At 38.0% G+C, this 144,179-nt stretch overlaps 1 long non-coding RNA gene across 3 annotated transcripts; it reads right to left on the bottom strand.

Annotated features, from left to right (window-relative positions):
* Positions 1-69,872: 69,872 nt before the first annotated feature.
* LOC141417550 (uncharacterized) lies at positions 69,873-115,341 on the bottom strand. Of its 3 annotated transcripts, XR_012442195.1 has the most exons (5): positions 115,213-115,338; positions 90,520-90,644; positions 83,750-83,895; positions 82,503-82,570; positions 69,873-73,204 (listed from the first exon to the last, which is right to left on the bottom strand). It is a non-coding gene; the product is annotated as an uncharacterized lncRNA (long non-coding RNA). The 3 variants fall into 3 exon arrangements; XR_012442196.1 differs by lacking the exon at positions 90,520-90,644 and having other exon boundaries at positions 115,213-115,341; XR_012442194.1 differs by lacking the exons at positions 83,750-83,895; positions 90,520-90,644 and having other exon boundaries at positions 115,213-115,341.
* Between the last annotated feature and the right edge of the window lie 28,838 nt (positions 115,342-144,179).

Raw genomic sequence — 144,179 nt, 5'->3', positions numbered from 1 at the left:
TAAGAAGAGATAATAGGGTAAATGACATTGTTTAAGTTTTTTAAGTTAACAATTACAACCCAGACAACTAAATAAATGCTATAATATCTTTTTCTAAGTTCTAACCCAAACATATTACATTCACAACAAAAATTGTGAAAAACTCAGACTTGGTATATACCAATTAATTGTCTATTTTTGTTCTTCAGAAATATTGTCTAAGCAGAAACCATTTTTGGAAGACATTCTAGAATATCCTTTGGGGAAGAGTAGATTATGGAAACTTGCTTCTTAGCCTCAATTCAAATTTTGGGGATGTTAAAACATAAACTTAGGCATAGTAAAGTTATAGTAAATTTACCTAAGCAGACAGTGATTTATGAGTTAAGCAGCAGCTCAGAGCACCACAAGAGGGCTTGAGAGGAAAACTTTTGTAAGATGTGGTAGCATGGCAAACAAAATTATTGGTTAGGGTAGAAAACCCCTGGTTAAAGGTTAATTAGTGGTTTCTTACCAGTAAATCTCTTCTTACAGGTTATTTGGTTTCTGATTGGTTAAGCTTACCTTCATTTTTCTGTTTGCATGGAGTCGATAATTCTGTTTGCTTATATAGGAGCCCAAGGTGCTTGAGAATTTTCACCCTGATGGTTTCCCAATCAGTTATTTCAATATGGGAGGGGATGCCCAAATAGGAAGGAGACCTCAGTCCCTAATTCAATATTGTTATGCTCACTCAGCTATCATTTTTCTTCCTTAGCCTTTCTAACCTGGGGAAATAATTACCCACATTCCCTGTCCTAATCTCTTTCTCCACCTGTGCAGTTTCTCCTGACCCCACAGATCTTAACTCAGGCTCAGTTGGAATGACCTAGATGAGGAGGGTTGAGTATAAGATTATATTTATCATTATTATTCTGTTATCCATGGAGAACATAAAATTTAAGCATACAAATTGTGAGCTACTCTCATAAATGAAACAGGGCTATGCAAAGGAGAGCAATGCATTAGTTCAGAGTTTTGAATGGAGTCCAGAATGAGTTTCCCAACTTCGTGACAGTTCTTCCCTTGTGAGAGGAGCTGGGAGGAAGATGGATGATCCATTCACTAATAATGAAAAGAAATTAGAAAAAAAAAGTTCCCACATAGACTATGCTGTTTTCCAAAGGGACTTACTTGGCTGTATAATTCTTTATGTCATATAAGGATGGAGTGATTCTGATGTGGGGCTTAAAAAGAAACATCTGTTTGAGTGAGAAAAGTGTTCAAATGAGCTTAATCATAAAAAAATGAGGCAGCAGAAATGCCCCCAGGGGACAAGATTAAGCTGTTCTTCAGGATGTGTTCTGAACTGTGCCCTTGGGGAGGTCATTTAGTTTAGCAATGCCTCAGGTTAGCAAATAAAGAAGCTTACCTCTCAGAGTTCTTATAAAGCTAAACAATTTAGCATCTATAAAGTCCTGTGAGATGAAAGGCACCTTAGAAATGTAAATTATTATTTTATTATGAGACACCATCAATAGAATAGAAAGCAAAATGCTCTCTTTGATGGATACCAGTTCAAATGACTGACGGCATTGTGCTCCTGTCTCAGAAACCTAGGATGTTTAACTGCAGATAATTGGCTACCCTCCCACCTTGTTTCATCTGCTCCACTTAAGAATCATCTTTGGTAGTTTCTCTTCAGGGGTTACCCTGTTCATTTCGTTCTCACATTCCTCAGCAAATTGAATGCCACAAATCTCCAGTGAGAAGCAATGTATCTTCATTACAGTAATTGTGTTTTATGTGGAGGCTTTTTCATAAAAAGACATAGGTATCAAAGTTTCAATTTAAGTTCAAAAGATGGTAAATTGCTAGTGGCAATAATATTAGTTAAAGCCCAGTTGTTTCATGGAGGAAAAGGAAAAAATTAACCTATGAGAACTTTTCCACTAGGCCTTCTCTTTAGTAAAAAATGTGATTTTGCTGTTTAACCAGCCCCCATAAACAAAATAAGAAGCAGAAAATGTAGTTCCTTCTGATAGGAGGCAGGAAGCCACCCTCCTTCTCCTTTCTGAGCCCCAGAGAACACCTGATTTCTCTTTCAGCTTCTTCCACAGAGTAATTATTTGGACCCATGATGTTTACAGCAGCCGTCCATCTGGTAAAAGGTCTATAGCCTCTGGCCAGTCAGTCAGTCACCAAAATATAGGATAAACCTGAATGTTTCACTGCCTTATGAGTGGGGCAAATGGGAAGAGATCAGAGATCAGCAACCTCTGAGACTTGTAATTCTCACAACTATTGTAAAATACAAATTTTGTGACTCATATCTGGAAGACAGAGTGCCAAAGATTCTGTAGAATATTTCTGGTAAGAAGCAGTCTAGGAAAGAAACACTTAATTTTTAAAAAAATTGGATTCTGGATTATTTTTATTTATTTGGATAATAAGTGCTATAGTTTAGATCTGAAATGTTCCCTAAAGATCCATCTTTTGGTCATCAGTCTCTGGCAATATTGGAAGGTGGATTGGAAGGAGATGGGGCCTGGGAGAAGAAGTCAGGCCATTGAAGGTGTGACCTTGAAGAGAGTATTGACACACACCCCTTTCTCTCTTTCTTTGCTTCTTGGCCACCATGAGGCGAGCAACTATGATATTCTGTCTTACCACAGGCCTCAGAACAGTGGAGCCAATGGGCCCTGCACTGAAGCTTCTGAATCCTTAAGCCAAAATAAAACACTTCCTCCTTTTAAGTTGATTTTCTCAGGTATTTTTTCACAGTGATGGAAAGGTGACTAACAATAAGCAAAATATTTAGATTTAGGGCTATTTGGCTAGGACCAGAGGATAACCAGAGATGTATAGGAATCCAGACTGGGGAAGGGAGAAGAAGAGGTGGTAACTTTAGTAGGCAAACTGAATAATACAAATGGTATAGTATTAAATAAATACATGCTATTTTAAGTATCTTCTTATTTCTAATTTTGGGAGTCAGAGTAGGCTTAGTTTCTGCTGGGTATTGAGGGGGGGAGAGGGAGGGGGCGGAGTGGGTGGTAAGGGAGGGGGTGGGAGCAAGGGGGAGAAATGAACCAAGCCTTGTATGCACATATGAATAATAAAAGAAAAATGAAAAAAAAAAAAAGAAATGCATACTTGGCTTTGAGTCTGTGCTCCATCAATCACCAGGAGCTGAAAGTAGGCAAGCTGTAGAAGCTCTCTTGAGTCGTGGTTTCCTCATTGCATGATCTATATATGTCAAATAAAATTAAGTAGAGAGTGCTTTGTATTGGGGTACTTCAAACCCCAGTACCACTAACCATTATTATAGAAAGCCATTGTTTTGAACTAAGCTTCTGCACTGGATCCCAATGGACAAGACTAAAAATCAAAGTGGAGTCACTTATGCTAAAGTTTCATCAACTAAAACTAAGTTGTTATCTTCCAAAAAAATCGGGAGACAGATGATAGTCAAATTTCTCAAACAGAATAGGTTTAATTGGCATGATAGTGAAGCTCTCTTTGCTTTATTCCTTATCAAAAAAGTTAACCCAAACTAACCTGATCTTAACTGATCACTTATCCTTCTATTGTTTTGTCTCTCTGAGTCTGCCTTAACTGACAGTAACTGACAGGACTAGTCTGCTTTTATTCTTTGTTTTTGTTTTCTTCAGTCCTCATTTGCCTATAATGCCAACCTCCTCTGCTCAGCCCCTAGGGTACTTAACCTTATTTTATGAGATGAAATGTTGGCAGATTTTTCAATCAAAAATAAAGTCAATTAAGATACTTACATATGTTGTACTTTTGTTTTTTCACAATGGTTACATACATAAAATGCACAACATGGTATCTGACACTGAGTAATATTTAATAAATGCTACTTTCCTGACCCATTTCTACCAGTGCTTCAAGAAAGAAAAACTCAAACACTTTGTTGAATAGTGTGTGAATTATTTTAATGAGGGAGATTTTGAAATTAAATGCCTTATATTTACCTAAGGTAAGATTAATATGAAATATCAGTGAATTTGTTTAGAGCATTTCTTAAGGTGGAAGTTTACAATCTTCAGGAAGAATAGTTACTAAAATAATTGTCAAACACAGTATTTCATTAGCAAAGTTAGTTATGACGAGGTATGGTGATGCCCACCTGCAATCCCAGGTATATAGGAGGCATAGGTAGTGTTGGGTCTGGAGACCTAGGGCAGATGAGTGAGTATCCCACCCCCCTGGAGAGCACTATGATTCCTGCATCCCAAGGAGATGGAGGCCTGCATTCCTGCATCTTGAGAAGGAGTTGTAAACCTGAATTCCTGCTTCCTGAGAAGAAGTTGTTAACTGCTTTTCAGCATCCTAAAGAAAAGATACAGGGTCTGATACATCTGCCACAGGGTTGATGAGCAAAACGCTCTCATGATTGCTTCCCCTCCCTCAATAAATGTGCAAACCAAACCAGTTCACTTGAGAAAGACTGCGAATCCATGGCCAATGAGAAAAACCACCTAACATAGTGTTAGAATGTCCATAAAAACCCCAGCCTTCACCTGAGCAACGAGCTACCAGTTTCAGGCTCCACTGCACTTCTCTAGATGTAGCCTTTCCTTCCTCTCTAATAAATCCTACTTCCTATACCGGCTTTGGCTCATCATTCAGCTTTCTCACCACCAGTTTTCTGGCCTGTGAAGGCAAGGACCCTTGACACCAGCCCACCACACTTCAAACCAGCACATAACAGTAGGAGAATTATGGTCCTAGGCATCCCAGGAAAAAATTGTGAGGCCCTACTTGAAAAACAACTAAAACAAAAAAGTGTGGGGCATTGCTCAAGTGGTAGAGTGCCTGCCTAGCAAGCACAAAGCCCTACTTCAAACCATAGACCACAGAACTTCAAAAATTAATAATAATAATAATAATAATAATAATAATAATAATAGAGAACCAAGGAGAATAATTCTGTTCTTTGCTTATTGCTTGGATATTATAAAATCTTTTTTATCTCATGTACTTAAAGCATTTGATAACTATAAAATTTTTACATTTTAAAAGTACTTTGGTGCATATGATTTTACAACACCATTAAGATTTAGATTGGGGAGTCAAATAGAGATTAATTGATTTTCAAAAACTGATCAAGAAGTTGAAGAAATTGGAGACAGAACAGAACCTAAGTGTGATTGGCAAATACTCCACAGCTAGTGTTTTCATTCTACTCTGGATTGCTCATTTGGAAAACTAGCATGATGGGGAGGACACATTTTATTCTTGGCAATTTTCTAACTTCCATTGTAACTACTACTCTAAACAGAATTTAGAATAGAATTGCAGCTTTGAGGCAATAAATATGTGTGTGCACATACATATACGTGTTATCTCCTTCTTTCTAAAATTTTTGGAACTGCTCTCTTGTTAGTCTGCCTTTTGTTACAGGGTTTCAGCCACAAACCTAGTGATGGGAGAGAAAAGGATGTGACATTTTTCTCCCTTACACTATGAAATGGGATCTATTTTTGAGCATTGTGCTAAATATTTTACATGAACCTTGCCATTTATTTTCATATTCATTGGCACCCTGTGAAGTAAACATTATTATTGCTTTTCTTTTTAACACGTAAACGTATGGAGGCTTAGAAGGATCAGCGACATGTCCAGATCAGAAGTTCTGGGCCTGGAATTCTGACTGAAATCCTCCAGACTCCTCCTCCATCCTGAGCTGCACTCTCCTTTTCATCAGGCAGAATGTGGGTTCTCACATTCTAAGACCAGTACACTGTCAGCTGCATGGAAATGCTTATCAAATCTGCTGTGGTCACTTATCAACCAGAAGTTACCCCTGGGTGATCACACTGGCTTAGCAGCACCAACTGCATCAAAGATGGTGTGCAATAACCAATGCTCATTCTGGGAACATGCTGGGAGTATGGCTTTGGGTCATCTTACATATCATACAAGCACTGTGTTAGAACTGGTTATTTGGGAAACTGTCACATGAATTGTGTCCTTAGGATTATTATTGCACGCAATATATACCAAAAGCGATCTAAGAATACAATAGAGATACCAGCACAGTCATGTTTATTGCAGCACTATTCACAATAGCCAAGTTATGAAATCAGCCTAAGGGCCCATCAATGGATGAATGGAGAAAGATAATGTGGTCTATATACATAACAGAATTTTATTCAGCTATAAAGAAGAATAAAATTATGTCAATTGTAGGAAAATGGATGGAACTTAAGATTCTCATGTTCAGAAAGACAAATATCATATTTTCTCTCATATGTAGAATCAAAATTTTAAAAAAACCTGGGTTTACTGGCTCAAGCCTGCAATCCAAATACTTGAGAGGTAGAGATGAGGCCAACCCTGGCAAAAGTTTGTGGGAGCCCATCTCAAAAAATGGCTGGGCCAGATGGCTTGTGCCTGTCATTTCAAGCTATGCTGGGAAGCACAAATAGGAGGATGAGTCCAGGTTTAGCTGAGCAAAGTGAGACCTTATTTTAAGCATAACCACTGTAAAAAGAGCTGGCAGAATGGATCAAGTGGTAGAGCACCTGCCTAGCAAGCATGAGGCTCTGAGTTCAATCCCCAGTACCACCAAAACCAAAAGACATAAAAGTAGAAGGGGGACAATATTAAGAGGAGAAGGGAACAGTGGGCGAGGGTAGGGGGAGAATATGATCAAGGTACATTATGTACGTGTATGAAAATGTCATAAGGAAATACCATCATTTTGTATAATTAATATGTGCTAATTAAAAAAGAAAGAGATTTTATTGTACCTGCGAATCGCAGGGGTTGAAATGAAGGGTAATCCTGTACCCAAACGTGGAGCAGTTCCTCTGGGACAGTAGTGGACAGTATTCCTTCAGATAACCTGCATGGGTCAAGATAGGCCAGCACCTGTGCATGGAGTACTTGTGAGAGTCACAGAGCTTCCAGAGAAAGAAAGGCATCCCATGTGGCTCGAGAAAGGAAGGCATGTTGATGGTGAGTAGCCTCATGAAGCCTTTTCCTCATGCAGGAACAGAGGATGAATTGCAGCATCTGTCTTGAGCACACTGGCCAACGTGAGGGCAGCTGCTGCCTTTGCTCAGGCTGGTCTGTCACCAGTGACATTTCACACTCCTTCCTCACTGGGGTGGAAAATGAAGCCGTCAGCCCTCAGAATGTAGTTCACCACTGGAGGTGTCATAAACTGTCTCTAAATAAATAATCCTTCCTCCCGTACCCAATGATAGGTTGAGCATTGCTCTTTTAAATAAAGAGTAGTTACAGTGTTTCTAGAGAAATCTCTATAAATAAAAGGTATGTGGAGATAATGCATCTTCATTGCCTTTAAGATGCATTGTGACCATTTCATATTTCATAGAGAGGAACGATCAAACACTGATACGTTAAGGGTTTAAGAAGGTGCTTATCATCGTGGTCCTTGGTTTTCCATTGACTGTGATTTTGTAGAATCATGTGCACATACACCAGCACCAGTGATCTAGGCTTCTACAAGGAGCACCTTTAAATGAGTGGAATTCCATGGTTCTGATTATAAGGGTAAGGAGAGTAGTCAGGAGAATGACAAAACGTGCCAAGTGTGATCCATCGAGCAGGTCTTTGAGAGAATGAACAAATAGAAAAAACTATTGACCATTGATTCATCTCTACAAGAGCATAAGGTGATGAGCTCACTGTTGGTCCTGGTTCTGCCACTTCCAAACTATTCTTGGCAAGTTTAGCTACCCACCAAGTCTACAATTTTTCATCTGTGTTCAGAAATCGTAAAAAGTAAATGAAATTATACACAGAAACACACACAAACACAAACATACTACATATATGCATGCACACATAGTACAACTGCTATAGAGTGGAATAAATAGAAACTCTGGCTATTTTTATCAATGAGTGGTATCTCTCATCAGATGAGAAGTAAATTTCTGTTGTTTATAAGCCACCCAGCCTATGGTATTTTCTTATAGCACTCTCAAATGATTAAGACATTCCCCTTCTAATCATAACAGTGAATAAAAAGCAGTAGTGTGTCCTGGGAGGAACAGGAGAGATTACTATCACCCTGAATGAGTTAGAGCGGACAGAGATGGTGATCCCCAACATATCCTCAATGTATTCACTGATCTATCTCCTCTAAAGACCACATGAATTATTCCAGATGCTAGTGGACCACTATGGAATTAGCCAAATGAAAGTTCCAAGCAGAATTACCTGAAGTGACATCCTTACTGGATAAGCTTCTGGCATTTGTATGCAAGACAAAAATTCAGTTGTACTTTCATCCCACATAAGGGACGCTCAGAAAGAATTAATGGAAGTGTCTTGCACACTGGCATTACTTCTCACAGCGAACTTTATCATAAGCTCTATGGCTGGAGGCAAAGGTATGTTTGGATTTTCAGCCATGCTGAAGGTATGCTGGGTGGCCAGGGACCACAGGAAAAAGCCTTACACCCAATCAAGGATGATGTGCATTCAGGATGGTGCTGCCTTGTCTGGCTGAATACTTTGGTCAGCATGATCACGTGAGGGCTCACAGTATGTCTGGGTCACTGACATCAACTATGACCACTTGGTGGAGATCAAGGTTGGTGAGGGTTCCAGACATCTCTTCTCACTTAGTCCCAAATCACACAGAAGCTTCTGGATCAGAGAACAGAGTGGATGAATGTTACTTATTATTGTATGCTCTTGGACTAAGGACTATAGTAATAACTGACTTGGCCTTCTCATTCTCCTATTATCTTTTATGTGGAGCAGGACGAGATTATAAGACACCACCACCTGGAAGGATCAGAGACAAATGCAGGTGTTTGAGGATCTGAGCAGGACAGCACCTACTGATGGATGTACTGCTGCACCCCAGCTGGTCCAACGTCCCCTACATTTTTGTGTGTGCTTGTGACTTTCAACTCTTAGCCAAAGCAGCCCTCCACTGACTTCCCAATTTTGGGGACAGTCCTGAGTGTGTTTACTCACCCATCTGCCAGAAGGTCTCAACCCATAAACCATAACTGGTTTCCTTACTTCCTGCCTCCTTTTCCCCCTGCCTCATCATAAGCTGCAGGAGCTAGGATCTTGAGCTCCTGGGTGAGCATAGCTTCCAGGGACCTGGGACAGTGGATCCCTCCAGCACCATTTCACTTTCTGAATCAGAGATTCACATGTAGACAGGTAAGGCAGCTCATGCTATAATCCCAGCAACTCAGGAGGTGGAAATCTGAAACATTACTGCTGGAGAACAATCTGGGAAAAATGTTAGCAAGATCTTATCTCAACAAACAAGCTGGCCCACATGGTGGCACATGTTTGTAATCCTAGCTATGCTGTAGGCAGAACCAGACAAAAAGTGTGAGACACTATTTGAAAAATAACCAAAGCAAAAAGGTCTGGGCATATGGTTCAAGTGCTAGAGAACTTGCCTAGTGAGTGAAAGGCCCTGAGTTCAAACCTCAGTACCACAGTAAAAAGAAAAAGTTCTCATTCAAAACCCGTAAGTTTCTGAGCCTTCAGCAACATGTCACCCAGGCAGGGCACTCTTTGCTGTTCCCTGGCTCTCTCTCTCCTTTATCTTCTATAGCACGTCACCAGTGAATCTTGTGTACATCTAATTCTATTTTGGTCTCTAACTTCTGGGGAACCCAAAAGTACACAGTATGTGTCTTTACTTTCTGAAAACTTCATTACAAGATTTAAAAATAAGTGCTCAGTGATATGGGCACCTATAACATTCAGGACCTATAGAGGGTCTGAGGGCAGACCTAAGACAATCAACTGGCAAATGCTTCCTATTCCTATCTGCCCAGTGGATGTGGCTGTTCCAGGAGTGCCTCACTGTGATGCCCTCAGGAGAGGAACTTCTGTTGCATGCATCTTTGGGATCCAGTGTTAGTCACACTGGTTCACACCTGAAATAACTCTCTGCAGGCTTATCCACAGCAATGGCTGCACATACTATGTATTACTTCAGTTTGTGTTAATGCCCGAGGTTGGATACTTTATTAAGAAAAGAGGATTTCTAAGCTCATAATCCTAGATGTTCAAAGTGCAAAGCAGTTGCATCCTCTCTGGTGAGGACACATTGGTGGACAGCTTCATGGCAGGAATACTAGTGAGAGGAATCACATAGAAAGAGAAGAGGGACCAAGCTTAATCTTTTCAGAACAACTCTCTTGCAAGAAACAACTCAACCATAAAATCAACCTCAATCCCTTCCAAGGGTGATGTCCTCTGTGATCTACTGACCTCTCAGTAGGCCTCACCTTTTAAAGGTCTTACCACCTCCCATTATCAGCATACTGAGTATCAAGTTTCTAACACATGAACCATTGGAGGAAAGACTCAAACCATATTCAAATCACAGCATAGTAGGTGTTGCAGCCAGGCTATTACTACCAACATGGCTTCCACTAACAAACAGTCCTATTCTTCATCACCCACCCCGTAGGGCCTCAGAGCTGCCACCACCATCTGTGGCTCTTACTTTTTATCTATTAACTTCCCTCTTTCCATCTACAAGTGTCTCAAGTCCACTGTGGTCTGAACCCTGCCTGAGTCCCCTGCTCTGTCTTTCCTTTATCCACCATGTCTCCAGTGAATTAACAGTGTAAGTATATCTACTTCCATTTTGGTCTTTAGTTTCTGGAGAACTCAAACAGGCCAAATATGTGTCTTAGCTCTCTGAATACTTCATCACAAGATTTTTAAAAAGTGCTCAGTGATATGGATACCTATAAGATGCAGGGCCCACAGAGGGTCTGAGGGTGGACTGGCATATGCTCCTGGATGCTCTATTCAAGACCCCATAAAGGAGAAACAGAAAAGTTATCTCTGCTCTTGAAAAATTTAGTCCACTCAGGGAGGAAAGATTGACAAGAGAGTTATTACACTGCATGGACAACAGAATCTGTTAAAGGTTAGTGAATGAGAGCCTAGAACTATGTGTAGCACTTATGCATGGAGGAGGAGCACAAGAAGGCTGGCACCAAGTAGGGGGCTTGATGTTGTGTTCTGTATGTGTCCCCTAAAATTCAGAGGCTGAAGCCTAAGCCCCAGTTTTCCAGAATGTGAAGTGTCTGGAGATCAGGTTTTTGGGAGATTAAGGTAAAATGAAGCCACTAGAACGGGTCCTACTTCATTTTCCTGGTGTCCTTATTAAAAGAGATGGTTAGACATACACACACAGAGGGAAGGGTAACCTGGGAACACATAGGGAGAAGAGTGTCATCTATTAGTCAAGAAGAGAGGCTGACCCAGTGGACACCTTGATCTCAGACTGTCAGTTTCCAGAACTCTGAGAAAATGGCCTGTTATTTAAGCCATTAAATAAGACTGGAGTACTTTGTTAGGGCAGTCTTAGCAGATCAGGACACGTGGGTTGGGCATCAACACTGGGTGACCTTCAAGTGAACAGTGGGTAACAAGTCCTGAAGAGACAGGGTTGAATTCAGAGTCTAGCCCTCACAGGAAAATAGTCTGAGAGGCCAGGTATCTTTTTCTTTCTTTTCTTCACAGCATGGAGGTCCACTAGAGTGGTTATTAGAATCTGCTTCTTGGAAAGATGTCTTTGTGACCATATGAAGCTCCTTTATTTCTCTTATCAATTCTTGATGGTGTTTCAGTAAAAGGAAACACAACGAAGCAATCAAACTAGTCAAGGTCAAATTGTCAGTTCTGTTTGATTCCTCCACTTCATATGAACACACTCTGCTTCCTACAGAGAAGGGAGAATGCTTTTTCTAATACCTGAGCTCTTACAGCAAAAGCAGACCATCATTCTCTATCTTTTGTGTTCTCAGAAAAGAAAGTTAAATCACACATTATCTGTGAGAATGAGTCTTCAGAGTCACCTTATGAGATAAGCATTTGCACTTATTTGTGTGTTAGAAAAGAAAAATAATTTAAGTATCACGTGAACAAAAGTGGTAGATGTAAATACAGATTTAAATACATCTTACTGGGAGCCATGTCTAAGCCATGTTTAATAAGGGTGGGGAGGGGAGAAGAGAAAGTAGGAAGGCAGTAGCCCTCTGGCTAAAGCTTTTCTTGTTTATTGTGTCCATACAACATGCAACATGCAGGGATCATTAGGAAAGGATGGCTCTGCAGTGTGTGTGTGTGTGTGTGTTTGTGTGGGTGGGTGTGGGTGTGTTGTCAAGCATGACCTGCCTTCTCATCTCCTCTTCTCCCTCTCCTGGCCCACCCGTCCTGCATCCATGTGATCTGGAAGGTGATAAAGTCCAGCTTGGTTATGATGATCACCCTCTGCTATGCTCTGCCATAAGCTACGGTCACCTAATCCACAGACTTCCAATCTTGGGTCTCATTCTATATCTCCAAAATGAGGAAGTGGTATTAGGTCTATGCTTTTTAAACATCATTCCATAAAGTATCAGGATTTCTCTGTGGTTTCTGGGGAGCGTAGGGGGTATTGAGAGAACAGGGGACATTGTTGCTTCAACAAGCCATTGTTTTAGTCAGCTCAGGCTGCCAAAACAAAGCACCACACATAGGGTAGCTTAATCAGTAGAAATGTATCATTTTACAGTTTTGGAGGCTGGATGTGCAAGATCAAGGCTTCACCAGGGTAGTGTCTCCTGGGACCCGTTTCCTTGGCTTGTAGATAGTTATCTTACAATGTTATCACATTATTTTTCCTCTGTATACATGTGTGTGTCCTCTTCTTAAAAAGACACTGTTCCCGTTAGATTAGGACCACCTGGTCAAGGATTCAGCAAAAGAATTTTGAGAGATGCAATTCAGTTCAAAATACCTGTTCTTCTGTCCTTAAAATTTTCTCTGTATTTTATCCTTCTTAACACGTTGAGGTTTGGAGTGAATCATGTTCAAGAATAAAGGGTTGACTTGAAAGCCACCTAGATGATAACACTTGCTTTTACATCAGCTCTTGAGAATGGAGGGCCACCTGTAATGGAGGGTCACCTGTAATGGAGAACAGAAAGCAGAACTTTTCATTTCCAGGAGTAATGGCTATGGTTGCATCCCTCTCATGGAAATCTGCTCCTCAGAGGTGTGTGACATCGTCAGTGACATACTGTGGGCATTAGCAGCATGCCAGCTTCCACAACCTTTCCTGGCACGTACTCCAGGCTGTGGAGCAAATGGCTCTATCGACTTCTTCCCATTTCACCAGAGAAGAAAGCTGTCTCCACTTTATGTAGCACTTTTGTGTCTTGTAGCTCATGCAAAACTATTTCCTACATTTTGAAATATCACTTGGGAAAAGCATGGGTTTAAGAAGAACTGACCATACAGTTCAGTTTTCTCAAATTTGCTGAATGGTTAGGGACCACAAGGACTATTCTTCTGACATGTTCTGAGCCACAGTAGGAACAAGACCTAGTTATGGGATTAAGAGGGAGTCTTCCTAAAAGCAGGAATAGAGAGGATGTGTGTTACCACCCTTCTAAAAGCTGAATCTCCTGCTGTGACTTTCTACCCCAACCCACACCAAAAAGAGGTGGGTGTCATAATTAACATTGACAGGGTCCCTAAATCATCCCATTTCAGAAATGTCAGTTGGTCTTGCTAGGGTTAAATCAGCCAGTTGTTTATGCAGAGTACATAGCAGATTTTTCATTTCTATTTGCTGATTTTATTGAGTGACCATAAGACAAAGAGAGTGACAAATAAATTCTTCCGTAGGGCAGATGTTCTCAGGAACATCTGATTCTCTGTAGCATTTGGAAATATCTACCCAGAAAAAAATAGAATTGACTGTGAGGTTTATCTGAAGAAACAAGGGAAGCAATCCCAAGCTTTAGTCCTTACTACTCTGGGACTCTTGCAAAACTAAATTGGTCACCACTGTCTAGAGCCGCTTTCTGCTCTTTGCACTGAGCTCTGCTATAACTCCTTCCTGGCTCCTTCTCTCCATTTGCTAAGTGACTCATGAGCTGCAACTGATAAGGGATACAGTAGGCAAAGAGTCAGAATGCAAGGTAGAGGAGATAGCTTCCTGCCAATGAGAAACAGACAAGAACATCCCATGACTCCCCCAGACAGCCTCTTTGGACCGTTAAAATATCACAGTTGTCTAGCCTAGGGTCTTCTGGCAGGTGAAAGGTAATGCTGTAGGAATCATAATGTGCAGAGGCACAGAGTTCATCTCAAAGGCCAGCCTAGGAGCCTCAAAGGCAAAGCGTCTCTACCCTTCTTGGTTTGCACATTTCTCTCCATTATGGGGAGGAATCTGATTCCACTACAGCGTGACACTCTCATGCCTATCGAGATATTTCTTTCTAATCTACTCTGGACCATGACAGCCATTTTTGAGTCTCAAATATCACAATCTTTATGTTTGAATTAGAGTAGGTCCTTTCCTGAGGAATAGACTCCTTTAAGTGACAGAGATACTTTAGATATAAAATCTAATAGGTGGAAGGAATAGATATTTTTAATAGGATTATTTTCTTTTCCAGTTTTTCTCACATTTTCTTCTTGGTATGTTGTAGAGTGGCTAATCAGATTTTTCTCAGAAAGTTTAAAAGCACTTTTTTAGTATGAAGAATAACTTCTGGGGACAAAGTAGAAAAGCAGGGACAAGAAATAGGTTCCTGCCATTGAGGAACACTAAATATGGTAGTCCTCAGAGATACTAGTATCCATGCAGCAGGAGGGAAGGATATGGTTTGGAAAGAGATATTGAAAGTAGAGACAAAATGGTTTTGTGTTATGGAGGGCAGGAAAAAAATAGGAATTAAAGATGATTCCTATAATTATTTAGGTATTTGAGCTATGGGCCATGAGAGAGAAATTTTGTCATATAAAGTTATTTTTTCCAAGATCATCATTCAATTAGATTCCTTGCACCTGCTCTACTATTTTTACTTGAGAATGGAAGGAGGAAGTGGCAACCTCAAGATAAAACTGAAGCTGCAATTGAATTGCTCTCCTATTCCCTTCCCACGTAAAGATCTATTTTATATGCAGTAAGCTTTTAAAAAAAACTTCATATCTGTAGATTCTAAGTAGTTGCATAAAGACTTGCTTGCAAAGGAATCTCATCTGAAATCTTGGTTGTTATTAGAGCTTTAGGTTACAATCTTGGTTGTTATTAGAGCTTTAGGTTACAATCAACTCTACAAACCAACTGCTTTATAACTATGCCAGTTGTTGAAAGGAAAAATTCAAAGCACTGTCGGGCTTTACAGATAGTTCAGGCATGATGACAACAGGTATTCATTACATTTAAGTTTTCCTCTTTTGCTCCACAGAATTTACTCAAGCAGTCTCCTGCTGCAAGAACCCTATTTCAGCCAGTAAAATTATGGCCTGCTGTGTCAGTCATGGTGGTAATCCCAGCATTCAGGAGATTGAGGCAGTAGGATCACCAGTTCAAGGCCAGTCTGAGACACCTAGTGAGACTGTGTTTAAAAAAAGAAGAAAAGAAGGAAGGGTGGGAGGAAGGATGGAAGGAAGGTAAGAAGGAAAAAAGCAAGAAAGAAAGAAGGGAAGAAAGAAAGAAAGAAAGAAAGAAAAAGAAAGAAAGATTATGGTCTGTCAAAATCCATAGCAAATAAATGAGGCTAATTATTTTCACACAGATTTAGTAAAAACATTGCAATTTGCTTTTTTTATTTTGCCTTACTTTAAAAAGTATTTTGCACTAAACGATGTTCTTCAAAATTATATTGTTAAAAAAAATCCTGAAAAAATCATTATTCTTCCTTGCTTTTGTCTATGTTTTGGCATTTTTTTCAAGAATGCAGCTGAATAACTTCCTGGCCTGATTCACGTGGTGACTGCTCTCGCCTCAGTGGGTCTTAAGTAAGGTCTGGGATCTGCATTGCTAATAAGCTCACAGGTGGCGTGCACACTGTTTTATCAGGGGCAGCCCTTTGGGTATCGAAGTCTAGGAGTAGCCTGGTAGCTGGGATGCCTTTAAGAGCTGCCCTATTGAAGGCAGGTGGTTGCTTTGTATACTACTCCCCGCCCCATTCTCTACACACCAAATTATGCTTTGCCTGTTAATTAAATTGAAATTAATCCAGTGTAGAGTTGATCAGGAGGCATTGTGAAGAGGGAAAAGAACATTTGGAGTCAGAAGACCTGGGTTTGAGCCCTGTCTCTGCCACTTGCAGAGAGAGCACCACAATATATTTAACCTCATATTCATTTTTTTAAAACCCACAATATATATCACTTTAATTATACAATTTTTCAAAACATCAAGTAGCATATTAAAGATTTTGCTGAGAAGTTTTGGCTGATTTTCATGATCCTAAATTGTTATCAAATCCATAACTCTTACTATGTTTTATGTAGTTTTGTTTTTGTAACAAAGAATGCTATTATACACAGGTATGTGCTGTGTATCTATATGTGTAAATAGATTGACGATAAGTGATAGTTAATAGTTATAGATAGTCAATAGATAAACAGATATAGATATAGTATGGAAAGCTAGATAGAGGATAGGTAGATAAATAATAGATGATATAAAATGAACTCTCTTATTCCCTCATACATCTATGTGTCTGAGTGGAGACTAGAGTCATGAAATATACTAAGTCAATGCTTTTTCTTTTGTTGTTCACTTGTTTGTTTTTTGTTGAAGCTTACAGGGAGCTATTGGCCTGACATTGTTAGTGCTACTGGGGTGAGCAAGGCCTCACATACTGCTTAAGTCTGTCAATTGCCCTGTCTTTTTTCATCAGCTCTGGTCAATTTTGCCCTGGAAGAGGAAAAGATGTCTTAGAGATTGTTAAGTCTTAGACAATTAACAGAATTGTCTCTTGTGTTTTCCAGAAAGAGAAGCTGACATAGTGACTGTGGGGGGAAGAGTTGGGTACAAGAGGAATGGGGAGGCAGAAGTGGGCTTCAGGAGACTGTAACTGTGATGGAGTTTTAAGGGCTCCCATGGGACTCAAGAGTGGGAGGGCAGTAGGTTTGTTCTTGTTGAAGTAGTGGGTTGGGGCTTGTACTATTTGCATACAGTGATATCGGGTAGGGTTTGTGCTATTTGCATACAGTGGAGTTAGGAAGAGCATCCTGCAGAGCAGCCCTGTGAACCAAGGTAAGGTGAGGTGCTCTCGGTGGACGTCAGCAGCCAGCTCTCCGAGGTGATGGGCAAAGGAGGCCCTATTCTTCCGAAGATGCCACATGCATAGTGCATGGGTAGAACAACATTGAGGTCTAGGTGGGCATGTGCATCCTGGAAGGGAACCATAGCATGAGGGTACATCCCTGGTTCTCTACCCAAAGCCACATGCCATTGTGCAAGGACAGTACTGTCTCCTGAGTGCAGAGCTCTCAAAATGTGTGCGTGTGTGTGTGTGTGTGTGTGTGTGTGTGTGTGTGTGTGATCCCCAACTGCCATGTCCATGTCCAGCCCTGGCATCAGCTCATCGTTTATGGGTGTGAGGATATGATGGGTCCCTACAGGAGGAGTGTGGCTGTTTATGTGAGACATGTACATAGCCTATGACAGTGTCCTGGAGGGGGGACAGAAGGCATCTCATGGAGAATTCACTTGTATCTCAACCAGCTCGTCAACAACTGTGTAAATGTGGAGGACTACAGGGCATGCATGCCCTCTGGGACAGACGTAACAGTGACTGAGCCAGTGTGAGTATTGGAATTACTGACCCCCAGGCCCAGAGCTTAGCTCTTGCTCTTAACTGTTATTCACCTTCATACCAGCTCCTTAGTCTTTGAGCCTTTATTATCTCATTGTGAACAATAAGTCAGTACAGTGACAGTTCTTGCATGGCTGATTATGGGAAGATTGAAAGAAGTTCTAGCCCCTGGAGTCTCCTGATTAGATTTCCTTTCTTTTCCATTTCAAATCTCAGAGAGAAATGGATCATATGAAAGTTTCCTCCAGTCTGGGAAATGCTGGCAAAGCAAACCAAATGTGTCCTGCTTGGAGCCCAGGAGACAGCTGCACTGTCTATTGGACAAAGGATGACATAGCTGTGTTGGGCTCCAGGAGAGATCTTTCCCTGGAACCAACACCTTTACTGCTCATGATTAGGGCAGTATAAGTTACTTCTCAGTATGAGTGAGACACCTTGACATAGAGCGTGGCAGAAACCCTTCGTTATCCCACTGACTCCCACCCTAGAAGACTCCAGCAACTGGGCCCCATGCTTCCCTGGAAGGGTTGGAAACCCAATAGCAGTATTCTCCCATGGGTCACGATGTCAGTGGGTGAGGTTCTGGGGTCCAGGCTTGGGACCGACCATCACTGGTCACTGTAAAGAGTTGACCAGTACCATGGAGCTTTTGGAAGTTCACAAGCAGTGGATTAGTTTCAAAAGTCAGCTCTTCCCTCTCCCTCTTCAACTTTAGTATGCTTCCTGGGCTACGACTTGATTCTTAGTCTGAGACCAAATGAGTCAGGACTTATTTTTTTTGTCCTTATTTGAAATTGGAAGTAAATTAATTATTTTGGTATTGAAAGGGCCATTCTTATCTGCTTGCTGAATTAGTCTAATACTTGAAAACTCACTTGAGGATGATTAGGATAAGTGTTTTTTAAGATATAGGAAAGAAAAGGGGAAGACTAAAAAAGAAAAATGGATAACACCAAAATGTATATGTAAATAAAACTCTGAATCTCAAGAATTCTAGAATTTGCAGGTTTTCCCCTTAGGGGGTTAAACAGTTGTGATTTGCATGCTTTTCCCAGAAGCTGTTGAGAAGATTGTGAGTGGATGCTCCATTCTGGGAGGGACAAAATTCCTATGATGCCTACTTGCTGCTGATAGCCTCATGTTCCTGAAGAAGCGGGGCTCATAAAGCCACCTTAGCAAATGCAATGTTAATACTGTCATATGGGACAATGTTAACCACAGGACAACTGTCATATAGTTTTCAATGGTGTTCTTTATATGTACTTTAGATCCTTTTGAGTCTCATTTGAATTATAACCCTTAGGTAGCTGGACTTTCCTAAGAAATAACTATGTTCACCACCAATAGCTCAGCCCTTACTTTATGTCGCTGTTTTTTGTTTGTTTTTAATATTTTCTAATGTCACAGTTATATTTTACAGTTCATTATAGCTGAATTACTTAGGGTTTCTATAAACTGTTGCTGATCTCAGAACTTAATGTTAAATCATACTTTGAGGAACTTAGCAGTTTGATGAATTCAGGATGCAGGTTCTGCCCACTTTGTATGGATGGTCTCAGAATCTATTGGTTTGTTCAGTCTATGTTTCTGTAAGGAGATCTTGTGATCGATGGAGGGAACAAGTGACTACACACATGTATATGGGAGATAACTACTGGGTCTCCCATCAGTAGGGAATACAATATGAATACACTTCCAAAAAGATGAACCATGAAGTACATAACAAGGATGTTGGGGGTGAGGAAGATCCTAAGTTCTGCAGAGATTCAGAGTGGAGATGGAGTTGAGACAAGACCACCTTCATGAGGGACTTGGGAGGGAGCAAGGGCATGAGTAAATGGGCTTGAATTCCAGACAGAGGGGATGAACTGTAGTGGGGGTGGGGATAAGGATCTATTGAAGGTGTTTCAGTGGAGCTACAAGGAAGTGAGTATGAATGAAGAAATTAATCTGACAGGGATGCACAGGAGGATGGGGAGAGAAAATTAGGACAATTGGTTCCTCAGGCACGAAGAGGTAAAAAGGTAAGACAGTGGGATGGAAAGGAACTATTACAAAGAGAAAGCGAAAGCACATAAGATAGGAACACATGAAAGAAAACTGAGGCCTCAGTAGCTTTACAGGCAGACTCTGTCTGTCACAGATGAGGACCATGAACTCACAGAAGGAAAGTACTTTGGGGATCTTCTGGAAGAGAGTCAGGCAGCAGGCTGAGAGGAGAGAAAAAGGGGCCTTAGCTGCAGTGACAGTGAATAGCACCTGATAGCACCTGAGCTTAGAAACTGCTGGTCACCCAGGGACATCAGCTCAGTGTAAGATTCCACACAGGAACACAGTGGGAAACTCAACTCATGTTCTGCTTTGCTTCTGAGTAACCTTAAATCACTGAGTCTGGAACTTCCAACCTGTTTGCTTTTTAGTTCCTGACTGCCGTGTTACTCTTGTTGATGTTATTGTTGTTTTAAGTCTTCCAATAAATTCTCCATCCCAAGCAGACACACCTGGGAAATCAGTGCCACTCTAGAAACCAGCTTCTAATTATGGGTCTCAATTAGACGAGCTTTCTTGAGCGGTCATTCATTGGCCTAGGTCTTAATGTTCTTGCGAAAAAAATGAAAGAGTTGGGACTGCTTAACTTTCAAGCATTATGTATGTTTAATAAATGCCCCTCAGCTCCCTGCAAAGCAATTCTCTTTGATTTTAAGCAAAATATAGGGAGATAAAGCATGAGTAGCAGTCCAATGAATCACCTTCAAGAGCTGCCCCTGATTTAATAGCAAGCAGGAGCTGGGGCTTCAGACTTCTTCCAGGGGGGCTAGCATCCCCTTTTGGTGAGAACAGGATCATGACCATTATCTCAAATACAGTGGCATTAGCAGGCTGCTTCCCAAAGTTTCTGCAGGACTTCCATTGCCCTTTTGTGACATTCCCTCCTTCCTGCCACACTTCTATCAGCTGCTCTTGACTAATATTCGTGATCCATTTTTTTCTCTCTTTTATAATGGCCACCCTCAAGATCAAATGGTTGTCTTTCCCTGGAGTGAAGATGTGAGTCCTGGGGAATGGTGGTCCTCCATATTTGTAACCTGCTTCTTGCATCAGGAAGGGTGGCATGACTGCATCCACTTGATTAATTCCAATCCCCACATCACCACTGAGTCACTGCTTCAATTTTTTTATAATAATGGATGAAAAAGCCACGACATTCCCTGTTGTCATTTACAAAGCATCCTAGCACCCTGTTTCAGGCAGAACTGCTCCTGGAGGTAGAGAGTAAAATGCTGTTGGATTCTAAGTGTCTTTGAGGCTCTCCCATCCTTTGAGTCACCAGCCCTACTTACTCCCCAGAGGACAGCAAGCTGTGTAAAAACTCCATCTGTCTATCATCATCCACTATCAGATGGAAGCCATCCAGCCCCCTGGTAAGAAATGGGAGAGTGCTAAAGTCCACATGGGTAAAAAATTATTGACCATGAACTAAGGAAATGTTTTTTTTCCTTACCTTCTCCCCTGTGATTGGAATTACTAATTAGATCAACATGAAATTTAAATGATTCCAAGAGTGAAACACTTGGGGAAGAATCTCTTGAAGTCTGTTTTTCATCACTGAGCTGAGACTAAATTATGCTGTCAAAATGCCATATTATTTCAAATTAGCCAAATTAATTAATCTAACTCAGTCCTTGGCTATATTAATCATCTGTTTTAGAATTTTATTAGAGAAAGAACGTGACTTTTGCAGTTTAGTGTGCATAGATGAACTTCACTGGCAGGTGGCTTTTCTTCTGTTCAAAACTGGTACTTTAAAATCTAGACAGTAATAAGATTCCCTCAAATACACTCACGTTACATTTCTCAGTTTATTATTTTATTTCGTTTGCACTTGAAATATCTTCTTTTCTGCTACTAAGATTGCAAGGAGTAAATGATTTTTTTCTTGAGCAGTCAGAGGTATTTAAAAAAAGATTGCTTCCTCTACAGCCCTTCTCTTATGATGGTTCCCTTTTAAATGTCAGCAATTCAAAATGCATATGCTTAAGAAGAGATTACTGTTGAAATCCTTGGTGCACCACTGTTGTCTCAATTTTCCAGCAATATCCAAGGCCAAGTTACTGGTGAGGAAAGAATGCAACTATGTCAACTGCCTACCAATCCCTCACTCACTGTCTCAAATGGGTCCAAGATCATTGACTCTTCTTACATATCTAGTGATTTCGCATCAAGCATTTACATCCGTATTTATTCCTCACAATTTATCAAAAAGAGTTAGTTATGAAAAATATTAATGATGCTAGAAAGATCAGGCATCATGCTAAGCCATTTACCAATGAGAAGTAAGTTCTATTATTACTACCATCTATTTCACCAAGTGTTTTTTTCTCATCTGTTTTGGTTTTTGAGATGGCGGGGGGGTCTTCCTGTGTTACTCAGGCTGGTTTATAACTCATGGATTCAAGTGATTCTTCTGTGTCAGCCTCCTAAGTGTTTGGGACTACAGGTGCATGCAAATGTGTCTGGCTATCACCACCTTAAAGATTAGAAAGCCAAGGTATGTTAGCAAGCTTTCCATTTCTGTGAGAAAAATACCTGAGATTATAAACCTATAAAGATGAAAGATCTATTTTGGTCCTGGTTTCAGCAGTTTCTGAGTACGGTTGCTAATGGGAGAATGTGGTGGAGGAGGTTTGTACATATCATGATGGCTGGAAAGGAGTGAAAGGGAGATAGAGAGAAAGAGGTAAGGGTCATTGTTCCAATATATTCTTCACACTGCCCTTACTTACTTCTATTAAGCCCCAATTTCTCAAGTTTCCACCATATGCTGGCCACCAAGCCCCCAACACCTGTGACTTTGGGGAACAGTTAAGATCCAAACCATAACACAAAGCTAGATGTCAAAGTTCATGGGAATTTCATCAAGATTAAACAGCAAGATGATGACAAAAACACATAAATGCTCAACATCATTGCTCTCCCAAATCCTGACTTTCTTAGTGAGCAGGGAAAATGGTGCCATCACAGTTGTCACAGTTGGATGTGGAAACAGAACTCATCCAGCACTGAACATTTGGTGTCTGCTATGGGTTGAACATGCCCCCCCACCCTTCAAAAGTTTCTGTGTTCATAACTTCATCACTAAATTCCAGGTTGTTGATGATATGTAGAGGTAAGATATTTAAAGAAAATGAATGAGGTTAGATGAAGTCATTAGGATGGAGCCCATGATGGGATTAGTGGCTTCATGAGAGGAAGAAGAAAGACCTGAGTCTGCATACCTCCTCTGTTTGCTATGTGAAGCCTTCTGTCATGTTGTGATGCAACGGGAGGGCCCTTGCAAGAGGCAACCCCTTAATCTTGAATTTTTCAACATCTGGGAATATGGGAAATAAATCTATTTATAAATTACTCAGTCTATGGTATCTTATTATAGCAGCAGAAAAAGGACTAAGGCAGTATCTAATGGGAAAGACTATGAGGAGAGGTCAGAAGAACCTGGAGCTGTGGATATGATCCGCATGGATCTTTCCTGTGGTGACTGGGAGTGTCTTAGCTAGAAGCTAAGAGTTAAAAATATCTTGGACATCAGCTGGGAGCTAGGGTTTCTTTTCTCAGCTTGGCCATTATTTAGACTAAACTCAGGATCCCAGTTCACTTGGAATGATGAGTGTAGACTCAGAAATCTGGAAAACCCATGCTTCCAGTTCCATGGTTCTTCTGAAGAATGTAGGAAAGATACATGATCTTTGTTGTTACTTTTTCTCAGCTACACATCCATATAGCACCTGCAGTGAAAACCATGGTTATTATTATTTCTGTTGGTGATGTTAATGAGAATACAGTACATTGAATTCCTTTGACATATTTCCTGGAAGGGGTCCAAGTTGTTATTAGTGTTGTTCATTTTTGCTTTTCCAGCTCCTGGCTGAGACCCAGAGAAGGACTGGAAAAATACTGTGAGAAAGGTTGCACTTGTGGTATTTCTGGCTTGACTGGATACAGGAAGTGCAACAATCATAGAGGGAAATAAGTTTACATATTTTTCTGGCTGTGTGTCTTTATGTCTTAGAGTTGGGAGGTTGGATGTTTACTGAACGGTTTGAACCTCAGCCTCAAATGACTGACCCACATAAGTTTTCAAAAAATTGGCTTTGCTACCACCCAAGAAGTTTTTGTAATATTTCAAGAGCCAAAAAAGGTAGCCTGTACTTCAGTCTTCCTGAGCCCATAAAGAAGGCGTTTCTAAGAGGCAATGAGCTAGAACAGGGACTTTGCAAAGTCTTGTTGAGAAAAAAAACTTCATTTTTCTCACTGGTGGTCAATATTTATCTGGGCAGTGGCCAAATTATGAAATCTGCAAATATTATGAAGTATTTTGGGATTTGTTTAACTTATTGCAGAAAGAGAAGGTGCCTTTTAAGGATTCATTGCCAGGTGGGATTTAGAACTCCACAAATGGAATTATCCTAACAAAATGCTGCCTCTCTCTCCCCTTTATTTTCCTTTAGTCAGGGACCATATTTTCATCTTGGGTGCTTTTCCATGATAATGCTTGCTAAGTTCACAACTGGTACATGCATTTGCTATAACAGGTAACTTCATTCAAATGAGATTTCCAAAAAGGGTTTGTGCCTTCCAACTCCAATTGAGCTTTTCCTATCTAACCTTGACCCCTCCTTTCTCCTGGGTAGAAGCTTTTCATTTGTTGAAGACTGTGTGACGCTCTTGCAAGGACAATTTGCCATGTGGGAGGAAGCCTCTTACACATTTTTTTTGGTGGGATTGAGGTTTGAACTCAGAGCTTCACACTTTCAAAGCAGGCACTGTACTGCTCTACTCATTTTGAGTTTGTTGCACTCACTCCATGTCTTACTATCTTGAGATCTATACTCTGAATTCAGTCTCTGTATAACCCAGGTGTAGATTTTGTAGGAGGTGAAAACTGCTTCCTTCAAACCTTCTAGATTATGTGGCTGTTCTAAGGATGTAATAGACATAAAACACATTTACAGGAGAAATTATTTTAATTTTATATGTATGCACAGGAGGAACACAAAGTATGAGACTTTAAGAAACAGCTAGTTGATCCAGACATATATCACCTGGAGCTGATGAAAGAAATTGGGGTTTGGGGGGCTCTGGGTGATGGTGGAGGCAAATCATGGTAACCAGAGAGATGAAGATATATGGTTAATAAAGTCTGTCTTTTATGTATATAAGAGTACACAGGTGATAAAAGTTGTCTCAGAGTAGATCTCTTCCTGTTACAGATAATCTTACTACTGGAAATTTCCTTTATAAATGGAAATTTCTTTTACAAAAGGAGAAATTTATACTTTATTTTAGGCAGTTGAGGGAGGTAAAGAGCTTTTCCTGCACTGGCTCATTCTCAATTTTTTTTAGCTCAAAATAATCAATATGCCAAAGTGACATATTTGGGGCTGGCACACTGAGATTCTTTTCAGTTTACCCAGACAACCCTGTGAGAAGATCTGCGTGAAGAAGCAAAAAATCTAGAGACTATATCTTTAAGAGTAGTTCCTAACTAACAATGATGGCCAAGGTAAACAAACCCTAATTTTAGACAGGATTGGATTGAATAATAAAGTAGCCTTTTCCAGCCAGTCTGTAGATATAGGCCAGCCTCAGTGGATATAAATGACAGTGAGAATTTTCTTTAAGGACCACAATATTGACTGAACAAGGAGCACACAAAATAAATTTCATTTGCCAGAAAGTTCTTCATTTCATACTTGCTTTAGCAAGTAAACATTACAATGGATTATCACATGTAATTTGTTCACAAGCCCTCATAAAATATGAACAGGCCATGAAGATGATTCCTTCATTAAGGTCTACAAAAATATATTGGGAGTTGAAGCATGTTTAGAACTGTTCTCTAATAGCCAGGTGTTACTATTGACTTGGTGCTACTGTTGACTGGGATGTCTGATTTCATTAGGAGTAATGGGACCTGAGGGGCAGAATCAAGAGCACACAGAAATGCCAGGGTGGGGTGGGCAAGGTCCTGACGAAGGCAAAACAAAATCTAAGAGAGTGGTTTTACCTTACAGATTGTTTGTGGTAGCTAACTAATTAAAGATCACACTATGAAACAAAATGCTTCCATTTGATTATCTGATCCATAGTTCCCAGGGCCAGGATGAAAGGCATCTCTTCTTACCCAAGTCTCAGACCTGAATCAGGTCACAACCTTTGAGCCACACATATAAAACATTAAGTCTAAAAGAAGAAGAATCTGAAATAGATCACTCTTATTTCCTGAAAACATTTCTCCACTTCCCCTAAGCAGGCCTGCAAGCATTCTCTAGGATAAGTCTGCCCTTTGAGAGAGGAATACAAAGAACTTTGAGGCATTACAGACTTCAGTACTGAGTCCATACTAATTCATGGGTACCCAGAACTCCAGAGGACAGATCCATGGGTGATCAAGCAACAAGTGGAATTTGAAATTGTGACCATTTTGCCAAGGATTCACTGTAGTGAATTTGGAGAAGACGTTCTTAGCCATTTTCACATGGCTTTCTGACCTATACAAGAAATGCTCTTATGGCAAAAAGGTGAATCAAATGCTTTCATCTAGAGAATTGTTGTTTTGGTTTTTTTTTAAGGGAAATTGGCCAGATATGTTGTTGTGACACACAAGACAACAGTAGCCCATGGGACTTAGATGTTGATGTGGAAGGGAGGAGAAAAGCACTTTAGTGGAATGATCCCCCCCTGCCCCCCCCACTTCTTGAACAGTATTCATAGAGCTTGTCTTACATTCCTGTCTCTCTTGGTTTCTTACTTATTTGTTCTGTTTTTCTTTGGTGTTTGTTAGGAGGAGGATGACAAAACTAAAAAGCTGTAGGAACAACAGTTTTTTTAAGGCTCAGTTGCTTGGAACAGAAAAAAAAAACTGCTCAAAGAACGTGATGAACGAAGTAAGGGACTCAGAATTAGACAAAATCATAAATGGAAAAAATGGGAGGAAACAGGAGGTAATTGCATTTTTAAATTTTCTCCTTAATTTAGAAAAGCAGAAAGAAGAAATAAGCCAGTATTCGCTACAGTTTCAAAATATGGCCATATAGCACATAAAACATTCTACAGGTCTAGACCTGAGGTGATGCTCACACCTTGAAGTTTCCACCTTACAAGAGATCCCCAGTATTGATCTACATCTATATTTCAGAAAATATCAAGAGGCCTAAGTTTTGTTTCTGAAGTGTTGTGATACATAGAGTTTCCAGAAATGCATATGTGTTGGTATTTCAAATTATTTTAAGTTTTATTGTGCATTAAATGGTTTGAACAAATGCTAGCAATTAGATAATTGAAAATATTCATGGTGTCCTTGTCTCTCTGCCAAAAAATTTAATGTCCACATTCCAATCAAAGTAACCTTTCTCAACCATGAAACTGCTTTAAAATATTCATTAGTGTGAACTAACCTCCCACCAGCTTTCCATACTTCAAGCCCTCTTGCTTCTGCCTGGCCTGCCCCACGCTCTCTTTTGCCCACCCTATCTTCCTGCCAGAGCCCAGGAACTGTGGAAACCAGTGGACCTGGCTTTCCAGTCCTCCTTTTACCTCAAAACTGTGCATATTAGTTCGGTTACTTAACATGCTCTTCCTTCTTTGTAGAAGATAAACATAACCCTACTCTCTAATATGATCAATAAGAGGTAAAGTAAAAAAAAAAATGCTTTTTACCTGCCTGACTGAGAGCTCATGTGCCTTCTCGTTTTCCTGGTCTGTATACATGTGAACACCTTGTCTTTACTCCAAGGCCTAGTAAAGATAAGTTGGTAAAAGTAGGCTTTTTTTTTTTGCTAAGGGGAGGGTGATGTACATCAACCCTAAGGCCTTGTGCATGCTCTTTGAGACAGGGTCTCACTATATAACTCAGGCTCGACTTGGCCTCACTATGTAGCCCAAATTGACCTCAAACACATGATCCTCTTGCCTCTACTTACCAAGTGCTTGGATTATTAGCATGAACCACCATGATGGGCTATCAAGGAAGACCTTCCTTAATACCTCTCTCCTATTTAGATGGATCCTTTGAACTACTAAAACATTGAATTATTATCTGTTATGGTATTCAACATTCATAAATCATCTACTTAATTATGTCACTGTTTCTGTAAAGTCCTCATGAACTTAAAGAACTAAAAATTTAAATTTTCACTTCTTTGGTATGTGACAAGGGAAGTTGTTCAATATATTGTATAAAGAAGATACTCATAGAATGTTACAAAGCGAATAGTCGAGCACATTGCAAACAGTAAATGTTCATTCAGACATAATCAAATGCACTTTAAAAGTCTGGATTGCATGAGATGATGTTAAAGTGATACATATCAAATAGTATATAAATTAATTGAATATACATTTCACCAAAGAAGATATATGAATAGTTAGTAAGCACATGTAAAAATACTTCACCCCATTAGCCATTAAGGAAATGAAAATTAATATCACATTGAGATACCACATTAAAAACCCACCAGAATAATGATGAAAACATCAGACAAAAACAAATATCAGTGAGTACTCAAAGAAACTTGAACCCTTCATACATCACTGATGAGAATACAAATTGTATTGCTACTTTGGAAAACTGGCAGTACAATTTATACGCTCATCAGTATGTAAATTACTCATAAAAAGTTAAACACAAGATTATCATAAACCCCACCAATTATAACCCAGGGAATCTACCCAAGAGACATAAAAGGATAAGTTCATACAAAGACTTGCATGCAAATGTTCATAGCAGCTTTCTTCAAAGCCAAAAAGTGGGGAAAATCCAAAAATCCATCAACTGATGATGGAATATATAAAATGTGTCAGCTCCACAGTGTAACTTTATTCATTAAGGAAAAAATAAAAGAACTAGTGATACATGCTACAACATGGTTGAACCTTGAAAATCTGATGTTAAGCAAAGGTACTTAGTCACAAAAGACCACATAGCATTTGAGTGTCTTCATAGAAAATGTCCAAGAAAAGTCAAATCAATAGAGATAAGGGAAAGATTCCTGGGTGCCTGTGGTTAGGGGTGCGAATGAAGAATGGCCAGGGGATTCTTTGTCATTCCAAAATTGGATTGTGGTAATGCTTTCACTACTTTGCAAATTTACTTCAAAATCATTGAATTGTACAATTAAAATGGATGACTTTTATGGTATGTAAATTAGATCTCCACAAAGCTGTTAAAAAATAATTGACCTTCCAGATCATAACAATTTTATTTATTGGAAGAATAAACTAAAATGTAGCTTCTTTTAAATAATATTCCAACAGAAACATGCCAAAAGGCTAAAATGCAGAATCTATCTAATTCCAACTTCTTTGTTATATTTTGACAGAATAACTTTGGAATCATGTAACAAAATAAAAAAGAAAAACTTCTTTATACAAGCTATTAAAATGGCAATACATTTTTAGAGAAAAATCAGACAATTATTTTTTAAACAACAGTTTCGTAGAGATCTTAAATTTTCAGCAGTTAGGTTAGAAAGGATTGTTTTCGCTAAGACTTTTTTGGATCTGGCCCATTAGTTTGTTCATATAGCTTGTCAGTACATACTGATTTTTCACCCTAGGTCTATTAGCTAATATTTATTGCTAATAGCGTAATTAAAATTGAACTCAGGCTACTATTAAATAGAAGTCATTCTTAAAGTTCTCTTCAAAGAAAAATACAGGCTTGCTTGTAGGAAAATTGCCAAGAAAGTCCTTCTCAAGGTGGTTATTTACAAATCAATAAGAAATTTCAGAATTGTTGATCTAATCAAGCATCTGATTCATTTAAGCTGGATAATGGCATAAATCTGGAAAAAGATGAGTTATCAGGAGGTGGTAAGCCTGTACTTCCTAATCAAAATGCAGCACCTTAAGTATTCGTGCCGCTGCCCAGCCCCCATCTCCTTGAAAAACATAACAGCCAATGAAAGGTTCCACTTTCTGAGTTTATGATGTAAGGTCTTCTGTCCTTCGGAACTGTATGCATACACCTCTGAAATGACCTCCAGGACATCCTCAACAGGCCCATATAAGAAGGTTTTGTTGATCTTCTTTATCTCTTTTAATTTTTCTTTTTAATGGACTCATCATGCTGGATATATTTAGAGGACACAGTGTGCACGTATATTCAATATGTGATGAGCAAAGCAGGGTAATTAGCATATCCAGACTTTATCATTTGTTTGTGCTTAGACCCTCCGCCCTCCTGCCTTCTAGCTCATAAAATATAAACCAGACCGTTAGAAAAGGCAGTCATTTTACCGGGCTGCAGAGCAGGAGAACTTACTACTTTTTAACTGTGCTTTGGTATCTGTTTTCCAACCTTCCTCTCTCTCCTCTTCTCCCTACCCTTCCTAGCTTCTCTTCTTCTTTGGAGTCAATTTTTTTTAGCTTCCCATTTGAGTGAGAATATGTGGTATTTGTCTTTCTCTGAGAAGTTTTAATTATTCTTCCTCCCACTTCCATTTGGGTACAATTCTGTCTAGACTTTCTTGTCACTTTCATGCCATCTTACATGTATGTAAATTTGATAACAAATCGCTCTGTAATAAATCTCTCTTCCCCATTATAAAGGGGTCTTTTACAGACCAGGTTGTTTTATTTCTCCAACACTATCAATGTTAGTAAAAGAATGATATGATTTCAACAAAGAAGGCCTTTAATGTTTTTCTAATCAGACATTGAGCCTGTTTTTAAGTGTGTGCAATCAATTCCCTTAAAACAGCCCTTTGCATGGTTACAGGTCTGATTCCCCACACCTACTGCAGATCATATGCTTTTATTTCGCTGTTTCGTCACTGCTAAGCGCAGGGCACTCTTGGAGGATGACACAGGCTGCATTTGTTTATACCACAAGGCTTACAGTGTGGGTGTGTTGAGAGGGGGAGGTAGAATTTTCCAAACTGGTTGCTTCCCTTCTCCTTCCTGGTAATGCGATTTTATGTGAGGCAAAGTCTTCTGTTTTGACTTGTTTTATTTTTTACAGCAGCCATCCACTGAAAATGAGTCCTAGAATTAAAAATAACCTTCAAAATCAAAACAAGTACCATCAGAAAAAGGTAGTGGCATAGACATGTTACTATATGCAAAATGTATAATTGAGAGAGGACTGTTAAGTACAAACAAGACAGAGAGAGATCTAGGGACCTTAGTGGGAGAGCACTTTCTAGTAATTTAAGAAACAGTATAATTTTCCAATCAGATTAACCATCCATCTCCTTTTTGCTTGTCAAAATTAAACATGAAAAAATTTTAAGACATGTTAGTGAACATATTTGTCTTTTATGGTTGCCTTAACAAATTACCACAAATTTAGTAGTTTAAAACACTATGATTCTATTTTCTTATAGTTCTGAAGGTCAGAAATCTGACACAGCCCTCACTGAGCTATTAAGATGCCAGCAGGAAAGGGAAGAGTCCATTTCCTTTGTTTTAAAGAATCTAGGAGTACCTACATTTCTTGGCTCTTGGCTCCTCCCATTTTCAAATCCCACAACAGTATACTGGTCCTCACACCACATAAATCTGACATCCTCTTCTATTTCCTTCATCCACTTTTAAGGACCCTTGTGATTACATCTGGGCCCATCAGGTAATGGATAATCCAAAATAATCGGCTTTGATTTGGACCTTGAATGCTGCTGTAAGGCTCATGTGTTAAGGGTTTGCTCACTAGCTGGCAGGACTATTGGGAGGTGGTAGAACCTTTATGAGATTGGGCCTGGTGGAAGGAAATTAGGCCATTGGTGGTGTACCCTTGCAGGGGATATTGCGATTCCAACCTCTTCCTGTCTTTTTCCTTGCTTTCTGGCCACCGTGAGGTGAGTAGCTTTGGTCTACTGTGTGATCCCCACCATGATATTTTGTCTCACCACAGGCCCAGAGAAACAGGGCCAAGTGACCATAGACTGAAACTGTGAGTCAAATAAACCTTTCTTCCTTTTAAATTGGTTTTCTTGGGTATTTTGTCACAGCAACAAAAAGGTCACTGAAACTTCTCCCATCTCAAAGTCTTAACTTAGTCACACAGGCAAAGTCTCAATGCAATGCAACATATTCACACAGTCTAGGAATTAGGCTATAGTTATCTGTGGGTGCCATCCTTCTGCTGACCACGGTGAGGAAGTAAGGAAATCTTCATTCCCATTCCACAGTTAGGGATGTAAAATACTAAAATCTCTAGAAGGATTATAGAAAAATAACAAAAGCTGAAAGTATATGGCAGACATTTAATCCAGCAATTTTTCTTTAGGTAGGTCACATTTTCTTCTCCTGTGCTAATATATACCAAATATGAATTGGGTGATTTGGGGAAGTTCCTTCTTGTGTGTGTGTGTGTGTATATATATATATATGTGTGTGTGTGTGTGTGTGTGTGTGTGTGTATATATATATATATATGTGTGTGTGTGTGTATATATATATATATATGTGTGTGTGTGTGTGTGTATATATATATATGTGTGTGTGTATATATATATATATATATATATATGTGTGTGTGTGTGTGTGTGTGTATATATATATATATATGTGTGTGTGTGTGTGTATATATATATATATATGTGTGTGTGTGTGTGTGTATATATATATGTGTGTGTGTGTGTGTATATATATATATGTGTGTGTGTGTGTATATATATATATGTGTGTGTGTGTGTGTGTGTGTGTATATATATATGTGTGTGTGTGTGTGTGTATATATATATATGTGTGTGTGTGTGTGTATATATATATATGTGTGTGTGTGTATATATATATATATGTGTGTGTGTGTATATATATATATGTGTGTGTGTGTGTATATATATATATGTGTGTGTGTGTATATATATATATATGTGTGTGTGTGTATATACATATATATATATATATACACCCACTAAAGACAAAAATTAAATACATTTTAACTTTTAAATACATTTTAAATAATATGACATTGCATTGGGGAACCACTTATCTCTAATGCTAAGAATAAGACTTTAGTTGTTAGAGAATGTTCAATATTTGAAAAGTGTGCTTCTTGACTAGTTCCTCAGTATCAGTAAATATAACGTCCAGTACGCTGATGTGCTGTGTGCTGATTTCACATGCTATCTCTCTCTCTCTGTCGTTTATCTTTGCACACAGTCGCATTGCTGCGCTTATCCTTAGACTGAAACAACTTCCAGATAATACTTAAATAGTGGATGAGCATCAATCCAACACTTAAGACTCACTTTGAGCCTTACTTATTATTATGAGTTTTGTGAGCTATTTTCCTTTACCTTAAAACTTGAATTAAAGAAACATTGGGTAAATTGGCCATAGAATAAGTAAATGTGGATACTGAGCTACTGAGCTTGACTTGGATGCTATGGAATCCTCCTTTATTGTGACAAATCACAAGGATGCTGGATAATCCATATTGAGCAAAATGTAATTGAAAAACTCAGCACCACATCATAAAATGATGGAATTGTACTGCTTTTGAGCTTAAATCCCTTAGAGATGATCTAGTCTAACCACCTAATTTTATGGATGAAGAATCTAGTAAAATACAGTTTGAGATGTCAGAAAATATATGTAACTGAGCAGAGCTTCCAGGAAATCTCTCAGCTTAGCCCCGAGAGGGGGAGTTAAAAACCGAGTAAATATTCATTTATAAGGCTCATGATTTGTGTGGTGCCTGGAACTTTTCTCCAGTTAGTTTCTCTCAGGTAAGACAACCTGAGGTGAACTGTGAGATGCTGCCTGGGGGCAGGAGTTGTGTGTAACAGGGGCCTGAACAGAATGTGTCCTCCTTGAATGACAGTTTTATGATACCATAAAGAAACAAGAAGAAAAGGGGGACAAAAATGAAACCATTTGACAAAACAAATATGAAGTCAGAATTTTAAGGATATGCTCCAGTTTCCTTTTTTAGCACTTCTTAAAAAAAAACTTTATATTTTTGCACAATTTTAGGTTAGACCAAAATTAAGCAGAAAGTACAGAGTTCCCATGCACCCTACTCCCTCCCTCACTCAACTTCTGTCATTATCGACATCCACATCAGAGTGGTTCATCTGCTATAATTGATAAACCCTGACTAATACATTATTATCACCCTAAGTGTATGGTTTACACTAAGGTTCCTTGTTTGTGTTGGACATTCTGTGGCATGGAAAATGTACTCTGGTATGTGTCCATCATTACAGTAGCATATAAAATACAAATTCCCTGGGCTCCAATATCCATCACTCCTTTCCTCAGCCCTCTGGCAACCACTGATCTTTTTACTGTTATCATCATTTTTGCCTTTTCTAGAATGTCATATAATAGGAATTTCATAGCATATAGCCTTTTCAGACTGTCATCTTTTACTTACTATTATACATTTAAGATTGTCCCATGTCAGTTCATGGCTTGACAGTTCATTTGCTTAGCACCAAATTATATTACAGTGTCTGGACACACCAGTTTATTGATTCATTCACCTACTGAAGGACACCTCAGTTGCTTCCATGTTTTTATTTAATGGTGGTACTGGAGTTTGAACTCAGGGCCATGCTTAGCTAGGCAGGCACTGTATCTCTGGAGTCATTCCATCATCCCCTTGTTGCTTCCAAGCTTTGGCAGTTATTATAATGCTGTTATAAACATCCCTATTCGGGCTTTTGTATAGATATAAGTTTTCAGCTTCTTTGGCCAAGAGCAAGTAACACAATTGCTGGATCTTATGATAAGAGTATGCTTAGTTTTATAAAACTTCAAACTGTTTTCAGTAGCTATAGCATTCCGTTATATTCCCAGCAGCAACGAATGAGAATTCCTCTTGCTGCAAGGCCTCACCAGCATTTGGTGGTGTCAGTGTTTTGGATCTTGGTCATGCAAATAGAGGGGTAGAAATCCTTTCTGGTACCTTCTAGCAGTATTTGAGAGTTTGGAATTTTATAATCAAATACTGATGCCTTGTTATTCTGGATTCTTTTTCCCAAGACATAGAAACAAGAAATTTGTGATTAATCTCTAAAATGTAAGTGTTATAAATCATCATGTATCATTATTTCCAACTCCTAATTAGCAAGTAACTGTAATAAGACAGGCAGAGCCATAAAACTGACCCAAGTGTAGCCTAAGAAAGGGTAGCAGTGAAGGAGCAAACCAGTAACAATCACAGTGAGTCTGTGATTTCTTAATGTAAGAAAGTCCCAGCAGAAATGCTGGCTGTCACCTCCGTGGGAAAGGGTCATAGTTCTTGTTGAAGGCAAGTCCTGGCCCCATGTTACCCTTACCTGAGCCTAGTTACTATTTAAACCGTCTTTTATTTTATTTTAATTTATTTATTTTTTGACAGTACTGAGGTTTGAACTCAGGGCCTCACACTTGCTATGCAAGTGCTCTACCACTTGAGCCACTCTACCATCCCTGCCTAGTTGCTATTTAGCCAACAACTCCTCCTTCTTGTTCATATTTTTTGTCCACTAAACAACCTACTGACCCTAGCACACCTTTCCATGTACCATGCTAGTAGGAACTGAAGTTTGGTCCCACAGATAACATTTATGGCAGTAAGGCAATACTTAGCTCAAGTTGATGTGAGTTTAGTTGATGTGAGTTTGCCCCTAAAAATAGATTCCTTCTGACAAATTGAGTACCGGATCCTGCATGGTAGAAGAATAGCCTTGAGGGTTGGACTGACCAAGTTAACAGTGCTTCATGAAGACTTGGGTATTGGCTTCTCTAGTCATCACACATTTACATATTCTTAGTTTTACTTCTATTGTTTCTATGTAGAAAGGAGGGAAGAGAGGTGGACAGACCTTTTAATGAGAAGAAAAGATGTAGGTGGGCCTAAACACAATGTTGAGACTTTGGAGAGGAAAGTTTGCAAGACAGACCATAAACAATACTTTACATTTATTTAAAGGGTTGTGATTTTTCAAAGCCCTCTCATACATATTTTTGCACTTGCTCTGCATCACTGTCCTGTAAAGCTGACCAGGAAGGTACCATTACTCCCATTCTCTAGTTCAGAAAAGTGAGGCTTAATAAGATTAGAATGGGAGCCAAATCTAGACCCCACATGCCTTCATTTCTAACCTAGTGTCTTCCCTTCAATGAAGATTTTTTTTTCTTTTAAGATATGCTGAAATTAGGCATAAAACATTGACTTTAGAGGAGTGTGTAATGACCCGTTGAATTGGCCTGAATGACCTGAATTGGAAAAGAAAAGACAAAGATCACAGAAGTCTTCAATTCTTTGGGACTTTTACCAGGAGAAGCTTTCCATAGATGTCCTATATCAGTATGGACATGACAGCACCCAGGTTCCCACAGAGAGAACTTCACTAACTCCAGAGGATTGTCTTTCTGTGGGTGGATGAGGAAACCAAAATGCAAGGAACTCCCAGCTCCCATTACATCCTGAGGCATGGTGCAATTTCAAAGTTTGCTCATTATTTGCAGATGACTATTTCAGCTCTGAAAATCCTGCTGCAGGTGGGTTTCCACTGGATTTTCTTACCCTCATCAAAAAGAGAGGAAGTGGACCAAAGGATGGGTCAGAGATTAAGGATTTCCAGGAAGTGAAGTGAAAGCTCATTGATCTCTGAATATCTCATTACCCACAGTTCCCAGGTAAGTGGAAGTGGTCATCCCTTTTAAGTAGTCAAATTCAGGAGCTTGTTTTTTTTTTTTTTTCCTCTAACAATAAATTTTATGGGATTTTTCTTGTTCCCACAACATGTCAATTTTACACTCGAATTTGTAGCATTTTAATACCTGACTTCAGCAAAGCTCATGATGACCATTTCCATACATGTCACAAGAAGGAAGAGCTCAACTTTATCAGAGGTAATCTCATTAATTGGTGGCTGTCAACAGGAGCCCAGCTGGTGAAGTGCTAATGCATTATGAGCCTAAGCTTTGAACATTTCCTAAGCATTGTAAATAGCCTCAGCATAACTGATTGTTGTTCATAATGGCATTATTAAAATTGAAAAAAAAATTGACTTTAATGAAGGAGGCTAATAGAGTGCATTTGATGGAAAGTGTTTACTTGTAGGTTTGTGTTTTACACTACATAATTGCCAATTTCAGGCAAGCACGACAGTGGAACCCATAATGGGTTTAGCATTCTGTGACTCAAATGTTAACATCTGGATTAAAATATCTTTAGGGTGTGCTACTGAGAAAAGTTGGGGTCTCGGGGTCAAATGCTGTTTCAGTTTAAAAGAAGAATCACGTTCATAACCCTGTGCTCCCAGAGTGGGGAAACAGAGTTACCCAAAATTTAACAAAGGATCACTGACCAATGTCTGAAGTTTCTTTATGTTCAGGCCCTTCAATTAATTCATTTTCCTGAGATACTGACTGTAGTTTTCCTTTGCATTCCATAGCACATGTCTCCTCATAAAGCTTAAACTAAACTCGTGAATGCATGTAGAAAAGCAACAGGAGAAACTATATAGGATAATTGGTTCCCTTATCTATAGAAATTTCTAGCCAGTGGAGCTCTAGATGTGGGTAGTTTGTGATTCTAAGGGAGAAAAATTGCTTTCTTTTACCATTCTGTGTTCTGTGGCTGGTCTAAGAATTAAGTAGGTATGAGACAAATTAATAGGAGAAATGACTTTAATTATGTGTATATGTACAGCAATCCCACAAAAATACTAGATTCAAAGATGCAGGCAGATAATGGAGATTTTATTGACCATCCTGAGCTACTGAATGGAACAGAGGTTGGGACTTCTGGGGGTGTTAGAGGCAAGTCATGGGAAAGAGAGGGGTGCAAGTATGTGGGAATCAAGGTTACAGCTAGGAGTCCTCGGGTGAACAAAGGTGTCTTGGAGTAGGTCTTTTCCTGTCATGATCTTCTTTCTTTACTGCTGAAAATTTCCTTTCCCTTACAAAAGGGAAAATTCATACTTAACATTAGGCTAGTGAGGGGAAGATAAAGAGCTACTGCACTGCTAACTGGTTCTTAATTTCCCAATAATCAATATGATAAAGTAGTATATTTTGGGAGCTATGTTCAAAACTCCTTCAGGATATATCAACCTGCTAGAACAACTGACCTAGAAACATGAACATCAACACTAATGAGGTCACAGTGCTTAGGGCATTTAAAACATGAATTTATAATATTGAAGAAGGAAGAAGAGCTAAGTGCAGTGGCTCACATAGGTAATCCCAGTTACGTGGGAGGCAAAGGTACGAGGATCATGGCTTGAGGTCAACCAGGGCAAAAAAGTTAGCAAGACCCTGTCATAAAGAATAATCCAGGCTGGGCGCCAGTGGTTCACACCTGTAATCCTAGATACTCACAAGACAGGGATCAGGAGGATCATGGTTCAAAGGCAGCCAAAAAAAAATAGTTTGTATGACCTTATCTCGAAAAATCCTATCTCAAAAAAGGGCTGGCAGAATGACTATCACAAAAAAAAAGCAAGTCAGGTGGCACAAGCTTGTAATCACAATTATGGGACAGACATTAGTAGGAGGACTGCAGTCTATGTCCAGCCCAGGCAAAACACATGAGACCCTATCTGAAATATACCTGAAAGCAAACGGGATTGGAAGCATGGATCATGTGATAGGGTACTTGCTTAGCAAGTGCAAGGCCCTGACTTCTATATTCCTGTACTGCCATATAATAATAATAATAGTATTATTAATAATAATGCCAAATAATAATAACAATAGTAATAACAAGAAAAAATAATACAAAATCTTTTTATGATACTCAGGATGTTTAGAATTCTGGGTACTTTCTATCATTATCAATTAATATGCATAAGGCAGCCACTGAAGCATTTTCTGAGTCGAGATACAAGGAGATACAAAATTACACAATATCTACCAATTATCTCAGAGCTACATCTTAGTTGATTATGTAAAATTCCAGCCAGGTTCCAGTGGCTCATGTCTGTAATCCTAGCTACTTGGGAGGCTGAGATTGGATGGATTTTGGTTTGAGGCTGGTCTGAGAAAATAGTTGGAGAAATATCATCTCCAAAATAACCAGAGCAAAATGGACTGGAGGTGTGACTCAAACAGTAGAGTGTCTGCTTTGTGAGTGTGAAGCCCTGAGTTCAAACTCTAGTCACACCAAAAAAACAAGTAAAATTCCAGTTCTTCTTCAAACCTTAGATAGGAGCTGTGAAGTACAGCTTGTTCGACTGGATCGATACTGTCTTCTATCTTGGGGATGCTTTATATCTGCTTGGGATTGAAGGATGTTAAAATTTTCAATAAAAGGACAATGAAAAATCTTGTCCTTTACCTGCTTCTGCTTTTAGTTGTTGCTGGAGTTTACTGCTAAAAAGTTATTCATTTGGAAAAGACCCATATTTATCTGACAATATCCATTCTAAGACATTAATAACGATTATATTATTTATTATTATTACTAATGTAAAGAGAAATAATATTTAAGATAGTTGAGAGGGCTAAGAATACTATGTTATCTCATTTAAACTTTCAAACAATATTGAAATGAAGATACTTCTATAATTTTTATTTACAATTGAGAAACTGAGACTCAGAGAAAAGCTCCTGGTTATAAAGAAAGTGGTAAACTAAACTCAACTGGGCATTTCCCCTCCCCTTTTCAGCTTCTCTCTCTCTCTCTCTCTCTCTCTCTCTCATCACTTTGCTGAGTGGGCTGATATGCTAAAACTTCACATATTTAATTTACACACCTGTTGAATTTGGAGTTGTGACTATCTATGAAATCATCACCACATTCAGGGCCACGAACATATTCATCACATCTCCAAGTTTCTTCCCATCCTTTTAGAAATTTTGGAGTTTTGTTACTATTGTGAGAATAGTTAACATAAATTCTACTCACTTAGCAATTTTACGTATATACTACAGGATTAGTTGTAAGCATTTTGCTTTACTGTAGACCTCCAGAACAGATTCATTTAGCATGACCGAAACTTTGTACCTCTTCACCAGCATTTCCTCACTCTCCCACTTCAGCACCCAGCAACCACCTTCTACTTTCTGCCTCTATGTATTTGACTGTTTGGATTCCATCTGTAAGTGGCACCATAAAAATTTGTATTTCTCTGCTCATGCTTGACTTACTTCACTTAGCATAACGTCTTCCATATTTACCCATCTTGCTGAAAATGACAGGATTTCTTTCTTTTTAAGGCTGAATAAAATTTCATACTGTAAATATATCATATTTTCTTTATCCATCCATTCATTAGCAGACATTTAAGTTGTCGTCATACCTCAGCTACAGTGAATAATGTTGGAACAAACATGGCTGTGATACTGGCTTAATTACTTTGAGTATATTCTCCAAAGTGGGATTGCTAGATTAGATGAGATTTCTGTTTTTAATTTTTGGAGAACTTCCATACATTTTTCATAATGGCTGTACCAACTTACAGTCTCACAATGTACAACAGTTCCTTTTTCCCAGGTCCTTGCAGACACCATTTTTATTATTGATGTTAACTCACACCCTCCTAGCAGGCATGAGGATATCTTTCATTAAAGTTTTGATTTCCGATGATTAGTGTTGTTGAGAACATTTGTATACACCTGTTCACCTTTCGGATGTCTTCTTTGGAGGAATATCTATGCAGGACCTTTGCTTAGTTTTAAATTAGTTTATGTCTTTTTATTTTTAAAATTTTGGCATTTATTTATTTATTTATTTATTTATGCAGTACTGGGGCTTGATTTCGGGGCCTTCACTTTGAGCCACACTGCCAGCCCTTTTTGTGATGGTTTTTTTCGAGATAAGGTCTTGCGAACTATTTGCCCAGGCTAGCTTTGAACCGAAATCCTCCTGATCTCTGCCTAATGAGTAGCTAGGATTACAGGCATGAGCCACTGGTGCCTGGCAAATTTTGGCTTTTAGTTCTATGAGTTCTTTGTATATTTTGGATAGTCAAATCTTTATCAGATGCACAGTTTGCAAATATTCTTCCCATTATGTATGTTGCTATCCATTTTGTTGATCATTTCCTTTGTTGTACTCATTTTTTATTGGATCTATTTGTACTTCTGCCTGTGCTTTTGATATAGTATCCAAAGCAATTATCACTAAGATAAATCAGTGTAAAGGTGCCTTCCTCAGTGTCTTATTTTAGCATCTTTGTGATTCCATGGCTTATGTCCAGTTTGAGACTTTATTCCATTTTCAGTGAATTTGAATATGGTGTAAGAAAACAGTCCATTTTCATTCTTTCCCATAGGTATCCAATTTTTCAGTAACACTTATTAAAGCCGTATTCTTCCCTCATTGTCTATTCTTGGTAATCTATAAAAAACATTGCATAGTTTTATCTCTGGGGTCCTTATTGTATTCCATTGGTGTATGTATATTTTAATGCTAGTACCATACTATTTTGATTACCATAACTGTAATATATTTTGAAGTCAAATAGTGTGATGAGTTTAGATTTTTTTCTTCAAGATAGCATTGGCTATTAGGGCTTTGTGTGAGAGAGAGAGTGTGTGTGTGTGTGTGTGTGTGTGCATGTGTAGTTTCATGTAACATTTTAGAATTTTTAAATTTCTGTGGAAAATATCATTGGAATTTTCACAGGGATTACATTGAATCTATGGGTTATTTTGGGTAATATGGACATTTTAACCATATTACTTTTTCCGATCCATGAGTATAAGGATATCTTTCCATTCATTTGTGCCTTCATGAATACTTTAGAGCTTTCGGAGTACAGATATTTTCATCACCTAGTTACTAAGCCAAGTATTTTATTTTTTATGATACTATTTCAATAGAATTATTTTTTAAATTTCATTCTGAGATAGTTCATTTTAGCAGAGAAAAATGAAACATTTGTATGTTGATTTTGTGCCCTGTAACTTCACTGAACTCATTTATTCATTCTAACAGATTTTTTGGTTGTTTTTGGAGTTTTCTGAAGAGACAATTTCTTTATGATTTGCATGACTTTATTTTTCTTGCCTAATTTCTTAGGCAAGAACTTTCAATACAAGGTTGATAGAAGTGGAGAAAGTGGATATCCTACCCTTCTTCTAAGAAGAAAAGTTTTAAATTGGTTTTCATCACTGAGTATGATGTTAGCAGTGGGATTGTTGAGGTGTATTTCTTCTATATCTAATTTGCTGAGACTTCATGTTGAAAGGATGTTAGATGTTTTTTCTACATCTATTGAGATGATTATATGATTTTCATCTTTCATTCTGCTAATGTGGTATATTAAATTTATTGATTTGCATATGTTAAACTATCTTTGAATTTCAAAGATAAATTCTGTTTGATCCAACTGGGCTTTTCAAACACTCTCATACAACTATTAATTTAACCTTCTTTCTTTTTATTATTCCCTCTCTCAATTGTTTTTGTGCTTTCTACCATTTTCTTTCTTTCCTTCCTTCCTTCCATTCAACTTACATTTACTAAGCTCTTCAATCTTAATCCCAAATTTACTGCAAATTAATTTTTGCCTTAATATGCTGCTTAATATTTGCACCTCAAGCTACAAAGAATGTAGGACTAAAATATTGGAGGAGAGAGGGAAAATACACGTAGAAATTACTTTGAAATTAACTTTCAGACTCATTATTTAAAGTTGTCCTGTACTGAGGAAACTGTATACTCCATCACCAGTCATGTAAATAAGTTGTGAATAAAGTGTACAAAATAAAGACTTTTCGAACCTTGCCAAGTGTTATGTCCAGCTTCTTTCTTCCTTTTTCTATTTTTCCCTCTACATTCCCTTGCTTGTACCATCTCTTTCCATATTTAAGTCTGATAAAATTCAATGAGTTGTCTTCTTATAATTACTTTATTAGAATATAATTATAAAAATAGAATCAAAATAGCACTATTTCTTCAATTTGTTATTTTCCACAGGTGGGGAAAAAAAGACTGACCATTGATGTTCTTATGTTCTTCTTGCTTTGTCACTAACCACTATGTGACCCTGCACAAATCATTAAGATTCAGTTAGCTCAAGGATGATTGTGTCTCATTTATTCAATTGCAAAGGTGAGAGTAGTGTGGCTAATTATAGTTTAGAAGATGCTTGAAGTTCCTCAGAGGAAAGACACCAAAGAGGAGCATAAAGTCATCTCTGTAATCACTTCTGCAAAACAAACAAACCCTTTTCCACAGAAGGTCACAAACTTATGAACTGAGTCACACTGTGAAGAATGGGATTAACTTTACAGAGCTGAAGGGGAAGTCGTGCTTATTGCATGGTCACATACCCTGACTACCCAAGATCTGAAGGAACAAAGGGCCATGGGCAGGTTGCAGCAGGATCTCAGATATGCTCCTCCATGCCCAGCTCCACCACCTTTGTAGAGAGGCTCAACCTAGAGGCTGCCTATTGTCAGTTGGGCAAAGGGCAACACACATAGACTACTTTCTGAGTTGGTCCATCCTCCCTCTTCCTCTTAATTCTATATTCTGCTTCTGCCTGTTTCCAAGTGACCATTTGAAGTCAGAGGGCTCTCCTAGGGTCTCAGCTCACATGTAAACACTTTACAGGAGCTTGTCTGTGGAAAGCACTGTATATGAAGAGCCTGACTTGCAGTGGATTCTTTTCCTTGCTGTTTGTAAGGAATTGTAAATAGCAGAGAGAGCCTATCAGCAAGAAAAATCTGTGATTTGCTGGGGAGGGATTCAATTACACCAGACACCCACCCACCTACGTAGGTTGTACTGATAAAGCCACAGGCTCCATGTCCTACTGGAATGTGGAACATTTCAGAAATACACACATTCCACGCCATTCTCTCCCTGCCTCCATGCCCTCATATAAATACAGAATCCCAAGGGAATGAAAAACAGCCTTTTCATTTATCAGCAAGGATGCCTCACATACTTGATTTAAAAATTATGTTGGAAGATGTCAAGGCCCAGAGTGAGAGGCTTCTGGTTCAAGAATAAGCCCAATGCAAGGGGAGATCAAAGAGATGGGGCTTTCCAAATTGCAGTCGAATTTAACATTCCAAGAGTCAGGAGGGCAGATTAAAATAGGATTTTGCTTGCAATAACATTTGGGCTCTGCTCTGCATTGTTGAGTGTTTAATCCAGCCAGGAAGTCTGGTCATACAAAACAATTGTAGGCCTTTAGCTCCCAAACTCATCTCACAAGCAGCCTGATACTCCCCTTGAGGGAGTAGACCTTTCATGTGACTGCTGTTTTGTTCCAGTCAGGGATAGTAGCCTATTTCAAATTAATACTTTCTTTTCTATGGCAACAGTTACAGGACAAGAAAACCATCCTGAAAATGAATTGGCAAGCAATTCAAACAGGATGTTCTCAATTCTGGAGCAAAGTTAGTTAGGTCATTAAACTATTTGAGATATACACTTATGTTACTTAATTGACAAACACTCCTAGTATTACTACACTCATTATTTTATTATCAGTATTATTATCACTCATTTTACCACCTGCTACTATGAAGTCCACAGAAGAGGCTTCAGATAACTGCTGCTGGCCATAACCACACTCAAAAAGAAAACCCTGATTTTACCCTAGCCTTAAAGCATGACTGAATGATGTCTACTGTTTCCATTCTTAAGGACCTTCCAAATGGCTCCAGAGTCTCTTCATCTTTTAACTGAATTTCTTTCTTCAATGTAATTCAATTTAATTTAAGAAAATGAGAGTCTATAGCACTGTGTGCAAACCGACAAAATAAAATGCTACTTCAGAGAATCTTTTCTCTAGGATGGAGTGTGTGTATTTTCTACCGAGCTGTAATCTTTTCTTATGACCTTGGTGGGAGCATAGTACTTTTTACTTCTGGCCATAGGTTTGAAAATTTGCTAGCACATAGGGGAATGTTTCTTAGTGTTTTCTGGCCCCTACCTTAGAGTGCTAGAGGAATATACGTTTTTAACATCCATTTCCATGTGAGAAAACTGCTTCTATAGTTTGCCCAAGGACACATCTTTTAACCAAATTGACCTGGAAATACTACATGCTAAAACTCTAAGATATGAATTTCTCATTTGCCATTCTAAATTCATAATTTTGGCACCAAAACTAATTTGGCACCAAAACCTCATGTGAATTTATATGATATTACTAATAACCATTATATATTCTTTCATTCTGAATATATATATAATTGTATATAAAAATATTAATGTATTTTGAAACATGTTACTACTCCAGCTCTGCTGCAGTGTTATAAAAATATGGTGAATATACCATATATTTTTAAAATTAGAAATAGAAACATGAATCCTGAAACATATAATTTGTATCAAGGGTTTTACTTAGTGGACTCTGGACCCATTTTGCTATGCCACTTAAAGAGACATGTTTCCAATGCAAAATGATAAAAAATATGGTCTCTAGCAGTCACCACTTGCTATTGGGGTGAGGGGACATGGTAAAAACAGGTCTTCTGTCTTCTAAGTCTATTTCTAGTACATGTAGTTAATATCTGTTACCATATAATATAGTATGAATTATGTCAAATATAAGTGTCACAACATTAAAATTGAATAGTACTTTTAAGTTAATAGAGCTCAGCTTCCTTCTCAGTGTAAAAAATTCCCTTCTGTAGTCCTTAGTTACCTGCCCACTTGGGTAATCTGATCGCGTCCACAATGGTTGTCTACTGTATTGCTAATCAGCTGTGGTTAATAGAACCTTCTTCCTTCTATGTGGCTAAGGTTTTCTTCTCCATCACTTTGCCACTGGCTCCCATTCTGTCTTATGGCCAAGTCATATAAGGATGGCGAAGTTTAGATTCCTTCCAAATACTATTCAAAGCAGCATTTCTCCAGATGGTTATTTTCAATGTTAATTATTTATTTAAATGTTGCATAGTGATTTGAGCTCTTTGACTCAAAGTTTTAAACCATAAACTCTATGCCATTGGGTAAATGCTTTTAACTCTTTGTAGACTTTTGATTTTGTGCATGATGTTTTAAAATATTCTGCATGCTTATAAGAAAAACAGTAACTACTAAAAAAAATTCTAGAATTCTTCTGTCTCCTAGCAGAGGAAAATTCAGTTTCTCACATAGACACTGCATTAATTAGTTTGAGAGTAGAATTTATGATGCAAGAAAGTCAGAGAGCCTGTTGTTCAGGGATAAAGCAGGGTGCTCTTGCAACTCTAGGGGTGTTTGTTTCCAAAATTGTCTTGGAGCAAAATAAACCATTTACACTTGAACTAGACTTTTCTTTTTTAAATTACAAAAATGGATTTAAGGAAATTGAGAGAGCTACCATAACAAAACAAAACAAAAATCTGTGAAGCCTGAATAGTCATTTCCTGGCAGCAATGGATTGTGTAAGATGCTCCTGGTGGTTGAAGCAGTATCTCATGCTGTGCAACATTTCTTTCTGTCACACAGGGGTCTTTGGGAATGTAAAGAGGGGCATATGTGGTTCAAGGGGGACGTGTGGTGGAATCTGTCCTTTGGCTAGAGAAGCATGGTCGAATGGGATTGACAGAATTCAACACCAGGATTCCCCAGTCATTGCATACTCTGAGGGGAGAAAGCATTAATGGGAGTAGACCCATGGCTCTGTTCTCCTCGTCCATCTAGAGCTATGTGTGCATGCATTTATATTACCTTTGATTGTGATCCTAACCACCTCAACTTAGCACTCAAGTCAGACTCTAGATGTAGGAAGTATACATATTTACATGGGTAATATTTCCTGAACCAGTCAAAACACCAGAGCCTCTCCTCATTTTACTGTAACTTTTCTGTCAGGACATTTGAACCAGTAACCTTTCTCCATTGTGTGTCACTGAAATATGTTGAGCATTTTGATTGAGTACCAAAGCTGCTATATAGTAAAATTTAAAAGTCTTGGAGTACAAATCATTTATCAGTAGCTAATTTCCAGTTAATTTTCCTAAAGTAAGAGTTTATGACCTAAATCCACCTGCATTTAATTTCACAAGATGCTTATGTTTTCTAAATTGCGCTCTTATTTTCATTCTAGATGAGAAATGTAGATTTTTAGCTTTGGATAAAAGAAATTACATCTTATCCAGTACTTTTTAAGTAAGTGTCCACAAGGCACACACACACACACACACACACACACACACACACACACACAAAGAGAGAGAGAGAGAAAGAGAGAGAGAGAGAGAGAGAGAGAGAGAAGAGTCTTAGACACCTTTATTTTTGAACTATCATTCTAGCTGTGTATCTTGTCTGTTTTCTCTTCATCACTGACCATGTTACACATTATCGGACCATACTACAGCTGGTCCTCCACATTCCCTTTTTAGTATCTCTGAACTGCATTTGTACATTGAGATAGTCACAGGTTCCCCTACTTGAATATGACCCTTATGTGGAAGATGCTGCCTGAGACCACTGGAGGACAGAAGCTGTTTTTGCTCCTCCACTCCACCCTAAAGTCTTTCATTTCCAGCTAGATTGGATTCTGAGGAAACAGTCATCTCTTGACTTGACTTCTAGGTAGATCTGTCTATAGTTTGGATATGGTCTGAGTGTGTCTCCCAAGGATTCATGGGTTGAAATTTAATTCCCATTGTGAGGCATTAAGTGAAAACTATCTAACTATGATATTTAAAAGTGGAGCTTTTGTGAGCTAACCAAGATTGAATAAGCCATGGTGGCTTTATAAGAAGAGGTACAGAGACTAGAAGTGATACATAGGCATGTTCTCCACCTCTTACCAGGCAATAACTTGTACTGCCTCAGGACTCTGCTAGTGAGAAGGTCAGCACCAGATGCAGTCCTCCCTTCATCTTGGACCTCCAGAACTATGAGCCAATATAAAACCTTTGTTACTGAGTCTCAGGTATTTCATTATAGTAATGCAAAACCAACTAATACACCATCTCAATCTGATTTATGACAAAGCTGCATTTGTCCAGCTACCTGGTTTTTTTTTTTTTATTTCTCCCTCTAAAGAAATTCTCAAAGAATTCCTTGACTGAGTCTCCCCTTGTACCCTACAGACTAGACCATGCTTAAAGGGGAGTTTCTTTGCTCATTGAATGACCTAATGTCTTCTTCACTTAGCACTTGGTAATCTATAATGAGCAATACAGAGAAGTCTTTCTATTCCAGAGAAATACAATAAGTGTGAGTGAAGATTCCTGACAATAGAAAATGAGAAACGTATTCCTGTCTTCTTGTTGCTTCTATTATCCTATTAGATCTCACATTCTTGTTCATGTAGCACTGCTTTTGCTTGTCCCCTACCTCTTTTTGGCTGGGAAGGAAGAAATACTTCACAGCAAATCTCATCTTTGGCATTTATTACTTGTTCTGGATCTCAATTTCCATTTGTGATATGGGTAATTGCAGTAGTTGTTTCCCAAGTTTGTTGAGAAACCACTATTTTATGGTGATAGACTATATGATCAAATGGAAATATTGCCTTAGATGTAATAAAAATTATGCAATAGACTTAAAAAAATTCTAATATCTTCCTTCTATTCCTAGTTTCTCATTCCATTTGTCATTGATAGAAATCCATCATAAGGAATCTTTATTATTACTGAAGACCATAAATAAGTGTTTATCAAATGAGAGATGTATGGATAGGTATCACAGAGAAGAGCTTCATATTTACAATTACTCAAGTCTTGGAGCTGTTTTCTTAACTGATAATGAGTTCACAGTTGTCTTATCTAGTGATTACATAAGCCAAAAAGCACCATATTAAAATCAAATATACCAATATACATTAGCTGAATGTGATTTTAATATGCTGGCATATTCTGACTTTGAAAAGTACCCAGCATGATTAAACCTCTTCCCTCTTATTGAAAAAAGATAATTTGCTTCAGATTAAAGTGAAAACAATGAAACTGCTTATGGAAAAATGACCTTTCTTATCTTTATATGTATCAAGTAGATTCTTAAGGAAGCAGGCCCAGCAGGGATTCCATTTAACTAACTCACTGAATACACAGACATAAAGAAACCATTATTTATTTTTATTATTCTAAGCCAACTTTATTCAACCACTAGAAGCCCATGAGCTTTCATGAAGTCACCTTGTTGAGATAACATTTGTTGCACCCAGCCTGGTGACATTAGCTTTTTCATTTTTTTTCAACTCAAAGGTTATATTTCCACTTCTAATATTTATAGCAGGATTTTGTTGTGATTTAATCTCATTAACATTGGATGCAATTGGGATTAAGGCCCTGTTTAAAATCTTGCTCCCACACCTCAGATGTGGTTGAACATTTATGCTGTATTGTAACATATTTTGATTTGCTATTTTCTTCTTTCTGGAGCGAAGTAGCCTGTAAGCACTTTAAGTTTTAGTAATTCTTGTATTTTTATCTGTTCTTAAGCATTTCCATTCTTAAAATGCACCATAGTTAGTACAGTATAATTAACTTCTGAAGAATAATTTTGGAATGATATGTGTAGCCAATATACATTAAAGTATAACAGAGAAATACAAAGATGAAAATAATAAAAATTCCTCTAAATGAGTAATATGTGATTGGTTTTGTCTGTAATACAAATATTTAGTCAGAAACCTGTTTTCAACATCATTTTTTCTATGCTCTTAGACAAAGTAGGTGAATCTAGGCTCTTAACCAAGTGTGTAGAAAAGACATTCACTGGTATATTTTATTCTCCAAATTGGATCATGGCAAATCTGCTGTAGGTGAAGATTAAAAAAAAGGACTTCTTCTTTCTGTGTCATTTTTTTTCTAGTTCTTTAATAATTTCTTTTTGTTAAGATCTGTGAGGGATCTGAGATTTCATTCTACTTGTAAGCTAAAATGTTAGTTTCATGGTTGCTGACAGAGGACATTGAAATCCTGGGTTAAATGTAAAGGATGACTTGTTTCTCAAAGCATTTGCAGTTACCCAAATATGTCATTTCCCTTGTGCTGGTTCCTTAAAACCCTGTTTCCATGAAGCAACACACAGAGGACCAAATGATAACTGCACTCACATTAGTTGTATCACAATGATGGAACCTAATGAATAGGGATCCCAAATTTTTTATATTGTGCACTAAGCATGCCATATTTGTCCTCCAGAAAATATTTTTAGGGGTGTAAGAAATCTTGCCCTTGCCTCTGGGGGACACATGATTACCACCCTCCAACACTGTCCACTCTACAAATGTCCTTGAAAATATTGTCCAAAAGGAAGGCAACCCATGACTCTTTGTACAGGGAGCACAGAAACCCAAGAGATCCATGAATCTTTCTTTCTTCTTCTTTAAATCCACAGTGCCGTACCAGGGGTTGTAGCTAAAAATTATTTTTATCATAATGAAAATGGTTTTCCTGTTGTAATCTCTCCTCTTCAGGTATGCCTTCATTTAAAAAATGGCATTGCTAGTTGTAGAGGTAGAAAGTTCCTGTTGCTGTTATGGAAACCTCAGGCTTTATTAGTAAGTTGGAAATAGACTCGGGAGACAGAGATTCTGGCTTTACCATGTCCCTTTCCCCCATTAGCAAGTGGTGACTGATAGAGATCAGTTTCTATCATGGTGCTTTAGAAACATTCACAAGTTTTAGGTAAAGAATATGAGCAGAAGAGATGTGAGCTACTTCTTAACTAGCTCCACCAAAACTCCCCATGGAGACAGTTGCAGGTGACTCACATCTATAACCTTACCTACTTGGGAGGCTGAGATTGAGACGATTTCATTTTGAGGCTAGCATGGGCAAGAAGTTTTCAAGACCCCATCTCAACCATGAGCTGGGTGCAGTGGAGCATACCTGTCATCCCCACTCTGCAAGAGGTTGATAGACATTCCAGGCCAGCCTGGCAAAAAGCATGACCACCATCTTAACAGAAAAAGCTGGGCATGGTGCCTGTCATCTCAGTAACAGCAAGAAGCATAAAAAAGAAGATTACAGTACTGGCCAGCCTGGGCAAAAGTAAAAAACTACCAAGAGCCTACCTCCAAAAACAACCAGGACATGAAGAGCTGGAAGTATGGCTCAAGTGGTAGAGTTTCTGCATAGCAAGGCTGAAGCCCTGAGTTCAAACCTTAGTACTGCCAAAACACTTAAAATGAATCACCCTCCCATACTCTTTTTGGATGATCTAGATTGAATTTGGAAGATAAATGGGAAAGATGACAATCTTTGTGCAGTTGTTGGTTGTTCACTAACTCACTTATTTAGTCCTGTTTTATTACTGTATTGTATTTAAGCTATTATATACATCTGGGGACTACTCTTTATAACAACCAACTAATCCTACTTATATAAATAAGTTGTATTTATTAGGAGTGAGTTTAGAAGAGTGGGGAATAATCTCTCAGCGGCCCAAAGAGTCTTCTTTTTGACCACCATCTTCTGTAGAGTTCGAACTCTGTTGAATTTAAAGTCATCTTTTCTCTTATAGCAGAATATAAAATTGATGAAAATTAAAAATATAAGAGGTGTGGATAAGAGACATTCAGTTATTTAAGTACCTTTTACAAACTTGAGGACATATCATTTATGTCATCCTCTGAGTGATAATTATCTAAATATTCTATTGTCAAAGAAAAATGTATTCTGATATTTGTTACCTATTATAGAATGATTTCATTCATGAATAAACTACTTAAAGGAGGCTTTGCAGTAGAGGAGATGGATTGTAGTCAACTTGAAATACAACAAGAAGAAATGGAGATTCATGACCATGGATCAGGAATAGGGGACTGTGGATAGAAAAGTACTAAGAGGGAACTTCAGGAGGAAGAGGATTCGGATAAACAGACTTGAGCAGGAACATTAGAAGGCAGAGCATGGCTAGATATTACCTAGAGGATGGTGGAGGATTAGGAATTTGATTAGATCTGATGGGTGATTAGATATCAAAGGTGGGGAACTCTTACCTGAGGGATGTTATAGGGTGAGGAATTTTATCAGACAGCAAGATGAGGCACTCTTGCTTAACTGACTTAGCAGGATTCTTGCTGTTGAGGGCAAGGTCTGAAGATGAGGCCTCGTTGATAGAAGGCTTACAAAAAGATGACTAGAGTCAAGTCAGGGAGAGTTTTTACAGTGTTCATTGTAGAGATTTTGAAGTTGAATGAACACCTTCATAGATTGGTAGCAGCTGGGTTCATATGGCAGCTTGCATTTAATGACCATCAAAGTGTTTGCCTTCTGTAGGCAAATGTCTATGTATAAGAAGAATACCATTGTTGTGGGAATGCCAGTTCTAACTGGATGCTCATTAAGGAAGAGATAAATGAATAATTGATTAAAATGCTTTGGAGTGCTGTAGATTGATGCAAAGAGAGGTCATCACACTTTATCTATAAAGCATCAAATAGTAATCATTTAATCTTTGTAGGCCAAATGATATCTTCAGCAGATTCTTTTCTGTGAAGAGTAGTACCAAAGCAACCACAGAGAAATGGGAGGACTGTCTTCCAAGAAAATTTTACCAATCCCTAGTTTAAAAATATATAATGGTATGTGTAGAAAATATTTTGCACCTCAATGGAAAACTGACTGTCTAGAGTACTTCCTTCAGAACTGTTGAATTCTAACCCTGTGTAGCATCTTTGAGTTTTTTAGAATTTCTTACAAATTATGGGCAACTAACAGCTCTACATATTCTTTCCTTTCTGGTAGTGATTTACTTGATGTCTTTTGTCCCCATTTGCAACTGATCTTCATATTCCTTTACTTCATTTGTCTTGTTTTCTCCCCATTTGCAACTAATCTTCATATTCCTTTACTATTTCTACATGATACACTGCTTTGACTTTCTGTTCAATGACTTACAACATCTGCTTGGTTCCCTCACATCATATGAATTTTAAAAATATCAAATATGTGTTCATTTTATATCTCTATGAGAGTGCTAATTTTCTCTGCTTCTAAAAACTATGTTTTTGTTGTGTGTGCATGTGTTTAATGATCAAAAGTTATCAGTAGCTTGGAAATGAAACCTTCATTGAAGGTTAAATCTGTCTGGTATTTTACACCTGTGTGTTTCCAGTTTTTCTTCTGTAATTTCACAAATAGACATAGTTGCATTCCATTTATGTAGCAATTTTGAAAGTAGTCTCTTCACCATTACCTATTTCTTTCAATACCTCTGTAGGCTTTGATAGGTAAACAATATCAAATTTTCATCAAGAAGGAAAGTGTGACACATAGAAACTGAAGTGCTTGGAGAAAAAAAAGTCACAAGTGACTTTCTGTGTCCTGTTGGCGAGAAAAAAATCTTACTGAAATTAACCTCACAGCTATGCATTCTCAGTGTTTGTCTGGATGCTGACTCAGCCAGATGAGAAATTCTTCCCACCTTCCCTGTGCCAGCCTTATAATTAGCTTCACTACACCCAAAGAACCGGTACCTGGTAAGCTCTGAGTTTACATCAACTGGTCCATATAGATGGTTAGTAAAGAACACATTCAAAAGTTACTAAGATTTACTTTTCAAATTCTAGGTTTTTGTCATTTGCAAGGTAATGATACTAGTGTGATAATCTTATAATTATTGAGTTGACATGCATTTTTAAATATTTTCTTCTTGTTTTAAACTGTTCCCTAGCTACACAGGTGCTAGGCAATCTGATGGACACAAAGAAGCTGCAACTCAGACCTTGATCCAAGGGTATCAAAGAGCTCCTGCCCCATGAGTACAGTGTGAAATGATCCCTCATCTCCTAAAAGTTAGGGCAAAAAGTCTTTTCAGTGTTGCTTGTAAAAATTTAACACAAAGTTCAGGAGTTAAAAACTCGACTGGAGAAACCCAAGTGTATATAAACAGGGGTGCCTACAAAACCAATTAAAGCTTACACTTAGAATCCTTACTGGAGACAAGAATGACAGAATACCAATGCGAGGGATTCAGAGTCACTCTAGCCTGTGGTCACAGAGCACTCCACTCTTCTGTTTCCCAGCACAGAGGCAGCCAGAGAACTGAGTATTCATGGTACCTAGGTAGCTTCAACAGTGTGCGATACATGTGAGAATATTTGAAAATAATTACAAGGTTTTTTGTAAAGAAAGTATGTAGAATTTCTGTCTTAACTTTAAGTTTGAGGAGGAAGGTTTTAGAGTATATAATCTTGTTCACAAGACTATATTTCTGCTAAAATTACTAATTAGTTGATTGGATATTTGAAAGAAAAAGAAGTTTGTAGATTTCAAGTTGATATATTACAAAGTTTCTGCAGACTTCTCTTTATTTTTCTATTTAGAGACAACTAACATATATAGATATATGTGTGTGTATATTATTTTTAGAATTTTTGAGGAACCATTAGATTTTGTTCTTAAAAACAGAGGTATTGATTTATTTGCAGCTTTTCCCTCTAAGACTATTAATGTTTTATGTGTATGTACATGTATTTTTACACACTTATATATTTTAATATTCATCTATGACTGGTGATCATATATAATAAAAATTATATTTAGGTTCTTTTGGACTTAAGTCATTTTAAATATAAGATACTTAATATAACTTTAATTATTCACTTTTTATTTCTAACTTTTTATTGTTACTTTCAATTATTTTTTCCCTCTTTCATTAGCATATGCTAATCGTACAAAGGGATTTCATTGTGATATTTGTGACATGCATATAATGTACTATGATCAGATTTGCTCCATTTATATTACTCTTTCTTCACCCCCTCTCTCTTTCAAATTATTGACTATTAAATGTCTGAGATTATTTTACTATTTCTGAAATTGTTTTTGGCAGCACTGAGGTTTTGAACTCAGGGCCTCCTGCTTGCTAGGCAAGTACTGTATCACTTGTACCACATTCCTAGCCCCTATTGTGCTATTTTTAAGGGTAAAATGAAATTCTCCATATGCAGATTGGACTTTTTTCACTTTTGTGCTAAATTGATAAATACTTAAAGGTAAATTAAATGAGTCTGGTTTCAAATCTAATATGTTTAGCTCAGAAGGAGTTGTATTGAACAAGCATTTGTTTGTTTTTATAAGAAACACATTGGATGTTACTCATTAATCCTTAAAGAAATAGACTAGCAGGAAGAGAAAGCTGCAGATTCCCAGGAACAGGGAAACTTTGACCCTAAAAGGTAAAGTTTCATAGGAGACTTGGAAAACAGGAAATTTCAGATGTTTTTTGGCAAAACACATAGTGCCGCTCCTTGTCCTCCCTCTCTTAGTGTGCTGCTGAGTTTCCCATCTGTGCATTCTTTACAATTCAGGAATTCTCTAAAGGCAAAAACTGGAATTTCAGAGAGAGGTATGGTAGCAACAACAACAACAAAGTAGCCTTAATGAGAACCAGCAGACAGTATTGTCATTGAAGCTCCTCAACAAAGTTATAAATTCAATTTTCCAAACCCTGTACTATCAATGCATGTTGATTAAAACACAAAATAAAATAATATAACATAACATAAAATAAAAAGAAAGAAGGGAAAATTTTCCAGACCTTTCAGGCAGGACAGAACCTTTTCAGAGAGCTGGGGGATGCCTTTCCTAGTTATGGACAAAGGGAACTACTATGCAGAAAGGAAGAGGGGTGTGTGTGTGTGTGTGATCTTATTAGATGGCTTGACGTGAGGGTGTGATAAGCTCCTTCACTCAGGCTGGGCAGGGCTGTGTGTGCTGAAAATATATGTTTCTTTGTTATGTTAGTTTCCTAAGAGATGAGAAAAAGCCTGGATTTATCTTTCTTTTTCAGTCCAAAGGAAAACACCCAACAGCAACATCAACAACAATAACAACAAGAACAAAGAGTAGGCGAGCTAGAAATTCCATTCGCATGAAGTGTGTTGGGAAAGGCCCAGCAAGGAATCTTGGTTGGGGAAAAACAGATTTGGTGCTTATTGTTTTGCTGCATGAGTAAGCCACCAATGAAATGTGGGTGTGTGCAGTTAGAAAGAAAATAGACTTCAACAAAGTGTATGAATCATGGTTGTTAATTGTCAAAGAAAATATATATCCAGGGATTACTGAGCTCCTAAAATTAAAATAAAATGAAAACAAACAAACATCTTCCATTTCCTAATTCATTTATAACTAAAGCTAGTGAAGAAATGTTGAAATAATGCAATCAACTGAGAAGGGGTGTTTTTCTTAAAATCTTTAAAAATAATTTTGTGTACTGAATTTTAGGGTAAATCAAAATGTGTCCAGTCCTCCCTCTATCTTTCATTAAGCGGCCAAAAGAAATATGGATGAACTGAAGTTTGTGAAAGTTACAATTTAATTGATGGTCCAGGGCTTGTCTTCCCCCAGGGTAGTTTGCCATGAATCAGAGTTTTTGTGGTTTAGACTATTCAACTATTCGACTAGGCAAGCCCTCTGTGGTTTGTCTTTTGTTTAATTTGTTACAAGATCACACAAGAACTTTTTCAGCAGAGTTTCAGAAAGCATTTTGGGAAATACACAAAAAATAATCGGGGGTGGGAAGGAAGGCTAAATCATCTAACTAAAAACAGTTCTGTCACATCTGACTGACACTAAATGCCTCGCTCTTCTTTTAGGGAAAAATGTTCTCAGCTTCAGTTAGATATAAGTATGGGGATACAGAGGCTGATTTGGGGTACCTAAGAAAGAAGAGAATTATTAGCATTAAGTACCTGAAAAGTTTTTAATTCTGAAGAGAAAGGGCATAGAATATAACCTGCTAGTTGCTGTTCTTGCTCAGTATGGTTATCCAGTGTCAAACTAATGTAGTGATGCTATTATGGAAAAGAGTGGATTATGAATTTATGACTTAAAATGACAACTCAAAGGAAAAGAACAGCATTCCATCACCCCTGTGACATCCATATCACATTCAGTCAAGGTAGAGGCTAAACTGGTCTTTTTTTTCCTCTTTTTTTTTTTGTTTTCTTTTTAAACTTAGCTATGGTACTTTTCTTTGTAAACCCAAACACACAAATCAGGTGAGGTTTCCTTTGGCCTGTCACTTAATCCTTAGTTGTTAGAGAAGGTGCTAATTTGTTTTCCCATTTGTAAATCCAAAGAGACTTGAGCTTTTTGACATATAATAACAGGATTGGATTTCAGACTTCATATAGTTAAAACCAATCTTCAGCATGGGCCCAAGTAGGAAGAATGAAAGGCACACAGTGAGTGATGAGTTGTAGTGTTTTGACACAGTCTCTTTTCATAGGAGAGTCACATTTCAAGTATAAGAAGGTGTTTCCCTTTTTAAAAATGCCTGTGAGATGCATGACTCATACTCAGTTGCAAACAGCCAGAAGAGCTCAAAGGAGTCCAGGGCAGAAGAAACCGCAGATTGTCTAGTATTTCAGACTCTTGCTGAGCCAGCTATTCCCATTAGGGTCCAGAAAGTGAGTGGGTGGTGTCCGGTGGTTCCTGTCATGAACAGAATGGTCCCAACAGGGTGAGACATCCCTGCTTTTTGACCCCATCCCATCTCTTAATTCTCTGGAAGTGTAGGATTTTATACAGCCTGTCCAGATCTCCCTTCTTTGAGGAATTTGGCTCAGACTGCAATGAGGGCAGAGAAAGGGGAGGAGCCCCAACAACTCAACTTTTGAAAGAAAAAGATAAACAGGTTTTCTATGATGGTGAGCCTACAGTAAGAAATTACTTTGCCATTGGCTTTCAAAGACAAAAGACAAAAGTGACCTTTCTTTAGCAGAGCTGGAAGTGCCACCTTGAAAAACAGACATAGGCTCAAATTGCAAGCCCTGTGCTGTGAGGGTCCTTGTTTTTCTCTTTGCCAATGTATCAACACAGACATGAAGGCAATCCCTCCATCTGGGGATTACCTTTAGTTTCAAAATCATGAGCAATGAAAGTAGCTTAGGGTCCACAGAAACACATTACAGGTATTTGATCATGTCACATGCATGGGAAGCTGTTTGGTAAGGGCCAGTTTTAACACTGCTCTATCCCCATGACATTGGACTGTGATACAATTTCCTAGTAGTTTGGAAAGCAACACTGGACTGTGGCCCAACCGTCTCAGAGAGTTTGTTCACATGACTTCATACCTACCGGGGGGAGAGAGGGCTGAGAGAAGGCTCCTGTACTCCAGAAGCCAACCTGGGACTTTAGCATCTAAACAACAACAGATAGACTGTAGACCATAAGATTAGATTTCTTTTTCTGGTTCAAGCTATGCATTTAGTTCTTAAAGGGAGTTTTTGTTTGTTTATTTTTAAGTAGGAAGCAAAGTAAATATTTTTGGAATGTGAGCACATGAGTGTGAAGTTAAAAACTAGAGAATCATCGACAATCTTGTCTCTTAGAACAAGTTCAAAGCAACCTGTCACTGGCCTGGGATGTATCACTCTGACAGAGCAGGGTCCTTTCTGTAAAAGATCTTTCCCTGGAAGAGTCCTGATTTCTTCCAAATGCTTCATCTTCTGAGTTGCTTGTATCCACACTACATTGGACTTTCCCTGATGAGATTTCCCCTTATTCAGATGGATTCTTGACAGTCTCTCTTCTCCAATCAAAACTTTTTTCCCTCACCTTTTTAGTCATTTAAGAAATTCCAAAAATGTTTTGCTTGCAGGCTTTCTGCAGTCTTTCAAAAACAGTAGGGAGGTTTGAAGAAGCCAGGAAGCCTGCCCTAGCTGCCTGTTTGTATTCAGACAATTTTTCTGTGTGTATCAAAATTGCATCCTCTCTCAAAAGTCACACTAGGATTCTTTGTTAAAATGGTTTACTGCATTGTATTTCCATCATTACTACTACTGAAAAAAAGTAATTTCTTTGTATCCACTATTTCCTGGAGAATATTTCCCATTTCCCTTTTATCCCTTCCATTCTTTCCTTCCTTCCCTTCCTTCCTCTTTCCTTCCTCCTCTCCCTCTCTCTCTCTCTCTCTGTCTCTCTCTGTCTTTCTCTCTCTCTCTCTTTTGAGATGGAGTCTTCCTATCAATCTCAAATTGGTCTCTAAACTTGTATTCTTCCTCCTTCTGTGTCCTGATTGCTAGGATTACAGCTGTGTACCACCACCTGGCAGGAGAGTATTCTTCTGTATGACCCCATGGTTTATCTTTGATGTAGAAGGAAGTAACTCAACATCTTTATTTGATGTTTATTTCTTCTCTACAACCTAAAAGTGTTAAATTTCAATCTAAGGGCAGCAGGGAACCTCCAGAAAATGCATTACTGTGACTATGACGCTTTGGTTTTCAAGGCTTTCAATAAATTCAACTCAAATACATTTACTAACCCCAACCAGAACTGTAAAATTCTCAAAGCAAATTTTTGCTGGAGAAGAGATGGTCCGAGTAAGGAAACAGCATGTACAGTTTGCTTCTGCTCCTTAGAACAGGAATGCCAAGAAGGGAAGAGGCTAGAAAGTGAGAGAACAGGAGTGTGTGTTGCGATAGTGTTGGCGGCAAACAGAGACTTTCAGTTTGTGGTGAATTTACAGTGTTACTAGGGATGGAAAAAAACAATGGGAGTTTTATGAGATGTGTTTACACACCCAGAAAACACATTTAGCTTCAAGAAGCAGTGGCAAGTGTCTGACATTCAAGTAGTTCCCTCCCCAATGGGTCATCAAGTTCTGAAACCCCCTGTATTTCAAGGTACCACAAGCCATAAATCCATATTTAATTAGCTTTGAATGAAATGCAAACGATGATAGGCTCTTTGTGCTAAAAATGAAACCGAAGTGGGTCTAGTTGATTTATGTCTAATTCAGAGTTATAATTTAATTAAAACGACATGCTGAATTTTAAAAATCTCTCTGGCAAAGTCCTTCCCACGTGAAATTCAAATGCGAGTCTTATAACTTAGGAATCTCCATGTTCTGTTTCTTTGTCACATTGCTTAATGTGTTTGTGCAATCCTCCTCAACAGCTTACTCTCTGAACTGGCTTGCTTCTCATTTAACCTCTGAATTTCTTAGTGACTCAAAGTTATGACGCTCGAGTTTGAATACAAACATATCTTTATTTCTTAATGGATAACTTATTTGACAATTCTTGAATATTAGCTGTCTTCTTCCTCCCGGGAGGAGGTTTGCACTGAGCTTAAATATAGCACTCTGTGGCAACATTATAAATGAAACATGAAAAAAAAACTTAAAGAAAATGATGGATTTTAAAAATTGTGTTAGAAGGTGAAATTGAGATAGAAAAAGGAAAGTGAAATTGAGAAAATGCACATATATCATCAAAACCTGGATTGTTCTGCAAGTTTTACTAGGAAAATTAATTTCTATAAACTAAAGCTTCTGTCTTCTTTAATTCTAATACAGAAAAACAGTTATACAGAAACAATTTCAAAAGCAGTGTGATGATTTATTTTTAAATAATTTGAAAAAGTAGGTGTATTCTTATATATGCTCAACTTTCATGAGTCAAGGTGCCCCAACACTGTATTCTTATTGAAGTGTAAGTGACACATAATAAAATGACGTAATCACCCTCCGTGTAGACATCACTCTAAGCAACATATAAAACACTTCTATCACGCCAGAAAGCTCCCGGTGCCCCTTCGCAGTCAGTTGTCCTAAGAAATCACTTTTGGAATACTTCATGTTGATTTTCTTTTGTTCAATATAACATCTTTGGGGAGCCCACACTGTTGCATGGGTAGAAAGTGGGCTCCTTGTTTCTGGGTAGAGAAAGGAGGGCTTGGGGTGAAGCCTTTAGTAGTGACTGGCACTGGTCTGGACTTTCCTGGTATTCTAATCCATCTGGCCAATTTGTCAGCTACTAAGGCTTATAAGAAATTGTCTGGGTGCTCAGAACTAGCATCTGTGGCTATCCCCTTCCCTCCCCCCATTCACTGCCCCTCCAGGCATGAAAGTAACCTATGCCTTTTTCTTCTTTGGACCAGAGCATGTTCACTTTTGGATTCTAGTTCATTTAAGTTCTTCTGTGTCCTCAGTTCTCTAACTGACTTTAAAAAATGATGATTTTTAGTTAGGTTTGGTGGCTCATACCTGTGATCCTAGCTACCTGTGAGGTGAAGATCAGAAGGATTGTGGTTGAAGGCCAGCTGGGGCAAAATGTTCATGAGAAACCATCTCAACCAATAAAAATTTGGGCATAGTGGCACCCATCTATCATCCCAGCTATGCAGGAAGCATAAATAGGAGGGTCATGGTCCAGTCCAGCCCTGGCATAAAAGCTAGACCAAAAATGAAAAATATCTAAAGCAAAAAGGAATGGGACACGTGCCTCAAGTAGTACATTGCCTGCCTAATCAGCACAAGGCCTGAGTTCAAACCCAGTGTAGAAAAAGAAATTAAAGCTCTATAGGTTTTGTACATTATGTGTACTATTTTTTACCATTAGACTGATGCCACTGATGCTACAGTAGGGATCTTGATTGGTCCCCAAAGGCCCACGTGTTAAATAAAGGTTTGGCCTTAGAGTGGTGCTTTTTGGAGGTGGTAGGAACTTGAAAAAGTGGGGCCTAATGGGAAGTCCTCAAGTCACTGGAGGTATGCCCTTGAAGGAGTTATAGGAGCCCAGTCCATTCTTTCCTTTTTTTTTTTCATCCTGGTCATGTGATGAGTAGTTTTGCTTGACTATAAGTTCCTCTTTGGTGGGCATCCTTGTCACAGACATAAAAACAACCAGGCCAGTTAGCTATGGACTGCAACCTTTAAAACCATCGGCCAAAATAAACCTTCTTTCTGTATGAGTTGATTATATCAGGTATTTGTTGTAGTTGTGGAAAGCTTACGAATACAAATGAATATGTCTCTCTCACAACTGGCTTACATCTTAATGAGAAGGGAAGTCCCCCAATGTTTTTGATATATGCATTGAGTACATTTCCCCTTAAGGAAGTCAGAGAATTTTTTTTATTTCAGTCCCAAACAGCAGATGCACATGTAGTGCAAGGCTGTAAAGATTGGGGTTCTCCAGAGACTGGCTCACCCATCAGTTCAGCAAATACTTTTTGTATTTTTCACAAAGAGCTCCTCTTGCTCCCAGTATATTGGCTCTTCCATCTTGTGGTGAATTGCCTTCTGCAGGTAAATATTGTGTGCCAAAGAATAAAAAGACTCTTGTTTTGTAGAATTTGTGGGATACTGAGGTATTTCTCATTCAGACATTCTATCCTATGGTCTGAGAATCTGCTCCCAAGAATGAATCACCCCATTAGAATGTTCTTCCTAATTCTCTGTGGTCTGAAATCTTTCACTTGTGTCTCATTGTACATGGTAGAGACTGGGCATATTTTCTTTATTAATAAAATGTAAATGCATGAGGAAGAACCCAGTAATCCAGCTAAATCATATTTAATGAAATTTAAAAGTGATCAAAATGAATGCAATGAACAAAGTATCAACTTTTTAACTAAAGAAAGGATCATTACCCTATCCTGTTTGTTTCCAAGTTCTCTAGCTCAGATAAATGTCAGTGTCTAAAAGCACGTTATCATGTTATTCTTGTCTTCTTTTTCTATTTGATCTGCAAATTTCAATCCTAACCTCCTTAATTTGCCCTTATTATTTCCACTATTTTGTTTGGGTGTGTAGTGTGTGTGGAAAGGTTTTGTGTTCATTTTATTTATTTTTCACTTTTTGTTACTAGCTGCATGGCCTTAAATCATTCTATCTTCCCTTTCTTCATCTGCAAAATGATTACTAAAGTACCAACAGCATAACGGTATTGAGATGGTTCATTGAATTTACATATTTTAAGAACTTAGAGGAGGGAGGTGTGGCTCAAATGGTAGAGTGCTTGATTTGCAAGCACAAAGCCCTGAGTTCAAACCCCAGTCCCACCATAAAAAAAAAAAAAAGAAAAAAAAAAGAACTTAGAACAACGGCTTGCACAAAAGTTAATGTTGACTTTTATTATTCCTGTTTTGTTGTTTTTGTTGTTATTGTTGTTTTTACTATTACTGAATAGAAAATTCCTTTCTCTTTCACTCAGTATTTGAGACAAAGGCCATCACTAGCCTTCTTTTGCTACCTGATTGGAAACATTTAGCTTTCTAATTCTGAGTGGCTACAATATAGGTTACACATTACCTGATTTGATTTACATCTTCTCAAATGCTGGGGGTGAGAAGGTGGGATAAGAAAGTTAATGTCAAGGTGAGATACTGTCTGCTCTCCAGCCTTGGAGCAATAGTCCCTTTAGAGAATCAACCAAACTGTAATACTGAAGGATTCTGGAAAGCATCCCCAAGGGTGGGCTTTGACTTTAACAAAATGCTACTACTCCTTTTGCTAAGCATTAAATTTTCTACTCAGGTTTTTTTTTTTAAAATGCCAAAACCTTTAATATTTTAATCTTGGCACAAAATAATTTATGTAGACTAAAGATAGTGGAATAGTTGAGGAAAAGATATTGAGATGGTAATGATCCAACTCTGATGAAGCATCCACTAAATTCAACACTGTACTGGGATCTGGAAATACAAAGAACACAGCAATGTGGTTCTTCCCCTTAGTGTAGGGGACAAGATAACATGGCAGAAACTATAGCAGATGTGGTCTGAATTGGTCAGTTAACTTCTCGGTGCTTCAGTTTCTGTACTCCAATAGGTTAGCAAAGAGAAGAGAGCAAAGCAGTCATTATTCCATAGACTCACATGTAGTCATTCATCAGGGAGTGTAATAGACTCTTAGTAGCAAACATAGTAGTAAAAAGGCCTAAGAGTAGTGAGTGGTGAGGCAGAGAGTGGAAAGGATGGTTGAGGGAGCAGGTTTTGAAGATGAGTAAGAATGGGCTGGGCACATAGGAAATGCAGGGGCAGGGGGAGAGGATTCAAACAGAAGAAACAGAAATAGCAGACACAGAGATAGATGGGATGGGGCATTGTAGAGCTACAGACAAAATCTGAGTTTGCACTAGCAATTAATAACAGTGCTGAACATCTGATGACGGCATACCTCAGGCGTAAGCATCACGAGAACTGGGGTGAGCAACTCAACACACTAGGGTTTCCAAAGCATCGCATGGGCACCTAAATAGCCTTCTGTTCTTTTTTCTCTTTTATTTCTTATGTTTTCAGGAGCACATTTCTCTATTTTCTCTCATCTTCTGACTTTTTTCTTTCACCTCTCTCTTCTTATAGGATCTACGGTATAATTTAGAATCAAACCCTTGCTCTTCTCAGCCACGGTACATGGTCTTTCAAAGGTTGGGACTGCGTGCTTCTCACAGGAGTATCCAATGCGTTGAGGACAATGTCACATACGGCGTAAACGCTGAAACCTCTCACTTGTGTAACAAACGTTTATTACTCACTGATGAGTCAGTTGCTGTTCTAGTTGATTGAGATACTTAATTAAGCAAAGAAGTCAAACTCCCTGTCTTCTGGTATCTTATTTTTTGTCAGGTAGAATGATGAAGAGAGGTAACAATAAATGGAAGATATGAGTGAAGTTACAGAAAATTCCATGAGAAAAATCCTACTTATATTTAACAGCACCTATTCTATAAAATAATACTTCCAAGGCTTAATAAAGGAAGCAGACATTAATAAGATATGTTGTGACTACACCTAAAGAGTTGAGCCAACATATATCATTGATGTGGATTTGCTTGTTTGAAACACATTTCTTCTTTTTTTTTCTTTTTGGCAGTACTCAGGCCATGTGCTTATCAACAGATGCTCTACCACTTAATTTTGATTTATTTTTTCAGATTTAATTATTTTTTTATTTCGTTATTTTTTGATAGGGTCCCACATTTTTGCCCTAGGCCAGGCTTAGACTGTAATCCTCCTATGTACACCTCCTATACAGGTGGGATGATAGGCACATGCCACCCCACCCAGCTTTTTGTTGAGATGGGGGTCTTGCTGGCCTTGAGCTATGATTGGTCCATTTTCTACCTCTTGAATAGCTAGGATTATAGGCATTAGCCACTATGCCTGGCCTGAAACACATATCTTAAAATAAAATTTTTCCAGAACTCTCAATAGGTATTTTGCTAATGGGTTCCATATATAAAGAATTTGAGAATTTAGTGAGCACCATACTTGGGAAGCAGGCAATAGAGGTTGGAGAACACAGATTCAGAGAAGAAAGGAATTAACTTTCATTCTCAGAAGGAGCCTCACAATATCTCAAAGTATCATTATTTTTTTTTTATCAATCCAGGCTTAATAAATTCCATTCATCCTGGACTCCTTTAGAGTCCATGGAAATGGGAATGTGTGGACAAGTCACTGGCCTGTTTTTCATCATAAGCACTCATATTAACCATTCATAATATGTGACAGATAATTTTTGATGCAAAGACATGTCAAATATTTAATTAATTAATTAAGCTAATGTAGCACCCAGTGCGTGCCAGACATTGCTAGAAATGGTAGAGATATATTGTGAGTAAAACAGCAACCAATCACATTTTTAGCTTGTATGTCAGTAGCAAATCTACAGGAAGTTAGATGACATATGAGTTAATTCTACCTTAATGATTCTTTTCTTCATTGCCTAATACTCTGCCACTTGGTTGTACCCAGAATGGATTGTGATGGATTTTGCCACTTGTGCCATCCCTTGTTCTATGTCCATTCTTCATGATCACTGTTCTGACCTTGTCCTAGGTAGATGACCCTTAAGGACAGTACAAGCCAGCTGCCTTGCTGTCTGCCTTCCTGTTGGGGTTGACTAAAGAGAGGTGGAGTTAAGAGTTTGGGAAAGAGAGAAAATGTGTATTTTCTTCTCACTCTTAGTGCTTCAAGGCATGGGTAGCAGCTGTGTCAGTCCATAGTGTTAGCTCTTGACAGTGACCCTTTTTCTCTGTGGCACCATTTCTCACTGATCTCTGGTGATAGTATTTCCTTCATTGTTCCCTCAAGCTTTCCTGCTATTGTTGATCTCTCAGGAAGGAGGGGGTCAGCATTTCTCCTGCCCAACTATCTATAAATAATCTTTTCAATAAGGTCTCTGAGTTGAATGGCCTGACTGGCATTCTGCCACTTTCTGGGCCTCTGACTGATATTCCAACTTTGTGCCAAGTATGTGACTCTTGGTGAGGAGTGGAGTGATGAACTTAGGTTCTAAACCTTTGAATCTAAGGCAAATGACATATTGATGTGCAGGTCACATGGACAAATATAGTAAGAAGATGTCATATGAATAATCCATTTTAAGGCATCAGAACTCTGTTGAAGACATGCTCTACAGTAGGTGAGTGAGCAAGGGTATCTAAGAGGATTTGTGTGGTTGTATGATGTGCTGAAATTTTTTTAAGTACCTGAAGTTAGGTGTTTAAGAATTAATAAAATACAGTTGAGAGCTAAATGAGCTAGTATTCTACTGAAATTTTGAAAGTGATATCTAGTCAAAACTAAAACTGAGCAAATTTAGAGTGAAGATACATGGCTAACTTACAGAATTAATACCAGGGAAGGGAGATGAAGGTTTATGCCATTTGGTGATAGACATGTGTTGTTGAGTTCTTGGGACTTTATGGGGAGTACAACAAAAACTAATACAAGATAACAAAAGACAACTATGCTATAGATAATATGCCCTGTAATTCTGAGAAAGTCACCAGACGGGGAAATCAAGGGAAGCCGCAGTCCAAGGTCTTGCATGAGCTCACTGCAAGCTTAAATGGGAAGAACTAGATTTGAGAGGCTGGTGAAACAAGACTGGGCATGGCAAGCAAATGAATGTGCAGAGCAAGGGGCAAAGTCAATTGAGCAGAAACTTGAGTGTCTTGTTGGTGTGGTTGTTTCTTGGTTATTTCAATAGGACACTTAGGATCAAGGCACATCAAAGATGGGAGGAGATGACTTCTGTCTCCAGCTTGTTGTGTCTCAGCTCTGTAGCATATTTTCTGAAGTCCATGAGTACATTGTTAGAATGTAACAGACCAAAGCAAAGAGGTGAATTTCTTTGCATGTAAGAGTTTGTCTTCTAAAATCAACTGTATTAACCAAGTCTTGCTATTCAGTGAGTAAGGTCTTGAGGCTACTCAGACACAGGGTCAGGTACAACTGGCCATGTGACTCTGAGAAATGACTGGTTTCAGTTTACTGTCATGTAAAGTGGGGTTAATGGCAACTTCATAGTAAGTAGCTCTTAAATACCAGTGCTTAATCTGAAGACAATCCTAGTCATCTACTGCTTAATGGATACTTTGTCTCCCTCCTTATTTCAACCTCTTAAGTAACCCTCCAACTCAAAAACCAAAGTAGATCTCTATATTCATTCCTGTACATTGAACACATCAGCCACATTCAAGTTTTTGGTTTCTTTCCCTTGCCCTATCCCTCCTGTGTGTGGCCTTCCCTTAGTGTGACCTGTGTCCCATAATATCGCATATGAAGGAGAACATGTAGCTTTTGGTCATCTGAGCCTGACTAACTTCACTTAAGATGATGTTTTCCATTTCCACCTATTTATCTGCAAATGACAAAATTTCTTTCTTCTTTGTGACTAAGTAACTGGGGGCCACGATGGGAAGTGGACTAAGGAGGAGTGAAGAGGAATGGAAGAGATGAACCAATTAGGGTTGTAATACATATATTCATGGAAACAACACAAGGAAATTCCCTGTGTAGCTATCTTTATCTCAAACTAGCAAAAAAAAAAGTTATGCTACTCTTTTTATCTTTCTCTTCTACAAAATCAGAGAACAGGTGGGTGGAAAAGGTTCTGTTGGTGGGGGGACCGGGGGTGGGGGGGTGGGGCGCGGTTGGCATAGGTGGGAGGAGAGAGGTGGGGAAAGGGGCAGGAGAATGAATGGGTGCGATTAATGTATATACATGTATGTAAATGCAAAAATGATACCTGTTAAAACTGTTCCAGGAATCAGAGGCAGGGAGAAGGAAGGAGAGCAGCGGAGGACCTGAATTCAAGTATGATATATTTGATACATTGTAAGAACCTTTGTAAATGCTACAGTGTACCCCCATCCAGCACACCAAAAAAGAAAAGAAGAAGAAGAAGAAGAGGAAGAGGAAGGAGGAGAAGGAGAAGGAAGGAGAAGGAGAAAGAAGGAGAAGGAGAAGGAGAAGAAGAAGAATTAAAAAAGAAACTGTAAGTGCACTGAGTTTTGGTGTAAGCAACTCCTGATGACCTGTCCATTTCTGCAACATTTCAGAGAACACTTCTTGAATTAAATCAGTCTTCCATCCATGCTCATCAGCCTGATATTCACCAAGGCCCGGATGTTTGAGGAGATGGGCAAAGTGTGCTGCTAATAGACCTGCTGAGAAAGTGATGGATTAATCAGAATCTTCTAAAGCCATTCTCAGTCTTGACTGAGCATTAGAACACCTGGGGAGAGTCTAAACATGTCTGATGCCCAGGATTTGCTCCAGATCCATCAAATCAGAATACACAGGGGGGGACAGTTCCCAGACATTTCCAAGATCTCTCGAGGTTCAGAACTACTGTTCCAGTCCACAGAATAGCCAGAAGAAACTTGGGAAATATGACCTTCTGGAATCCAACTGCCTCACAATAAGGTCTATGTGATTATTGCTTGTATGTAAGTCATTAGTGATGGGAAGCACTGAAATTACTCATCTGAGTAGACTGTGATGTCATCTCCAAGATCTTAGTCAAGACATCTATGGATTTAAATGCAATATTTTATCATTTCTTATGCTATGGAAATTATAGACTGACAAATGTTAGCCTATAACAGTATTCAGTACATAGAATGAATAAATGTAATGTTTGGAATAATGGAATTGGAGAAAAATGTGAAAATTCATTTGTGATAGCTGCTGGATTCCAAAGGGAATTTTTTTTAGGTAGAAATTATGGAAAGTCTGGGGCAAGCTTTCTTTATACTGTTTTCTTCAGGAAAAGCTGTAGATTGGAGTACAGCAATGGGATACAAAAGCAAGGAAAATTTTCTTATCTCACCAGATTGCAAAGGAGAAAGGTGATCTACCTCCTCTCCATGTGTATGGATTATAGGTGGTGAACAGAAAAGAAGAGTCAACAGTTGTGTTCACTTGCTTTTGAAAGCTGACATTATCAGGCAGTATGAGAGATGAATGATGATCCAGAGGTAGCCAAATCACACTGTTTTGGCACTGAGATGTGTGAAGAATTTCTCATCCCTAGTTACCTGCATTTTAGTTGCTAACATACATCAGTCAGAAAAATGTGCTAACATCTTACCTGTGTAGTTTTGCAACCTGTTGTAACCTGTCACTGTTCTTACATTAAGTTTGCAATCAGAACATTGTGCCAAGGAACCTGAAAAGGTTGCCATGGATTACCATACATGGTAAAAAAAATTAAAAAACAAAACAGATATCAGAGAAATCCTGCATCACAGTATATGTTTGAGATCATTTAATGTGTGCCACATTCAAGAGAAGGAAGAAAACATTGAGCAGATTTCTCTTCCTTCAAGTCTGAATCATGGAGTGTTGAGAGGAACTCTTTATAAAGAAATCATTGCATATGATGAAGGGACATGTGTAAAATTGTGTCCTTCTTTTCCTGTGCTCAATTAGATAAACAAAGGAGTCAGTACTTTTTGGGGAATGAGGACAAGCTGTATTAGCCATAGTACATTTATGTGCATCATTTACTTTTATAATTTTTATGATCATTGGAGAAGTTCCTGTGGCAAAGTGGCTGAAGAAGAAAGTTGAGATTAATCTGGCAGCTCTAAAGTTTCCATGGGTCATTTGTGATTGACAAGTTAGATTGTTCTTACTTATGAGACTAGATACTGGAAAGCATTTTAACTTTTAAGCAAATAGCTGCTAGTATAAATAAAATTAATATAAAGAACTAGTATTTTCTTTTCTGAATAAGGTCGGGGTGTCACTATGGGAAAGTCATTTTGAATGCTTTCTCTGTGTATCTATGTCTGTGGGTGTGTGCATGTGTGTCCATGTGTGTGTTTGTATGCATGTATATGTGTGTACACATATATGTATAAGTATATGTACCATGTATGTGTGATTTGGAACAGGAAGTATTACAAAATGCAGGTGGCTGGCATACCCATGCCATGCTGCCTGTGGGAGACCCCACCCTCAGTCAGAGACAAGAAAGAGATGAAGCTTCATGGTCAGGCACTGGTGGCTCACACTTGGAATCCTAGCTACTCAAGAGGCAGAGATCAGGAAGATTGTGGTTTGAAGCCAGCCTGGATAGATAGTTCATGCAAGACCCTATCCTGAAACTACCCAACACAAAAAGGGCTAGTAGAGTGGGTCAAGTGGTAGAGCACCTGCTTAACAAAGTGGTGAGGCCCTGAGTTCAAACCTCAGTACCACAGGAAAAAAAAAGAAAAGAAAAAGAATAAAGAAATGAGACTTGGTATTTTCACATTGAGGCACCAAAATGGCCCTAGATGAACAGAATCGGCCTAGAAGGCTTTCACTGGCTTCATTGCCAATACCTTTGTGAGCAAAGGAGGCCAATTTTCCCTCTCTAAAACCCTGTATCCAGTTCTTTCCCAATCACTGACCTTTTTCTTGCTGGGCTCCCATGGGACATATAGAACCTTTTCACTCCTGTGACTGAAGTGCTGTCCAAGGTGAGGATTAATCATGCATGATTGTGTTCCATGGGAAACAGTCGCTTTCTTAGTTGGATCCCCTGAAGAATTCTTTCCCCTTTACTCACCTTTGTCTATTAAAAAATTATTCATTTATTTGTTTATTTATTTATTGATTGATTATGGTACTGGAGTTTGAGCTCAGGGACTTGCATGTGTTAGGCAAGAGCTCTATCACTTGAGCTACCCCAAGCCCTTTTTGCTTTGGTTATTTTTCATATAGGGTTTTTCTAACTTTGCCTAGGCCAGCCTCAAATGGAGGCTCTACTAACTCTGTCCTTGAGTAACTGTTACTACAGTTGTGCATTACCACACCCAGCTTACTATTTGAGAGTGAATCTCCTTAACTTTTTTTGCCAGGGCTGGCCTCAGACTGTGATCCTCCTATCTGTGCCTCCTGAGAAGCTGGGATTACAGGCATGCACAACCATGCCTGGCTTCTTTTCTTTGCCTTTTCTCCATGCCCTGTCATTGAAAATTCTAATATTTTCAGATTAAGTAGTGCCCGTTTATATCAGTCCACTATTTCATTGGCCCTCACAATACTAAGGTGAAATTCAAATTCTAGATGCTGTAATTCTAAACTTTGGCTCTTTGAAATTCACCACCACTGCCTTGTATTTCTCTCTCTTCTGGCTTCTAATAAAGTGAGTTTCAGTCCTACTAGGGAGCCACTGTTCTCCTCATTACTTTCTGGTTGAAACTCACTGAGTATAAAGTTAGTTCCCCTCCTTCCTCACGGGTACTTGATTATTCTGATGTTCTATAATTAACATGGAGTGCTTCACTGGGGACAGAGAAACCCCATTGTGTGTTTATTTTTGTGACAGTACAGCCATACTGAGATTGCTGAGCAAAAGTTATGACAAACTTCTAAGCAAGGAAACTTCCTTCACTGCAGGAAAATAATAATGAGGGGACTGTTGTGTTCAGGAATTGCCACCAGCAATGAGTTTGTGCAAATAATCCCAGAGGAGGTGCTGCAGGGTCTGAGAGAGCCGGTAATTACCATGTCAACCCAGGCATTTTCATGATCAAGTCTGTGGAATGTAATCTTTCCACAACCTCCTTCAAACTCCCAAGTGATAAACAATCATTTGTGATAACTGTCGAAGAGGAGCCGACTCTGCTTCATCCCAGGGAAGCCTTGGGGTACAAGATTTACAGGCACCATTTGGTCCAGTCTCTCTTCTGCCCTAGCCCACATCTTTGCATCTCTGAAATGTGATTCTCCTCCTCCACCCCTCACAGCTTCAGGGCTGCTCAGAAGCCACTTTTGGGGACATCCATTTCCAAGGAACAGTAGTGTCTATTTTTGTTTCTTCTCTTCTTCTCACACTCAGTTCAATGTGACACCACAAATATGGCTAGCTGTTTGGAACAACTTACAGAACTGAACATTACAGACACACTCCAACCTTCCAGTGTGTATTTTGAGTATTTTATCACGGGTGTCAAGATTTTATGCATTACAGTATGCTCATGATATTTTCCCTGTGTTTTATTTTGGGCGTGATAAAATCTGTAGCAATTAGTTTCTCACAAGTCTATTTTATGCTGAAGAATCTGTTAGTTGCTCTTCGTGTGATTTTTTTTTTTTCATTCTACCTTTACACGGCTGCCTTCATTCCCAGATTGATGCTCTCTCTGTGGATTTGGCAGTTTCCCTTGGCTTCTCTCTTTTGGGTTCTGCTCAGTCCTTTTAAGTGCTACTTGGTAAGATGTCAAGTGCAAATTAAGAAGATGCTATAGGTTGGTGAACCATAAACATGATTTAAATGGAAAAGTTCTTTATACCAACAGGAAATGAGAGAATGAATGTATGAAGATACTGTTAAGATTATAGTTTCATATTTTAATCTTGTCTGAAATATGCATATTTTTGTCACAGAAGGCAGAAACACGAGAATAGAAACCAATAGTGTGGGACCCCATAAGTGGATCATGGTTAACATAAAAGGAAGAATTAAATTAGAACCGTACAACTGCTTAACAATGGGATATGACCTGAGAAATGCACTATTAGGCGATTACATTGTGTGGACATCACAGAGTGTCCTTAAACAAGCCGAGACGTAACAGGTCAGTCACTGTAGTCTTTTGATACGACCAAGGGAGGGGGTGACACTGGATATAGGAGGCTTCTGCTAGCAAACTCAGAACGTTGTTTTATAGTAAATTTTTTTTTAAGTAGGTATAAGGAATATACTTTAAAATAATAATATACAGCATTGTACAGTAAATACATAAACCAGTCACATTGTCATTTGTTATCATTATTATGTAATGTGCAAAATTGTGTACTGGTATACACTATACTTTTACACTACAGGAAGAGAAATAGGTTCATTTACATAAGTATCACCACAGACACAGGACAGGTGTGCTGTGCTATGACATTAGGATGGCTACAGTGTCACAAGGCAATAAGGATTTATTAACCCCATCATAATCTTGGTGGACCACTGCCTGACACATGGTCTCTTGTTGACTGACACAGTCATCATGTGGCTATACCTGTGTTTTGTAGATGAAATGCCAGGACACGGTACAATTTCTCTCTTTGCATCCTTAGAATCTCTCATTTTTACTTCCTTTAAACACTTTTAAACCCTTGGTTAAATTGTTAATTGAGATGTGAATCATATTCTAGATAGCTCTTTCACAGAAGGAAAAGAAACTTCTTTCTCTTTGAAATATTAGGAAGAGCGTAAAGAATATCAGAAGCATTTAAGATAAACTAATCTATGTGAAAATGCTTTAAAGTGTATAGTGATTGAATTGTTGTACTCTTTTCCTTTAAGAGTTTCCAATTCTACTTATTTGAACAGAAGAGAAAAATAGTAAACTCTGAAAAGGAAACTTGCCATGCTGTTTTGCAAAATGCCCAGGTTTACCTCCTTGAAGTTCAACTTCTAGGTTTTGTTTGCTGGGCAGAGCAGGACATTGTGACACTGCACACAAAGGTTAGGACACCAGAGATTCCAGATCGTAGGCGTTCTTCCCCTTTCTGTGAGTCTGTTGGTGCATGCCACGTGGCTTTGTTCTTTTTCTACCCACTGTAGGGCAGAAATCTACCTATCAGCGACTTCCAGAAGAGCCTCCTGCTCACCATCCAACAGGTCCAGAAGTCTCTGCCCACTCTGAGATCTGGGGAACACTTTCACATACCTTCAGTTCCTTCAGCTTCCTTTGTTCTTATTGCCAGGTTCAAATTCTCTGTTTCTGTGTTGATTCATAGCAATTATCCTCCTCAAATTTTAAAGAAATGGTCTCTTCTTCCCCCTTCAAGGTAGGGATCAAGCTCTGCAATAACCAGTTTAACATGATGTTATCACAAGCCACCTTTCAGGTCAATTCATGTGCTCTGTGCACATTAACACAGCAAAGTCAACAACCTGCACATGGGGTGTAACTGTCATTGTCCTCAAATAGGTTAGAGAAACATAGGCTTCTTCTCAGTTCTGGAAATAGAACAAGACACTCTGGGTTTTGATTTCTGTTGCAACTTTAACACTATTACTTGTGGCCAGATATGAGATGCCTAAGAAGTCCCTTGTTCTGTTTAGGCAGAGATGCACATGAATTTCAAATTCTTACCTGGTGTTGCCTAAAGTTAGTTCATAAAAATCTGCCATTCTAGTTATTTATAAATCAGAGTCCATGATTTTGTCTGTCCATTTGCAGTTGTTCATTCTACTTATTGTACTCTGGGGATTTTAAAAGGCAAAAATGCAGCTATTAGTGTTTACTGCCTCCTGTGTTTTATAGAATGCTGGGAGTCCAGTTTTTGCTGAGTTAAAGCTAAGTTGGAGCCATTGTAGGGACAGGTTTGTGTCACTATCCCCAGTATTAAGGTCTTTACTCCAATAAGGCCAATTGGGCCTTATACCATCAAAATTGCTGTCACCATAAAATATATTTTGGAGGGAAATGTGTGTAAGATCCTAATGCTTCATTCGATTGTAGTGATCAATCATACTGAAGCTATATGAATGACATGACTGACCTTCATGGCTACGTGTCCAGTCAAAAATAGGAAAAATTTCAAATTAGGTTCTTAAAAATATTGCTTCCATGAGCCTATTATAAGTCACTTCTCTTAGGATAATATTTAAGTGTTGTCCCCTCAGTGCAAAGGATGCCTCGCTCTTTTGAATACCTCGTATTGATACCAAATGTCTCCTTTAAGAATGTTATAAACACAATGCTACACATTGCAAGTAATAAATTGGATTCCTACTTGCTTAGGATATAGCAGACAACCATTGTGTGTGTGTGTATATATGTATGCATACATGTACATACATACATACATACATACATATGTATATATAGTAAAACACATTTCTTATGTAGTTCCACGTGGGAAAGGAGGATTTCTTCTGAATGAACTTGCCATTCAATAGAACTGAGCTTGATGTTTGGGAGCCCTTAGGGTGTTATTAATTAAAGTGAACTATGTCAGATATATTTTGTTTTGGAAAAAGGGATGGCAGATGGCAATTTTCTTAAAGAAAAAAAGAGAAAACAAACAAACAAATGAATTACGTATGGTGGTGCACAAAAGGACAAGTACATAAGGAGGTAAAGCCATTGCTTGTTGCTGAGCTGTGCCTCCACATTACAGCAGCAGAAATAATGGACGACAGGCTTCTCTCTAATTGGGCCACACTGGAAAACTCAAACTAACCTGCTCGTGAGGAAAAGACCGATAACCAAGAAGGCAGGATGGAAATTCTCCCGTGTCCTGTTCAATATATGAGAATGTTATACACTGTTTCATTACCTGATAAAGGTTTCGTTGTCTGCCTACAGTGCATTTATCCAGGTTGGGGACTTCCTGATCTGTGTGTTTCTCACTAGGTATATATTTAAGCTAAGGTTGTTGTAGTTTACAAAAAGGAAAAAAAAAACCCACAATCAATTCTCCATTGTCTAGGACCCAGATTGGTGCCAGCCCAACATAGTCAGTTTAAAAATACATGGCCCAGAAAGAGGGCAGCCAAGGAATGGTCTGCGGGTTTCAGGAGATGCTTAGGATCCAGGTTTCCATGGTAACAGTGGAGTTTTTCCCTAGTGGTGTCTCATATTACTTTGGATTTGTGAGATTGTGCTGTAGATTAGAGGGTTAAAGATCAGTTTCTTTTATCTTGCTCCAGCTCTTTTTATTTAAGCTGAAGCAAGGTATTGTCCCTCAATTTAGCACTAAGAATGGATTCTTTGAGGCTTCCAAACTGCTGGGCTGACCCAGATTATGCTAAATTACTTGGAAATGGGAAAAATGCATTTTTAAAACACACACAGCCAGGTGTAAGAAGTGAAGAATTGGAAGGGAGAGAGGAAAGGGGCTTTGCTATCCAAAAGCAATACCTTTGCAGTGACATGACAGCAAAGACCATGATAACCAGAACTGGGTGTGTGTAGGGGTGGATCAGACAGAATTGGAGACCCCGGGAACGTAGTAAAAGGAGGTATTTGTTGCTTTTCCTGCATTTCCACCAGACCGCTCAGATGATTTCCTGCTCTGTGATATAGTCTTCTGGGATCCACATGGAGGTCCTTATCACTCTAACTACTGTAAGATTCAGAGAGAGACTTGCTCTGTTGCCAGATGCTGAGTTTTGCTTACTATAAACTAAATGCTTGTTTATCTGCAAAATCATATGTTGAAATCCTCACTCCCAAGGTGATGGTAATTGGATGATGTCATAAGGGTAGGGCCCTTACGATTGAGATTAGTGCCCTTACTAAAGACCCCAGAAAAGGCCCCTTACCTGATTTGCCACATGAGAACACAAGAAGGCACCCTCTAGGAACCTGAAAGGGTGCCATCACCATACCTCTGCAGGAACCTCAATGTTGGACTGCCAGCTTCCAAAACTGTGAGGAATTACTGTCTGTTGTTTATAAACCACCATGTTTATTGTATTTTGTTAAAGTAGCCCAAAGTGACTAAAACACCGTCCTCAGGCAAGTTAAAGCAAGAACCATAATGGACCCCTTTCATCTCATGAAGTATATAGTTGTAACAGGAAGAGGAAGACTGTGGGTTAAATGTGGACAGGCTTGTTCTGTGAAGGTGGAAACTGCATTTCCATAGAACTCAGAGTGACTGATCTGCATACTCAATTATGACTTATGGTAGAGTTACTAGCCCAGATACCTCCAGGGCAGGCAAGAGATGTAAAAATCTGTCAGGCGGCAACAATTAGGACCAGTGTGGCTCATGGCTAAAAAGTCTATATCCTCCTTATATAATACCAGACATATTGAGTACATATTCTTCGTCAAGAAATACTCAAGAAATTTTATTTATTTAATTACTCAATCCTTGTTATAAGTCTGTAAGGAAGTTGTTCTTACTAACACCTTCCTAGACAGAAGTATAGAGGAATTAAATGACGTGCAATGCCCCATGACTTATGTAGGCCTAGCTGGGAGCTGGAGCAGGAGGTCTCCCTCCAGTACCCATGCCTATAGCTGAGAGGTTCTGTTTCTCATATTGGCTAGGAGTTCAGAGATTTGAAAATAGGGTTTTGGAAGATTTTGATGAGAACAGATGGAGGATGGTTGTGCAGATGTGGACTGCACAAAGAACTCAGTGACATGGGATTCTGGCACAAAAACAATGGTTGTACCAGTGATGGAACCTTAGGAACAGTACAGAAGCACTAAAACTAGAGTAGACTCAATTGCTTGTGTTCCTTAAGAGAGGCAGAAGTGGTTTTATTTGCTCTCAGAGGGATGAAAAAAATAATAAAACTTGGTACTTGAGGCATGCCAAAGAAAATTCTGTTAAACTTAACAAAGATGATTAGAGCAAGAAAGTGATTCTAGAACCAGGAAGTATTGTGGCTCACTACATGAGCCAATTATGTTTATAGTCAGAGGAGAGGCAGTGGCATATATAAACAACCTGATTGGCTGATATTAGTATTTCCTTATATGTGTGTATGTGGTATGGCGAAGCATTTGCCTTATATGGGCATGGTCTGATCCGTTGGTGGCCTGTGATTGGCGTAGCTATCTGTTTGAGAGTATACTATTAAATTAGGTTGTAGTTTATTTTCATGCTAAGTTAGATTGCAGGTGGCTACATATGGAGGCAACTTTAGGTCAAACTTTATCACTCAGGTACAGAAACAGACTTAGGCCAAACTTATCAATTTAGTAAGAATATAATGTGATATTTATAAATGACCAGCAGTGAGTAGATGAGAGAAAGCTGTTTATCTATTTTGCTTCCCATTCCTTCACCAAAAAACATATCCTTCAATCTAGGAAGGGTACAACTATTCAGTGTCAGAGAATTAAAGCACAGGATAGGCAAAGAGATGGAGAACCACGTGGCCAAATTGAATCACAATCTCAGGATTCTGACAGATTGTACATGAATACTTCCAACACCTCTGATACCAGATTGTTGTCATTGAAGAAAATGTCAAGAAATCAGAAGCTGGCAGTTATTTGAATTTCTCCTGTAATGGAAATCAAAGGGTATGTCTAAGCCAACCATGGGAAGGGTGGCACTGGATTGTGTGGTTTAAGCAGTTTGAGGTTGAATTACTTTCTCATGAATTTCAGGATTCTTTGGAAGAGAGAAAGTAAGAATGAGAGGTTCTGTGATAACGAACTGGCTGTGGCTAAGGACAAGCTGTTTTCTTGGGTGTGGAGCCATGTCCAGGACAGCCCCATCCCAGAGAGGGCCTCACAGTTGTGTTTAATGCTTTGTCCCTGTCATCTGGAAATTAATAATCTTATCCTTGAACTTGTGTTTTGTCAGAGAAGGCTATGACAATGCTATTTACAGGCTTAGGAACTTCAGGTCACACATGTTCCTTTTCCTGCTCCCTACCTTCCCCATGAGTGTTCTAGACAGATTCTCAGAGTTGTGCACCCTCAATGTGGTATGCAGGGTCATGCATACTTTTAGGGGTTCAGGTCTATTAACAAGAGAAGTGGCTAGTACTTTCTATTGAATCAGTTCTGTTCATCAGCTAGGGCTAAATTGTGCTTACAGTCAAGGACACTTGAAGTCAAAGGTAAGGTTTACATCCCTGAGTCTACCAAGAAACTCTGAAGTCGTATAGAAAAACAGGAAAAGTGGAAAATCAAGGTAGAAGAGTAACAATTGTCATACAGAGGAGGATGCCACACATTCTCCCCCATTATTCAAGTCTTTGCTATGTGACCTTAGTAATATATTTTTAAAAATTAAAAAATAAAACATTGACATATTTCTCATTATCCAAAAAATGCATGAAAATTTTTATGAGAATTTTTTTTCTGTTTTACTTTTCTCCAATCTCTAAAATATTGATAAAATTTCCCCTTGAGTACTTATCAAGAAAACATTGGGTGATAAGGTGATGAACCTGCTAAATATCACACCACCAACAAATTCTCTCTTAAGACTGTTCTCAGCAACATCTTTCAATGTAGTCCAAGAGCACAAAGCCAATGACATATCCATAAACATGCTTCCAGTGAGGTCCAAGGTCACAGCTGGTGGTTTTTGTTTTGCCCAGTGATCAAATCCAGACTTTCCAAAACTATGAATTGTATATCTTTTAGGAAATTCTCCAGAAATATTATTTCTCAAAATAAGGGATTTGAAATAAATTGAAAACACAAATTCTTTAAGGTTATGGTCTCTGTAATGTTGTATAAGCATATAAACAGGAGATATCATGAAATAAATGGATCATCCCAAGGTTCCAATTTACATGGATAATCACTTCTCATTTTGGTGTAGAGGTGGGCAGTGGGAGCCTGCAAACAGTGGTAACATTTGTCTTCAAGAATAAGTATGATACATACCAGCACATGCCAAAAAATTGGATAAGCTAATCCCCCATAATTTACAGAATATAAAAGTAGAGCTCTGAACTTCAATTAGCTGTTGTTTTTAAAATCCAGTCTTTTGGACTATGGACAAGTTACCAAGCTAAGCCTCTCATCTATTGTTTGGGTATATTAATACCTACATTTATAGAGGTGTTGTGAGAACCAAATGAGATATTACATGTAATGATATTAGCACTGTGATAAATTAGGCGTGAACTTTTATGATTCACAAAACTGTCATATGAGCATGACTTCAATGATTCAGTATGGAACATCATAAAACTGTCAATAGCTGTTGCTCATGGCTTCAGTAAAAATCTCAACATAATCCTCATCAAAAATTCAAGGAGCATAGCTTCCTAGTGAAACTCTGGGAATAAATAGTCGAATGTACATTTAGTTAACTGAATTGGTCAGCTACAAGGAGTTATTAAATAAAGAGCAATTCAATGTTGCTTTTGGATCATATGGTATTTTTTTTCCTGGCTAATGCAGAGAAAAGAGCTTCTTTCTCTATTCTGGTTAAGGCTGTGGGGAATTGGGAGAGCCTCAGTGGCTAGAAATTTTTTTTCATGACCCCAAATCTGTATGGAGACCATTTCTGCTATTGAACTCTTCCTCCAATAAAACATATATATTAGTATGTGTGTGTGTGTGTGTGTGTGTGTGTGTGTGTGTACACATACACAAGTTCTTTGTAAACCTGAGTCCTTTTACCTTTCACTGAGTTCAAACATCTTAGCCAGCTTGACCAATTCACAAATGTTCATTGGCCGCAGATTCTGGCTCAATATGACAAGCAGAGCACAGCTCTAGATCTGATAAGGACGTTTGCTTCATAATTTATGCTGCATTTTATAAGGTGGTCTATGTTCAATAGTCATAGAAATCCTGTTCTTTTGGGACACATAAAATTATTTGCAGTAATTCTTTTGTTCTAGTCTAATGAAGCTGTGGTAAAGTTCATGCCTTGGAGTCACTCTTACCCAGGTTAAAATCTGGTTTGACAAATTCTTAGATATAATATTCTAGAGAGGATATGTATGACTATAAAGGTGAATGCCCTTATTTATAAATAACTATAGTAGTACTGATCTTTTAGATTTTCTTGTGCAGATTCACTAAAATTATATATGTACAATGCATTTTTAGTAAGTTTGGCATATATTAAGCACTCAAAATTGAGAAATGTTACCATTATTACTTTGATCCCTGATTTATGGTTAGAACTTAAGAAATGTGGACTGTAGATGATCCACTGAGGATGATTATCATATGTATTTTCTCATCTTATATCATCACACCAACTGATCTTCACCAACTGACAGTGAAGTGATATTGAAGCCTTTGAATAAGTGTTCATAAGTAGGAGCTGTTAGGATTATCATTACTACCGTAATGATTACTATTCAGCTTATCCTGACAATATGTTTTCAGGAATTTAATTTTATTTTTAAAATGGGAATAAAAGTAAAGGCAGACATTAATTCTACACCAAGAAGTTGTGTTATTTTAAATAGATAAAAAGAGGTGAGTTATTTTAAGAATAGAGTTCAGTATATATGGTAGTAATGGTTGTTATCTACTGTTTTTGTCCAGGTGATAAAGACATTTTGTGCATTAAATATCATAACTGCCAATCAAGAATTTATCTAGAATGGCAAACTGCATGTAAATGATGGTGTTAGCAGGAAGTGGAAAAGAAAAACCTCTTTGTGTGAGTGAAGCACAGATGAATCAAATAAAGAAATTGCTCTATGATGTTGAGACTTATATTTGTACATCTACAATGATTGAGTCACCTAATTACTAAAATGTCTACCTGCAAAATAACTTTGCAACTGTGAATGTGATGTAATCTCTCCTCTATCTCCAACTTTTCCTGCTGGAATAATAGTTTATAAGAAAATCCTTAACTGTATAAATTTCTTGTAAACACAAGCACCATGTTAAAGCCAACCAGAGCAGAGCTATGTTATTTTGAAAAGTGAACACTATTTGTAAGAATATAGTTCAAACAAACTCCATAAGAATAAATTTCAAGAACTAAGTTTTCTTCACTGATTTTGTTTTTTGGAAAACTGTTTGCTGTATCCAAGTTCATAAATAGTACTTACTCTAGGAGAAGTCAATAATATCTTATAGTTAGTTAGTGCTTTCATTTAAAGCATCTCATTTGGTCTCATAACAATAACATTTGCCTGACATCATCAGAACAGGTGTCATTATCCTCATTTTCATTTGAGTAAATTAGAGCTTGGAAAAGTTGAGTGACTCGCCTGAGGTTGTTGTCTCTCCCTCTGAGCCCTATGCCTCCACCTGTTTGACATCTCTCACCAACCCTGTTATGTTAGTGTTCAACTCTTTGTTTGTGTATTTGCAGAAGGCTAATCTTTTTGGTCAGTCCTAACGTTCAATTTCTTGTTGAGGAATAGGTCACTTTTCAGAACACTTTGATCACAGAACAGATAATTACGGAAGACTTTATTATGAATTCTCCACCTCATAAAATAATCTACACCAAAGATTTGAGTTTCTAAGAATTCAGCTCATATCCCAAAGTATGAATGACAAAACAAAGGATGAACATTATTATGTCTCTTCCAATTGGCCTGGAAAAGCTGGTTCTGTACTATTTCAAGAAGTCAAAATCCCCCTGTACTATAATAACAAAGGCAATCATCTGGATACCATGGTTCTGGGTTTTCCCCAGTTCTCAGGCTTTTTTCTCTCTGTCAAGACCTGCTTAAGCAACTGCATTGCCTGTGAATTTTCCTGTTTCTCCTTACAAGTACATGAACGTCACAGTAACCAGTGGACGCCATTAGATTTGATTATTCTCCCTCTGCTTTTATTGGATGATTACCATCATGTTCTGTTTTGTTAAATAACAATATATTCTAAGTATTTAGCTCCAGGATTCATCACAGTATTTTCCAGTGAAAGCACATTTTCAAGCTATGAGAAAGAAGGTTGTTGATGAAACCACACTCATAATTCTGACTCATGTGGTTTTCCCAGGTGGAGGATGTGGTGATGGGGAAATTGTAGTATGGTTGTTCCTAATGTAGTCTTGGAAATTCCAAGTGGGCAATCACAGTGGAGAAAGTGGTTTCTTTTCTTTTTAGGAGCAGTTATGTTTCCTCGGGAAAGTGACTTTATCATGCTATTCCAAGGGGACAGAAATAAGCTGTGTGAAATTCAGCCTTCCATTCTGTGCAGTATGAAAGTAAAATTATGCTTCCCTCATACATGAGTCATCACACTGGCTTGGCTTTCTTTTCATTTCTTTCCTACTTTAGTAATTGGAGCCTGCAGGAAACTGCAGGAGGATGTGGGGAGAAAGGAAAGAAGAGCCAAGACAGAACGAATATTGTAGTGACGAGAAAAAGAGCCAGGGAGTTCCAAGAGCTGATGAGCTCCAAGACCTTGATCAAGCGACTTAGAAGAGTGGCAAGTCACTTACAAGAGTACACTGGACCCCACCACTAACTTAATATCCAATAAATGTTGACCATTGTTGTTAAACTATGACAATTAAGAGAAACTTTTGATCTGGGCACAGGGTATAATTGCCAAAAGAAAGACCCTTTAGTACATTGACAATTGCTTTGTAATAAAATAGTATTTTAGATGTGACTAATTTATGAATGCACGTAAATAAATCTGTTTAGATTGAAGCATGTTGAACCACATTCACTATCTGCACCTTAGGGAAGTTAGTACAGCTTGAGTAAAAAAAGCTTATACTCACTGGGCAGAAAGACAGCAATATCCATCCTAAAGCCCTTTGAATCCATCTGAAGTCTTGTGGGTTAAATGCTATAGATGAAAACAAAAGCAGAAACAAAAAACAAAAAAACTTTCTGAAAGTCATGAAGAAAACAGAAAGAAAAAATTAAGCCAAGCATTAACAATGAAAACTCTGGACTTGGACCCAAGATGGAAACAAACGTTTGGAGTTTTTATTATTCCCTCCATCTTCATACATGTGCAGTAGTTAGAAGTAATAATCTAATTTGTATAAAACACAAATAATAATGGAATGGAGTGTATAGGTAAGAAATTATTCTGGGAAACTGAGGCTTTCTAATTAGGCAAGAGTAAAACCATTTAAGCACTATCATTAAACAAGTATTTAAAATTTTTTTATTGACATGTAGTGTTTGTATGTATTTGTGTGGTACAATATGATAATTAGTCATATATACAATCTTTAATAATCAACTCATGTAAGTAGCATTTCCATTTCAAGCATTTATCATTTCTATGTGTGGGGAAACATCAATCTCTTCTAGTTATTTTGAAATATATAATAAATTATTTTACATTACAGTTATTCTTTGTGCTATAGAACACTAGAAATAACTTCTCTCATCTAACCATATTTTAGTGCCTCTTACCCTACCCCCAATCTACTTCCTAGTCTTTAGTGACCTTTATTCTACTCTCTGTTCAATCAGATCAACATTTTTAGCTTCTGTAAATGAATGAGAAAGTGAATTATTTCTGTGCTTGGCTTATTTAACCCAATATAATGCCCCCCTCCCCGTTTTATCCATGTTGCTGTAGCATTCTATTCTTTTTATGGCTGAATAATATTCCATTGTGTTGAAGTGTCATGTTTTCCTTATCTGTTCATTAGTAAGTAGATACTGTGAATAGTTTTGTATCTTGGCTATTATGACTAGTGCTGTAACAAACATGGGCGTACAATATCTCTATGATACAGTTACTTCCTTTTCTTTGACTAAATACCTAGTAATAGGATAGGTGGGTCATAGTCCGTTTTTGAGGAACTACCATACTGTTTTCCATGCAGATGTATTAATTTACATTCTCACTAGCAGTGTATGAGTTCTCCTTTCTCCACTTCCTCATCAATATTGTTTTTTTTTGTCTTTTTGTTAATAAATATTTTGATGGGGTGAGATGGTATTCATTGTGGTATTGAATTAAATTTCCATGATGGTTAGTCATGATGAAAGTTTTTTCAAGTACCTGTTGGCCATTTATATGCTTTTGAAAAATTTGCCCATTTTTATTCAGATTAAATTTTTGCTATTAAGTTGTTTGAATCCCTCGTGTATTCCAGATATTCATCACTTGTTAGAGTGATATTTTTCAAATATTTTCTTCTAAAAAACCTGTTGGAAGAGATAAAGTCAATAAAGCTTCAAGCTCAAAACCAATATACCAATAAAGAACTTACTAGAACAGAAATCAAGAAAGCAAACCTATCCACCATAACTACAGAAAATAAAAATAAAATACCTTGAAATAAACTTAATCAAGTAAGTGAAAGATATCTACCATGCAAATTATAAAATACTGATAAAAGAAATTGAAGAGGACACACATACACGAAAAAGGAAAAACATCCCATATTCAAGGATTGGAAAAATTAATATTGTTAAAATATCCATACTAATAAGAGCGAACTACAGATTCTACCCAATAACCATCAAAAAACTGATGACATTCTTCACAGAAAAGACCATACTACAATTCATACGAAACTACAAAACATCCAGAATAGACAAAGCAACAAGAGCAAAAAAGAACAAACCTGTAGGCATCACAGCACTTAAACATGGCACGAATCTATAGTAACCAAAACAACATGGTACTGCCAAACCAACCAACTGACCAACCAATCAACAAAAACCCAAACAATAACAGCAACAAAAACTGGACACAAAGAGGTGGAGAAAAAAAAGGGCAAAGGAGGGAGGCATTTCTGGAAAGAAAGGCCTTCAAGGGACTTCCTGGTAAGGGGACATCTCTGCAGAGGCCTCAGAGTAGGAAAACACTTGCAGGAAGGAGATACCTCCCATCAATGTCACAACCCAGCCAGCAGTGTCTGGAGCTTACTGAACAAAATGGAGAGTGGACAGGCAAGAGTTTTTGAATGTGATTGAATATCTCAGGTTTTATAAGGCTTTGCAGACTTTGTAAGAGAGTTACCTTTTTTAAAGAACAATATGAAGACACTAATTTTTAGCAAAGGATTAAAGTATGGGCCAAAATAACAAAATAATCCCGTTTGACTTAAGTAACTGGGTAGATTTGACTTCATAGAGAAAAAGATGGAGAGTGAATAAAAAGAAAGGAGGGGTACATGGGGGCTCAGTGGTTTGGTTTCCTCTATGTTACTCATGCAGTGATTTTAAAATGGTTGGAGATAGTGTGCAGGGGGCCTTGTAAGCCTTGAGTTCAGAGTAGAGCACTGGACTTAGAGATATATATTTGATAGATATTTGTGAGTCAGTAGCATGGTCTGATACCAAATTCATGGAAATGATACACTTAGGAAGAGAATCTTGAGAAGGAAACAAGGAGGGTCCAGAATTATCCTCTGAAAAACCAAAGGTTAAATGTCAGGTGGACTTTCAAGAAACCCGCTAAGGAGACTGAGAAGGAGGGATCAAGGAATTGGAAGAAAATGGAGAAGGTTTGGTGACCCTTGACCTCAAGGAGTTTCCAAGAATGGGAAATTGTTAGTCATATATAGTGAAGATGAAAGCTAGAGGAAATTGAAGGTGGATTAATAAGACAGATGCCTCTGATTCCCAATCATCCTAGACTCTGGTCTCCCATAGTCCAGCACAAACCACATTATTTTGTCTCATTAATATTACAGTGCACATCTGTTTATTGTCTTACTCCCTCTGTCACTAAATTAGTCTCCTCAGCTTCCTAAGCAACTTTCTACTTGGACTAGATTCATCTAGTGTGGCTCTCTCCAAACTATTGCCAGAGAAAAACCTAAAAATCAAATATCAATTATATCACTTATGTGCTGAATACCTGCCAATGCCTTACCCTTCTCCCTTCATTGTCTTTTAGGATAAAATTTGAATTCCTTAGTTCAATGCACAAGACCACTGATTGACATTTAGATTATTCCCTACTTGGGACTATAATATTTAAACTATTATGAACATTCTTATACATATATTCTGGTGCTTGTATGTACACATTTCTGTTGGATAGATAACTGAGATAAAAATCAAAGATCGAAGAAACCTGTTTTAGAACATAGGAAGAGAAAGTCCAACTAAAACCACAGGGATGAAAAGTGAAGAGATAATAAAGATAAGATCAGTTGTCAAATAAATACAGGCAGTGGGGAAAATAAATAAATCACAGATTTGATTATTTGAATCAACTGACAACATTGATAAAATGTAAGTAAAACTGTTGAGGAAGAAATGGACAAATCATAAATGCAGAGTATCAGGAATGAAAGGGGGAGACATCACCACAGATCCTAAAGACATGAAAAATAATAGCAGGCTCTATCCATTACTCATTGCTGATGTAATAAATTACCACAGATTTCTGGTGACTTAACCCATACTTATTTTTTTTGTAGTTCAAAAATTCAGGAATATGAGGTGGATCTTATGGGACTGAAATCAAGGTATTGGCTATCCTGTGATCTTTCTGGAGACTGTGGGGGTAAACCTGATTCCTTGCCTTTTCTTGTTCTAAAGGTCACCTGCATTCCTTGGGTGTGTTCTTATCTCTGACCTCTGCTTCTACCACAGAGCCTTCTTTAACACAGACTCTCCTGCCTCCTTGCTATGGTTGGGCCTTGAATGTTTCATATGCTAGAAACCCTGCCCCCAGTGTAATGGTATTAAGAGGAGGTACAACTGAGGTGGGGCTTCATAGGAGGTGATGAAATCATTTGATCACTATTGTCAAAAGGGATTAATGCCCATCTTGAGGGAGGGGGTTAGTTCTCTCAGGTTTAGATTAGTTACTATGAGAGCCAGTTTTGATATAGTGAATTTGGCTTTCTTGGTTAGCTCTCTTCCTTTCTCTCAGTATGAGATTTCTCTTTCTTACATGCATTCTTACCATGTGATACTATACACTATGAGATCCTCACCAAGAGCCTATGCTGGGCTAGCACTGAGCTCTTGAGCATCCACAACTGTCAGCTAAATACGTATCTTTCCTTCATATTGTATCCAGTCAAAGGTACTTTGTTATAGCACCACAAAATGAACTAAGACTTTCTTTTTTTCTCTTATAAGAATGCTTGCAATCACCTTGGATCTACCTAGGTAATTCAGGATGATTTCTCCATTTAGGATCCTTAATTTAGTCACATCTGTAAAGTTCTGTATTATTAGGGAAGGCCATCTTTTTGGAAAAACCTCCTGTGCTGGTCCTAATAGAACAGGATAAAAATAAAAATGGAATCACTCACCCTAAAATTCCAATCACCAAGCTGAGACTAAGCTGTTTATCTGACTTTCTGAGAAATCAGGATTAGAGGGGGAGCCAAATTTCTCAAACAGGCCAGTTTCAATTGGCATGATAATGAAGTTTCCTCTCCCTTAATCTTTTTGTAAAGTTAACCTGATGCTAACCAGTTATTTTTCTATTGTTCTGCCCCTACCTTACAAGAAATGACTTTGAAATGACCAATCTAATTTTTGGCTATTTTTCTGCTTTCTTCGGCCCCTTTCTATTTTTAAACTCAATTTCTTCTGCTTGACTCATTGGAATATTTGTTCTATTTTATGAAAAAAGGTGTTGCACAATTCTTGAATTGAAAACAAGGACTTGAAGATCTTAAGTTAAATTATAATTTTGTCCTTTGACAAATCCTTTTGCCATACAAAAAGGACATTCAAAAGTTCTACAGATTAGGAAACAGGGTTTTATAAACAATATTTTGCAAATAAATTTGAAATTTTAGATGGCATGAATAAATTACTAGAAAAACAATTTCGTAGCACTAAAACAAGAAGCAGAAAATTTTTATAATCCTATTTTTATGAATGAAATTGAATCTGTAGTTTAAAACACTAGCAGTAAGAAAACTCATGTCACAGAGGGCTACAATATTAAGTTACCAAAAACACATAAGAAAAACTAAAACTAATTTTATACAAATAAAACCAGAAAATAGTAAAAAAGGGAGCAGTTCCAGGCATTTTTCATGAGGCCAGCATAAACCACACTGCAAAACTTGACAAAGACATCACAAATAAAATGTAAGGAAATTATATACAAATCATTCTTATAGACAAAGACACAATAATTCCATAGACAAAACATTAACCAAACAAACATCAGACATGAAACATAATACAGCTCAGCCAAGTTGAGTTTATTCCATGTATCTATGCTTGACTTAAACTTTAAAATTTGAACAATGCAATTTCTGTAGTTAGGTCATTGAAAATCACATGAGCATCACAACAGATGCAAAATTAGCCCTGAATATTTTCAGTACCCACTCAGGATAAAACTCTTAGTAAATTATGAGTAATGGTAAATATCTGTAACAAAAGGCATCTACCAAGAGTCTATAGAAAATATACTTGGTAATAAAACATTAAAAGCTTTCTGTATCAGAATGGGAATATATCAATGATGTCTACTACAATGCTTTCTGTTCAATAATATACGGGTGTCCTGGTACAAGAATGCAAAAACAAAGTAAAATTCTTAAGAATGGGAAAGAAAGAAATGAAACTGTTTTTAGATAGGGAGCATGATTATAGAGGAATAAATTTCATTAGAATATGTAGATAAACTCTTAGAATAAGTGAGTGAAGTTATTAGAGTTAACAATTAAAGGCCAATATAAGAAATGAAGTATATTTCCATACACTTTGACAGACTGTTAGAAATTGTATTTAAAATGATATCATGTGTAGTAACATATAAAAAGAAAATTCTAAGAATGACTGAAGCATATGCAAAAATCTTTTACAAAGAAAACATTACTGAGAGATATCTTACTTAAGAAAATAAAAAGGTATATCCTATTAAATTAATATTATAAATGAATCATCTTTACTGCATCAAAGATTCACTGTAACTTCTTTCTTAATCTCAGCCACTATAGTTTAAAAATTGAAAAATATATATGGAAATAAAATATATTTAATAAAATATATATGGAAATAAAAAAAATCAAGAATAATGATGAATTCCAAAATAGCAAAAAGAAAATTTGGAGAACTTGCACTCTCAGATGTCAAATCTTATTATAAGCTGTAGCAATTAAAATAGTTTGATACTGGTTGGTTAAATAAATAAATGTCAAGAATAGAGTCCAGAAGCAACCCCATATTTAAGTTCACAGAATTTGTAGGGAGAAAAGAAAACACAAAAGACTTTGCTACGCATTGAGGGAAAGTCATTTATCTTTAAAGTGTGGATCATATACATTCTATATTATATATGTGTCATACAGATATACTGTGATTCCTACTTTACATAAACAAAACTCATTCCAAGTGTGTATTATGAATCTCAATGAGAAAGACCATCAGATGAATGTTTCAACTTAAATGCTGCCATAAAAAATACCATTGTGACCTTGGAGAAATCAAAGCTTTCTAAAACATTAAACACACACACACACACACACACACCACTTAAATAAGTGCATTGAATGATCCACATTCAGGATCATCAGAGTGTACAAATTTAAATGATAATGAATATATGATGAGCAAGCACTATATATCTGCCAAAAGTAAATAAATACATAAATAAGTAAATACACACAAAAATAAACAATACAAAACCAAACACATGATAGTTCCAAGTGCTCATGTGAGTCTAATATAGTAGAGCTACTTACTAGATGCTTGGTATCTACTAAGAGGAACTCATTCTCACCAAGGGACCACATATTCCTCTCCTATGTATATAACCAAGAGAAAAGAGTGCAAATATTCCACCAAAATATATTTATGAAAATATACATGGTAGCTTTATTCATAATAGCCCCAACCCAGAAATAGCTTAAATGTCCATTGACAGAATGATGAAGTTAGGTTATATCTATACCATGCATATATACAGAAAGGAAAAAGTTATTAGGATATATATATATATATATATATATATATATATATATATATATATACCTATCAGACATATTGCTGTGTTAGTGTACACTGATACTGAATGACTTCATTTCTAAAAAGTACAAAAATGAGTACAATAAATTTATAATGGTAACGTCAGAACAGTGGTTACTTTTTTTTGTTGGGCTATGACTTAAAAGGAGGAGGAAAGGGTTGTGGGGTATTGGTGCTGTTGCATTACTTATTCTGTATGGTAGCTATATGCCTGTGTTTATAATTTATAAAATTAATATACATTATGCTTATGATTTGTATATTTTTTGCATGAATGGTACGGTTAAGAAAGAAAGTTAAAATAGTTAAGGTCATACTAGTAAAAGGAATGTCTTAAGTAAGAATATTATATTTGCAAACAATTGTATAGTTACCTTTTGAGAACTTATTTGATGTAATAGCTGCTAGCTTCAATTATCATTTTTTACACAGGTTTTGAATTTTTCTAGATGTTTTGGAAAGATTGTCTGTACAAATAAACTAGCTACCTGAATTTAGCTACAGAGCACTCATCAGGAGTTGAGAAAGTTGAAGGGGTATCTGATTGATTCTTCATCTACTTTAAAATTTGTCATATGGGTATCAAGATTAAAAAAAATATATCAATAATACCAGCAGAAACTCCAATCTCCCCGGAACAGCTGGACTTGGGATTCAGAAGACAAAAGACAAAATTCAAAATCCTGATCCTTGCTTTTGACCAGTGATCCTTACCCAACCCTGCAAAGCCTCATTTTTGTTCTGGCCCATGTCCCAAGGTTGCTGCAATAAGATGTATTGGAATAGTGTTTACTAGAAAGAGGACATGTAAAATATGAATGGAATTTTGTCGATAACATTTAATATGCTGTTTCCACGATCCTTTACCAACAGAGCGCTGAGAGCCATCTCTGAAGTCCTCAAATGGAAATCATCCTTTGTTCCCTTAGGGATGCACAAAGCCACCGTTTCCATAGCAACACTGCCACATGTGTCAGAAATCAGGGTTAGGCCTTGAAGGATAAAACAAAAGTGAGTGTTGGCCAGCTAGCAAAGACAGCACCTGAAAAGGTAGTGCTCTGACCCCATGACAGAAGGAAGTACACACACATATGTGCGTGTTGTATCATTTTTGTTAGGGTTGAAAACTATAATCTATGTCTTTTGAGAAATATACAATATTTAAAGTCATTATTTCTCTCCATGTGTCAGACCACTTAGAAAATCAGGTTCCTATTGTATTCATTAATACCTACTTTTGGAAATTAAAGGTGAAATTATCTACTTTCCCAAATCCTTGAAATAGTGTGACATTTGCCCTTAGTGGGTTGGTAATGCTCAAGGGAGAAGTGAAGTTAGAGTACTGTTTCATAAAGATCTAACTTTTATAAATATGAGTATTTTTGTGAAACTACAGACTTTGATATGTTTTTGAAATTCAAAAATAAGTGAGACGTTATGGAAATATTTCTCAGTTGTCAAATTGAGATCTTCCTCTCCCCTTAGGTTTCTGAGGAAAGCACTGGAAGCCCAAATTGGAGATTCCAGTCTTGATTCCATTCAAGTCTTGACTGAAAAAGTCATATGTGTAACTGCTAACCAGAGGAACTCAGTCTTTACTCTGTCTTTTTTGTAAAATAAGTTTTATAGAGAAGTAAGATATTGATTAAAAGGGAATCTTTAACCTGGAGGGGATTGAAACATTGAATTTATAGATTCCTTAGCTAAATTATTTTTGTGGGACTTTTGTCTATAAAAATAAACCTTCTACTATGACCTTCATATTTAATAAAATATTGCCTTTTTGATAATGCAGTTGTGCTTATGTTACACATTTGTTATTAAGAACAAATGAAATTTTCTAAAGTATTTTGTGTATGAATGATATTTGTGCAAGATCTTTAAAATGACTAAATTTATATATAAACATGAATATGTGCATTTATATATTTTATAGATATGCACCAATTGTATTATAATAACACTTTATTATTCCTATGATACCATAATAGATCTCACTCAATTTTACAACCTGTGAAATAATATGCTTCAAACTATATGAGCCAAAGGGAAATTATTTAAATAATGCACTTTTTTATATTTTAAAATGCTTTCCACTCACTCTTACCAATAATGTAACATGTACACATTCCTGAGATAAGATAAATGTGTCATAACAATAGGAACAGCTATGCTGATTGAGTGTTTATACTATTTCAGGAATTGGAATGGGTATTTTAGAATCATTACCTTCTTTAATCTTCACGGAAACTTTACAGCAAGTGCTTTTGTTCCCAATTTATTTGGGCACAGATATGCTGAGACCCTGCCTGGAATAATAAGCTTATTCTTGATGTCAAATTCAGGTTTTGCTGGTCACAGAGGTAGAACTGTTAAAAATCTCTCCAAATACTGCCTCTGGCATTAATGGATATCACACACCTTAGAGACCAACAGATTATCACTTTCTATTCACATGGTCACTATGGAGAAGTGATGGTCACATGATGGAGAAACACATCTTATGGGAATGGTAGACATTGTTTAATTGCAAGCTATTTGTTACTAGAAAAAAAACAAAAAATATACTCCAGGTGAAATATCGCTACCAATCATCTCTCAGGTGACATGGCTTCCAAGTGTAATAGTGAGTTCCCCTAGGGACAAAAAGTGCCTTGGAAAATATTATTGTGGCCTTTCTTTCACTGTTGCCATGGAATTCTGCTTCTTGGATGTTGGTGGAAGGTCAATTGCTGTATTTAAATAGAGTTGAACATTGAATGTATATAATGCATACAGCCTACTATTATGTGTTTGCAGGAGGTTTATTACAGGGTTTGTATGTAATCTAAATTAGATGTCTGCAGAAAAATAATGCTTTTAAGTTTAGGACATTTTATAAAATTCTTAGAGTGAGATTCTGTTTAAAATTCCACTACTTTCCTCAAAGCCTTTGAAGTTGTTTTTGTCTAAAACTAGTGTTATATCCTCCATTCTTAAGGAAACCCTTTCTTTCAACCATCTCCTCCAAAGTAACTTTCTTTTATGTGAATAAGAAGTTAGATGCAATTATTTTATAATAAGTCCATCTCTGTAAACAACCCTATAATTTTTTAGCTTTCAAATGTAATTATCATAAACATAAATCAGTACTTATTCTGCTCCTGTTTGGCTTTGAAATGGCATTTAGTCTCTACATGGCTCCCTAACCTCTATCAGAGCGGATTTCCTCAATGAGCAAATTCAGCTAGCACCTTACTCTGGGTTCTATATCATAGCTTTTCACATTCTTAATACTGCTGCTATGTGCAAGCAACCTGCTTTGAAAATGGAATGTGCCATTTCATCCTACTCTAAAGTGGGTGGAGGGAAAGAAGTACTTCACTAAGGACATTTGTGCAAGGGAACTGAAAATTGCAGAGGAATTGTGCCTTCCATGGTGGTGCCTATCATTTGCTACTTTTCCTTTAGAAATGAGTGTATTAGATTCTACTTTAAGCTAATAAGCCCTATAGATCATGTTACCTTACACTACCATTCTTAGAGAGTTGAACTGACAATGAGCAAGTTATTTAGTATGCTCTGAACACCAGCACTTTAAGATAATTCAGTCATATTGTTTGATATTTAAGGACTGATGACCTTTGATTTGCTATGTTCTCCTTAATGGTGCATCAATAGGTCTTGTTTTACTTCAGAAGTTGGCAGGTGCAAGTTAGATAAGCTTTTCTGATCTCTTCTCACATTCTTCCTCCTGGATCTCTCTCAACTTAATAGGATGTAAACAATGGTGACACCCTTGTAGAGAGTCGTGAGGATTTTAGGAGATTATATTCACAGAGCACTTTGCACAAAATATACTCCCAAATATCTCTAGAACCCAACATATTCAGTCATGACCCATGCAGAAAAATCACAGTATTTGTGAGTTTTGAGTCTCTGACGGCTTGTGATAGAGAACATGCAGCCAGGATTGCAGGAATCCACCAGTAGGGCACACATGTAAACCTAATCTCCAGCCCTCATGCATTATTAGAGGGAGATGAGATGGACCGGGAGGCTCAGGATTAGAGAACATACCTGCTGTATGTATGTAAGTACCAATTATGTATGAAAACACAAGATATAAGAATTATCGAGATGAATTTATGTGTCTATTTCAGGAGCTTAAAAACTATGAAAATATTAATGATTAGATTTGGACTACTACATCATGGGGAAAACCGTACACAAAAAGCTACTAGGACTACTATTTTATCATGTATACAAGATAAAGTGTATAGGACTTCATGAGAGAACTGACTTCTGGTCCTTACATTGCCACTGGTAGGTACCTAACCTTTAGGAATATCTTTTTAATTTTTCTAAGCTTCAGTTCTCTCATTTGTGAAATTAATGGAATTGACCATGTAATCTGTAAAATTACCTTCACTTGCAATTTCTGTGATTCTAAAAATATTTTTGATATGTACTTGGGAGTCCAGAATGTCTGTCAGCATTTATAGGACTATGCTAATGGCACTGCCCCTTTACCTTTACAGTGCTTAGCTTAGTCGTAGGTTTGGCATCCCAGCAAAGGACTTATTCTAGTGTACAGGTAATGAGTCACAGAGATGCGAAGTAGATTCTTATAGGTGTCATCTTATGTGTGCAACTTAAATTTTTCTAGCTTTTTTAGTTTCCCTCCCAAATTGTGAAAATCTTTTTTCAGTTTCTTCAAAGTTGTACAAAATTTATTTTCTCTCAAATTAAATATTAGATTAAATTATAATTTAAATTTCCATCTTGGCCTTAATGCATATTCTTTCATTTCTGTATCTGTTTCTCCAGATACGAATTGGAAAATAATATTCTTCTTAAATAACTTAGGTTAAACCTAACATTCAAAACTATGTAAAGCTAAGGTAACATGCTTTGGTTTGTTTGAGTAAACCATTCATTCAGGACAGGTAGGAATTTCATTTTCATTTCCACGAATCTAATATTTTCCCTATTGTGTCAAAATGCGTGGTTCACTTTTAGGAAAGCATCACATTATTTTTGGGTGGTGCTGGGGATTGAACTCAGGGCCTCACACTTGCTAGGCAGGCACTCTATCACTCAAACCACTCTACCAGCCCTCAGAAATTTAATTTTTAAATAGAGAGTTGTTTACCAATGTTTGTCTGTTTTTATTGTGTAAAAACCCTTACTTTACTTGCCTCCAGATCTTGATGGACAGAATCAAGAGCAGTTTATCAGTCTTACTAGTCCCAGAGCTCTTTTGACATCTATTCTACTCCTGAAATTTGCCCCATAACTGAGCTGAGTACCTCTATAGCTTAGATTCAGTTAATGCTGACTTGGCCTGTGAGGAAGTAGGAGGGGGACAATATTGGTAGGGTAGGTATAATATTGCTTTTCTTATATATTCTTCTTCTTTTTAATTTAACGTAAGTTAAACTTATTTATTTTTATTAGCATATATTCATTGTTTAGGGGAAGTTTGTTGTGATAATTCCAAATAGCCTTACATTGTGCATTGGTTAGATTACTCCCAACATCTCCCTGCCACCGTTACTAGTTTCTTTTTCTTGCCCCACTATACATTGTTCTTTAATCTTGCTTCTTTGCTTCTTGAGAATAATCTCAGCATATTTGTATATGGCTCTGGAGAACAATGTGAAGACTTTTCTCTCAAGAAGCATAAGAACACAAGCTGAAGGGAGACTTGGGAATAAAAGGCTCCCATACTTTCTAAATTCTACACGGTGTGTAATTTCATGCTCTGCAGACCAGGAAGTTGAAATTTAGATTAGATAAACGTGTTACTTACAATTTTCACTAGTAGCTTCCTAAGGAAAAAGAAGTTATAACTTAATGTGTAAGATAATACACTTATTACCTAGCAACTACTGGGGTAAAGCAGAGCATAGCTAGGTGTTCAGTCTTTGGGTCTCACAGGCCTGCACTCATCTGAAGGTCCTCCTGGGAGGAGTTCACTTTGTAGCTGGTTGTCAGGACTCACTTCCTGGTGTTGGCTGAACTTCAGTTCCTCAGGAGTCATTGGCTACTATCTCCTTCAGGTACTTGCCAGGTGGGCCATTTCCATGGAGTATCTGATAGCATGGCAGCTGGCATTATCAGAACCAGCAAGAGGAGGCAATTAATCTCCACATTTAGTAAGTATAGTTTGGGTAGCTACTGACAGATTTAGAACTCTCTCTACTGTCTTGTTGTATCTTTCCTTTGTTATTATGCTTTTGCTTTCCCTTCTTTTCTTGCCCTTCCTTATTTTGATAAAGTTTCCTGCATTTCCTACTTTGTCTATCTCTTTGCTGACTTGGTCTCTCATCTTTTACTGGCCATCTTTAAATATTCAACAGATATATTCATTTTTTTTAAATGAAGGGTAAATTTGGTCTGCCTTTTTCTTCTGGAATAATGGAAAGAATTTAACACATTTTAATTACCTGAAAGTCTTCATTTTCTACCTTGTTTTTGTTGTACATTACTTGAATATGGTAATCAATAGCATGTAGCATTATGACCAGCCCAATAATGATCCCCCAAAGATGCCCAAGTCCTAATTTCCAGAACCTGTGGATATATGACTTTACATGATAAAGTGGACTTTGTCAATGTGATTAAAGATCTTTAGTTTTAGAAATTATGCTGGATTTCTAGCGTGACCAATTTAACCTCAAGGTTTCCTGTGAAAAAGGAGGTAGACATATCAGGGTCAGAGAGAGGGGATATGGTGAGCAAAGCAGAGGCTACAGATACTTTGAAGATAGAGGAGGGGTCATGAGCTACAGAATGTATGTTGAAGAAATGGATTTTTCTCTAGAGCCCTAGAGGGACATTGATCTTGCTAATGTAAAATCCATTTTAGATTTCTGTCCTTTTGAACTATAAAATAATAAGCAGCATTAAGTCAATAAATTTATGGTAACTTGTTCCAATAGCCCTAGGAAACCAGTATAGTTTGGTACCTGGAAGTGGGGTGCTGGTGTAAGAAATACTTAAAAATGTGGAAGTGGCTTTGAAACTGGGCAATATGCAAAGACTGGAAGAATTCTGAGCAGTGTGATAGAAGTAAGACTTGATTTCGTAAAGAGACTAAGAGTAGAAATATGGATGTTAAAGATTCTGCTGGTGAAGGCTTACAAGATGGAAGAGCATGGGAGAAAACTATACCATCTTAGATAATATCTAAATTGTCAAAACCAGATTGTTGTCAGAGAGATGGATGTTAAAAATGCTCAGCTGAGGGATTAGAAAAAAATAGGAATGGGGCAGACATGGTATTGCATGCCTTAGTCTAAACCCAGCTATTCTGGAGTCAGCGATCAGGAGGGTTAAAATTTGAGGCCAGTCCCAGAAAAAAGTTAGTGAGACCCTATCACAAAGAACAAGCCAGGTACAGTGACAAATGCCTGTGATCTCAGCTATTTAGGAAGCTGAAGTAGGAGGTCATGGTCTGAAGTTGTTGGGAGAAAGTACAAACTCTATCTAAAACACAAACTAAAAGCAAAAGGGAGTGGAGTGTGAATAAAGTAGGAGAGTGTTTTCTAGCAAGCCCAAAGCCCTGAGATCAAACCCCAATACTGACAAATAGGAAAAAAAAAAAAAAGGAATGTTCTGGTAGAAGAGGAAAGACGATCCTTGTTATGTGGTAGCAGAAAGCATAATGGAATTGTGTCCTATTGTTACATGGGAAGTAGGACTTGTAAGTAATGGATTTGGATAGCTAGGTGAGATTTCCAAATGTAATACTGAAGGTGTTAATTGTTTTTTTCTTGGTGATTATAGCAAAATATGAGAGAAAAGGAACAAATTGAAGGAATAACCATTGCACAAAAAGGAGCCAGAACTTAAAGGCTTTTGAAATTCTCAACCTATACAGATTGTAAAAGATACTAAAATCAGGGGAGTTATAATCAGGAAAGCATGTTCTGGAGAGAAATCCAAGGATGTGGTATAACTGGATAACCTTTCATTTTTGCTTTACCAGGATTTAAAAAAAAAATCTAAGTATGAACTCCTATAGATTAGACCTGAGACTCATGGACCTCCTCAACAAACTTATCAGAATTCAGAATTAGAGATGTTTTATCTAGGAAGGACCTAATAAAGAAGATTTTGCGAAAAATAGCAATCTCTATGATATATACAGGAGATCCACCAGGTTTTTGAGAATGTTACTCAAGTAGAACCACGGCCATCTAGGAAGAAAAAGAACAGAAATGGAGGAAATGTCAGCCTCTCAAAACTCTAACCTAATGAATGGTTTAATCCATTGAAGGGCTCAAAATTTGAACAGACAATTGGGAGGTTATGGAACTGTGGAAGGATGGATGTGGTTGGAGCAAGTGGTCACTGGGAGGGTGGCTTTGGTGATTATATCTTGGCCTGACCCCTTCCTTTATAACTCTACCACACCCATGATGGATTAAAACCTCTGATACCATGAGCAAAATAAATTTTTCCTCCCTCAAGCTGTTTATGTCACATATTCTGTCACAACAATGAGCAAACTGACACACCACCATCTTCATTTTAGCCCAGTGAGATCCATGTTATACTTCTGAATATAGGATAATAGGTTTGTGTTGTTATAAACAATTGAATTTTTGTTCCATCAGCAAGAGGAAGCAGAGAGTTATTAAAGTATAATTTTTAATATTCTTCAATGTCAGATGGGCACACAATTGCTCTGGTTGCCTTTGTATTCTTCTGTAATACAAGTCAGTTGAGTGCTAGGTTTTATGAATAAGAAGCAATTCCTCTTATTCAGTGATTTTTTGGCCAACAAAACGATTAGAAGGAATTTGATGGGTTATTGGGAGGTGACAAACTTTGGAAGAGCCACTCAGTTGTCAAGAGTGGAATTTTGGGGGTGTGCTCTTGGGGACTATAGCTTGTTTCCAGCTTGTTTCTGGCCACCATGATGTGAACTATTTTTCTCCACCACAGGCTATGCTGCTTCACAGACCCAGAGACAGTGGAGCCAAGTTACCATGGACTGCAGCCTCTGCAACCCTGAGCCCAAATAAATCTTGCCTCCTTTAAGTTGATTTTCTCAGGTATTTTGTCACAGTGATGGAAAGCTGACTAACACACCTATTTACACAAAAAAATCTTCTTAGAATGAGGGGATTTTCTTTTTTGTTTGTTTCTTTCACAAAATCAATAGAAAACTGAATGTACATAATATAGTCTTATTTTTGAAAGGGCAGAATAAATCTGTAGAAATAAATTTGAAAATGCAAGCAAGAAAAACGATGCAGACAATAATAATGTAGCTGCAACCTTTTTAAAAAAAATAGTATCTGGCTTAGGAAGCAAAGATTATAATGCAGCCATTGGTATAGAAGGCACCTATGAATAAGGGTAGCAGATAAAATGGCCATATGTTTTGGTTTAATGATGGAAAAAATCATGAATGTAGGAAAGTTACTTAGTGAAAGCTGTCAAGAAGAGGGATCCAAAAGCATCTGCTTATGGAATGCTTTCGGCAGGTCTCTGGAAAATGGCCAAAATTGTAAGTGCCTCTAGGATGTCCTACTGGCACAAGTGTCAGTGATAAGACCAGAAGGGGCCTTGTGCTTTTTGGTCTTCAAAACTTCACAGGAAGTCATACTTTCTATGTTATGTGGCAAAGGGTACAACATCAACAAAGCTTCCAGGAAAGCTTTCTTGTAAATGCTAACCAGAGCATTTAGTTTTTGACTTTTTTTTCCAAATGGAGATGAAAAGACAGAGAACCAATTTTGTCATTGCTGTTCACAAACCAGAAGGACAAAAAAACTAAAGATTTGAAATATTTAACTATTAGAAATGATGGTGGGGATAATTATCAACCATTCTTTTCATGTTTCAGAAAGTAAAAGTAAATGACTCTCAAGTTCTCATCACAAGCTGCTAGCTGAAGTAAGACTCAGATGTTGGTCATCTTTTCCTGGACCAGCCATGGACATCAATTGGTAAAACTGATAGTCACAGGCTGGTAAAGTGGCTCAAATTGTAGAACGCCTGCCTAATGGGCATGGGGTCTTAAGTCCAAACCCCAGGACGCCCCCCAAAAGAAACCAAAATTGATGGTCATGAAATGAAAAAGTACAGCCTCTCTGTTGTTACTTAGCTGGCTTTGATGTCACACTAGTCCTGTCTTATTCCTGGCAAGCATTCCAAGTCTCCCGTGGATGGCTGAAATCTCCAATAGTAGCAAACCCTACATACACTTTGCTTTTTACTGTACAGAAACTTGTGATGTTTAATAAGAAATTAAACAGAGTAAGAGATTTACAATAACCAATAATAAAACAGAACCATTAAAATGTACTCTAATAAAAACTATCTTACTGTACTGTGCTCCCCCTTCTTCTAATGTTGTGAGATGGCACAATGCCTACATGATGAGAGAAAATGGGGTGAATGACTAAGGCATTGTTACGTAGTGTAAAGGATATGTGAACACAAGAACTGTGATATGTCAATAGTCACTCTGATAACTGAAACAGCTACTAACAGCAATTCTGAATGGGTGACATTTGTAGTGTGGATTTGCTGCACAAAGGGCCAACTCATGACCTGGGCAGGATAGAGTGGGACAGAGCAAGTTTTCATCATAATGCTTGGAATGGTACATATTTTAAAACATTTTAAATCTTCCCATTTTATATCTTTAGATCTTAGTTAACCATAGATAACTAAAACCACCAAAAATAAGAACATTAGTAAGGGGGAATTCTTGTACTGTCTAATATGAGGATATTGACTAGAGCTCTACCAAGTGTTTTTGAGAACACCTAGATGTAGTGCCAAAAGCTCTCATTGGTTACTCTGGTAGGAAGTGATGGACTTTGAAGAAGGAAAAACACCCATAAAGTTCTAATCACACCATAAACATTAATTTGCCTTTCTGAGTCACAGTTCATATATGTAGAATGGGCATGATATGAACACTTATGTCATAGGACTGTTGTATGGTCATATAGACTAATACAGAAAGCATTGCTTTTCATAGAGATAACACCTGATAAATGTGACCTATGGTTATCCCCAGGTTATGAGTCTATGATCTAAATTATATGTCAACTTCAAGGACTTTGGGGTTATCTTGACCCTAGAATGCATTTCTCAAAAGCCAGTTTTCTAACCTGAACAATGAATGGACCTCTGAATTCTGTGCTGGTATTTTCAGGCAGGAATGAGAACATCCTTGCTAAAGCCTCAAAGAAGCTGCTGTTCAATCTCCATATTTGTTTTAGATAACAGACACAGATTTCCACAAAACCAGCTCAGCTTAGCAGGGATCATGGAAGTTAACACACTATGTCCCTCCCTTTCTTTTTGCTAGATGTCTTTTGCTTAGTGGTTCTCAAACTGTGAGTTGTGGCATCCGTAAGTTCACACATGGTTACAAAGAATGACTCAGTCACACATTATTTCTACCCAAATAAATGGTACCTTCCATGCATAGCATCCTGTCACTGTTTATATATTTACCTAGATGCATCGTGCATGGCTCCAGCATGGCTATGACAGGTGTTAAGAACATAAAGGTAAATAAGATAGTCTTCTAGAAGATTCACACATTTTGACCCATGATGCAATCTATTAATGCATAGAGCTTAAGGGATAGAAAGAAGCCAGAGAAGGGAAGCTTGTAAAGGAGACAGGGGGGACTAGGACATCTACAAGAGCTTCCTTGGCAAGTGATTCTTCCAGGATAAGAAAGGTTAACCAAGGCAAGGGCGGGTGAGATGGTCTCAGGTTAGAGACAGTTCTTGCAGGCCAAGAGAAGAGGAGAAAAATTATAAAAATTAACTAACTTTTTATAGGTGGTTTTGCTTACACAGAGCCCATATTTCAATTGAATAAAATTTTCTTTTAACATTGAACTTGAAAAAAAGAAAATCATGCACTATTTCCAGTTGTCCTATATCTTGAGAAACTCAGAAAAATATAAATTTAAACACTAAATAGAAGATTTCCTATCTCAGCTTCCCAAAATTTTGATATACTTGTCCATAAAGTGGACAAATATCCACAAATGTGATGTTTGACACAACTTCAAAGTATATTTTTATAACATCTTTTACAACACACACACACACACACACACACACACACACACACACACACACACAAACTCCTAAAAGCTGATGACTGCTCTGAGCAGACTGCCAACCTTCTTGGTCTCTACCAACCCTGTGAATGCTCCTGTAGAAATTAAACCCCCTCAGAACTTCTTCCCTGCAATTCATCCTCTTTCATTCATCTTCCCAAATGCTCACAGAATTGAATTGGAGTTTTACTTACTTCATGAAGCAATTTAAGGGAGAGGAAGAAAAGAGATTGCCACTGTGGACATGACACTCTCAAGGTAAAATTTGCTCTTGATATTTGATGTGTTTTCACATGTTTTCAAATCCATACTGCCCAGTTGTGCCTTACTATTTTAATATGATTATATTTGTACCTCACATTACATTTTTTTTGGGTACAACAATGCAATAATACTGTTTAACTATAACTTCCAATTCTTGAAAAAATTCTTTGCTATCAACTCAAAGATGGCCAAAATTTCATGCACTTTGCACCACAGCCTGTATTCCCCAAAAGCCTATTGGGCCTCAGAAGAGAAAGCCCTTAATGTCATGTATTGATTTGATTCACCCAGAAGGAAAACATGCCTATATTCATGGTTTTTCCTAAGAGGAGATTTTAATAGATTTAAAAGGGAAGGAAAAAAACACACTGATGCTTTTTTTTGGGACTAGGGATTGTACCCAGAACCTTGTACACATTAGGCGCTCTATCTCTGAGCTCCACCACGAAAGTTCTCAAAGACACTTTTTGACCTCTAATCATGTATTTTGCTGCTGCAGAGATCAGGCAGAAGGAATGATTCTGAACAAATGCTCTTCTTATGGCTACGTTAGACAGCTCCCAGCTATCTCCCCATGGCTCTGTCAGTAAAGTCTCTAATGTGGGGAACATCCAATTATCAACTTACCTTCTGCCCTCAGCCCTAGCCTTGCTAAAGGAACATTTGCTTTCTTTGCCTAATTGAGATCAAAAGCTTGTGGATCTACATGTAGAGCTCAAGTCATTATTCAGAGTCAATCTTACCAATTGGCCAAAAATGAATATTTTTGACTGATTTATATATATATATATATATATATATATATATATATAAATCATATATATTTTTGACTTATTTATATATATATATATAAATCATATATGTATATAATTTATATGTGTATATATTGTTTGTACTCCTATCAGGAGTAATTATTTCTGAAAGCAGCTAGTTCTGCCCACCTGGGTGCTTAATACTTTTTTTTTTTTAACCATTATACTTGCTTTGAGAACTAAGTATAAAGGTCCCTGAAAACAGCTGTTTGTGCATAGAATGATACTTTAATAAGGAACTAACAGTCATGAGATGCAGGATGGTAATGTCTAAGGCTTTGTTGTTCTGTCTTCAATTAAGGGAAACATCCATTGTGAGGTCATTAACAGGAAAAGGACTTCAAACACAAACAAAAAGTCTAGAGGAATTAAAATGAAAAGCATTTTTTAACAAAGGATAAAAAGATGTAGGAACCAGAGCATTCAAAGGCTTGTTCCTGCGCATGTTCGCCTGAAGTCTGTGAGCCGGAAGGAGGGAAGTGCTCATAATTGGCTGGTGTGGGGGTGAGCTCTTAAAGGACCAGCAGCAAAGAAGGGGTCTGGGTTTGGTAGGATGGGAAGCCATTTGGAGCTGTGTGAGGGCACAGAAAGAGGAGCCAGTTGTGTGTAAGTCAGGTTACATATGGGGAAAACCCAAGAGCAGTTAATGGCTACTGCACACATTTAACAGGTATTGATAAGTAGCTAATGATAACTTTGGGCTGGAAAGTAATTGGTGCATTTCAGAAATGTTGCTAAAGAAAAATTTAGGGTACAGATTTTCTGATTAGGGATGCTTGAACTTTTCTGTAGCCTTTCATTTGCAATAAGTTTTCTATATTCATCAGAAAATAGAACACAAACTTATTTCAACTGGTTATTTCTTTCTGATTATTTCTAATGGCTTCATCTTTATCTCAAGTCACTAAGTTTTATATATAGGTGATTGCAAAAAAAGATTCTCATTGTCACCACACAGGGTTCTTCCATTTTTCTTCTAGTAACAGACACTTTCCCACACTCCCATTCCTCCACCTTACCCTCACTGAATTTCAGTAGGTAGAAGTAGATAACATCACACAAATGCTTTCTAGATAAGGCCATGAAAATAGAGTTGTGTGCAATATCTACATATATTCACATCCTCTTTTCTTATCCTATGGAGTAAGGCATGGTCTTGATGGTGGAGCCAGATTTGATTCCATAGACTAGAAAAATCATCCTATAGCAAGTGGGGCAATAAGAAAGGACTGAATCTCTGAATGGCATCGTGGAACAGAGTTGCCCCCACTCCCTGGACCAATTGTGGACAATTGTGTGAGAGAGATGTAAACCTCTATCTCTTGTGAGCCAGGCTGTGAACTTAGCCATGCCCTCGCTAATTTTGTGGTCATCTACATGAAGTTCCCTGTGGACATGAGATTCTGAGACAGTGAACGTACTGTACTCATCCAAAACCAATGACACATTAGGGAAAGTTCTATCACTTCTCTTCTAGTCCCTGAGAATTTTTCTACATTAAAACTTGTATGAATCTATCTTCTATTGGGGAAGGAAACTGAGTTGTGTCTTGTTATTAAATCTTTTTCCGTAGTCTTCAAAAGATTAAGACAAAGGTTTAAGGTCAGTAGCATATTCAAATCTTATGAATGTAGATATTTTCATAAAGGAGACACTTGAATAATTTTTGCTTTAGAAAATCCTTGACCTATTTTAAAAAAGATAGTATCTTTATTAAAAATGTTTTATGTTTGTTCTACTTATCAAAAAATTACTGTTGTTAAACAACAATTTTTTGAGAATAAGAATCTTCTGATACATTTTTCTAGTAGGAGGAAAAAATGGTACTGGTTAGATAGGAAGGAAATAAAAACCAGTGGTGAAAATAAAAATACAAAGCTAAATGTTTACAAGACCATGGCAGGATGGATCAGTAAGGACTGGACTGGGGATGTTTTAGGCGTACTGGGCAAGCTCTACACTTTCATAGTTGAATGCCCGGCCACACCATGGCTCATGGGGATGGTTTATCTGACATTTGCCTAAGGTCTTCATTTAACAAGAGTCAGCAAGCTTACTGTTAGGAAAATAGCAGTCAGAGACAAGTAATTTGTTATATTCCTGAGTTTTAACCTGGCAGGGATTTTTAGGAACCTCTGCATTTGAACTCATTTACTGAATTATCTCTGATCCCATGTATTAAGCTTCCCTTCTAGAGCTTATCTACTTTCCATTATGTTTTAAGTTATTGTTCTAAACCGTCTGTGCTTTTTCACTTCCCCATTCTTTATTAAGTATTGAATTTTCTGGAGTTTATGCTTGTCATCCTTACTTTACTGCCTGGGAGACACATAATTTCATTAGATTTTTCATTATTTCTCTTCATTTACTACAATGAAACTACTTCCAAACTCAAATGCCAGTGATTGTTCCCAAACCATTTTGAATGTTTTTATAAAGGAAAATGTCATAAAGATATTATATCAATTATTTTGCTAAAATAAGCATAAATTGTTATTTGCTGTCTTCCCTATTTCTACTAATTTTATAATTTTATCAGGAAAAGAAATCAAGTTTTCTCTGAAGTGATTTGTCCCATGAGTGTCTATTAAAAGTCAAGGCTGGACTCTCCAGTAGTTTCCCTATTTCCTAGCCAGTCTCCAGTTAAAAACTGATAATGTGAGTTCAAGCTTGGAAGACGAAAAGGGATTTATTGAACTATCTCCAATTATATTGCAACTGCAGGAACAGAATAGCAAACACATTTTTAAGAACTTGTTTTCATAGTTTGTTCATGATATAGCTGCACTAACTCAAGGGTTGGCATTATTTTTCTTTTAATGCCAACTTTTAAAAGTTAATGGATTGCTCTTATTTCCAATTTGTTTTGCATTTTAAGTTGATATAATTGCTGTACTTTTTATGTTAATAATCTTTGTATGGCCCACTTTGACTAGGTCCAACACTGTGAAAATCTGGCATTCATGAATCTGTTTTGATTGGCTAACTTTGAGAAGGATTTCTCTTTTCTATGATAGAGAAGATCTAACCTTAGGTGGATTGGGTGACATAATGCATATGAAATCACCTCACCTATACACACTCATAAATACCATTTCATCCTTCATTAACCTGGTGTAAGTTTTCTATTGCATTTTTGGTTAAAGATCCTACATGATACAATGGAGAGAACTAGAGTTTGGTGTTAGAATCTAGCCTTATCAGATCCTTCATCTTTAGCATTTTCTTGGAAAAAACTCATTGGCAAGAAGCATTGTGAGAAGCTTAGTACACTGCCTGGCTGTCGATAAAGGTAGCTAAGTATTAGTAACATGTCTATCCAAGTCCTCTAATTCTCCTCTGGTTCACTTTCTGAGATGGAGTAAGATTTAGAAATCTCTAATATATTGCATAACTCATTGTTCTTGGTAAAGTTCTAGGTCAATATACCTGAAACTGACCCTGAATTGTGGAAAATTTACCACAGCCATGTCATTACCTCAAAGCCTCTTTCAATGAATAGCTCATTATTTTGGGCAAGTTCTAATACCACCAACTCACCTTCCATTCAGGCTTCTGCATCTACCATTTACTATTTATTCAACCAACGCTTGAGTTCTGCTTAGCATCAAAATAAATGCTGTCTGGCAAATAAGAACACAGTGCATTATCTTACTGTCTACATCAGAAGACAGGGAAGATCATTGTAAAATACACATTATACAAATAACTGCATAGGGTCAATGTTAGCATGGCAAAAAATTGTCATATTGAGTGCCAGTGAATCATTACAGCATTCTGATGTTCTAAGAGAAATGAATCTGTTATAGGAGTGGACAAAGAGGATTTTCTAAAAATTTCCAGGAAATGGATTAACAGGCAAGGATGAAGGGCCTCTGTGTGAGACTGCCCATCACACAATCCCAGCTGTGCCTTTGGATGAATGAGAAATAAAAAATAATACAATATCCATTTCACAGAAAAACTGCAAGATATGTTGGCTAGGCAATTTATTGATAAGTAGAACAAAAGAAGAAATTCTTTCCACAGTAAATTTCTCTGTTGAATAAGACATTTCCACAGTGCAAGTGGAAGTTAGCTCATTAAAAACATCTTTGTAATTTTAGAGACACTAGACTTCAGAGCTGGCAGAAGTCTCAGAGATTATCTAACTGAGTCATCTAACTGGTGAGAAAACAAAACTTAAGGTCACAGAGCTAGCAAATGACAGATACTAGATACTAAGAAAGATCATGAAATATCCATAGCATTACGGTAGGGCAGTGACGTTAGATAAATGACTGACCCAACATTGAGCATCTCTGCAAGCTTGAGAAAATGAGGCAAACTCTGGAGCACCAATAAAATGAGAAAGTTGAAGTAAATGTTTGGAGCATTTCCTTCCTGCTTGAATATTCTACTCTAAGCAGGAGACAAAGTTAACAGTTCAGTCTTATACAGATGGTGCAGTGATTAAAAACATTTAAAGCAACTCAAAAATGAGCTTGCTTTTAACAATTCAATCAGGTACACCCAGCAATATTATTATTTTTAAAATGAATGGCTCTTTCATTTTCTCATTAAATGTGTCTCTCGAAGAGAATAGATATTCTTTTATTGTGTTAAGCATTCAAAGTTAGGCATAGCAGTTATCTGTAAACCCACATAAATACAGAAAATGTGCTATCGTTCATGTAATCTTGTAAATAAATTGGAAATCATTGTGTGTGGTTTTCCTATGACTGAACTATGTTTATTTTTCTTTAGTGTTTATGTTAGACACTTTCAATGCCCACATAATGAGGTGTCCTATAAATAGTGCTTCTGGACACTGTTCTTACACAGTGGCAAGTATATAGGTTGATCAGTGTTATAGCATCCTTTAGATGAAATATTGTGGCATGGAGATAATACTGCACCACATAAAATCTCACTTCAATGCACCAGAGAAATGGATAAGAAGAAAGAGGGCACTGCCCTATTACCCTTAAGTAGCAATTTATCATGCTTCTATTAACTTTGAAACTTCGGTCTTCAGAAGCATTTTCCCCTTTTGTATGATATATTTTTTCAATCAACAAAGACTGAGAAGAACCATATGAAATAATGGGAGTATTTTTGAGTGAGTTATAAAAACATGGCTGGTAACCTGCCCATTTTCCTCTATACTTTAAAAATTCTAGAATGTGCAAACAGAATTCTCAGAGGAAACAGGCTATTACTCAGTGCCACCTTCTGAGTAATTTCTCTTTAACCTATCTCCATCTTCATACCAAAGACTGAGGGCAGTCCAGATAGACAGACAGCCCACTGCTGCCTCTCCTCCTGCCCTGCCAGCTTCTTATGTCAACAAAAAAGCAGGTATTGGCTGGGCACAGTTGTCTCATGGCTTTACTCTGGAGGTGGAGACCCAGGGGATAGAGGGTTGTGGCCAGCCCAATCAAATGGTTCATGAGACCTTATCTCAATCAATAAAAAGCTGGGCAGCTATGCTGGAAATGTAAATAGGAGGATCAAAGTCCAGCTGACCTGGGCGTAAATACTAGATACTATTTGAAAAGTAACTAAAGTCACAAGGGCTAATGGTAAGACTCAAGTGAGAGAATACCTGCCTAGCAAGTGCAAGTCCCTGAGTTCAAACCCCAATAATGCCAGTCCCCCCCGACCAGATATTCATGTCCATGCTTACTTCTCAGAACCTTTGCTCTGTGCTGCAATTACAGGACAGAAGGAGAAGGTTTACAACTTCCTGCTGTTCGTCAAGTGCTAAGTCATGACTTGGGACACCAGCCACTATGAACTACAGAGCAGTTCTGTTAGGAAGCAGTCCCCTGATTGGAAGTAACCGAGTATCTATTTGTTGTAATACCCCAAGGAGCCCAAAACTCAAGCAAAATCCTCAAGTCAAGGAAAATACATTCTACCTTCTTACTTATTTTTTCTGAGTAGCGGGGTTTTGAGCTCAGGGCCTTGTGATAAACTGCCTGGGTTGTGGGTTGAGAAGAAGTTTAAGTTCAGGCTCCATCATTTTAGTTTAGGGGAGAACGTGGTTCTTTCTGCTTCATATCATTCTCTATGGAACATACCAGGACACTTACTACAATGTGGGAATACTTAGGACCTTTAACCCTGGCTTTTGTGCTTCAAAAGAAATTCTTAGTCATTAGGAAAATTCTTATTCAAAGTCACTTGTTATTTTTAAGGATGGGAGTATTGAATAGGATGAAGATGTTCTCTTAAGTTGTTGAGAGTTTAGAAGGGGAGGGAAGAGACTTCTGGCAGAGTGGAACATTTAGGAGAACATTAACTATGTGTCCAGTGATAGGGACAAGAGGACCCACAGATCAAGGTGTGTGTATGTTTGGGTATATTTTTCCCTATAGAAACTACTAAGATGTTTTTCCTGTTAGACAGCTTCTTCATCTTAGGGAATTTTTTCTGTAATAAAAATATTACCTTATAACTTTGGAAGACAATTAATGAACCTCATATTACCGAGCACAAATTGGTTGCCTGCTAAGGGACCAATTTTCCCATGGAATCCCCACAACAGTGCCCCACTAAGCCCATTTCTTAGGTGAGAAAATAAGAAACAGACATTGAGTAACTTGCTTAAAGTAAATGACAGAACAGGACTCATCCCTGGCAGTGGACTCCAGAACCTGAGTGTACAATATCAACCCATTCTACATCTCAAAACTCACTTCCTGCTTGTGTTTTGCTCTCACTTCTTCTACTGTGAAGCTGTGAAGACCTATGTTTAAAGGAAGCTGTTAGCAGGAAGAAGGGCACACAAAAAAACAAACCGAACCAAAACAAAAAATGTTTTAAGGCAGATATCTGGTGTATAAGATGAAAGAGTCTCGTGGATTCTCCCTGCATAGCAAAAACTTTGGTAAAAGTTAGTGGAGATGAAATCCCAAACATCCTTCAGAGTCCTGTGAACATATTGGCATACACATTCATTTAACAAATATCAATATCCACCTGTCAGCTACATGGCAGACCCTGTGCCTGGCATTTGAAGTACATCAGACAAAAGAAACAAAGACCTACTCTCCTGTGGCATTAGCTTTCGGGTGGTGTAAGAACTTCATTAAACAACCCAGTGATGAGCACTATTGAGAAAGAAAAAAAGAGAGGGCAAGACTGAGATGACATGATGTCATCGAGAGGAACACAATTTAAGCAAAGACTTAGAGGAGGTGAGGGGGATCTGGCGATAATCAGACAAAGCATCCTAAGGCTGAATGAAGTTGGTATGCTTTAGGAAATGCCAAGAAGCAGTTGTGGCTGGAACAGAGTCATCCAATTACAGAGTAGTGGCGATCAGAGAGGAAACACCACACAAGGTAGGGCTGGACTTGGTAGACTGTGGCTTTTACTCAGAATGAAGTGGGCAGTTATTAAGCAAACTGACCACTGAGCTGTTTACTATATTTTATATTTGAAGAAAGATTCTGATTTGTTATATCAAGAATTGACTAGTAGAGATGTTGTAGAGGCAGATATCCCAAACTCTAGGCTATTGGAATTATACCCTAGCATTTAATGCTCATTCTTTTGTGGTCAAAATGATGGTAGGTAGACATGGTTAAATCTGAATGTGTACCAGATTTGCTGATGCCTTGGCTCTGTGCATCAGGAAGAGAGACAAAGTAGACTTCAAGTTTTTGTTCTGAGCATCTGAAGAATGGAATTGGCATCAATTGAAACAGGGGAAGCTGAAAGTTGGAGAATTTGGCAGGAGAAAATCATTAGTTTACTTTTGGAGATGTCGACTTTGAGACATTAATAGACCACCCAATGGAAATGTTGAATAAGTGGTTTGATATACTATCTGGAATGTAAGAGACAGATTTAAGATAAAAATATAAATTTAGCCATGTAAAGAGAGATTTCTAAGCCTTAAGAGGGTATACTATTACCACGATAGGTACCAAGTAAGAGGGCCCCAAATCCCTTTTTTTTCTTTTTTGGCAGCACTGGTGTTTAAACTCAGGGCTTCATGCTTGCTCTCTTACTGCTTGAGCCATTCTACCAGCCAAGAGGGCCCCAAATCCTGAGCCCTGACAATGCCTGCTCCTAAGGCATCTGTATGACCTCCTGCTTTATCACAGGTTGGAGTTTAATGCAATGAGGATCCCAGGCTAAGTCTTTAGCATATGTCAATATTAATGACATCCCTTTAAGATTCTAGATAGCAGTAACAAATCCCCAAATTTCCCAGGGATGATGAATTCTTAATGAGACCACCTAGAGAGTGGAGTGAGGTAACATTTTCTTGGTGGGTTTCTGGCGTGGTTTAGGAATTGCTGCCATAGACTTGGTGCACATTTCAAATTATTTCTTTATATAGCTGAGTCCTTTGTGCTACAATGCTGCTATATCCCAGAGGGTGATCACTCAAATCTACTAGTCATATAAAATGATGTCTAGGTGCCACTACTGAGGTATATCAGGAGACCAAGTACAATAAAATAATTTTTGTTAGGAGTGGTTTCTAATCCTGAGTCAATGTTTCAGAAGCAAAGCTGGTATGTGTCTTTTTCTAATTGCCTGAATTTTCATAAGCCTGAGTTCTGCAGGAATTTCTAAAAATATGCTCAGGACATCATCTGAGAGCCCAGGGATGTGTGGATTGGTGGCTAGTTGTCATTTCTACACTCTAACAGCACTCAACATGACTACCAGCTCCAAATACCACTCGAAAACAGGAATCTGGTCTGAATGGCTCATGTCAGCAAACACACTATTTGGAATTTCACATTCCTTATTTTATAGCTCTCAAGAAAAAACTCATTCAATGGATATTCAGACGTTCTTTACCAAATCCTAATGACCAAAACATTTACTTAACTCCTTGAATACTAAATAGATCCAAGATATAGTAATATGCTTATCTCTTAGTTATGTGAAAGAGAAAGAAAGTGTGGGGAATGGTTATAATGGAATGAGAGACAATGAAAAAAAAAAGATGCTAAATGTCAAGTCCAAAGCAATTTGGCTTAGAGGCTAAATCTTAAATGGGTTTTTTTGGCTGATAGAGTGGCACAAGTGGTAGAGTGCCTGCCTAGCAAGCACAGAGCCCTGAGTTCAAACCCCAGTACTGCCAAAAAAAGAAAAGACATACATTAAATGGGCTTTTTTAATTGTCATTTTTGTTTCACTGGTTTGTTCAGGGCATTTTTTAAATGTATTTTAAAAGAATTACCTTCATAAAGGTCAATTTGTAGATAATAATACATTGATAAGAACAATCAAATATTTTAATCTGTTGTTACTCTTCTGTATTATAAGATTTTGCTGGAACAGGTTGAGAGAAGATTTTCTTTCTAAAGGAGAGAAAGATGTACACCCGGCTTTGCATTGGTTCCATCCTGTATGTGCTCTTGCTGATTTGGTTGGTCTTGGAACCTTGATGGCTACTTGTCTTGTGGAACAATGTGCAGTAAGAGAAGGGCACATCTGGAAATGGGGTCATGAATCACACATAGTAGGGAGCCAAGAAAAAACTGTAGGAGAGGACAGTTGGGGGTGGCCAGGATTCCTGGAAGAGTCAAGCCAGGTAGACATTTGATCGCATATATTTTGTCCTTAGAAGGGTTATGTTTCCTTAAATATGTCATGGAAAAATTACATGACTCTAGCAGGGAAGATGCAGGAAGACCTAGCAGTGCAGCCCTCAGGAAACCACAACCCATCTTCAGCCAAAAATGTATTATTCTTGTAAAGTGGTGAGGACTTGCCACGCCCTCTGCAAAGAAAATGCTGGTTCATTAACTTGCTCTGGTAAGTAGCACAGGGCAGTAGTGTTTAGGAGAACCATGTCAGGGGTTGTCATGGGGAATCCATTTGTGCTCTGAGATGACTGTGGTTGGGCGATTTGAATCTCTGTGCCCTGTCTTCCTAAGTTATAAATTGAGATTTGTAGACATGAAAGTGGATCATTAAGGTCCTTTCTGGTTTTAGAATTCTGACACTTTCTTTCCCAGAGAAAGTATTCCTGGAGCATTTTAGAAGGATTCTTGAGTTTCCTCAAGAATACACAACCAGCCCCAGCCTTGCCCTGTGCTCTGCCTGAGATGATTGGCAGGCATCAGCCTTGAGATGCAGCTGAAGCAGCATCCAGGGATGGTGGGGCCAACATTAAGGATTTTAGTTGAGGTGGTGACTGATCACTTCTGAACATCCCTTAAAAACTGCATCTTCTAAAGACATTCAACACTTTAAAAATTCTATGAACATCACTATTTCTAAAAATATCATGCCAGCTTTACCACTAAATATAGCTTCCCTCCCAGTGATGACTCAAATGCATTTTGCATCGGTGGCTCTACTTACTCAAGAAACTGAGTTGTCTCTCATATGTCTTACTTTGGATGAAGATGTTTTTCCACATTGCTGCTCCAGTACAGTTCATTTCTAAGAAATTTCTTATTTCCCTGGAGTAAAATGAATGCTTCAAAGTCAAAGAAAAAGGAATTTTACTCCATAGTAACTTCTGAATCCTCTTCAAAACTGACTTTTTGCCTTTGAGAATCAATCTTTGCTCTATCTAGTCTCACATATCTTTCCCTTATTCCATCTTCTACTCAGGCTTTTAAAACTGATACAAATATAGAGTATCAGAGCAAATCACAAGCCTACTATTCATCCTTTAAAATCACTTCTAAATTCTTATTTCCTGCCCTTAATGTTCTAGCAACTGGAAGTTTTCTCAGAGTAAGTCTGTACTCAAATACTTAAATTTGTCACAATATTATTTTCTTTCTTGCACTGATATATGTTTCCCACTGATAAGAGCTCAGATTCAGGCATCCAGTTCCCTGTCCAGCAGAGTGCCTGTTCTATGTCACATGTGTGGCTGCTGTCATAAACTCCAGAATCATGCCAATAGGAAATTTTAACTTTTGGTCTGTGATATTTTCAGAATTTGAACATGGTTATATCTGTTATTTAGATCAAAATCTGAAATTTTATAAGAAGCATTAACAATGAACAAGTCATAGGGTAGGAATGAATATGAAGAAGCTCTTTTATTTTTAAAAGGATTATTTAATAATTTAGTTCCCATCTGGTCTACTAACCAGGAGGAATGGGACTCCAAACTCATTTTGGTAACAATTTGGGACATAAATTATGAATGGAAACAAACAAAAAGTAAAAATTATTTTATTTTCTTTCTCATACCATTTTTTTTGCCATAATATAGATTCTATCAGAGGACTTCAAACAAATGGGAAATAAACAGAAATTTAGCTTAAAATACTAAGTCACTGTTCCAGGGTTTATTTCTCTCTCCTAAGAGAAAGAAATAACGATAATAGTAAAAATTCACATTCTAAGAAAACTGTATGATTCAGAATATGTATGTATGCTTAGGGGATGTCCACTCCTTTTGGTGCCATACGATTTTCTCTTTTAGAATTATTTAAAGAAAGATCTATCCCTTCACATTGGGCTTACTGGAATTTGTTTTCCTCATGTTTAAAAAGAAATTAGAGCCATGTGCAGTGGTTCAAACCTGCAATCTTAGCAACTCAGGAGGTGGAGGACTGGAGGATTACAGTTCAAGGCCAGCCCAGACAAAAAAGTTTGCAAGAGAGTCCATCTCAGTCAATAAATATTGGGCACAGTGGTGCAATGCCTGTCAGTCCAGTTATGAGGGAAGCATAAATAGGAGGATTTCAGTCCAGGCTGGCCAGTGATAAATAGGAGACCCTATCTAAAACAAAATTAAAGCACAAAAGGCCTGACGCATGGCTTAAGTGGTAGAGTGTCTGCCTTGCAAGGACAAGGTCCAAAGTTTTAACCCTAGTATCACATACACACACACACACACGCACAAAAGTTGGACCCTACTATTTCCAACATTTGGTGGTTCTTTGAATCTAAGTGCAATCATACTTTGTAAAGGATTTTTTAATTTGGTTTTTCCATTTGAAAAATTTGTCTCCTTAAATGATTCTCTTGGCTGTCTCTTTCTTTTCCCTTAGTTGTGCTGTACTTTGGGTATGCAGGACAAGCAGAAAAACATGTTTTCTTAAATTTGTCTCTAATATTTCTCTTTGAATAGAAAGTTTCTTTTGTCCTGAATGTAAATGATTTCTTCACCATATCTTATGACCTGATTAGTACATTGAATTAGAAGTTTCCATCTGTAGACAGTAAATGAAAAAAGCTGCGTAGAAAACTAGTAGATGATAGACTAGCAATTTGTCCCAAGTGAGAGGCACAGTCAGAGCTTAACTGGCCTCTATTGATGCTTTATGCAATACTTACAGAAATCAACTGACAGAAATCGTAATTGGTGACAATTTCTAAATAGTACCCTATAGCTAAAAATTGTGGTTTTATCATTAGTGACAAAATTCTATCATAACTTATGCAAGTCTTTAGAACACTCACTTCCTGGTGACCGCAATAATTCACAGACCACACTGGTATCCTGCTGGGGTGATCAGGCCTCCTCAGTCCAGATGTCCACACTAGGGCTTCCTGTCCTCGTTCCTACATGAGCAGGGAACTTCAATGAGGTTTTGTTTCATAGTAACTTTGATAGACCTACTCAGGACAAACCACTTGACCCCATGGCAGTGCTGGCATGAGGAAGTGTTTAATATACATAAATCATTAACTAATGCTATTGCACAAGAGAAGTCCCCATTTATTTCTTTGACAAATAGCCCTTCCTTGTTGTGGTACCTGTAACTATTAGATGGACAAGCTTATCCCCGTTTTTTAAAAAAATGGAGTAAGAACAGAATGGCAGAAACATTCTCAAATAAATGGGAAGAGAAGGAAGACACAACTTAGCCAAAAATTTGGCCAGGTTGGAATTCCAAGGTTGACTCACTGAACTTTGCCAGAAATTTCCTTTGGAAGTATTTTATCATCCTTTGAGGCTTTTTACTTGCTTCTCCCTATGGATTCCAAGATAACAGCAGGAAGCTCTATTTTAAAAATAACCAACTGTTACAGTTAGCATGATTAAAAACATCATCATTATAAACTAGCTTTTCCAAGATCTACTTCCAAGTTATGCACGAAAGTTAATGTAGATCTGTGTTCTCCAGCCATAAGGGATTAGGCAGCATGTGGGTCCTCCTTTCTGGGACTAACAGTGGCTACCTCCATCATGAGGCATCTTGTGCTCTCCCTCCTGTATAGCTACACTTTTTCAGAGGGAGAAAATCTCATCAGGTACCTGAGAAAAGCATTCAAATAGTCACAAATCTCCAAAACAGAGAAGCCAACAAAAATCACTGATACTGATTTTATATTTAAATCAAACAGATGGAGTCCTGGAATATATGAATTACGCTGAGAGAAGAGTCTTCATTAGGGTTTTATTCTCTCAGTGGCCAAAAGTTATGCATAACCAAGGTTCCACATTGGCATTTCTCCTTCACGAAAGCTGATGGAGCAGATGCTTAAGGATGTCACATTTGCTCAAGATTTCATTGGTGTTCAGTTTTAGTGATGTTTTAAGAACAAATTTTTCTGAATAAGATTTTAAATTTTGGTGTCTCTAGTACAGCATTCAGCAGTAATGTTATAAGCTTCTTTCAGTTCTAAAACCTAACCTGCCATGCCCTGTTTTGCCTGCTGTCTATTTCCAGAGAATTCTTTTCAAGGAGTTGTTTATACCTGGTCTTCCATTTACCTTGTGCCCTCATGGAAGGACAATGTAGTCACTCTGAGCCACAATCCAGTGGGTCGTTCTGGCCCCCTTTGTTCCACAATGGACACAGCTCAGCAGTCAGCACGTGCCTGAGAGATGTCTAAGGTTAAAAAGCAGAGGCTAGGTTCATTAACGCTGTGTTACTTAAAAGATTGATTATCCTTTTCTTAATCATCCGATATTATGTATTGGTGATAAAGTCAATTGGATTCAGGGAATGTTTAGGCTCTGTGGCAATGGTCAAATTATTTTAGTTTCTCTATTTGATATTTGGTTTAGGCAATTATTTATGTCATGTTTCCATGATCCTCGTTCAAAAAACTTACAAGTAAATTCTATACTTGAGGATGAGATCGGTGAAGATGTTACACAGAGTCATCCATTTTCAGCTTAAGATGAACGAGACACAACCAGCAAAAACTCTTGTTCCTTCCTATTATTGCTTATACTCTCTCTACAACAAAATTAGAGATAAGGGCAAAATAGTTTCTGCTGGGTATTGAGGGGGGAGGGGGTGGGGGCAGGGGGGAGAAATGACCCAAGCCTTGTATGCACATATGAATAAAAAAAAAAAAAAAAAGATGAATGAGACATCAAGCTCACTGTCCCCAGAACGTAAGGACACTTTGATTGTTAAAATATTCTTTTTGTACTGATTGTCATTCAGAGTGTCTGTCTGCTTCCTCTTCATGTGCTGTCCCTTAACATTCAAAAGGAACAGTTAGGTTCCCCTCTAAGCCTATTCATTTTCATCTAACATAGCATAGAGTCTTCTCTGATATTATTGTACAAAATTGTTTCTAAGCCCCTCACCTCCGTAGCAATGTGGTGCTAGTTTACTGATCATTGCTGTTGCATACCAGGGATATACAGGAGGCAGTGCTTCATACAACTGAGAACGGATTCCTGGACATAACGTGAATGACTTATAGTCACTCACTTATCAGAATGCCTAATCCTCGAATAGTGATTGTAGCTACAGAATTTTTGCTTGTTTGTTGTTTTTTGTACAACTGTATAGCACAGGTTGACCTGGAACTCATGATCTTCTTGCCTCAGCCTCCCTGGTGTTGGGATTATAGAAATGCCCCCACTACCCTGTCATTTTTTTTCCTTCTGATAGCTTAATCACAGCATTGATTCTTGCTTGAGGTAATGTCATCCTCAGGCTTTTGTAAAAACGATTCTGTTACTACAGATCTCTCTCTCTTTATGGACCTTTCTCTCTCTTTCTTGTCCTGGAGAGAAAGCGCGTTTCCCGCCTTGCCCTTTTCTCTCCCAGCTCTTCGAAACTGGCTACCTTCTTTGCTTCAGAGGCTTGCTGTCATCAGGTTGGCTTCTGTTCTTGCTTTTGTTAATTATGGGAAGAATCTTCTTTGTAGAAACAGGAATGTATGTGTGTGTGCTCAAGTGTGTGTGTGCACATTGCATGCATTTTTTCTAAAGCTATTCATTTTTTTTCATTTGCACAATAATTTTCTCAAATATTTTCAGGCCCTTTGCAGCTCAGGAATATGAAACAATGAACCAAGAAGTCCCTTCCCAGTCTATATCAGCTCTGTTTGCATTCACCCCTTCCCAGTTCAGCTTTGATGGTTTATGTATGCATAGCATGTACTGCTGTGAAAAAATAGCTTCTTTCTTGGTAGAAGCTTAAGGTGTATAAATCTTTGATGTACATTGGTAAGCTATTCTAATCTTTGCAGTCATTGTAAGAACTATCAACTCTTTTAATATTCACTTCTTTTGAAAGCTGAACAATTGATCTTGTGAAGATCTAAGTAAATCTGGGATTTACTCCTAGAATACATTGATATGCATCTTTTTAAGGATAGTTTTAATAATTTTAATGCTTCTAGTAGCAGCTCATTTACAGTGTTGAAGGTGTGCAGTTTATTTGCATCTCAAAGTTTAAAATTTGATACTTCCAGCAGAATTTATATTGTTGTATAGAAACCAAATCCCCCAATCTAATTCTGTACAAAACAGTGACCTACTTATTTGTGTGATCTGTGATCTGAACTTTGAAGGATCACCCTATATATGAGCACAGTGAATCAAATCTTCAGCACTCTTTTGGGATGATGTTGGCCATTCTTCCTATTAAACTGCCATGGATATTGAATGGGGAATGATCTTTAGCTATGTCTGCATCAAGCAGTTGACAATGGCCCTCTCTTCTTTTGTAAATACAGTTTTACTGTTTTGTGGGGCTGCCGTGGCCCGGAACAATTCCTAATGAGGACACAATGGGGTGTCTCTGGTTGGCCTCTCCAATCCTGTCTAACATGGCACCATGGCACTGCCTCCCCTCTTTTGGTGTCACCAGAACATGTGTAGTAATCACAGTCCTCACAGGTCTCTGAAGCTGGAACAGTAACTCCTTAACCCATAGAGGAGGGGCTGCTTCCCACCTGAGCCTCCTCACCGGTTTCTCCAGAATCATCCACACTTTCAGCAACAAGCTGCCTGCCTCTGATTTATTTGCATTCCTCTCTTGTTTGAGCTGGTCTTCTTTGAGACTTTTTTTCCTTTCTTTTTTCTGGTGGTATTGGGGTTTGAACTCTGGTCCTTGCATTTGCTAGGCAGGCACTCTCTCTTGAGCAACACCTCCAACCCTTCTTGGAGGCATTTCTGACAGGAATTTATCTACAGATGGATTTGCATGCCTCAGATTACCTGGATAGAGCTCTGCTCTTCCTCACTCTCCACAGAGAGTTAGTCAGGTTGAGAGAGAAAACCTTCACTGGCTACAAATAGACTTTCTAACACAGCCAGGTAAGAAAGAAGCACTGCTGCCTGGCAGTTAAGTGAAAACAAATGAAAAGCAATGACCTCTGATTGTTTAGTTAGAAAGCCAAGGGGTCAAGTAAGAACATGGGAAGTCCTTGGTGACAGTTTGGCCAGTGTCCAAATGGGCAGGTTCAGCGAAGAACCACTCATAGATGTTCTGTGTCCAAGAGCAAAGGATGAGAATACTTTAGGAAAATATTCATATCATTGACAAGGATGGGAGAATACCAATCGCTGTGCCTAAGGAATTCATACAATATGCCCACTGGTATATTTTCTTTGCATCTGGACATGGTCTACCTTGGAGTGGTTTATACTTTGTGGAGCCTGACTTTCCTTTATAAATGCTTAGACAAAAGGAGGTACCTGTGTAGTTATCAAGGCCCAGGGGTCACTTTGGTTGTGATGAGGTGTTTTCACATTTTACCCTTTAGACTTGATGTGTCCTTTGTGTTTCTGGAGATGGCCTTTGAGTGCTCATGTCACCAGTCGCCTCCTACATGCATCAGTGTCCCCGTGTGGAGGTTTGCTACCGCCCCTTCTGTTCCCCTTGATAGATCCTGTACTCTCCCTCCTGCATCTTCCCCTGTTTTACTTCACCAAGAACTTGACACTTGGACATACATATACATTCAAAGAAAATAGGGAAATTTTTGACTAATGAATTACAGTGCACTCAAATTGCTAGAAAAGTTAAATTATTTGGGTTGTGTGCTCCTCATTAACCTATGACCTCACCAAGGGCAGGCTTTGTGTGTTATTCTTTCTTGTTTCTCACTGCTGCTGCTGAATGTCCCACAAATTTAGTGAGTGAAATTACTCACATAATGAGCAAATTACCCAGTTATGTTTGTATTATTTAGTCAAAGAAAAATGCACAAAGAAAAGAGCCTCCTATATTTATACACTGAGGAAAACTCGGGTATAAACTTATTAGGTGACAACCTCTAATTCACATTAAAGTAGAGTAGATTTCTGAAATAACAGACTGACCCCTCCCTATGAAAGCATTGTCTCTAAAATATTAGAAACCAAACCTAACTTGTGCAGAAGGTTCTGATAAGAATCAATTGTTGAAGGTTTTGGAGAAGTGAGACTCTCAGAGTGACAAGGACTTTAACCTGATAGCATTTAGCTCATGGAATTATCTCCAAATGTGAATAGTCAACAGTTGGGACAGTAGTGGCCAGCCATGACATGACACAGGACACATGGAGGAAAGGGAAGTGACTCTGTTGCCACTTATGCCCAGCCCACCAGTCCTCGTGCATCTGAAGATATGCTCAGCTATAAAATGAAACAAGCAAAGCTCTCAGCTTGAAGCCATCATGGTTTCTGCAGGTCTTCGTTTATGTGTATTGCTCCCCTGTTGCTCAACCCCAGTTTATTTCCTTAATATCAACAAAGCAGAAATTGCACTGGCATATTCTGAACATAAGCACTGTGGCTTCTGTAAGTTCATTAACTCCTGGTGCTGCTTCAGTGGTTCAAGTTATCATATTCCAAACAGACAATGGCTAGGGTCTGGGATATATTTCTCCCCCAATAACCAAAGGAGGGGGAGAAACACCACTAAGCAATAACTCTCCACACAATCAGCTGACACATTTCCTTTTCATGCCACTGAGGACTCAAGAAATGGGAAAACGGGAGGGGAAAGACTCTTGGTAATGAATTCTCTACCCTATTTCCTCTGGACATATTTTGCACTTACTTTTTCATGTTTATAAGTGACTTTTAGCTTGGAGCTATTTAATTTTTGCTACTTATATTGATTCCTTTTTTCTAAGGACAGTGTACAAGAGTGGGTAGATAAACTTATGATAAAGCAGGGTACCATTATTAGAAGTGGTTAAGGAAATATATTGAAGTTCTTTGAGCATGGGTCTGCGGGAGAGCTCACAGCTTCCATGGGTCTAGGTGAGCGGTGTGTCAGAGTTGACACACTGACCCCAAAGGTATTCATTTTGGGAACTGAAGCTCAGTGGCCATAACTCCCAGTCAGGAGTAGCAGAACCCAATTATCCCATGGGTTATATAAATACTAAAATTTGCTGTGCCCACTTTGATGAGAAAAATATCGAAAAATATGTGTTTAGGGTATGACATAACACAGCTTAGACTATAAAGTTGGCTCATTGATGAATTATTTTATGGCCACAAGGATTGCTCTGAAACTGGTTTCGCTCAGACAGGGTGAAGTACAAATAACTTGGAAAGTCTAGTGCCACTTTTAGAACATGTGGTTTCTTCAGTTCTTTAAACCCTGTTGAGAAGCACTATTCTCAGTAAGCATAGACACCAAGTAAACCTACTCCCCCAGGTACAATCTCTGCTTGTCGAGACCCTGGACCTTCTACATGGGCCCTGGGGCCATGTCCTGTTTGTCCTCACACCTTTGCCTTTGAGAGCTTAAATGAGCTGGTTTGCCCATTGACTCACTTTCTCATCCATCGAGTGCTCTTCACAGCCTCAGTGTGCTATGTCCTGACAGCCCTCTCTTTGCTCTTGTCCATACCCAGTTCCTGACAGAAACCATTCCACCTCACCTTGACCTCAGAGTCAGACCAAGGAGAGCATGGAGTTCCAATCTCACTAAAAATCATGTCTGGGAATATGATTTTTCCTTGATGAAGGATCATGGCATTTCAGATAGTCTACGGACCTGCAGGATCCTGGAATCTTGTGAGTGACAGGCCACGGACCCTTGAGTATGGGCTCGTGACCCTGCCTGTAACCCCCCCCCCACAGCTGTAAACGCTTTGCTCAAGTGTGAATGACTCTGGCATTAGTCACACTATGTTTTCCCCCAGCTGGGAGGTCAGTGCCCAGGCCCAGGTTCCAGCATGGGACTTCCACATCTTATGTCTGCTTCGGAAACTCACCACTGTCCCTACGGCCACCCTTAACTCTTCCTTTTCACCTTTTTTATCTGAATCTTTGATCAATTGTAACATGATCAGAGGTCATTTCTCTGCAGTGACAAAAAACTTACTTTAAGCTAAAATGAGCTGGAAATGGATGATTTGTCCATACAATAAGAGCTCTGAAAACATTTCATTACTTGCCTTGAACCATCCACTCTATTGAACTGTTTATGTGCCATATTCCCCAAACACACAATGACATTATTAAGGCTTCATCTATTTATTTTTAAATTCCAGGCTATCTAATCGCTCATTACATTTTTGCCAAATGAAAATATGAGTCAATAAATGTCACTCAGTTCTTTCAACTGAGTAGCACAAAAGTCATTTGTAGCCTTCTTGTCACACACAGAGTCTGTTTGCAAACACCTTCTTGCATTGTGTTTTAATCCTCTCTGTGACGCTGAGAGGAAGAATCCAGTACTATCTCCATTTTGTACACAAAGTGATTCCAGTTAGATGTCCTGAGTACTAAGTGGCAGAGTCACTAGCCTGGACCATATACCTAATCACCACTAGCATTACACTTTGCATATTTAGGGCTCCCCTTCCTCTTTCTATATATTAAAAGCTCCTGTAGACACGGGGAACAGAATAGTAATAAACCATAATAAAGATGACTTGATTTAATATGTAATATGTAAGGTTAAAAATAGGTATTCATAGCCATTTGTTAGGGTAATCCATAATTTCTTGATTTTTGAAACCCTCCAGAGATATAATGAATTGACTTCTTTTGAAAACGTGAGTGTCTTCAGAACCAAAGACATCTCCACAGTGAAAATAAAGTGTAAGACACGGGTACCACCTTAACAGTGAAATAAGAACAATACAAGCAGTAACAATATTTTGCATCTGAAATCCCTAAACTTAACCTTTGTGCGATTGCAACTATGTAGTCTAATATATTTACATGAACATTTTATTCTTTTATTTTTTAGCAGTACTGGGATTTGAAGTCAGGGCCTTGCACTTGCTAGGCCAGGGCTCTGTCACTTGAGTCACACCCTCTGCCCCCTTTTCTCTGGATTTTGGTTATTTTTCATATAAGTCTTGTGTTCTACCCGGGGCCTGGCTATGGTCTAAGATCTTCCTACCTGTGCCTCCTGCATAGCGGGCCTACTGATGTGATTACCATACTGAACCTATTTGTTGAAGTAGGGTCTCACTATTTGCACATGCTGGCCTTGAACCTTGATCCTTACAATCTCTGCCTCCAGAGTAGCTGGGATAAGAGGTGTGAACCACCATGCCTGGCTTTAACAAGATCATTTTATAGTGATAGTTGGAAGACTCAAGACTGAATTCTCTTGGCTAAAAAATATTCTTCTCTTCTTGGAAAAAAAATCACATTTATGTCTGGAAAATATTTAGGAACAAACTAGAATTTGAAACAATTTTAAGATGCTTTGAAAATTTAAGTTTTGGTATTGATTCAGTGAAATGTCTTGAACTTTATATTTCCAGTACTGGGTTATTTACATTAATTCTCTATTTGGGAATTGATAGTTTTAGGCCTTCTTATATTTTAATTCCCATACTATCTGGATCCATTACTCTAATTTCAGATCTTACACCTATTCAAATTACTGCCCTTCATGATATTTTACCTATAGTTGAAGACCTCATTAAAATTTGCCTTCTATTAAGGAGACTTCCTTCAAACTTTGGTTGGGGCTATTTTAATGTAGCATTGTAATGTTCTGATACCCTCAGAATGTCTGCCCCTGGGCTTGGTGTGGAATGCATAGGACACTTGCTTGATTTTCACAAACAGCAGGTGCAATGTTAGTGTAATTGCCCAGTCATCTATTTCCCTGGGCTCCCCATACCTCAGCTTGTCTCCTGCCCAACATCACCTCTCCTTGCCTGTTTGGTTCAAAAGTCCCATTGCGTTTATTTCTGCATACTCAGTCAAATAGCTCATTGATACCTTATCAAATGCTGGCATACTTTAGCCCTTTTTTATATACTGACTCAGAAAATCAACACTCCTAAGATATGTGATTGTTTACCCACCAGAGATGAGGAGGAAAGTGCAGACAAGCAGCCATGTGGTTATGTGGAAGAGCAAGAGTCAGAACTTAGGGCCTGAGAACTCCCAATGTGCAGCAGTAGCAGCTTCTGCAGGGGAGGTATCTGTTTTGTTGGGGTTTTTTAGCCCTTTGGTCACTGCTATAAGTATATTTCCTGAGATGAATGCAATCTTTGCCTGCAAGGGGATCCAGTCCTGATGCTGAAGTACACCAGGTCTACATGTCACATGGTGCTCTGAATCTGCATTCAGGGTTGTCAGCGTTTACAAGCCCATGATCTCACTCCAGAAGACTGACAATTCCATGAAGTGGGCACACATTCTCTAGAAGTGCAAGCAGTAAATGGGGACACAAAAATAGTTTTGTTATTATACAAAAGTACCAGAAGGAGGACACTGTGTTTCATAATTATTATTATTATAGAGTATGGTCAAGTCATTCAAGAAATATTTGTGCTGACATCACTGAGTCTTCATGGAAGGTGTTCCTGATTAAACAATACCTACTGTAAGGGATGTGGCACAATTCTTGCATATTATTTTCTCTTTAGACAAAAATGTAACAGACTTACATTTGGCCAATAAATCTAATGAAATATTTTCTTTTTACTAATCATATTATACCTGAATCATAAAATGCTAAAGTCATTGCCAGTTAATGCAAACACATGAGTAAGACTTTATTCTCCATGATACATAAAATACGTCCCACTCCTGTGAGCTCAGTGCCTCTTTCAGAATGTCCAGCTGTGAACTCCAGATTTTGCAAAATCTGAATTCACACACCTGTTCTCAGTCACTGAGGTCTGACCAGGACCCCATTCTATCAAAGGCTCAGGTAATTTCTTAGTAGGAAGCTGCAGAGTATTCTTAGCACGCACGGTGACTGTAGCTCCAGGGAACCAGTCTGCATCCCAAGTTCCACAGCAGCCTCCTTCCTTATAGTTTCTCTTCATTTCCTTGCTCTCTGGCTCAGTTGATCTGTATTCTACTGTTATGACATAATGGCTTCACAATTTTTCCAAACTTGCCAGAACTTTGTGGAGTTCTGAAAGCCACACTCTGCTTCTTGTTAGTTTGCATTCATCAGAGGCATTTGTGTCAGAGTTGGAATTCATGAGTCACACTTCTGATTAAAGGGGAGACTTTGGGAAGGGATCACATCTTGGGTTCCCCAGGCTTCCTAGAATCAAGATTTCAGTTAAATGCAGATGCTGGTGTCTGGCTAACCAGTTGCTTAACCCACATAGAGTTCTCATGACATTTGCATTTACACTTAAAAATCTCAAACTAGGCACACAGGAGATGCAATTCATGTCCCCCACATTACCCTACTCCACTTTCCAAGGCAGCTGCAGAAGTGGAATAGCAGTGGGCTTCCACCTCTATGGGAAAAAAAACTCTTAATGATAGGCAGTAGAGCTGAAATGTTTCAAGGTCCTGTAGATATACATGAAGCTTCAAAGGGCTGAGGAGTCATAGGTCTTTCATGGGTCTAATGAAAAGTTGTATGTTCTATGCTTTCCCAGCACTTGGGAGGCCAAGGCAAGTAGATGGTGAGATTGAGGCCAGCCTGGGTTCCAGAGTATGTTCAATTCAAACCCAGCCTGAGCTCCACTGTGAGACCCTATCTCAAAAGAAAAAATAAGAGAAGAAAAGAAAAAGAGAAAAAAGGGAAAGAAAGAAAGAAAAAAGAAAGTCACAATTTAGCTTATAACAGTGTGAGTGTGGGTATGGTTGTGTTTCCTTATCTCAGGAAATATGAATAGTTTAACGTTTAGGAAATATACTTCTAAGCCCTCTATAGTTTTGTTACGTGATTCAAACAAATACCCCACATATGAGCACTGTCTCTGACGGTCTTCCTCACAGACATACCACACGGGGTCCCCTTATCCCAAAGTGTCTTCTCTCCTGCCAAAGATCAGACCTTCAGGTTCTCTTCCTAGCTCTTTTGAGACCCTAGGCTTTTGTGTTTGTTCTCTGTGGTTTTCCACATTCAGCACACAGGAGATGTGGCTAGAGAGACTCTTGGTCCCTTCAGAGAAAATAAGAAAAAACAAGACCAAAGAGGGCCTAGGACAGGCAGAGTCACTCCTTCATAGAAACCTTTTTAGAAAGTTCTGTGTATTGACATTTTGTTGTCAATGATAAATGGTCATTTGAAAAATGTAGACAAAGTAAAATGGAGGAAAAATAATGGTGTGTGTTAGAACTTTATATAGAAGTTGAATTTAGTTATGACTGCTCAGTTATTTTGGAAGTGGGGGGGTGTTCCCCATTCTTTGTGCTGTGGGAATGTGAGCAGGTAATTGTCATTGTGTAAAGCCATGTACATATTTGTACACATAACATGGTTAACAGGCTGCCTGTTCTGCATGATAGTCTGTATTCTGCAGCTAGCATTTTCTTTAAAAAAGCTAATTTTTAGTGATTTCCTGATGTTTTATCTTACTAATCTAGTAAGATTACTCATTCTTTAATTTTGGACATTTCTGATGTTAATCATTCTGCACAACTATGGTAAACCTCATTTAACATAAATCTTTAAATACATGTCATATTATTTATTAGGATATATTCCTGGAAAAGGAGTGACTTGGTTAAGGAGCATGGATACTTTTAAGTTTATTGTTATTCACTGAAAATCATTGTCTGGGAATTCTGCACCAACTTGGACTGCTACTGAGAGGGGAATGATATTGTACACCTACCAGAAATTCTAGCAAGATGGAGTATTTACTAAAAGAGGAAAAGAAAAGAACAGAAAAGAAGAAGGGTTGCAAATTTGTTAGGTAAATGTGAACATACTCTCCTTTCTAATGAGCTGAGGGATATTTTCATTGGCTTTTCAGTGTGCATTTCTTTTTCTATGCATAATTTTTTGGTTGTTTTTCCATTGGAAACAATTTACCTATAATTCTTGTGGCCTACAGTTTCCTTGTTCCTTATATACCTTTTAGTTATTTATAATTACATTTTTCTTTTTACTTACTCAACCATTTTACTTTATCCAAGCATATGAAATCCCGTGATAGGGCGTGGGTTTTTCTTGACTCTGACTATAGAATTTGGCAGAGGGTCTCTGGGTTCCTGACTACAGAGGATGGTAGAATGTGCCAAGGCTACTAGTCTTAAACATTTGTGATTGGGAAAGAAGGTGGGTGATGTGTGGGGCTGTATTGGACCCTCAGTAGGCAGCCACCACATATCTGCATCTTGTTTTATACTTTCTTGCATTATTATCAACTTAGAAAGTCCTTTTCTCTATAAGACCTAAGAAAAACCTGGTTCTATTTGTAATGTGTCAGTTTCTACATTTTAAATTTAATTCTTCTTCAGTTATTTTTGTATATGATATGCAATAAAGTTTTTTTTTTTTTTTTTTTTTTTTGCAATACTAGGGCTTGAACTCAGGGCCTTTACCTTGAGCCACTGCAACAGCCCTGTTTTGTGAAGCATTTTTAGGGGTAGCATCTAGAGAACTATTTACCCAGGCTGGCTTCAAACTGCGATCCTCTTGATCTCTTCCTCCTGAGTAGCTAGGATTACAGGCATGAGCCACCAGCGCCCAGCTGCATTAAGGATCTTAATTGACTTTTTTTGCTTCCAGCTATGCCTACAAATTTGTCAACATCATTTATTAAATTAGTTGTCCTTTCCTTTTTTATTCACTATGATTTTCTCTATTAGTGTTTGCTTCTGTGCAAATAAGTCTTTTCCAATGATCAAGTTCTTTACTCTTCTTCCAGGATCATAGAACGTAATTCTGTGCATCACGTAGAGTCAGTTCTCCTTCATTACCCACTCACATTTTTCCTTTATTCTTCCTTGCCAACTTGTATTTCCCTGTGAATCATCCATTTGTGAGACTCTTATCCTGAAAACAAAGAATTTTGACTAAATACTAGTGAGATATTTCTGACAAAATTGGCAAAACTGAAGATGTTTCTGGGAAGTCTGCAGTTCAGGACCTTATGGTAGAGCTGGGCTGAAGCCACAAGTGGAGTGAAGTTGTTGAAACTGTGATTCCATGAGGACTACCTATAGTATCCATCTCTCTCTCTCTTTCTCTCGTCTCTTTCTCTCTGTCTCTCTGTCTCTCTCTCTATCTCTTGATAGTGGGTCTGGGGTTTGAACTCAGGGCCTCAAACTTGCTAGGCAGACCCTCTACCACTTGAGCACCCCCACACTTAGCCCTTTTTACTTTAGTTATTTTTCAGATAAAGTCTTGCATTATTGCCCAGAGCCAGCCTCAGACCACAACCATCCTGTCTATGCCTCCTGCATAGCTGGGAATACAGAGACACACCATCATAACCAGCTTGTTCATCTAGGTGGGTGTGTCTTTCTAACCTTTTGCCCAAGCTGAAGCCATTCTTGCCTCCCAAGTATCTGGAATTACAAGTGAGAGCCATTGCGTCCAGCCTCAACTATTTTTTTAATTGCCATACATGAAAGCGTGCATAGTATGGGATTTCATCATGACTTTACATACACCTCTTTATTCTAAGTGACACTAGTAGTTGAATCTTCATTTGGTGATTGCCTGGTTCCTGCAGAGTCATCAACATAGAACACACGAACACAATCAAAACAGCAGATAGAGACCCAGCAATTTGGGAGTGATTAGAATAAATCATCTTGCTACAAGAAAGAGCACAGGACTTGACTTAAAGCATAATGATTTCCAGACATACAGGGGTCACTAACTTAGGATGAAAGGGTATGGACAGAGACGAACTGTAGCCAGATTAACACTCTTTCATGCTGAAACTCCATCATTCAGCACTGCCTACTGGTGACCTTACCCACAGTTTCCGTCCACCCCTTTCCAGTTCTTCCCCATCTCAATTCAATATGGCTTCTGTTCCAATTGTTTTAAGAAAGAGCCTTGATCTGTTGATTATTCCTTCCTTAAAATTCTGTCTAGCTGAGGGACTCTTCTGGTAGACTCTTCTTCATTCTATTTTCAGGTCACTCACTGTCCTGGGGACAGTACCTTCCCCACACTTTCTTTGTGTAGTCTCACTGGTCCAAATCTGCTTTTCTGACTCTGTTCCCTCTCTGTGTCTGGGCTGAATGTTCATCTGTTATTCTACACCACCAGTTGACCAATTCAAACCAACACATTCAAGGGCAGACTTCTTCCTCATTGTGACACACACCCATCTCCCCTGGATCTCATGGACTGTGAATGAGCACATCTTGATGCACCATGGTTCTCTCTTTTCCACACTCAAATCTAGACACATCATGGGTCATATGTTGATTTGGTTCTTCACAAAATTCATGTTGAACTTAATCTCAATGCAATGGTATTAAGAGGTAGAGATTTTAGGAGGTGATCAGGCCATGACAGTCCTATTATCATGAATGTACTAGTGCCTGGTACAAGGGTTGCAGGGAAGAGCTCAGCCTTTTTCCCTACCACCTTCCACCAGGTGAAGACATAGTGAGAAGTTGCTCTCATGGAAGTAGAATTTGAGCCCTCACCAGTGACCTAAAGCTATAAGCACCTGACCTTGTGTCATACACCTTTTTATACTCTCGTCTAGATCGTCTGTAGGTCCTCTGTCCTCTCTGCTCTACATTTGGAGTAATTGAGCTCTGTCCTAGAACAAGGACCCACCCTGCTTCAGGCTTTGTGGTCTGTTTCTGAGGATAGTTGCCTGCAGGACTTGCAAATGTCCTCTTCACTCCATGTTGTCCTACTCTCATTCAGTGGCTAGCATAGCCTGCTCCACCCATTTCAAAGTCTTCAGAAGTTTCTTACTGCATTTAGGAAAAGAACAAAACTTCACAAGGGCTCAAGGTTGTATGGGATCTGGGTTCCATCTATATGACCAGCCCTTTGACCACTCTGCCTTCCTCATTCATCTTTCACCTCAGTGACCCTCAGAGCCCAGAGCCTTGCTTTCCCTTCCCATCTCTTTCCCCTACTCCTCTACAATCTTACTAATGCATGGGTTCTGCTCATGGCAGGACCTCAAGTTTAGGCAGGACAAAGGAGTTAAACTCATGTTGCTCACAGCCCAACGTCAGGATGTCTCCTAACGGGGACGTCCCTGGGGACTCTACTCACATTATTCAGGGAGATGTTCCTCTTTTAACATTTTATTCATTAAGTATAATTTGGGTTCATTTGGAGATAAGCAACCATCATCATTACAGCATAGTTTCTTAATATTCACATGATCTTTACATCATCCTAAAATACTTAATATACTTATAACCTAGAGCATATTATGACAGGAATGGCTTGTAAATGACATTTATAAGAAAATATTTTCAAATTCAATAAAACTTCTTGACCCAATTTTATCTAAGGCATTATAATTAATCATTACTGGTGTTCATGACTGGTATGTTTGCTCTCCCTCCACCATTCACACAGCTGCCAGCCTACAATTCTACTCTGGCCAGGACCTCCAGCCAGTGCATGTTATAGGTGAAGAATGACCATCCAGGTAAAAGCTGAGCCTGAGCAGAAATGCCAAGTAACTTCTTTGAAGAAAATTCAGTAATAAAGGGAGGAAAAGTATTTCTTGAACCCAGGTTTGGGGATTCCAAATTTAGGAGTTTTTCAAATGCAAAAATACCCCTCATTTCATACCCTAAACTCTCATTTCAGATTCTCTAGCAAAAAATACTACCAAAAGTGAGAAGGCAGATTCTATATATGATAGATAAACATAAATTATAAATACATATTACAAATATGTATACACAAAATACCTATACATTAAAACAAGATACTCACAAGTACAGCAATTAACCACTTTGAAAGTAAGATGTGTTCTGTGTAAAAAAAAAGCTTATTTCTGGTAAATAGAGAAATAACTAATATTCACATAACAGTTGTTTTATGTAATTGAAATATATTGATAAAATAATTTTAAAATGGTCTTATGTTGCAATTTTTTTGTTTGTTTTCTGAGGCAGGGTCTTCCACTGTAGCTCCTCCTGGTCTCAAACTCATAATCCTTCTGCTGGAATTACAGGTATGCTCCACCATGCCTGGATTATGTTGTAAAATTTAAAAGGAAATCTTTTCATTGTGTGAATTCTTAATTTTTAAGGTTCCCTCAACTTATTTGGAGATAAGCATCTTTGATTTACCTCAGATTTCTCAAGTCAATAAAAATTTTTAACTTAACTTTTTAACAACTCATGTTCTAATCAAGATTTTTATGACATCCCTGGGTTCACTGAAAATTGGTTCCTTTATTTCCAAGTGGACTTAAACAGATAACTGCAAAATCTCTTACCAGAACAGGAACTATAGATGCACACACTGGATAGGTAGGAGCTGTGGAAAAATAGCTCAGGAAGTATTTTTTGAACAGAAAGAGCCCAGCTGATGAGCTCTGGTTGAGGAGGCCAGTCCAGCCCTGGGACGGCCAGGCGTGGTCCCTCAGTGTGTGAGGAAAGATTAATTCTGTTGAGGGATCCTTGCACTCTTGTTGTTTACCTCTCTTTGCCTATAGCAGTGAAGCTTTCAATTTGCCAAAACACTGAACACAACATTTTCATTTATCCTGAAACTAAATCAGTTTGGGGCTAAACATATTTTAAAATGTCAGCCTACTTATTTGGTCCATGGTATGAGAAATGCAAGATTCTCAGAAAATGCCATGTTTGGTTTGGATTTTGTCCTGGAATGTGGAATGGAACAAATGCTAAATCCTCCCTGGGTGCTATGGAGATTAAAAGAGAAAGCATGAGTAAAAGTGATTGGTAAGCCCTGGAATGATGTATTTCACCAAGTTTCATGGTTGCTACTATTTATCATCTCTGTGATTATTACCATTATTAGACTGTATGGCAACAGATATATTAAATTTAGGGGATACATAATCTGAAAGAAATAAGGTATTTGTCAGAATACCCAATGTGAAGAGCATTGCACAAAAATCCCCACTGGAAAAGATTAAGACAAGTAATAATAACCATTCTTCAATACTACTGAGCTATGCAGTGGGTTAACAAACATAGTGATTGCTGTGAAGACTGCCAGTTCAGAACTGGTTCTGATTCAAGGGAGAGCAGGAACATAGGTTGTTGGCTAATTGACTAGATATTTCCATTTTGTTTTTTTCCCTTTTGTTTTATTTTGGTACCATCCAGGAGAGGAAAACCTCATCCAGTAACCATGCCTGCATTCAATATTGTTTGACCTTAATGAAGTTAGCACATGAGTGCATGACACCCATCGAGGAAGACTAGTCGAAGTCAGGAGAAAGAAGCTGACAGAGATTTTGTAATTTATGACAGTAGGTTTTTTCTTTTTATTATCATGAGCAACTGATATGTTTTATGTTTTATGTATGTTTTATGTTTTATGTTTTATGTTTAGTTTCACTTGAAATACTTTTCAATAAAAGAGAAAGAAAAGTATTCTGTGTGAGCATGGACTTGAATTTGTTTTCCAAGCTTTTCGTGAATTGAAGCATCTTCATTTATGGGATATAAGCCTCTTAAGCTTGGCAGAAAACCAAATTAGTACCATTCCCTATTCGCTAATAGGGGACTTTCCTCAATTAGTCATGAATGAATCTTTTTATTGGAAAAGTAAATACAGACATGCAGAATTAAGTGATTTGGGAATCAGAGCTTCTAGTGATTTAGGGCTCAATTAGTCAACTATGTCATATAGACACCATGAATAAGAAAAGAGTCATACATCTAAAAGTAAGGATGTGTAGGAATGGACATAAACGTTACAGACTTCTATGATGTCTTCATTTTCAATTCACTCCTTTTGGACTTTTAATACACGGAGCTGTACTCCTTTGCATACACAGCTTGTTGTTGTTGTAGTTGTGTAGGGGAGTCTGGCTATTAAGGTGCTATAGGGATCTCAAAAAGTTTTCTCATTGTTCCCCAAAAGAACAATGCAACAAGATGGCAGCTTCAGGAAGAAGTCTGTCATGTAACATTCATAGTGTCTTCAGATTTATTCCTAAACTTCCTGATTCTGGAAATAGTAACAATTCATGTTGTATGAGTGAGGTGAGGTGTGCTTGTATTTTACATATAACGTTCAGTAGAATCTTGCCATTGTAGAGATAAGGGCATAGAAAACCACATTGATTCAGTTTAATATGTCATCCTAAACACAATTTCTAAGAACTTTCTCTTTAGAAATGTCTTTCATCTCTGATAGTCCCGGGACCTATTGTGCATGAACATAGGGTTTTTTAACTGGAAGAGTTTATCTCTTTCCTTACATAAAAAGCTATTTTTATTTCAGACTTCGAAGTATAGGGATCCTCCACTTGATTCAGGGAATTTCACAAACTGTGAAAACATGTACACAATGTTGAAAATCTCGGTGGAACCTAACCAGGGAGGGAGCATATGATCCATGCAAACACAGCACAGAAGGCTCCTAACCAGGCTGAGCAGATCAGACCCAGGAGTAAACACAGTTGCAGTGGCATTCCAAGCCAGGCTGGCTACCACCTTCCAGTGAGTTTCCCAACAAAATTAGCTTTGCATCTCGCAACTCCACAGCAGGCCATCGATCAACAGCACAGAGTGTTATAAATACCTACTTATTTAATGTTTAAGTACAGATAGACCTAGACATTGCAGTGCAGGGACACATGCAACACGTTGCAGTCTCACTTGAAAGGATTTCATGTTCTGAATGAGTAAGGCAAACTTGGGACAATACAAAAAATATGATGGATATAGCTCTGTGGACATCAAGATACCTGATATCTACAGCTTCAGCCACAGCAATGAAAAGAAAAAGTGCCATGGATTCACAAGATACTCAGTCATTTTGCTCCTTTTTTGCTCCACTATGAATCTGAGTTGTTGTTTGGATAGTGTATCAAGAAAAACCCTTTGCATTGCAAGTAGAACAAACCCACGTGGGACTTGATTAAACATTTAAGGGAGTGTACTGACTCACACAGTAGAACTGATGAGTCTAGGTGCTGGTCAGCTCAGGGATCTTGTTCTTGTTCCTGTTGTCCCAACATTGCAGGCTTTCTCAGGCAGGCTCACCTTGCCCCATGTTTTCAACAGAGTTGCACTGGATCGTTGAGCTAGATTGTTCCTCACATACAAAAAAGATTCCCCCACCCCAGTTCATAAACAAGTATTATCTTTTTCAGATATCTCAGTAACACTCTCCTTTCATCTGACCCCATGACCCAGCTTGGATGGAGTACACTAGCTGAGCTCTGGTGGTGAGATATACAGGATTCCTTAAGTGTTTAAAGACAAGCCAGTACTATCCTTTGGAATCTTTCTCCATTAGAAAGTGGTGAAAGCAGAAACAACAACCATGTTTTAAAAGTAAGCTTCTAGTCTAGTCGGAAATCGGTGGCTCACACCTGTAATCCTAGCTACTCATGAGGATCCTAGCTACTCAGAAGGATCAAGGTTCGAAGCCAGCCTGGTCAAATAGTTTGCAAGATCCTGTCTTGAAAAAAATCTACCACCAAAAAGAGCTGGTGGAGTAGCTCAAGGTGTAGGCCCTAAGTTCAAGCCTGAGTACTGCCAACAAAACAAAACAAAACAAAAAATCCCCCAAAACATAAGCTTCTATCACAGTCTTCTACCCATTTTAAGCAGGCAAGTCCTGCTTTTATGTAAGTGTGGATTGCATCCAAAATGATCCACCTTGTGGGTCCTGTGGATAAAGCTCCCTGCAAGAAATGTTTTCATTAGAGCACCATGGTTCCCAAAATATCCACCATTCCACCATTTGTATAACAGTGTAATAGTAACAGAAGAAATTTGTGAAAGATACAGTTCCCATTATCAATTATGGTGTCTTATTTTGAATTAGTTTCACAGACTGGCTCTTTCACTTATAAAATTTCAGAGCAGGTCTTGGGGAAGAGAGGGAAACTAGCACTATCTGAAAAGGGCACCCTTTAGTAGACGCTGTCTGTATAGCTAACAAATTGCCTCCTATTCTGTATATATTTGATCAGTTGCCCTGTGAAGGGTAGTAGAGTTCTGGGGATGAAATGATTACACTGTACATAAGAGATAGCACTGTAGCAAGATACTTGAGATCTTTTGACTCTGAGTTTGGTGCCCTTTGGCTCCACTGCCTCTTAACGTACACTTAACTGAAATGACAATCTCAGGAGCAGAAAGGTGAGATTCAAATCTGCAAATATACACATGCCCTACTTTCTTTCTTTGCTGGGGCCATGCTGCTGGGGCTGATCAGGGGTGAGACCAAGGTCCCTTCTCCAGGCTCCACATCATCCTCATCCATACCACTGGGACCAGCACCAAGCCAAACACGAACAGCAAGGCAGACTTCTTAGTGGGGGAAGACTGGAGGGACTTAGAGAATCTTGTGCCTAGGGAAATTCTTATAGTTTATTGGTAGTTGCAATTTTTAATTTGTCTGTAAAAAAAACCTCTTAGCTCTAAGATGGATGGCCTTCACAAACTATATTTATATAACAACTACTTCTAGCTTAAATTTTTATGTTCCTGCTACATGTAGGAGTTGCTCACATTTCTATAGGAAATATGGCACTGGTGTGCCATTCTGGCAACTGAGAAAGTTAAAATACAAATATCTATTTGTGAAAAAGAATCTCTTGTGCTCAGTTGAAAGGAGCATCTTTGTGTTCTCATCAATGTCAGCAGCAAACCCATAAAAAGTAACAATATATAAAAAGTGTCATAGATTTGGCTCCAGTAACTTAATTAATTTAGTCCATTTGGGAGTAGATGACAAGGCTTTTTTTCTTCATAAACCTTCATTGATCTCTTAAAATAGCGCTGACACAAGAGGAAGTAATTCAAATTGATGGCAGATAAAGTTGTAGTTCAGGTCAAGATTTCTGAAACAATTCAGGCCATAATCAGGATTAAACCATTCTAATTTAGTGATTCTCACAAGTATTAACAGTAAACAAATCCAGGGGCTTCCTTTTATTGGGCAATTAAAGTCATGAGTGTAGATTTTTCAAATCATTTTTCTTAGTCTGTTTGGTACAGGTAATAGTCAACCTCAGGTCTCCTTTTCTGAGCGTGACAAAGATCCAGGCCAGAGATATCACAGGACAGAGGTATTTACAAAGAACCATGGATACAACACCTCACTGGGTAAAGGAGGTTCAGGAAGTTTGGCTAAGTAAATGTTTGATGGGTGATTTAGATTAGAAGTGCAATCAAAATGCAAAATATAGATCACATCAGATATAAAGACACCAACTTATGACTTAGACAAGAAGCAAATATATGAAAAACTGATAATCTCTCTCTATCCTTTCTACCCAAAATCCAAAGAGGAAAGAGTAGAAAGCTGCATAAATCCTTGCAAAGTGGTCATATTTAACAATTAGAGAGTGAACTGAAATATTAGATACCAAAATGAGATTTATATAATAACTACCCAATTTAAAGAGACTTCCAAGTTACTAATAAGTATGTAGATGTTAAGCTGTTTTCCGTATGTCTTACACTTAAAACAAGCTAAGACTTGAAGTTATTGGGAAATGTTCATTGTATAGATTCCAATTAAATGGAGTTAATCCATTTGCTCACTCAGGACTCAGCAGATGGAAAATGTTTCCATCAGACCTGTCACTTGACTTAGCTAGTAGTGAGCATCTCCTGGCTAGAGTTTCTGCACAGGAAGCAATATAGCTCAATAAAGCAATATAGTCTCCTCAATGGGACTATAGGGTAAGTGACATTCATAGTTGAAGTACTCTAATACTAGGAAATTTAATATACAGTTCCCAAATAGATATAGTCTCATGATAAAAGAGATCTGCTTTATCAATTGGGCAAAGTTCCTGTTTATTTACTCTGTTTGGGGATTTAAATTATCATTTGCATAGTAGGGCATACATAGGCTCTGCAGCAAATAATTCTGTTTAATTTTGCTTAAGCAAAGCTTTTGCAAGCTTGTTAGATCATGGATCTTGTCATTATTATTTTAATACCACTTTTGCCACCCACACCTCTAGGAAGTGTTGATTTAATGTATAATATGAGACCTTAAGAGAAATCCAGATAAAGTGCTGCAGGATGTATTTCAACATGGAAGTCAAAGCCTGCTTAGCATAAATATCTAGCTGAGCTCATTTGTTCTTTGTGAACGTATATTACCCTATAAGCTATTAATACATTTTTATGGCCACTGGAAAGTGATCTCACCATAGGAAAAAATAAGCTTTTAAAATTAGTTTGCAGTTCTTTACCTATATTTAACTACATATACATACATATTTCAATTATTTGTAGTTATGTATATATAAGTACACATAAAAAATGATATATTGTATTTATATTAATGTAATACACTAATATAGAATGACTTAGGATCTTCTGAATGATCTAATGTAAATTATTAATATCTTAACATTTGAACTTAATTTTGAAAATGCTTCTTTTAAGAGAAACATGTATTAAATATTTAAAATCACAGACAGAGCAAAATTAGGCTATTCTAAATATTCTTTGAGGGACTTAATTGCTTCTTAGAAAAATATTTGACTTGAATAACTGAATATATTACATGTTTTTAAAGTATGGAGATCAAAGTTCACATTCATAGTTCATAAAAATATAAATTATTGCAAGCTGTTGTAAGAACAATTTGAAAGTATCATCAGATTTTAAAATACATACAAATCTTTACTCTGATACCTGACTTTTAAGGTTCTACCCTGCAAATAATCTTATAGAAGCACAGAGAAACCCATGTACAAGGATGTAGGAGGCCTTCGTCATCTTCTGCTTCTATGATTATACAACATCTGAATCTCCTTTTGTTTAAGGAGCCTTCACCCCATTTTAAGCCTTGGTGAGAGCAGAGCCCAGAACTCAGCACAGAAGATGCAGGTACCAGGGACCCCTTTCCTATGGTCACCTCTCCTGCTGCAGTTCTGGGGGAGTACTGCAAGGGGCAGTGATTGAGGCTCACCTCCGCCACGCTACTACATGGAGTGTTAACCTGAATGAGTTGCACAAAAGCAGAGGCAGAAAAAACATATTTGTAGGGCAGTGGTTGGAAAACAGGAAACGCAGGTAGTGGAACCAGTACAACATCTGGGATGGTCCAGTATGCATTGTCCAAGGGTGATTCCAGCTGTTTTTGGGCATGATTTTAGCTGTGTTTTTTCATGCATAGCGTTTTCTTCGTCTCATTTTCTGAATCTATATTTTATCTGTTCTAGTGACTCTAAATTATCCCAAACCTTTCAAACAATTATTATTCTGATTAAGCCAGAATAATAATTAGACCAGAGTCTCAATTTTCATTACTTTCAAGGAAGCTTGACTAAACAAAGGGTGTCCACAGAGCTTGCTCATTATGACAAAGAATTGGAAACAACCAAAAGGTTTATAGATAATGGGTCTTATTAATAGTTAGTGGGCATTCAAATGACAAAATCTTATGAAGACATTATAAATAATGTAGTAAAAGTGTATTTACTTTGATATTCTCTGGAAATATGACTGAGGCATATCAGTAAATTAAAAATCAAATTGTGCAATATTTTCTTATAACAAAAAATCAGCATAATAGCATGAATAAAATGAAGGGTCTATTTCTTTCACTTAATAAGAAATGTGAACATAGTTCAGATCTAATATGTGGCCTTCACAATAAGACCAGTGTTTCATTTTGGGGCAGCACAGTAGCAGAGTACCATAGCTTCAGCCGGAAAGAATGAAGAAGCAGTGAAAGGCCAAGGTCATTATAATGCATTCATTAAAACCCCAGATTCTGGAATAAGACTCCATGGCTGAAACACAGGTACTATTCCCCTCTCATGACCCTGAATAAGTCCCATCTCTTTCAGACCCCACGTCCTTATGCATAGGATAGCTCCATGAAAATGTAACCAGATGCTGGGAGAGCTGAATTTTTTTGTCCTAAGAGTTTCAACCAAAATTCCCAAGGCCGTACCCCCAAGACACCACAGAGTCCAAGAAGCTCTTCAGGGTGATCATGGGTGCTGGGCAATCGACTCAGCACGTGGAGACAGGTTGAACCAGTGCACAGCATTAGCACTGATTTCTGTGTTCTATACAGGATGGTGACAAAGTCACTAATGAGGAACAGGAGAGGCCTTCAGGAAGAACCATCTGTGTGCTGTGCTTTGCCCCATGGGAGGGCAAGCCATTGGTTCTTCACTTGGGGATAAGTAGGGAAGCTTCAAGAAAAACAATTAAAGTTCTTGAGTTATGTCTCCTGGGATTTGAGGAAGACAGTGACTAATATTTGACTCATTCCTAGAAGGGAGTAAAGATGGGTTCTGATTTGATTTATGAGAATGGAGAGAGACCACCTTGGGAATAGGGAGCCCTTCTGACAACAGCAAAACCAAAAGCTGCCTATGAGTCTCCTGGAAACAAGCTGTATTTCCTCATTTGAGAGTGAATCTATCTCAGAAGCCTCATTACCTGAAGGGTCCCCAGAGAAAGAGAAACTGTGTCCAGTAGATCCAACAATGGAGGAAAACAGGAAGCTGAAGAAGCATGGTCAGCACCTTGGGACTTCAAGTGCATGTTCCCACTGAGGCATTCTAGAAGTCATAAATACCACCTGAGATATAGTATGAGCGGTTGGATATGAGTCACTCTCAGAGGTAGTAGGACATGTGATCCTTACTCGGCTTGGAGACTGTATCCCCCAGTCACATTCTCTTTGCATAGCCTCAGTCTGGAAGTATAAGGAGAAGCTGAACCGACCTCTACCTCCTTCTAGACTCCTGAGCCTGAGGCCAGTCTACACTAGGAACAAACAAGAATTCTGTATTAAAGACAGTGGAAAGTGTCAATATATTCTGTAATTATTTCCCCAAATGTGACAGAGAAGTTATGGGACCTGCATGAAATTTCTTCTTCAGGGAATGGAAAAAAAAAAAATCAGTAGAGGGTCACCACTGAAAGGAGTATTTTTTATCATTGCATCCCTCTGGATAGGGTTTATTTAATATACCCACTAATAGATGTGCTTTTTCAGAGAATCCATCTGTGGAGTATTTTCCAATCCCTCAAGAGGTACTTGACAGAACCACAGTGGATGGTGAAGGCTTGGTATGTGTTGTTTGCAACAAAATATAAAAAGGCCACCAGTCCCTCCCTAGCTTGTCAATGGCCAGTGTAGGTCTCTGCTCATTGTATTAGACTAACTAGATTCATTTTCTTTTAAACCCCATCTCCCTCCCATCACCCCACGCAGGCTTACACGCTTCCAGAATGTTGTATTGTAACCTTTGTTAAGCCATGTTCCATGTCCTTCTACTCGTGGAATTTTATGAGGTTCTACTCTAGTAAGGTAGAAAATGAAATGAATTAATCATTTCTTCTGTTCAACCTAGAGTGGGATGGCTCTGTCTACTCAGGGTAAGGAACTAGTGGATACAAAAGAGAGATACGTGCCAAGAGTCCAAAAACCATCATGACCAACGGAGTAGATTCATTGCACATGTGGATTTTTCTCTCTTTTTTTTTTATTTTGCAGAAGCAAATATTTATTATTTTTTAATTATTCATTTATTCACATGTATATACATTGTTTGGGTCATTTGTTTATTTTTATTGGAACACAGCTAACTTTATTGGTTTACATAGTGACTATGGCTGTTTTTGCACAAAGGCCAGAGTTGAGTAACTGCAATAAAGAAATTAAAGCCTCAAAAGCCAAAAAGATTTGCTATATGGCTCTTTATACAAGTTTACTGACTGCTGATACAAGATAGAGCAAACCAGAACCTGGAACTGCTAAATGAACATCAATGAAGAAGACAAGTTCCAATTCCCTTTCCTCAACATCGAGTGGGTTAGCTCTCTAAGACTTTCAGCTGTGTTCTCCTAGCCACTTTGTTCTTCCACTTATAAATATAGCCAGTCAATTACATGCATGTGTTCCAAAATCTATAGTGTATCTGAAAATAACAGAAGTGATCATACTTGTAATATGGACTACATTGCCAATGGCTCAGTATAACTGATTTCAAACTATTCACTTAAAGTAAATTTACTTAAATTTACTTAAAGTAAATTTACCACATTTTACAACTTATAAAAGAGTGAGCCTTTGTTTACTTGTAGTAAAGGTCATAGGTGTGATATTAATGATATTGACAAAGCATTGCCAAATCAATTGTGGAACATCTACAGAATGATGATCACCCATTCTTATCAGGTGCTAATTGAATAAACTAAAGTCATCTGAATATGTGTTAAGAAGTCATGATGAATGTCAAAAGAGTGACCACAGATCGTTAAGCATGTCTGCCTTCGGGTGTCTTCCTTCTCACTTGCTCCCACTCTCAAACATGTAACACAAAGGAACCCAAACATAGAGACAACTTCAGGTAGCTGCATGAAAGATGTTTTAGTATCATGTATGACCCATGGTGCAAATTAGATGGTTCAGCAAAGGTTTTTACTAAGTGTCTTTCCTGTTCTTGGACAAAACAACTGCTTTAGGTGTTCTTCCAGGATTCTTCATTGTAAAATCCTTTGGTTGTCTTTCTGTCTAGCTATCCTTATTAGCTTAAAAAATTATTTATGAAAAAGACATCATGTTTTTTACTCTCATAGGTGGAAGCTGTAGGTTGTTAAAAAGGATGTCACACAGACTGACACTTTTAAGACCAAATCCTAAGGGCAGATTGGCCTTGGGAAACTCCTTTTATTTATTCATGGGCATCATAGAAGTTAAACCTCTCAAATATCTTTTTGGAGGACTGGAGTAAAATGGGCCCACTTTGTGGGGGGAGAAATCCAGCCAAAAAACCAAAAAAGTACTGGAATCTTGGACATTTTATTTTGCTTTGAAAAAAGACCTTCCAGCTCACAAGGAAAATGGCATCATTGTTCTGCTCCCGATGTCAGGGCTGTAAGCTGAGCCTGCCTGAGCAGTGATATCACAGCTAGGTCATGGTCCCTGACTCACCCCAGGCAGCCTTGGGGACAGAGGCAAGGGCTGAGGGACAACAGGAAAGGGCCCCAGTGAGGAGGAAATAATCACTCAATACAGAATACTCATTTGTAGAGAGTGGGGCGGGGTGGGGGGGGTGCTTGTGGCCAAATGGCTCATTTTGTACAAGTTGGACATCTTAATTTAAAATATGAATGACTATTGTTCATGCTCCCACCCCACCATCCAGTGCCATCTCTTGCCTACAGGGCAGGGCCAGTCAAAGGTCAATGAGAGGAAATGAGTCTGTAATAAAATGCTCAAAGTAGCCATGCTTTCCTTGTGCCTATGAAAAGCATGAAAAACCTGCCCTCCTCAGAGAAGACTTCCCAAGACAGCCATACAGGGGTAAAGTTCTATATTCTTGGTGGGATATGGTAAGTGGTAGCCATGGATACTTTGGGGTCAAATGCTCACAATTTGACAACTTATTCAGCTACTCTTGATAAGCTGCTCAGTTGGTTCTGAATCTTTTGTAAAATGGGGATCAAAGTACTTCCTGTAGGCCCTGCTACATAATCTGTAGGGCCCAGTGCAAAGTAGAAAAATGCAAAGACCCCTGTAAAAAAATGGTTGAGAATTTCAAATCAGTGACAAGAAGGAATTCAGTAACCCAGTGTGAGGCTCTTCTAAAGCTCAGTGTCCTGTGTGACTACTCGGGTGGCCTGTGCATGAAGCCAGCCTGGTGCTCTTCATGAGGGTGTATGAAGACCGATCCATAACATAAATATGAAACAGAGCTGTGGTCACCTCTTGATAGACAGTGGATCATTTGATTCACTTGATAGATATGTTGATCATTTGATTCAAACAGATGGCAAAAAAGAAAAGAAAAATACTTCTGTGGAAATCATCTAAATCAAGAGGCAGAGCCCACACATGAGAATAATGGGTCATTAAGAAATTATTATTGTGATACAACTGGACTACAATTTAAAAGAAAAATGTGGATAGTGGTGTAGCTCAGTGGTAGAGCACTTGTCTTATGTTAATTGGGTCCTTCATTTGATCCCCAGCATCACACACACACACACACACACACACACGCACATACACACACACACACAGAGTAAATTAGTTAATTAATTTTAAAAATGGAAGTGTAGGTTTTATCTGTCCCCCTCCAATGAAAAACTGTTGTAGAAATAAGGATTTTGTTTGTCTCTGCTCTCCACCCAAGGTACTGTAGTTTTGAGCACCATAATAGTAGACTTCAAGTCTCCAACAAAGAGCAAAATTCTGCTGACTGCAATTGGAGATCACTTATCACTTCTGGAAAGAGGAATTTTAGAAATCACAGTCTATTTGAGCACTATTGGATATCATGTTAATATTTTTAGTCTAACTCTGTACATGAAAATTCTATGAAGAGCTTAAGTATTTGTTTATATATAGCCATGTGTATTATAACTTAGAATGTGAAACTAGGGAGAAGGCACTGAAGAGCATGGTTACTTTCTATTCTCTTAAAAGGTTTTGCATATATCCCTAAGCTTCCCCACATAAACTTTATATGGATCTCTTGTGCCCCCTGAAAAGGTTTAGCCAGTCCTTTCAGTCTGTAACTTCTGAAAACTTCCATAAATTTCCTTCCCACTGTATAAAAGTATTTCCTTTCATCTATCCTAAAACTACCCTGCTCAAACTTCAAAGAAAACCCTACAGTTCAAATATTCTAGGATTTGGCTAATATGACCATGATCGTGTTAGCAATGCCTTTCATGAATTTATAAACTTTGATCATTTCTTCACCTCATCCTTCATCTTCTTCCAGACAAAAGAGGTCTAATTTTTCATCCAGTTCTTACATAGAAGATGCTCTATGTACTTGATCATGACATTTGCTACTCTGTGCTTTCAATATTTTAATCATTCATTTATCAGTCTATATGATTAAGAGTAGAAGTAATATATTCATTATATTGAAATAATACATATATCAGATTGAGTTCCACTCAACATGATGTGTTGCAAAGTAGGAAGGAATTTTGCTTATAT

The sequence above is a fragment of the Castor canadensis genome, chromosome 15, assembly GCF_047511655.1.
Source record: "Castor canadensis chromosome 15, mCasCan1.hap1v2, whole genome shotgun sequence".
Lineage (NCBI taxonomy): Eukaryota > Metazoa > Chordata > Mammalia > Rodentia > Castoridae > Castor > Castor canadensis.
The sequence above is the reverse complement of the archived record's forward strand: the minus strand, read 5'-3'. Positions and strand labels throughout refer to the sequence as shown.